Below are 121,896 nucleotides of genomic sequence, written 5' to 3'. Positions count from 1 at the left end.
TGAAACACCATGCTTCAAGTCTCATGGAAGACAAGCATCGAGACTATTCTCTGTCCTGGCTCTCAGATGGTGAGACAAACTTCCGCGGGTTGTCCAGACAGCAGAGTCTCTTGCAGTCTTCAAACGCAGGCTGGAGACCCATCTATTTGTATAATATTTAACTTATTGTAGGGTATTGTTTATTGCACTTATTGTTGTCTGTTATGGAGCTTATGGGTTTTGCACTTCTAGGTATCAGCATTGCTTCCTGTATTTCAACAGCATTCTAGTTCAGTGGTATCTTGAACTCGAAGCTTCTCTACTGGCTAGGATATATTCTACGAGTAAATGACAAAGCACTTTTGTAAGTTGCTCTGGATAAGCGTGTCTGCCAAATGCTGTAAATGTAAATGTAAATGATAACATTCATAAAAACTATGTGTGGTAGATAGGATAAAATAAATATATTAACCAATAACACAACCCAGCCTTGATCTGTTTCAGAGCTTTAATTGGTAACATTTACGCCAGTGTTACAGGAAAGACACCAACAGGCTGAAGGTAGTAAATACCAAATACAAGTTTCCCACTACGCAACTACTTCATAGAGCAGAATAAATTATACCATGAGAATGTACACATACATGCTGAACAAAAATGGAAGAAAACACAAGGAGAAAGAGTGAGCAGTTGAAGAGTTTAGGGGCTCACAATAGGGGCAGGGACATTGAGGGGACATAATACACTTTAGAATAGCCAAAAGATTATTAGTGTTTGTGTTAGCCAAGGTCTGCTCTACACTAGAAGCACTTTAGTTGGTTTACTCACTCATTTCTTCATTTTTCCATGTATACAAGTGGGAGCAAATTGATCATCCTTAGGTCAGTGCAGTTCTTGTAAGACATTTTCTTGATAAGTTAAGCCCAGAGGAGAAATTCTTCGAGTGTGGTTACCCTGGAAGCATGAAGGATAGCTGTGCTCCCCTCCAAACGTATTGGTTCAGCAGAATCTTGGTCCAGATCTGTCTTTCTGATGAGTCATCACTCATTTAGCGTGAAAAGACCCATCACTCATTTAGTATGAAAAGTCTCATCTCATCAAATTCTATTCACATATTTGTTTCAACAAGAATAATCTGAGCATTTTTCAACAAGGAGTCCATACTTCGTGGTTAAGAAATGTCAAAAAATATGTTTTGCAATTTTTGTGAATGAAATTCTGTATTGTTTCATAAAGACCTTAACAGGAACCAAAGATAATACACTCCTTCTAGTTGTAAATAATACATATCAATTAAAATCAAAGAAAGAGAAGCAGGTAACACACAAAAAATATACATTATAAGACAGATCCTTTGTTTCATCTACCACTGAACATCATCTTTGTTTTAGTATAAAACATACTCTTTATAAACAAACAATAAACAATCTGCTTGGTCTACTGTACAATTCCATTTATAAGCAACTAAATTGACTGTGTTGCAGTGTGAACTAATAGGGCTACACAAAGATTGAAAATTCACTATTTTTTAAAGAATTTTGTACATGTGGATGAATGCATGGGCTCTTAAATTGAAGGATAGCACGAATGTGATAAATGAAAAAAGTCAGAGAATCAAAAAGAAAAGGCATAGTACAACAGTACCATGGGAGACAGAAAGAAAGAAAGAATGAAAGAAAATAGAATTATATTGACCTGGCTGGTTCAATATTACACATACAAAACGGTTTGTGAGAGATGCTTAAGGTCTACCTTTTATTTGACTTTTTTTCACACTAAACTGAGATTTAACTTAGTGGTTTAAGGCAGAATTGAGGGGGTTGGGGACTTTGGTCTTCCTTCATAACTAATTAAATAAAATGCAGAATTTTCTCCTGTCCTCTTGCCTTTTCCCTGCAGGACGATAGCTAAGAACAGATTGGGCTGTGGGTGGTGGTGGTTTTGGGGTGCTGGTTGCAGTAAAAAGAGAGGCATGTGTCTACTAGATGAGGAAACTAATTCCCAGAGGAATGGCCCTGGCCAAGTTGGTATAGAATGTCAAGTGAAATATGAAAGCACAGGAGGTCAAATCATTCAGGAACACAGTAGCCTAGGGATCCAGGAAAGTGGAAAGAACATTGGCCACATACTTGCAACACACACACACACACACACACACACACACACACACACACACACACACACACACACACACACACACTGCTAGCAAGCACTTCACATTAAGACTTCACATTCAAAGTGAGAGAGCAAGGAAATAATTCTACAGATGTATTTAGAGAGCAAAGAAATACAATAATCATACAACAACTATGGAAAAGATAACAATATCAATAGAAAAAAAACATTAGCAATTTTATCTCATTGGAATTCATAGACAACTATATACAACAAGGTGGGAATACAGTTGGAAGTGGCTCTCAAGAGCTCGGAATTCTTGCTGATCACAGCAGTCATCTAAGTGCCTGTGGCTGTTTTCTCTGTGCTCTCCATGAAGTGGGCAGAGGAGGAGAAGGAACAGCCTGCCAGTAGTGTGTCATGTGGCAATAACATCTCAGATGTGGACTTGCTCAAAAAGCAGGGACTGAGAGACTGAAGCACTGCCTCACACACACATGCACACACACATACACACGTGATGGAGGATTCGGACTGGTGCTGGATATAGCTGTGCATGGGGGAGTGTGTGTGTGACTCCAGAATCATGGTAGTGGTCAGTAAGCCTGTCCTGTCTCCACTTGCAGCAGCCCCAACACTGCGGAGTGATCGGCCAGCTTCATCCGCCTCTGAGTGGACAGACTCACATTCTTAGCCAGGTAGTCCACTGCACCTGCATATTGTAAACACACACACACACACACACACACACACACATTCACACAACAGTGTTGAGTAGGGAGTAGTGTCTCTGTTCTCAGTGTGCATGGAACAATTGTATAAAATACTACTAAATTTACTCTATGCACTGCTTTCATCAGTTTAACCATTTGTAGTGTGTTGCATTACATGAACAATTAAATATAAATCAATAAAACTGTGCATGTAGTTTTGTTCAGAGCTTGTTGCAAGGATGATCCTAGTGCAGAACAGAAAAGCAGGGTGTCATGAAATGTGTCTTTGTGTGTGTGTGTGTGTGTGTGTGTGTGTGTGTGTGTGTGTGTGTGTGTGTGCCACTCTTTATTACTCTTGGCATCTCAGATTTCATGCCTCACACACTCCTTACCCCCACCCCTCATTTTCCTCATCAAGCTCCTCTCATTCATCCTGCAGTCATTAAGCAGCCTGCGTCGCTCAATCTCTCTGATTATTAACCTGACACCCACACATGAGCTCAGCCACGTCAGGCCCTGCACCTTCATATTGATCCAACATTAACTCCTACACACACACACACACACATACACTGTTGTACACATAACTGAGGTAATGGATAAAAGTGCTGCAGTTTGCCCCATGACAACATCAGCCACTGATTATGCTAATTCAATCAATCAGTCCTTTCCTGCCCTGCAGTACACAGACCTGTGTGTGTGTGTGTGTGTGTGTGTGTGTGTGTGTGTCTTTGTGCTTTGTGTATGAGAGAGACAGACAGAGAGAGAGAGAGAGAGAGAGAGAGAGAGAAAGTGAGAAAGGTGGTTAAGAGGACAAGGGCACCCTTGGGGTGTGAGGGCTGGCTTTGAAGTGGCCCGGTGCCCATTTACCCAGTTCGGCATTGCTGGGTGTGACTAACCAGGAGGCCCTGGGCCATGGGCGAGCTCTTTATCATGAGCATGTGTCTACTTTGCAGGCCACAGGGGTCATGTCAGGAGGGGGGTCTTACACACAGCCACCGGTCACCCTAAACTCGTCACCTTTACTGTTGCTAAAGGAGGTGACTAGATCTGATGTTGGCCTAAACCTGCTATGGGCTTCACCAGGTGAAAGGGCACCAAATTAAAACCCTTTGCTGACTGATTCACCCAAAAAGAATAACCACATATGGAAGGAGATGCATCTGACAGGTAACCACAGAAATGTCCTCTGTCCGCTACCTTTAGAGTGTAATAAGAACTCATGATTTAGGAAATGGCTAATATCTATATTATTTGAGAATGTCTAAGTGTTTACTGCAAAGGTTACTAAGGCCACTTGTCAGAGTATAGGCTGCTTAAAAAAGATCTATCTACAAGCTAGATCTTTTGGCATCCAAGTCAGGTTACACTTCTAATCTCTATTTTGCCATCAAACCTGCGTTAATGGATTTCCCTTTAAATTAAAAAAAAGTACAAAGAGGAGCATGGCTAGAGCTAGACCTACTCTGGCCATACTGGCTGTACTGGTAACCAGCAGCAACAGGGTCCACGCTATAGCTGGTGGCGCTGTAGGTAGGGGGGCAGTAGGACTGGGATGAGGCCAGGCTATCAGCACTCTTGATGGGGTCAGATCGCTGGCTGCAGCTGGCCGAGATGGGGTTGGAGGTGTCGAGGCCGCCATGAAGTGGCGAGATGGAGAAGTCGTGCTGAGGCTGGGAGGGCACAGCGCTTGGGTTACTCAGTATGCTCATCACCTGCAGATGGGTGGAGAAAGAGAGAGGAGTAGGAGAGAGAGAAAGAGAGGAGGGGGAAGAGTGTGAGAGAGGCATAGAGAAATCGGAGGGATGAGAGAGAGGCAGAGAGAGGAGGATAAGGGAAGCAGGAGGGAGAATGAGGCATAGAGGGAGAGCGAGAAAAAGTGAGAGAAAGATAGTGAGAAAAAGAGTGAGAGCCACATGGAAAGAGAAAGTGAAACAGATAGAAGGGGAAGGAGAAAGAGAAAGAGCAAGAAAGAGATGGTTAGGGCATAACTCTCTATTGATTTGAGTGACCTGATCATATGGCATGTGCCAGAAATATACTGGACCTAACAACCGGGATTATTCTTCCTTTGTTTTCAGTGTCCTGTCGGTGTTCAGTGAGAGAGAGAGCCAAGTGAGAGGGAAAGAGAGAGAGTCCCAGGCAGAGAGCATGACTAGAGCAGTGTGGACCTCTGGACTGACTAAGAGGGCCTGAGGGAGGAGAGAAGGAGAGCAAATGAGAGAAAAAAAGAAGGTGTAGGCCAGGCCCCTCACACCCCATCAGTGGTTGTCAGATGGCCCCCTGTCCCAAGGGCTCCAGTAGAACACGCACTGAGGGAGACCCTAATCCCGCCTGTCAGGCCTCCCACAAGCCCTGCACTCATGAATAATAATCAGGCAGGAGTGCAAGCACAGGCCCAGACGTGTGTAACTGGTACATGCCTCTCCAGTCCCAACCTAGGCCAAAGCACTTTACATATCCCATCCCAATGCAAAACCTCCTCAGCTCAATTTCCCGTTTATCCTGGTTTGTTAGACGAATAATTTGAATGTGATGGGGACATGGATGTTTTGGATTATCTCCCTGAACTTCATTGACTTTACACAATCATTTATTTAAATATTTTTATCTAAGGAGCATGTCATACATCACTAATGGTGAAAGTGTATAAAAGAGGTTCCAATGCTAAAACTCTGAGGTTGTATGATGGAGGTGAGTACTAAGGTTGAATAATGCCAGATGAGAGGAAGTGCTGAAATGTGGGGAAAGTGTTTAGTGAGGCTGATAACACTGGAACTGTTCTATAAAAGACAATAAATCTTTAACCTGCATTAAACATCTGAGCATATTTCAATGTTTTACAGGACTGGCCTTTACAGCATCCTGGGACATGAGGTATAGTGAGGGTGAGAGAGAGATCAGTAAGGAAGGAAGAGGCCCAGGATGCAGAGACGCATCTCACATGATCCCCCCACCCGCGTTCTCTCTCCACATCAGGTTTACATCAGGTCTCTCGCTATGCTATGCTGACCTCACTGGCTGCTAAACTAGTTACTCCATCATGCTGCTGGTTAAACATACCCTCACAAAGACCCAACTCACTCCCCTCACTCAGCCGGTCCAAGTGAATTTAAGCACAAATCAGCACACTGACTATGCCATGCAAAATTGCCTGGAGGCATGAAGAAATACTACTAAATATACTCTATGCACTGCTTTCATCAGTTTATCCATTTGTAGTGTATTGCATTACATGAACAATTAAATATAAATCAATAAACTTGTGCGTGTACATGTTTGTTCAGAGCTTGTTTCAAGGATGATCCTAGTGCAGAACAGAAAAGAGAAGCTGCTCAAACTGCATTTGTGGTGGTGTATGCAGGCCACCATGAGAAACAGCAGGACTGCACCAGAGGAGCAGAATGAATCACATTAATATTTGACAAATGCTTCTCCCAGGAAATATGAAGCATCAGAGCTGGTTAGCCATTTCCTCATGTTAATTCTATCAGTATCGAGGCCCCCTCAGCTCCCTACTCACTCAGACACAGACACACACACACACACACACACAGACACACACACACACACATACACACACACACAAACAAACCCACACACATATAAGTTGGAGTTTCATAGCTCTCGTTTCAGTCAAACCACACATGATGTGCCCATATGGAAGAGAGATTCATACATTTCCTGTTTAAAGTCGTGGGGTGGAGGAGATAGTGAGGTTGGAGGAGGTGGCGAGGGAGGGGGAGGTGATGGGTTGGAGGAGATGATGAGGGTGGAGGAGGTGGTGAGGTTGGAGAGGTGGTGGGGGTGATTTTGGTGGCTTGTCGTAGGGCCAGGGGACAGCAGCTGGAGGGATGCGACAGATTTAGTCATCAGTTAATTGAAGCTTGATTACACTGCCTCCTTTTTTCATATGCACATGAAATTAAAAAGTGGCAGACAATCAGGAGCCCATGCCTCTATCAGCACTTCTAATTATAAAGCAAAGATTTGTCTCAGAGTTCCTCAACAGGAGGGAGAAAGAAATTGAGATCCTTTTGCAGCTTTGCTCAACCGGCTTTTGGTACACAGGTAGACAGAGCGTAACGTCATAATTTACATTTTGAAACCCCTTAGCAAGTCATCATTAATGATTTCTTATTCCAAATTATGTCGTTCTCATATAGCACGTAATAAATTACTTAAAGAATTTTAGCTTCTCAGTGAAAAGAAAGACAGAGAAAGCAACAACTCAAGTTCATTCTATGCCCAGAAAGTCAATACTTCTAATTCTTCAGTCCTTGAGACCTGAGTCCTTGAGGCAATGTGCACTTCAGATTTGGTGGTGAGGGTTTCAGCATTTAGGAGAGGAGGGGAGTTGGCTTAACCTTGGCATACCTTTGTCAAAAACACATAACGGCTGAACTCTTGCTGCAGGCAGGAGATTAGACCCTTAAACTGAGCCGAGATCCTATTACAAATCTGCCCACCTAACGGTACGCTAGTGTGGCTAAATGAACAAAAATCAATAGCGTTCCCACTCTTAATCTGATACGAGTGTTGAGCATAATCTGAGATATCTCCCAGCTGGAGTGGGAAAGCAAGTACCTCGGCCTGCCGGCAGCTACCACTACCCTGACACTGATAAAAGCTCGGCAGAGATGACAGATGAGCCCCACTCTGTGAGATAGTTCTCAGCAGGGCTGTACTGCTCCTGCCCATGTCAGAGCCCCCTCTGCGCTCCTCTCTCTCTTCTCGCTACCTCTCTTTATCCAGCTCCATCATCTTAAGAGTTCCTCATTTTGCTGCCTGACTCTGCATGGGCCGTGTGCAGCAGAGATAACCAGTGCCAGGACTCCAGTGTTGAAAGGACAGCACCTCAGGGCATTCCCTGCCTCTCGCCTGTCTCGCTCCCAATAGACTGCTCAATAAATAGTAATAATAATAATAAGAAAAAACCTAATTAATTCTCCCAACTTCTGAGACCGCCCAGCCTGCGGCTCCTCAAATGCAGAGCTGCAAATTGATACAATGTGCATCCTTTCAGATAAACAAACAGTTCATTCGTAGTGCGCAAAAAGGATTTCTTTCATACCCTCCTAATTTGCCTAACAGTCAAGTTGTATATGTTTTTGTGTGCTTCGATGTTTGACGAGGGGCTCAGGACCAGAAAACACCCTGATGGCTAACAGGCTAAAAAGGAATCTGTATAACATGGATGAGAAGGTTTCAAAAGGCAATTTTACCACAAGGCAAATGCTAAGCCTTTGTTACAAGTAGCTGCTAGGATACATTTTCTCAACTGAAGGTGAAGGAACATTGTTGGGTTGTGAAAATTATATGTACACTTAAGAACATATACTTTAAACCTCACAAAGTTTATAGTAAAACATTGTGAACATGCCAGAATTTGAAAAGAGCTATTAGTCACAATGCCTCAAATGTAACCATAAAGTGTATATAACCCCTAAACAATAGTGACAGAGATGAAAATTGGAACTCATATAACACATAAACACATAACATATGAAAAGGCTTTGTGAAATGTAAAATAAACAAGTGCAATATAATGTAACAAAAAATGTTAAGAGATGTGAAGTAGGGGGAGGGGAGGCAAGAGGAAGAGATGCAGTGAGTGGAGGCAATGTGCAGCTAGAGGGGGTACTGGCGTGGGTGGAGAGTACAAAGGCTTCTGCAGGACTGAGTTAGCCTAAGGGCCTGCCTGCCTGCAGAGAAGATAGCAGAGACCTTAGTTCCCAATACCAGCCTGTGTGCCAAAACAGACACACACACACACACACACACACACACACACACACACACACACACACACACACACCCTTCTAATCTGGCCCACAGTGGATTATGGAGACCTTGTCACTGCTAGCTCCCCCATCTCACAGTGCCCTCCGGTGATACCTTCAAGTTTAGCGTTGGTCAGGGAGGCAAATGGCAGAGAATGTGCCCTCCAAGTGTATGTGAGCTGGAGAAGGTGTTTGTGTGTGTGAATGTGTGCATTTGTGTGTGAATTATTGAAGATGAGCAAAATAGCATCTCACACCCTCACTGATCTGCCAGACTGATTACCATCTTAGCTGGAAATTGCAAAAGAATGTTTTTCATAGTTGCTATCTCAGGCTATAGCGGGTTGATGTTAGAAAGTCCTGAGGGGCTGATTACAGCCAGGTGGGTGGGGGTTATTATGCTAATTTAATTCCATTAATTTACAAACCTGGATAACCAAAGCTCATCCTTCAGAGTTTAGCTTTTTGTTTAAACAATATTTGTTTCAGAACATATGACATATTTATATATACTTTGTAATTAACAACTAGATTTACAACATAATGGGATTGTAATAATAAGCCTGTCTGTTAAATATCACAAATATATCACAACATTCATACCACAATGACCTGGCACTGCCCTGACATTGTCCTTTTATCAACTGGTGATCAGGCATTTTGTAAGAAATCTGCCATGCAGAAGTCTCAACTCCCCCTCCACCCCCACGTGGGCTGGCTTTCCTAGCTCAGCCCCCCCATCTGAGGAGACAAAATGACTATTTAAAAATAACAGTAGTCGCATAAATTCAATTAGGGGGCTTTTGGTCACGGTGGAAGGCAAGTGCAGGGCAATTAGCCAGGCCGGGAGCACTGAGCCAAGCCGGCTGGTGGCAGGGAGCAGATGACGGGGGCCACGTCGGGTGTCACCATCTTAATTGGCCGCAGCACATTAATCAAAAGTGAAAAGAAGCTTCCGTCTAGGGAAGACAAATGGAAAGAGGTAGGATAGGTGGATAAAGGAATAGAGGTATGAGGGGAGGGAAGAAAGGGAGAGATGGAGAGGGAGAGAAGGGCAGGAAGATGAGCCAATAGTAGAGAGAGGGGATAGAAAGAACATGAAATAGAGAGAGCATGAGGGGGAGAGAGGTATGGAGAAATGAGGTAATGAAATAGAGACTGATCTGGAAGGTGCTGAAGGGATGAAGGGAAGGTGTGATAATTGTGTTCAATTAGGACTCTGATTGGCACTGACAGAATCTGGGCACTGACAAGTCCTGCACAGATGAGAACGATTATCAGGCACTGGAACAAGCTGTCACTCCTCACAGCCAGGTAACTGCATGAATCAGAGCACATATGGCTCCCCCTGAGCAGGGCTGTCTCTCTTTCTAGCCCTCTCTACCTTGCTCCCCCTACCACCCTCCCCTCGGCTCAATCAAACCAATCTCCTACACTAACAAAAGCTGAGAAACACAGGTAACCCAATCCCCATCATGCTGTCACCCTCAGTCATTTGTCTCCACATCATTTTGCTCCTAAATCTTTTAACTGTTGCCTACAGTAACATACAAGGTCAAAGGCTGTGTCCTGGAACTGACAAAGCCCTTGCTGGTTTGATCAAAGTGCACAAGTTCCTGTTTTCTTTTTTGGGGTCTTTGGGAATGCAGTGAACTGCACTAGCTGTGAACAGTAGCTGAGCTGCAGGAGTGCAAGAGATTAATGTGTCTGATATTGCAGTACCACCACAGAACGTGTGTGGGACAGAGTCCACTATTCTCTGCTAGGGATATGCTTGAATGACGAAGGGAAGGATTCAGCCACTAGAAAGAAGAGAAGCCTCTTGCCTCAAAGAAGCACACACACAGGCACACACACTCACACGTACAAGTGTGCATGCACGCACATGCGCATTTACACACACATATATCCACACAACCTTTACTTTGCACCAGTGCCTCAGCCAAATTAAATGGCACGTTTTATTATTTCAGAAGAGTGTGTAAGCAAGCAGGGGAGAGAGAGAGAATAGGGGTGAGATATATAAAGAGTGGGATATATCAAGAGAGCTGGGGTTGAGCTGGAGTCAGGGTTTTGTTTGCTAAAAACAGCAGGGGAGCATCTCAGTGAAAAATGTCAGGTCAAATTGTTCTTGACAGTGCTAATATCTGCACCTCATAGCAATAATTACATGTAAATAAATAGTGAAATAGCTCTCAGCTGGGGGGCGGAAAGCAGAGGGCTACTTCCAGGAACCAACCAGCTGGGTAACTAACAAACGCACACACACAGACACAGACACACACACACACACACACACATGCATACATACATTTTTTTATATATAGAAGAGAAAGGAAGAGCAAGAGCAAACAAGGGAAAGTGGAAGAGAGAAGAGAACATAATATTGAGATTTGAACATTGAGATTTGATGATAAAATATGCAAGTTAAATAATCAAACGCAACTGGATAATCGTTATCTTGCACTTGGCCACTTATAATAGAAGTAGGTCTAATATTAATATCAGCCATTTATAAAATGGCCTGGTATCCTAATGTACCCTGCTAAATTTGTAAAGAGCATCTTTAGAGAGAGCTATTTACCAGAGTACATATTAAATATCACATAATGCTAGAATTTAAGATGTTGGTATATTGCTCAAATTGCGAATTCATCTCACTGCAGCAAAAGGGTGTAGGCCCTGTAGACTTCTAACAATAAGGCATCACTGTGTGTGTGTGTGTGTGTGTGTGTGTGTGTGTGTGTGTGTGTGTGTGTGTGTGTGTGTGTGTGTGCGTGTGAGAGAGAGAGAGAAGACAGAGAGAGAGCGAGAGAGAGAGAACTCATTGCAATATTAATCATGTCCATGCACCTGTCAGAGTGGCATGTGGAACTAACAGGAAGCACATTGAAGAGGGACGCTGTCCAAGCGGCTGAAGCTACCGGGGCAGGTTCATTCACGGGTGCTCCAACCCACGGCGACCCTGCGACCCGATGACCCTCTGAACCCACGACTCTGAGGGCAAGGCCGGACCTTCCGACCTTCACCTGCCGGAACTTCACCGGAACATTAGAGTTCCACCACAGGCAAATTATGTACAAACCCATATGATTATACCATTGAGTGGTAATGCTAATTCATGCTCCGATAGGCTAAATATGTCCGCTGAAGCTACAATCGCGAACAATACTGCAATTGTAAATGAATCGGCCTTCCCTGAAGAAATCATCACGTCATATTTGGTCCAAACTGAGACTCAGACCTGTAAATCTCACCAACATAACTTCTGCTGTATGTCACATAGCATTCATGATACGATCTACACTTTCCTGCAATTCTCTAGGCATTTCCAGTTGCGCAGGACACACACTGTATGAATTGGTCTCAATCGTTTCCTACTATAAATCCCCGTCTTCTAGGATTTGCTGAAATTTATATTGGCTGCTTCTGCAAGATAAATGTAAATCGCATTCCCTTATATTTGCTATTTATCAGAATGCAGCAGCTGACTTTCGGCGAGGGAAAATATCTCTCACCCGCATACAAACAGCCCTGCATTTAAATAGCATTTTTATTGTCCGCCATATCCTTTCATCCGAGCGGCGGGAAAAGCGCTTCCTCCTCTCCAGAGAGAGAGAGAGAGAGAGAGAGAGAGAGAGAGAGAGAGAGAGAGAGAGAGAGAGAGAGAGAGAACACCGAAAAAGCACACCAAAAATGGCAAAAAACTTTGGACTGAAAGGTAACTGCACTTGCCTGTAACTGTAGCCGCTTGGATCGGAAAGACTACGTTGCTCAACAAATAATGCGCTGGCATTTATAATACACACTGGTGGTTTAGTATTGTCCGGCGTGGCGCAGCTTGTGGCCTTCATATCAGTCAAAACATTTAGAGCTTTAGATTTTTTTATTGAGCTCTTAAACTACTAAAATCTTTGAATAATACTAGGTGAAACAGAAGAAATAGAACTTTCACCCTGTTTACACATTTATACTTACCAGGACCACAAAGAGAAATCAAGACTACAAATAGAAAAACCTAATGTCAAACATGCAGTATGTCTCGCTCATGGGTACGATTTTGGCTAACCAAATTTCGTGCCAACTATGCCCCACCTCTCCGCCAAAAGCCTCTTACGCCTCTTTTTTCTATTATAGCCAAATATAAACAATATCAGCTTTAATGTGCCTTCTAATTATTAAGTATCTATTCCCCCTCTCGCTTTGAAAGTGTACAGGGGGTTATAGATATGTACTGCGCGCTCATCCGCTTTGATTCGTTGTCAGTAGAGCTTGCCAGCTGACACCGTGCCCAGTCTACAGCTTAATGCACAAGTTTGTAATAATGCGGGGGACTACACGCGTCTCCCACACTCATTGATATTCACAAGAATAATGTCTCGTCAGAACTCAGTGAGGAAGACGGGAAAAAGCTAGTGCTCAAAATTGTTTGTTAGGTTCCCCTCCATTTTATGGCAACACCAGCACTGACTTCTTAAACGTAATTTATCCTGTTTTTTTAAAGAAGGGGTTGCTCGGCTAAAGGGAGTGGGGAGAACGGTTGGAGTCTCTACTCCCTTATCTCTGTCAGACAGTTGCGAAGAGTGGCTGGCAAGGGTTGGTGTTAGCGCGTAGCGCCACGCAGCGCGGCGCAGGAAGGCAGGCCCGGGGACAGGGATCAAAGAGAAGCACGGGGGAGCACCGCTTCTTCCTCTGATCCCCCCGGTGTCGGCCCAACCTCGCTCACGCAGCCCCACGCGCCCATCCAACCATCCCTTCATCCCTTACAGCGGTCCTTATTCCCCTGCACGCACGCAGGCACACGCGCACACTTTAACCAAATAGTTATGTTACTGCATTATACATATCACTGCCATGCTATTTTTTTCACGAAGAACTTCAATTTTTATTATTATTTATTTATTTATTTATTTTTTACATTTCTGAGTATTTAAAAAAAATGTAAACCCTTTCAGGAAATGGGTAATATTTCATATTCATATTTGAAGTTAAAAATGTGGGAATTGTCATGTCTGCTTTCATCCGGCCAATGATCTTTGCTTTGAGTGATCAAATACCAGCTAACGATAAAAACAGTAATTAAACTGCTTTCTTTACAAGAGTATACACACACACGAACGCGCGCGCGCACACACACACACACACACACACACACACACACACACACACACACACACACACACTACATTGCCGCTTGTACACATTTGAATGAGAGCGCCATGAAGAGCGACGCTAAGCTGTTGTTTTTTCACTCTCCCCCAGAAGGTGTCCCCGTCATACAGTACAGAGGAATTCGCAGCAACTGCTTTGCCAAGCAACACAGCTCCCGTGAGTAGAGTTTTAAAATCCCATTTAAAGGGACTTAATGGTGAGCGAGGGTGCCCTATTACTTAACTCCTGTGCTGCGAAGCAAAGGAGGAGGGAAGTTTCCAGCATGGTTTTAGCACCATGGCTTTACTATGTTCTTAGCTGCTGGAACCCCACCTGTGCATATCTTCAGCTTCAATTACCGATTTTCTGCTTATACAGGATTTTGAACTATATTACGTCCATTGCAATGGATATCTGAAAGGTCTTGTATAGGAAAGGAACACTGTTGGATATCTTGCTCATAGAACTTTTATCCCCCAAGGAAAAATGCCAGCTACTACAAGGAAGGAACAAGAGAAAATAATGTTTTCCTTGTTATTTTTTCTGAAACATGCTTTCACTTTTGAGCACTAGCCCTACCTCCCATTCTCCCATCTAACACCTGCTGTGCTACAAAATGAAAAGGGGCTAAAAAAAGAGAGATAGAAAGAAATAGGGCCATACCTCTGACCCAGCCAAGCATGCCCTAATGGATGGCATTCTGACATCGCACCTCCTAGTCTGCCCCAAACACGCAACAACAACAACTGCCGGGCGTCAGACGTGGATGACTTTTCCACCAGAGTGTAATGAGAAAATGCGCAGTGTCTGGATGGGTTAGGGAAGGGGACAGCAAGAACCATCCTGGGATCAGCAGGGATCCATTACCACCAGCCACTGGGCCACCACAGCCCATTTGCTGGGAATCGTTGCATTTTGGTCAATCTTTACCGGCAACCACTAGCCCATCAAAAGCAGACACAAGCAGAAATGGCTCGTTTGCTTGCCTATCACCACTGAACAGATGTTGTCTGAAGAGGCTCAGTATAACAAGGATGATTTTTTTTTTTATCATGAAGAGTAGAGATGCACAACTTCTTTTTGAATTGGATTCTTTAGCTCAGGTTATAGGCTAGTGGAAGGGAGGGAGAGAGAGAAAGGGAGAGAGAGGCCAAGACCCACATCTGAAGACATCTCATATAGGCCAAAGCTTTTACTGAGTCACAGGGCAAATGCATGGGACTTTCTCTTGGAGCAAACTACCTTAATTGGCGAACAGGAATGCCAGGCATCTCTTAAGTTATTGTGCAGGCCAGGCATTGCAGTTCTTCACAGGTTGAGACCTCAGCATCAGTAGAAAGGAAGGATGCAAAGTTCAGTGGTAAGTGACTGCAGCAGATGCTCCTTTGCCCTGCGTGTGTGGTAGGGCACTGCGAAGCGAGCCCTGAGCCACACGTTTCATGTGAGTGCACTAGTAGGGAGTGGGACAGTCTGAGCTGGGACTGAACTATGGCTCTGCTGTCAGGAAGGACATATATCTCCAGCCCAATGCGAGTCTGATGGCTCCTCCACATGTCCAAGAGAGAGACAGGGGGAAGAAAGAGAGAGAGAAAATGGGAGAAAGGGAGAGAGAGAGAGAAGGAGAGAGAGGAAAACAGATTAACCCCTTACCCTCATCACCATTTCCCAGCATTCTTAATCTGAGATGTAAGAATGCGCACAAGGCTGAAAACCCATCCTCCATACCAAAGAGTACATTAGTATTTAATTTGGTTATAGCATTAGCCTTTAAAAATATTGATGTAATAAAACAAACAACACTGTTCCAATGTTATTAACCAATTTACTCCACAGTGATCTAAGATTCTCTGATTTTTTGACTTGATAGAATTTTTCTCTTTGATGTGAACCCCAAAGCCACAAAACCACAGTGTTAAAATCAGAAAAAAATAGGTGCTGTTGTTTTAAATATTACATACATGTTCCCAAAATTATTAACCAAAAAGTCTCGTCATAAGAATTACCATCACAATGAATATGAGAAATTAATTTCCACTTTCTTCTCTATCCTAAAGGCTGATGTCTTTATCCTGTGTTTTTTAGATGTATTTTAAAATGGCAGTGAAAAACTTGTGCTTGTAGAGCTGGTATTAAAGAGGCACATTACCAGGGAAAAAAGCTCTTGGTGTTCCATGGCATTTACACAGGTTGAGCAGGAGAGCATTAGTGCTTAAAACCTCCGTGCCATGATTAACAATCACGCACACATGCACGCACACATACACGCACACACACACGCACACACACACACACACACACACACACACACACACACACACACACACACACACACACACACAATGCAAGGAGCCCATGTTATCCTTCTCACGCTGGAGCAATGAGAGGAAAAGCTCTTTTTGTTATCAAATCCTTAATTCTTTCTTCTCTGAGAAAAAAGAGGGGTAATACCAAGAATGTTTCCCAATCTGCTTTGAGAAACGGGAGAAAAGGAAAGAGAAAAAGAGAGATAGAGAGAAAAAGTCCCAATAAAACACATGTGAACGAGGGGGTAATTGTGGACAAATGCAGCATTGAAATTCATTTTCAACTCTTTACACACCATTTCAATCTTATTTTCTGCTTGTTAGCCACATCTTGTTGGTGAGGGTGGGCAAGACTGCCCAGTATAGATGGACAATTGTGTATAATTCACTCTTCACATGCGATTTGCATCAATATGCATCATTTTTCAAGACCCAGCATTTTAGAGAGAACCCACAGAGAGCCTCCATAAACCTTTAATAAGGCAGCCAAAGAAGATAAGATGGGAGAATTCACATCCAATCCAAAAGTGCCTCTTTTAGCAACACACATTATCCACGTGCAAACAGAAAAACAGATGACAAAGACAAACACACACAACAACCAAACAATCCACTTTTATACTGAATACATAAACACACACACACACACACACACACACACACACACACAAATGCACAGTAAAAGGCTAATCTAATGTTGTCTATTGACTCAGACAGCAATTAGGACACTGAAGCACCAAATCACTTTCAGTAATTCGCTGCTGTGGTAAGTCCATTCATAGAGAAGGGTAGGTGATGACAAAGAAATGTAAAATAAAAGTACTGTACTTTCACACCCACAATTACCATCTTCAACACCGACGTATGCGATTTACCAAAATTAAAAGATATCTAAAAGATATCTTTCATTTCAGCAGTGTCAGTACTGGCTCTAGAATAAGATGCTCATCCTATCGGCTTTGTACAATATAAGACAACTATGCTGTGGTAGTCTGAAATGGGACATTTGTAGACTAACCACTAGTTAGACTTGTTTTATTTTTAACTGTTACAATAAATATCGTGAACAAGCTCAGAATTGTCATGGTTAATGAAGCATTGTGTACTGTGAATTAGAAATGAATTCAGATTCTTATACTGGTCCCACATTCAGACAGAAGGAAAAACCCTCACACTGGTACTATGGCAGTAGTACTAACCTGGGGGGAAAGGCCATTGCTGACTGCGTTCATGTGGTTGCTTGAAGCCGATGGGCTCATGAAAGTGTCTGAGTAGCTGGAGAAAGTGTGGCGATTGGATGAGAGGCCATAGGCGGAGCTACTGTCAGCTGAGAGTCCGCCCTGGTGCATTGAGGAGGGCGGGAGGGGCTGGGGCCGATGCAATGTGCTACTGCCATCTAAAACACAAGTGTTTATTATGTTAGAAGGACCCTAACTCTAACCCTACATGAGTAAAACCCATTTGAAAATGCAATCATAGAGACACTGTAGGTGATTGCCTCTCACCCTGAGAGAGGGAGGTGCCAGGGTAGGTGGTCTCTGGAAGTTGATAGGTTGGTAGAGTTGGCATTCCAGTGGGAGGAAAGCCTCCAGGTAACAAGTGGTTGAATGCTGCCAGTTGATTGGCTCCTGCCTGCTTGCGCCATCGGGCTCTTCGATTGCTAAACCACACCTAGGAGCAAAAAATAAATAAAGAACTGACACTGACAAACACTCAGAGAAAAAAAAGAATGGCTGGTTGAAGCAAAGAATAGGCAATACAAAAGGATTGCCCTCTTTGCCATTAACAATTCTGTTAAATAAACTAAAAAAACCAAAGAAATAGTCCACAATAACATTAGTGCCTGTAACAAATTGTTTGATATATAGCATTTCTAAAATCAATATAACAATGACATTTTTCCAGTGACTTTGATGTATACACAGTGTTTGCATGAGTGTGGGACTGAGGTGTGTCCCTGAGGGACAACAGTGTTTATGTGCACAGCCAGTACCCTGATGTCCTTGCTAAGTGGCTGAAGTTGACATCTGTATAAAAAAGCCGCCCCATGAGGTTGAGGTAGGCCGCATCTTTGCCCAGGACACGTCACTGCTGTTTATTAGTCTACCAGACAATCTCGACAGATAGAAGCAATATTCTTACACATGCACACACTTTTGCTCTCTCTCTCTCTCTCTCTCTCGCTCTCTCACACACACACACACACACACACACACACACACACACACACACTAAATTCAGGCTTTTTAAAAATTATTTTTGGGTTGTACACTCCTATGAACATGAGTTCATAGTAAAAAAATACTGAATTAATTTTTGTGTTCCTAATTGATCAGTCATCACCAGCCAAATCCTCTTTCCTTCATCTTATTGTCGTCAAACTACAAAATAAGCTCCCACAGAAGCCCAGGTGACTCTAGATGCTCTTTTTCAGCTGGGCATAATTTACACATAGTAAAAAAAGCTTCTGTTTCTTCAAAACATGAATATAATTAGAGGTTATGAAAAGGCTTGGCTGGCTCAGACGGCAGCCTGCTCTGTTTCCCCAGGACACGGCCGGGGCCCTGTGTGCGCCAAAGGTTGTGCCACACTGATCTACGCCATGCACAGCCAATTCAGCCGCGCTTAATGCACTGTCAGCGCAGTTCATCTACTGTTGTGTTTCAAACGGGCCGGTCCATTGTGAGGCCAGATGAAAGGGGGGTGGGTGGAGTGGGGGCTGGGGGGCGGGACAAAGGCCTCTCAATACGGCAGACCGAACACTGGCCACAAAGAGTGGGTGTCCCTTTTTAAACAGGCCTTTAAGCGTTCCACTTTCATGGTATGAACACAAGGACGCGCTCTATTTGGAGGCAACGACACTGCAGACACACTCGACAAAACACACATGCACACAGATACTCACACACACACACCCTTGGCAAGCCCCCCCTTCACAAAGCGGTATTTATATTGTCTGTGTGCAAAACTGTCAGGCTGCTAGCAGCTAGCATCTCATTCAGAACAGCTTCAATGGATCTTTAACATTTGATGCGACTAAAGATGACTCTTACCCATCTGTCAAGTGTTGGGTTCAAACCCCTTTTTTCTTTACTTTCAGAAAGCAACAACCCCACCCCCACTCCCCCAATTTCAGTGCTTTTCCTAAAGCTTCTGAGGGGGGCTCATTCCCCCGAACCTGTTTCAAGCCTTAATCCAAGTGACTCTGGTGGGGAAAGGGGAGCAAAAGATTGTTTCACATCTCTGGGTGGCTCCATAAGGGCTCGTTGGAGCGGGTGGCTAAGCTTGAGTTGCCCTCCTGCTGGGGATGGACAAACAGTTTGCCCGGCCCCAAGGCTGGGAGGCCAGGATGCGCCACTTCCTTCCCCCATCGGCAGCCAACGTGGCTGTGCCACCTGATCTTTGACCCTAGAACCTTACTCTTGACCCTGCCAGCCTTTGATCTCCACAGCAATTGTCTTCCTCCTTCTACATCTGAGAAGGAGAGTCATCATGCTTCTGAACTGGCAGGCTCACATAAACCTTAATGCACCCTATAAAAGGTTTTGCTTTTCACTTTTTTCCCCTCTTCCTGCTATTTCTTCACTCTTTAGGCATTCTCAGTCTTTCTCACAAGTACTTACACTTCCTGCTTCTTGCAGATGTACACCCACACACAGGCAAAAACAACCCAGAGTAAGACCACACAATCTGTAACAGGCACAAGACACAGCAACCGTCGTCCATAATTCTATAAAGAGATTTGAAATCCTCTTCTCTCGCTCTCAGACGGGACACGTTATCCTTGCAGGCTGCGGGCTGAGACGACGTCTCTGGATCTTGTGCCCCGGCCATGAGCATAGCGTGGACAGCCCTCTCCCATAATCATAAGAGGAGCCTGGGAAGCCAATCCGTCTAAGTGAATTTGTTGTGAGCCCTTTGAATTGCAAGTGGTGTCACTGAGGTGCACAAGTTAGCCTGATCGCCAGCCACCCACCACTCTATCGAGTTAATGCTGCCAAACATTGATGCCTATGTACCCATATAAAAACCTCTCTGTTTATTGTGGATGGTGGGCGGGTGGTAAGCAAGGGGTGCATCACCAAATTCCTCTGTGTATGTATATGTGAGGATGCTGGCTGGGTAAAGACCACTTCAGCTGTTGTCTCTGAGCTGGATTTGGGGCTCTGCGTTGGATCCTGATCCCAATGTCACCTTGGATGGGCCCAGACTCCCCCGTCCCCCATTGCACACACTCTGCAATCCGGCCTAATTCTGCCACAGAGGCACATCTCATCCCTGCCCCCACAGAGGCTGTATGTGGAAGGGCTTCAGTGTTGCCACCTAGCCTCCCTCAGCACTCCCTGTCTACTGAGACTAGTGCACTGCCTCCATAGGAGGATACAAGCTTTGGTGAGAACCACACTGTCACAGGGATGTTACACTACTGTAGAGGCATCATGTACCAGCACCACCAATAATAGCTAATGGAAATGACTGCACTGTTACAACAGCTGAATCTCCACAGTAGAACAGACAATGAATTGGTGTTGATGATTCTTGTGCAGAGACTACACTAATCCTTGCTGTAATTTGACCAAAGAAGACAGATATGTCTTAGTTGCCCTTCAGGAGGAGCTAGCTTTGTGAGTAAAAGTAATTTTGCATGAATGTCTGTGTCTTTGTATGTGTATATTTGCATGTGAAAATCTGTGTGTGTGTGTGTGTGTGTGTGTGTGTGTGTGTACACATCACTACCTGGAGGAACCTGAACCTGTCCACCTCTGTCCGCTGAAGGCGTCTTTATGGAAATTTGTGTTTGCAGCATGCCTGAGTGACAGATAAATTGGATAATATTGCACCCACACACAACGCTTTTTCTATTCCATCTTTGATGTGCTGTTTACAGTAGTCTTGTATGTGGGAGGAGTGGTAGTTTGGTCCAGCAACTCTGCACATACATACACAGCTCAGTCTTTTCAGCAAACCTGGTTTCACTGTAAACAGGTCCCATGAAATTCAGAAGGGTTTTGAATCCCATTTTGTTTACTCAGATCCTGAGGCAGTGTGTTTACATTATAAATGAAGCAGGTTTCCTTTAACCAAAAGACATCAATTGTATTGTTTTTAAATGTAGAATTTAGCCATCAATCTAACTTGCAGTGTGCAAGGAGACTAAATCAAACAAACATTAATAATAATTCCTTCTCTATGTGTTCCTTCTCTCTCTCTCTCTCTCTCTCTCTCTCTCTCTCTCTCTCTCTTCCTGTGAGCCTGGCACTATGCTAATTAATGTAGCTGGGAGTGCAAATTGAAGAGAGGAGAGTAGGATTAGCTAGATAAGTATCAAAGAATACAGAGCGACTGAAAGAAAGTCATTTATATTCTAATAAAAAGAAACTGTTCGTACATTCAAACTGATGCATTGCAACAATTTTGCTCTCCTTCAATCTACATAAATCCTGATTATCCTTTTATAGTGCATAAGCCCAGACTCCCAGGAATGGTGCTTGCCTGTTGGGCTGGGTGGAATTCCTGTCATGATGCCTCCCTGCTCAAAGTTCAAGCAATCACAATACAATTCAGCATGTTTTTCATTAATCTGAACATTATTGAAACACTGCTTCTTAAGTGCTTTACTGGAAATAAACTTACCACTGGTGCTAGTACAAATTTTAAATAATTAGATCAAAAATCTCTTGAAGGAACATCAATATATTTCAATATGGTAGATCAATAATTTTTATCAATCTATTACTTAAATATAGCACAACAAGTTAATACATGCTGTCATGCAAAATTTGTTTTACAATGTTAATGATATAACTAAATACAGTGCATCCAGAAAGTATTCACAGCGCTTCACTTTTTCCACATTTTATGTTACAGCCTTATTCCAAAATGGAATAAATTCTTTTTTTCCCCCTCAAAATTCTACACACAATGCCCCATAATGACAAAGTGAATAAAGTTTGTTTGGAATTTTTGTTAATTTATTAAAAATAAAAAAAATAAAAAAAAATCACATGTACATAAGAATTCACAGCCTTTGCTCAATACTTTGTTGAAGTACCTTTGGAAGCAATTACAGCCTCAAGTCTTTTTGAGTATGATGCTACAAGCTTGGCACACCTATTTTTGGGCAGTTTCTCCCATTCTTCTTTGCAGAACCTCTCAAGCTCCATCAGGTTGGATGGGGAGCGTCGGGGCACAGCCATTTTCAGATCTGTCCAGAGATGTTCAATCTGGTTCAAGCCAGCTCTAGGAAGTGTCCTGGTGGTTCCAAACTTCTTCCATTTATGGATGATGGAGGCCACTGTGCTCATTGGGACCTTCAATGCTGCAGAAATGTTTCCGTACCCCGATACAATCCTGTCTCGGAGGACTACAAACAATTTCTTGGACTTCATGGCTTGGTTGTGCTCTGACATGTACTGTCAACTATGGGACCTTATACAGACAGGTCTGTGCCTTTCCAAATTATGTCTAATCAACTGGATTTAGCACAGGTGGACTCCAATCAAGTTGTCGAAACAACTGAAGGATGATCAGTGGAAACAAGACGCTCAATTTTGAGTGTCATGGCAAAGGCTGTGAATACTTATGTATTTGATTTTTTGGGTTTTTTAGTTTTAATAAATTTGCAAAAATTCCAAATAAACTTTTTTCACTTTGTCATTATGGAGTATTGTGTGCAGAATTTTGAGGGACAAAACTAATTTAATCAATTTTGGAATAAGGCTGTAACATAAAATGTGGAAAAAGTGAAGCCCTGTGAATACTTTCTGGATCCACTGTATATGGGATGACAACAAGTGAACAAAGATAAGGTCCTCTCAACTCCTGTCTACTGCTAGCATAAAGATGCTAGCACAACTCCCAGATAAAGGAAGGCTACCTTTTGCCAATTCAATTTTTACGGTTCATAAAAGGTCATGTTTATAACTTAATGAGTTTCCTCTGTCTATAGGAGCTTAATTAAAATGTTCAGTGTACTGAATGGGGATCTATGTGGCAGATGCAGAGAACAAACTGGTTCAATGCCTCTCTGAGTGCTAACTCTGAGTGCTCACTCTGAAGTGGTTTGCCCAGTCTCCTAAATACTTCAGTCTAAATAAGTCTTATCAGTGTAATTCACTTTAAGTAGGTAAGGGACTAATTTACAGCAGTCACAAGTCTCCCCCTCTCCTTCAAAACACCTCACATTTTTTATGTTTAGCAGGCTAAGGTTTCAAAGAAAAGGCAACTTGCCTATGCCTTTTCTCTCCTATTTCTATTTCTCTCTCTCTCTCTCTCTCTCTCTCTCTCTCTTTTACTCATTCAGGGCACTTTCTTGGCTGTTGTAGCTTTGGTTCAGCTTGACTGTAGGAAGAATAGGCAAGGCCAGGCCGACATCTCTGACACCGTACTAGCGTTTCAGTCTCCCAGCTCCCCAGCACACAAGCCTAGAAATGACATGAATCTGATCTAGCAAATCACCAGCAGAGGCAATAAAGCTGCAGGTGCTCACAGGGAGGAGTTCTGGGGTCATGGTGGGGTCTTGATTAAGACAGATTGGAAGAGGACCAGAACCGACACTGAAGACAATGCTCCATAGTGAGCAAGGGCCTATAGAGTTATCAGAACAGTCATCTATGATTGCAGAGTGTCTCTATGGATATGGAGTACAGATATGGAGCTACATACCAATCTGGGGAATACACTAATCTTATATGTTGAGCTGAGATACAGTTACACACTGACCTTTGTTTAACATATAATTGATCCTTGATGTGTAATAAACTAATATGTTAAGAAAGCTGTGTATCTAAGTAGGAATCCCTACAGAAGTCTAAAAAAAATCTTAGTTTGGAACATGTACAAACTAACTTTATTACTCTACAGACCACCAAACACCATGAATGTCTGGAAAACAAAGCTACAAGCATGTTTTTGGAATGAGATTATGCCACAGTTGCCCACCCATGTGGCTGAGGATTCCCAATCTAATGCTGAGGGGGTACTGCAGGAGCCTTGCCCTGATATGCTCCGAGCCTGGAGCAAATGAACCAGGGGTAGAGAGGCCCCTCTCTTGACCTCTCCCTCACCCTGCTGCCTTCTCCTCCAGTCCCACAAAACTGACATCTGCAGGACAGGTCTGCACAGCTGTGGAGGAGCAGCTCTGCAGCCTGGCCAAGGTCTGTCCAAAAAGCCCGGCTGGGGAGAGCCGAATACGTAAGAAATACATAAGAAACACTCAAGCTTTGTGTTTTGAGCCAGATCAGCAAGATCCAGAAATCCTGCACTGCCTCTTGCTGTGCAAAGGCATGTATGAGAATATTCTCCTAACGGTTGAAGGACTTGTTATTTGGCTTGTGCAAGCCTTAGGAGACGTCTGTAATTCTTACAGCAATAATAAGCTACCCTTTTGAATTTAGCCCCAGGAAGCAATAAGACACTTAACCCAATACGGCGTGCAACAGCTTGAATGAAGTTAATGTGTCTCTCTGGTGATTCCTTCAGATGCTCAGATTCACAGAGGGAGTGAAACAAACCCAGTGAAGAAAAAGCGCTGATGACACGAGCAAGGAGTAAAAGGAGGGGACCTCCATAAAAGACTTCATGTTCCCTAGCCAGGCACTTTCACAATCCTCAGACCACTAATTCAGCAGTACTGCAAACTTATGGCCATTATTTATTTTAGCTAATTTTTAGAATGATGTTTTAGGAAAAACATCATTTTTTCAAAGTTTTTTCAAATTAAGAAATTTTCAAATTGTCCCTGAATTAGATTATGAGGAAATCTGCATTAACAAATTAGATCCATGAAAAGAATGCTTCAGTTTTTCACATGACATCTTTTAGCTTTTATCTTGTTATCCATAAGGAAAGGGAGGGGAAAGAACCTTGTCCTTTCAGCCCCTTGCCTTGTCCAGTCATTGCTTCATGTCCTGTCTTCTCTCATTTGTATCATTGGCCATAAACACACATACACAACCAACCCACATTCTTTTCATGCGGCACCTGAAATGCTTATCTGACCTACAAATTGCATATTTCTTATCAAACAAGTAGGAACAGAAGAGCAGCATGGCTTTCCACTAACCACTTGCCAGATCAGTAACAGTGTGTTTGATGGAACAAAAAAGCAAACCTGTACATGACAGTGTTAATAATGACATATGCTAAAGGATTTAGATTTATGCAGGATAGGGGAATGGCAGTCCTGGTGACAAGTCACACATAAACATTAAAATACTGTCTACATTTTCTCCCATAATTCAAAATCATGGTGGTAATTTAGTCCCCTTGAGCTTTTTTTCACATGCAGTGTTGCGCCCTGTCTACAACATACTGGTGACCATTTCTTGTAACAGATGCAGCAGATTAATTCAGGGCCAATGCACCCCTCATCCCTGTGTTCACATTTGTCTAGGAGGACATCCTAAAGTATAGAGTATTGTGAAAAATAAACAAAGGATAAATCTCTTTTCATCCTTCCATGACTGGGGGAATACAACTATTTAGACACATATGTCTTCTTTGCTGACTACTGGGAGACAAAGAGAGACATATGTGGAATCTGTTAGCCTGCCTGTGTGTCTATTTTGATGGGAACTGTGAGTACATGGAACAGGGTCTGCTCAGGGATGAGAGGAAGCGAGAGAGCAAGTGAGAGAGAGGGTGAGAGAATGAGAGTGAGCGAGAGAGAGAGTGAAAGACTACTTGGAGCGTACAGAGAACAGCACCCCTGACTACCCTTGTTATTTATTTATTTACTAATTTTTACAAACAATTGATTGAATAATGTTATTGTGGGGGTCTACCGTGAGCAAGAGAAATTGCTTTTACAAGCAGCAGATGGCTTTTAAGAACTAGAAAGAGATTCTGGCCAAATGGAGAAATGAGAAACCCATCAGGAATGCATTTTGTTTCTCTTTCTATTTACCTCTGTCCGTTTGCTCCCCTCACACCCCAACAGCCAACCCTCTCACAGAGAATAGCTGCTGCTATAACTCTACTGTATATGCCTCTCTCTGTCCCGTGGAATTAGAAAAGCTGTCAATAAACATTTCAGATGCTCAGGGTGTGAAAACGTTGGGCAAAACTTGCTCCCAGAGCAATATATGTGTTACAGAGGGCAATGTTTTCCTGTAGGTAACAGAACAGTCAAAACAACCAGTCTCATGCAGATCAACATGTAACATACACACACATAAGTGTGCAGTGTGATGAGAAAAATCAGAAAGCATGTCAAAAAGAAGGTATGAAAGTCAAATGTGTCTGTATAGACACATCTAAATGTTTGTACCCATTAATGCAAATACACTTGGGATATGGTAAGAACAACCTGACTGTTTCAGTTCAAGGAAAATAAGCAAGTAAAAACATTATACACCACTGAAGGCAGACTGAGCTACATAAAGTACAGATGAAGAAGGTTCAAGTCTATTTTTTAATTTGCTTCCTAATTATTAGACATTATTAGTGCAAATCTACTTAAAACTTTGCTATCATGGCAAAGTGGAAATGAAACCACACCATAAACTGCATTATGTTACAATAGTACAGAGTTTGATAAAGGCACCTTCACTTCTGATAATCAGGAAAAAAAGCACTGTATTGATAATGCTGAGTCAACATTGATAATGCTGAGTCAACAAAAACCCCCACATGGAATGAAAAATTTAATTTACTGGGAGTGTTTTCAGAGTGTTCAGTCTTTGTGTGACTGATGTACATATATTTGCTTCTAAACACCCACATGACAAAGAGCATTAACTTAATAAGGCAGTGAATTTTAATTCTACTGCTAGTTGGTTAAAGTGCACCTATGGATCTAACAGGCTTAAAAGCTTGTAATATAGATTTGCAGACTTGTGAGCCTCACTCTTGCAGTCTACTTGGTCTTTTAGAAAGAGGAAGAGTAGAAGTGTGAATAATTACCAGCTCAACAGCTGCACAAACCTGGGGACCTTTCCTAGGGGCCTTTCAGTTAAACACTAACTTGCTCTACACAGGCGCTGTTTGTGTTGTATGGAATACAACAGTGTGTATGGAACATCATTGTGGGTTTTGAAGCATGTCCAAATGGGCGCAGATAATTGTGTGTGTGTGTGTGTGTGTGTGTGTGTGTGTTTATAACTAACCTGCACACGGGCCTCAGTGAGCTTGGTCCTCTGGGCAAGTTCTTCTCTGGTGTAGATGTCTGGGTAGTGTGTCCTCTCGAAGGCTTTCTCCAGCTCCTCGAGCTGCTCGGCAGTGAACGTTGTTCGGCTACGTCGCTGTTTTCTCTTCAATGGCAGGTCCGGCTCTGACTCCACATCCGAGCCTTCGTCTGTACGGTGACCTGTCGTTTGGACAGAAACATCAGCAAAAACTACATGGCAATGTAAATGTTAAACACACATAAACACATATACTTGACATGGCACAGAATTTATACAAAAAAGCAAAAAATATAAACATTTTTAGTAAATAGCACATGAAAGTTATCTGATCACCAAAGTCAATCAACAATCAACACTGAGACACAAAGATTTTAGAAGGAAAATCAGGGACTGCTATCACAGCAGTATTAATACTCTGTTATCTTCAAATAGAGCCCAGGACTTGGTTTGTATGGTTCTTATTCACATGTGTGGGGCCTTCATGAGTCTAATCCCTCCACTGAGCTCTCGAAGCCTGGGGAAGTCACTGGGGGGTTAGGGTAATCTACACAGGACACCTTACCATTCTGCATCCCCACAATTCTCCCCACACTGGCCTGAGGCTAGCAGCTAAGAGGCACCCACTTGAAATAAGTAAGTATGATACTATATTACTCCTGGGCCATTGAATTCCCCACTCTTTGTGTTTGTAGCTATGGTTCAATACATATTACAACAAATTGTACATTGGGTCCCCCTTCCCCACTCCTCAAGGCACCCCCCCCTCCCAAACACTCTGTCAAACATGAGTGCAGACTGCAGTTGGCGGTTTGCATGTTAGCCTAGGATGTATTTGACTGTGCAAAGCCAGGCTCCATTACAGTTCAGGCCAAGAGGAGCATTTGTGAGCAGAGATACGACATGTGCTTGGTTATACTACTGCAACATATTACCATGATAATTGAGTCTAAAATTGCATCATGCGGTACTTGGGAGCCATGTCTGTATACCTATTCATGGAGGCAACAAGGCTTTTTGAAAGGTCCTGTCATAAAAAATAACATAAAAATTGCACTTGCACATTTGCCTGCTGTAAACAGCGAAGTGTTGACAAGCAGCAGAACATTGAAGCATTGCTCCGAGCCCTGCAGTCTTGCATCATCCACAAGGAGTGAGAGAAAGGCAGAACGAAGAAAGAGAAGAGAGGAGAGAAAGTGAAAGAGAGAGGTAGAGAGAGGGAGAGAGAGAGATGGAGGGGCTCAGCGCATCTTTGCACCTTCCCCCGCAATGCCATAGCTGCCACGAAGATAGGAAATCTTCTTTGAGCTGGCGTGTGTACTCCCTACCCATTACTGTATGGCAGCTTCAAGCCTGGACCATGTCACAGCAATGTTTCAGTTTACCCAGTGCCCTCCAGCCAGAGCATGGAGCAGAACAGCTCACTGCCCCCCATACTCCCAGGCTACCAAGACCTCCAGGAGTACTGAAACAGCCACAGTCACAAATAAGACAAAGAAGGCCTATGTGTGTGCGTGTGTGTGTGTGTGTGTGTGTGTGTGTGTGTGTGTGTGTGTGTGTGTGTGTGTGTGGGTGTGGGTGTGTTTGTGTGTGTCAATCTGTCCATTAGTCTGTGCAAGCATGTTTTGAACATGTCCCAAAAATCACAGTAGGAAACCAAAGGAAAAAAAAACTAAACAAATGTTAATAAAAAGAACAACTGAACTGGCTTGGTCTCAATGCTGGCTCTGGAGTTTAATTAAACAAGGAATTAGGGGATTATATGGAGACTATCATTACAGGCCACTCGAGGAGTCTTCACAGACCGTCTTTTTTGTCTCCCTGAGCTCAGGCTCAATGATTCTCAACGGATTACATGCAGCCGCAGGACATGAGTCCGCATTCATTAAATCATTTCCTTCGTCTTCCGATCTTTTAATAAAGATTGATTTTTTTTCACCAGCAGCTCTTCAGCAAAAATATACCCTTGAACATACAAACTTGAATATGTACATATCTGGGAATATCCTTTTGTTGTTTTTCATGAGGATGCGGCACAGCAATTTGCCACTAACATGCCATGACCACACTTGAGACCAGTGCAGTGGTCTATACAGACCACTTTCCAAAGTCACCTCGGCCTCCTGAGGAGGAAGGGAACAGCAACCTCCCCTCCGCCCCACACTGCCCCAAGACACCAAACCCTGTTCTGTGTGACGCTAGATTCTGTTAGCTCAAGTGGTTAGCACATCAGTTTGTTTTCAGTCTTTTTCAGAAGCGTGTAAACTCATCTGGACCTTGTTTGTGTTAAACAATGAAGGTAACTACATCAAGTCCCACATTCCACTTTTTTTGCCTTCTACCTCCAGACCTATGGCAACATATTCATGTTCATCTATGGTTGAAAACTACACCAGATATATGGTGTGAGTTATGCTTATGGTGTTGCTCAGAAATTTGGACAATATGCCCAGGATGGAAGGTCAACATTCCCTGTCCTGCCCCAGCCATGACATTGACCAAAGGATTATGGTAATGAAACAGATGCTGGCAGTGTCAGAACAGAAGGAATAGAGTGATACAAGCCTCATCTCTGTCTCAACCAGATCCTATGATTGGGGTGCTGGGCTTTTATTCTGGTTATAGGAGTTCATGATAGTCTAGATTGGATTATGACACATGGGTAATATGGCTGAAGCCTTAGATCTAGCTAACATGTGAGTAGGACATTGGTCTGTATAGCTGCCCACTTTGTGAATAAATAACTAAAGATTTAACCTGGATTTGTATTAAGACTATTCATAATATTATAAGGTCGGCTTCTAGATCTGTTCGTGGGAACAGCAGGACAAGTACACCCACTGATGCAAATAGCTATCTAGGAATCTGCAGATCCTGATCCACTTCTTTGAAATCTAAAGTTTCTAAATAAACTGTATAAAACATGCTATTTTGGGGCAAATTGTTTGTGATTTATGTCTCCCCTGTATGATGACAGACATATCCCAATAAGACAAAATAGTGAATAATTATTACCTTCAGTGAAGCCAAATCCCTGTGGAAGCTGAGGTCAATTTGCAAACAGTTTGGCCTGTTTTTAAAACAATAAGGTACATCCTGATTAATCCTCCACATAATGACTGTGCTGTAATTCCATTTAAAGGTTCTGGGAATATTGATAAAGACCTCAAGCTGATGCCTGCTCACTTATCAGGCAATTAAAGCCTAATTATGTTCCTTTCAGTCTGTGGTATAGTCAGAATATGTTTTCCTTCAGGGTCCAAGTGTAATCTTTAACTAAATATTGACATTGGGCAAAATTTAATTGGGGATAAATCAGGTGCAAAGCAGATGTTCTGTCGAGATCACGCCTCATTGGAAACAAACCCTTATGGACCAATAAGAGGTGGTGATAGATAAACTTGTGCCAAAAACAAAGAACTGTTCTATTGAATTGGATCATTTCATTAATTAACAGCAGGCCATTGGCTCCCCTGTGGGAATGTTTAGGCTGCTAACGATGCATGAATCATGTAAAATGAATCCGTTTCAATTAGAGCAAAACTATGAGAAAATACTGCTGACAAAAAGAAAGAAATAATCATGTGCCCTTTTAAAGGGAACAGTCTTTTAAAAGGAAATCTAATAAATGTCTAAGATTTGTCCTTCTGTGTATACCTATTTTAATTCTAGATAGAATCCTTTCACACAATTTCTGATGGGAAGTCACCAAGGATTCCTTCACCTTGTTAGTAGGTTCCACTAAATCATAACAACTGTGTCAGAACTTATATAATTGTACATTAAAACTATAATATAACAGAATGTTATGAATTTCAGAAACTTGTGAGTCTCTGATGTATAAGTTTTTTTAACATAAAAGACAAAACTCATGAAAATTATGCAGGACTATCAAATTAGCACACTGAACATGTTTTATTCATTTATTACCAGGATTGTAGCAGTCATCTAAGAGCATACACTATTTATAGTTGTATTTATGGATATCTAGCTCCAAGAGTTCAGAAGCAATATGAACCTCACCATCATTGCTTTGTGTCCATTATTGAGGATCCTTTGCTCAGAAATGACAGTCAGAGATCTTGGCAACTGAAAGCATCTCCTTAGCTAAAGAAAAAACAACATTCAGTCCTATTTAAGTCTGTTAAATTAGTCTAATAACTTGGTTAGCCAATGGTACTCATGTGCATATGTTCTGCACTGACATCAGACAGATGGGATATCCATCACACCTTGAGCACTGCTCCTCTCTCTGGTCCACCCCTCCCCATTGTCTTTTTGTGCTCCTTCTCTCACTCCTTCGCTCCCATCCTGTGTCTCTGGGGGCTTTTCAACAGAGGCCCTGAGCAAAGCATGAAGCAATATGGCCTTGACTGACTCCACCTTGCAGCCGGGCAGTTCATAAAAAGACCTGCCAGCAGTGTAGTTTGCCTCCATGGATGTTTTTATGTACTTTGGCTATCTTGCAAAGAGCAAGCGCTGGTGCTTCGGTCATCATGAGCCTAGTGCACATTATCAGTACAGAAGATAATGCTGTGGTTGCTGAGGTTACTTACACATAAAAAAAGGAAGCAGAGGCGAAAACTCTTGTAAAACAAAGATCAACCTCATCTGCAGAGGTCTAATTCACATAGCTTCTTGGAGAATGGGATTAATATAAAATTGTAGCCACCACATACCAAAAAAGGGGCGTTAATGATCTATCTCTAAAGAGAGACAATTGAATAGAACATGGGAACTGGAACTAAAAGTGAGATATTTTGACATCACCCAGAATCCTCTATATTACTCAGGGATAAAGGATGACAAAAAGCTTCCATGGCATGGTGAGAGGGAAGTAAGAGCGGTCTGAACCTTGTCAGCTACGACTGCCTTTGAATCAGCATTAGCTCAAAATTACGGTAAGATTCCATGGAGCCTTTTTTAATACCGTGACCAATGGTCTCGATATCAGCTGTACCTTGCAAACTACCCAAGACAGAGGGACAAAAACAGTCGGGGCTTTCGCACTGCAGCATTAGCTCATAATGGCTCATTTTGAAAAGCATATTAGTTCCAGCATAATTACAATCAGGCCCTCACGCTCGCTATTTTACAACCATTCAAAAGGACCAGTCTTGGAGGAGCAAATGACACCAGTTGAGCATTAATGGCAAAAGCCCCCACCCCCCAGCCCCCACATCTTATATACTTATATAAGACAAAAATAACAGCACATCTCTTCCCATCTTTATTTTTATTCACGTTTACTTTATGTGTGCCTTTTGTCTGAGTTGCTATAATTACTTATTTTGTCAGTCAGAGTGGAACAAGGGGTGGGGGTGGGTATAGGCCATCATTATACAAACAGTCCCCAAACCAAGGTGCAGTCTTGCCAAACGATCTAAATGATAGCGCTGAGGATATCACTGACATCAATCTGCCTCTCGCAGCAATCTCCCTCGCTCGCGGCCTGAATACAAAAACCTATTGCTCTTTCGATCTCTGCAGGTTTGTTTGGGGGATTGAATCTCGGATACTGGTGTTCCTACGGAGGAAGAGGAAGGAGGAGGAAGGTCTGGGGGGATACTGCAGTGAGATCAACTAACTGAGAGGGAAAGAATTTGCACTTTTTGTTAGATTGCTCTCAAATCCAGTACCTAAAGTGTTTGTGCTAAAACTCATGAGATACTGTCTCTTAAAGTCTTCTGCAAAAAATGTCTATATAGTTTACAAAGAAGAAATTTACATCCTATAAGCCAAAATCATGCTTTGGCAATGTAATTTTCTTTCAAAAGAAAGAAAGAACGCTAACCTCCTTATTACAGAAGACTTCTACAGTATGGAAGAGGACAGTTCAAATGCATCCAGGTGCTGGCACTTTCCATGGTTACATACTTGATACCCCAACACAACCCTTTTCAACCCCATGCTTATTCATCCATTCAACAGCTTTACTGCCGTTCAGTTGACCAGATGCTCACACACTCAACGGCTCAATGGACAAATCCTATGTTCTTCTTTGAATGCTAGCACTTCGTATTGATTCAGTAGTAGTTTAGGGAGTACTGCCTTCAAACAAGTGCTTTGGAGAAGACATGCTTTGGAGCAGGTACTAAAGTAAACAGGTTATTTGGAAAACTGAAAATGGTTATTTGGAAATGGTTATTTGGAAAACTAATGTTTATTGCAATTAAACTATTCCATAAAAGGTTTCTGCTGGCCACAAACAAAATAAGTGTACCTCTGCCCTCCTCAGGACAGCTGCCTCAAACTCTTCCTATGAGTGGCATTGTCAAAATCACTCCAACCCTCATCTGCCTCCATTCCTGAAGGAAATTCCTACACTTTTTTCTGCACTATTGATCCTTATTTTGAACCTTATTACAAGTGAGATCAGAGAGTCCTGAGGAAAAATAAACAGAAAAAAAGAGCAAAAGAGGAGAAAAAGGGCAAAAAGATGGGAGGGTCTATAACGTTTGGCTCCCACAACAAACAATTAGACCTTTTTTTTCAGTGAAGAAAAAATGGTTTCTAAGGGGGGAGAAAGAGAAACAGAGAGGGAGAGAGAGGGTGAGAGGAAGAGAGGGAGATTGAACAGTGGAGGCGATAGCCTTTCATGGCTCCTGTCATGTGCATGGGGGCACGGCGTCACTGTGGGAGCACACGCCTCGCCTTCAACAGTGGAGCGGGGCCCAGGGCCTCCCAGCTCCCTGAGCCCCTCATAGATGCTGCACCTCAGGGGGCCATTAGGACCTGAATGGGGCTGTGACAGGGCCGCGCAGCTCGGCGGGGTATCGATAAACTCTGACATATTGCCTCCCCATGCCCAAGCACCAGGGGGACAGGCATGTGTGAATATGACAGCGTGAAGGGCTCAGAGGGCAAGATTATCCTCTGTCTGCAGTCTCCAACAGTCCAACATCACGTTTCTGAAGGAGAAATTAAGGAGTTTTATTTGTTGTGAAAACTGGACTTTAAAGAGTGAAAATATCTATAATAACTAAAGCTTGAGTATTTTGGGCCATGTTAAGCTACGTTCCAGTCAGACAAAACAAGACTTCCATTCCAGTATAACGATACACCAGGCCTCCAACTTCGGTTAAAAATTTTTTTTTTGAAGGGTATGGGCCTATGCTAATTAAGGTCGTGGGTAAACCAACAAAGTGAAGTGGCCTGAAGAGAGAAGCAGCTCAGGAAATCAAACACCAACACCAAGGCTCTGACTCAGTGCCACAAGGTGGCCAGTTTATTTTTGCCTCAAGAATGCGCAGGACAGAGTTTACCAAGGAAGAGGAATGCACTGACAAAAGGCACCTGTATAAGTACCTGAAGAACATTTCTCCTTCTGCAGAGTGCAAGAAAGGAAGCATTATCATAATGAAACAGATGTATGGTGTCAATGAAATTATCCTAAATATGTAGAGGTGTAGAGGTGGATATGATCAATTTTAAAACCAAAAGTTGACGTTTTATAACATAAAGGCTTGTACTCCGTATAATAACACGTATATTCCTAATTTATTGTTAATGAAAAGAGTCTATTTTAATCAGAAAAAACATCTGCATCATTATGAATAAACGGTGTTACATTCTTTGTTGCTGCACAACAGTGGAATAAACTTTTTGGAGCGTCAGCTGAAATAAGTGTTCAAAGAAATTCGTAGCCGTAATTTCGTTGCGTCTTAATGGCAATTTGGTGCAAGCGGGCTACGTTTGGTAGCCTACTTGAACTTCTCCAGCCATTCCTCGTGACTCATGGAAAGCTCATTTAAATGTCTGGCTTTCAGGGTTACAGTAACCCGTCCTAGTGCTTGATATTAGTGTCAGAGATCAATGTTGTACATTGTAGCTTTAAAATGTAAGTGGAAAATGAAATGTATTTCAGAATAAGAGCGCGCATTCCCCGAGGAGAGAGCGACAGACGATGCATAAATAAGCCCATTAGTTAAATAAGGGAGGCGAGCACTTTTCCGTTTGAAGTTACAGGACTCGCGCTAGCTGCTTTGGCCTCTAACGCTCGCGGTCTCTAAGCACACTGCCCACCGCCTGTGCATTTTTTTTTTAACTTGGTGGAAAGGAAAAAAAAAACACATTTCTGATTAGTAACACTTTAGGAACATGTTTATTGTCTTGGGGGTCGCCCCCTAAAAATGGCCACTTGTTAAATGAAAATAATGAAGATTCCACTTGTGAAGGAGATCAAAAGCATAAAATGGGCGATGTTATGGCCCTAAGTAGCATGCGCTAATGGTGATTTTAAAGCAGCCGAGCATGGTGTGAATGACTCGCGCACGGCTCCAAACTTAATTAGTGTTGCACATTATGTGGGGCATTTTCTCCATTGTAATGAAATTAGGGAGAAATGCCTGTTGTCTTTTCCAGTGCGCCTTGGTGGTAACGAGCGGGGCGCAATAATCCGGTACAGTGTCGCCATCCGTGCCAGCTGTCAAAACGTTGACATCTTTGGCAGGCAGCGAAAATCGAAGGCGACAAAGTTTTAAATGATTTACAGGACTTTACAAGCACATTGCGAGCTATTACGAATGAGTACTTTGTTAAGACCGTTAATAAGAGAAATAACGCATGCATCAGAATTTACTGAAAGACACTGCAAAGCGAAGAAAAGAGCATAAAAGCTGATCTGTTAAATATTTTTTATCTCTACCACATACACAATTCGCATAATTGAAACTACGACTCTAAGACAACAGTGCCGTTTAAAACGGCATTTTCATTGTCTTCTGTATTTGATATGTCCATTTTATTCTTTATATTACTAACTTTATGATTTAAATTCCACAATCCATGCATATGAATTTGTGTATTGGGGAAGAAATATACAAAAATCTGGTCAGAAATATAGTCTACCCAGATATAAAGTAAAATAAATAAATCCCACAAAACAAGCAAAAATGTCTATTTTAAAACAGTTTTATTTTGATATTCTTTCGGATATAATTATCAAAATTATCGACAGCATGAGATAGCATTTCTGGCTAAAACTAGTTGTGTTTTTTTCTATTTTGGGGTATGTATCTATATGGAGAGTCTGCACGGAATAACAGAACAGGGAAAAAAAAAGTGTATTTATCAGTTTTGTGGGAAATGTATGCAGATGGATTCCTAACTGACAAACCCATCATGAGACTAGGCAGATTTGTGCTTATGAAATTAGAGACATGGGTATTATACATATTACCTTTAACTGCCGTAGTTTATATTTGTAATAAACGAAAAAGGGCAGGAAAGCAAAAAATCAAGAAATTACAACACAAATATTTCAGCTTCAGCAAATGTATTTCCATGTAGGAGCAAGCCCATGTAAAGGATAATTACTACAAACGTAAGCATCAACAAAAAAGCAGTTTTCTCAGATTTCTCTGTACTCTTTTCAGCACAGAAGAGGAATGGGGGGACACTTCATTAAGGGACACTTTTCCAAGCCTGGAAAAACAAGTGTCCCTTAAAGAAGGTGTATTGAAAATTGGGTTTTTGTCATAATTTCTTGAAAATCCACACAGTGAAATCACATGAGATCATTTCTTATATCATGACTATGGGTATTTGCAACAACAGACTAGTAAGTATAATCTATTTGAATGTAAAGCAAAAAAAGTATCAATATTTTTGATTTATGGTGGCAGTACTGACAAGCCTTTACCCTGAAAATGTAACAAACACATCTGTCATGAGCATGCAATACAATAAAAACACTCATTTTATGAGATGTGCTTCACACAAGAAAAGAGCCAAAGGGCCCTTTACTTTCTGTTTGTTTTCTAAGAGATATTTTGAGTGGGTGACAAGAAAGCAGCTCTAAAACATCCAATTAAATCAGAATTGCCTTCCACTCTAGCAACAAATACAGCTTGGAGTTAAAACCCCTTAGGGACCTAATCGGCATCATTGACAACCCTTGTCCTGTCCGAAAGCATGGTCCAGAATTATCAAGAGAGATGGCTAGACAGAGAAATGGCCTTTGGAGACATTGTTTTCTCTTGTCAGGACAAACACCTACTTGAAAATGACAAAAGCCAGCAACCCCAATGTCATTTCATCCCCTTCCTATCACCCCCCCCCCCCCCAAAACACACACACACACTCTTCAGTGAAAGATCTGTCTAATGAAAGCAAAGACCTGTAATCCCATGAACATATTGACCTAGCCCCTATCCAGCATTGCACTGTCCCCCGAGAGTTTGGTCCCATCACAAAGTTTTAAAAGCACAGATCTGAAGTCTTTAGTCGACAAGTCCCATAATCTGTAGGCAGCTTGTTGAGCTGACCTTATTGTACACAAATCATCAGCCGAATATCGGACCATGCCTGCAATGACTCCAGCATAAATTGGATCACCAATACCAACAAGACCAGAAGAAACACCTCACAATATTAAAGAAGAAAACAACAATAAATAAGAAAAATACAGCTCAGAAGGCCACAGCCATCAGAGCTCTGTTTCATCAAGTAACACATTATTGATCTTTTCATCATCTTGTCTTTTTTTATTCTATTTGTTTGTGTAGAAGAGCCTCATCCCTGCTAATCGGGTGTATGCCACCCGAGTCTACACCCCCCCCCCCACACACCTTTTTTTCACTACACCACAGTTGAAGTTAATCAAGGCGCTAATGCTAAGACTCTAGGAGCCAATTGTGTTGCTAATGTTGACACCTGCCAGATTGAGGCAGGGGTTGTTCATGGCTCACCATGGCCAGCAACAGATCACCTCTCCACTGGGGTCCCTCTTTAGGGAGATTAAGAGTGGGTTAGCAGGGTCACAAATCAAATACCTCCCTCTGATGGTTAGAGGCAGAGAGCCAGACCGAGGAAGAAACAGAGAGGATATGGATGAGTGTAGCTTTTATATCCAAGAACACATTTTGCATTTAATGCTAAGGTGAAATTCCAGTTTGAGTGTTATGGTAGTGTTTATGTTATTAGGCTTAAATCTTGTCAGTAACCGGGTAAAATTCATCAACAGCAATTGTACTAATAATACATATCACCCTCATGAACAGAAAAAAAAATAGTAGAATCTAGAATTTTCTCTAATTTGCCAAAACAATAAATTCATTAATGCAGACAGACAGAAATATGCCAGTGGTTATTTCATACACCTTTTGGCTAAACCTTTTTACAGACTATACAGGTTTTTAAAGTCTATTACAACCAGTTCACAAAGGCAAGTGTTACGTTGCCATTGTCAAAATGCTATAATAGATATTCATGTACAAAGGATGTACAAAACAATATACATATATGCAAAAGGATATGCAAAACTCAGCCCAACCCCAACAGCAAGAATAAATGGCCATGATGACAAATACACTGTCTAAACCAGATTGGTTAGTTCTAACTGTGTAGATTTGACATGTTTGCATTGTTTCTTGTACTGAAGTAATGATGCTGAAAGTTTGGATTCACCACTGGTCTCTGGCCATGTACACTAAGGCAAATAACACTGACACACTCTGCACTCTCTCGCCTCTCTCTGCCTCTATTTTCAACTATCTCTCTCCTTTTAACATGTTGCTGTCCAGCCTGATCGTGTCAATTTGAAGCCCCCATTCACAAGTATTCATGCATCTGCCTCTGATGGACAATGGACGCTAGTTTATAAACTGTCTGCTCGCTAGCCCAGAGGCTTTAGTCCTCATTGTCTTCCTAGCCTTAATAAACTTTTTGAAGGAGTTCATCAACTCCCCTGAATAGCCTGTGCGCAGAATCTCAAGACACAAAATAACAGAGGGTCCTTTTTTCTCCCTCCTCTCTTCTTTCATTCTCTTTTCTCTTTTTTCAGAAGCAGTTTGTCTGACAATGGAGAGAGGAGCCTGTCAGACTTCAGAGGGGTCTTAGGACCAATACAAGAAAAAGAAGGCAGCATTCAATTAAAGAACAAAATGCTTTTCATAAAAAAGAAGACAATTGAATTTTCTCTCCATTCAAGCACTATGGAGGATGGTTCAAGCAGTCCCCGATATCTTATTCAAAGAGGCAAAAACACACATTTAGACCCACACAAAGTGCAAAAAAAGGAGAGTGCAAATAATGAAATACACACAATGTCCATCCAAAGCACAGTCTTCCTTAAATATTCACAACAGTGTATGCTGTTAAAAAAAGAACCTAGTGATTTGTTATAGGAGAGAATGATATAAAATTATTTATAGCAATGCACTATATAAAATCATGATGTATTTACTTTTTTATGTTTATTTTAAGATGCCTGCTAGAGAGGCAGTATTACAAATTTTAAGCATCAATGAATTTTAATATTGACTATAAGCCACTAATCTACCGTTAGACCTTTAAATGTGTGAAAAAAGCTGAGGTCTTAAAGGGACGCCTACCCTAATTAATTTCATACCCAATTAGAAGGGATCGACACATGATGGTTTCTGCTTTTTGCCCTATAACCGCCACCAATTTCTGAACAAACCTTCCCCAGTCATAAACTCAACACTGCAATTCTTTTTAAGTCCCTCAACACTACGACCGGGAGGATGCGGGGGGAAGACAAAATCGAACGCCTTGCCGTCGCTTTCCAACGCCTACTGTTTCTGAAGGGTGCATTTATGCGTTTAACCGCCCTAATTAGATCTGACAGGTTCAATGCGTTCGTTTCAGCAAAAAGAAGGCTGGTCAAGTTATGAATTCCGAGTCGCTGGATGAAACTCTCTGGATGGCGAATCCGTGTCACCTTCAAATTCTCCGCCTAATTGAGCGTTTAGTGAGCTACATGCCACAAAGACCGACTGATGAACTCAGATGAAAGCAGTCTGAATTACTCTTTTGAAAGTAATGCGCTTCGTTAATAACAAATATTCATATCAACAGCAAATTAGTTATCTTTTGCTGTTTAGTTAAGTGTGCTAAAGTGTCACAAATGTGTAATTAAATTTTTTTGGGCTCACTGTTAAATGTAGGCTAGGACCTGATTTTGTTATATGTTGTTATATATAGTTTGTTATATTTTCAAGGGTTAAGATTCTTACTAACTACTTTAGCTACTTGATGCTAAAATAACTTTTTCACCGAAGATATGAGCTTCTTAGGGGTTGGTGGAGCGAGATGATCTGTTCAAGTGAGAGTCATTTTGGACTTCTTTTGGCAATTCTGCCGCTACTCGGGATATACTATTGTTCTTTAATAGCCACTTGAACTAATCTTTCACTGGTGGCCAACGGGACTAAAATGATATCCACTCGCCTGAAGCAGGCCTATGGGAAATAATTCTGAAGAGAAAAATAATGATAATTGAAGGCGCGTGCGCGTTTTCTGTGCAAATAGCCGACATGATCGCGCAAAACAAATAAAAACGTTTCTACAAAGTATTGACTCAGTAGCGATGAATTTGTATGCTCATAGCTCAAATATGAATCTTCTAATACATAGAGAAAATACAGATAATATTTTAGGCTGCGATCAGACTGACAAGATAGGTTCATTCTGCATGTGTTAAATCTTCCAGTTCATCTTTAAACGCAGATGTTCTGAATTTTGTAAATATCATTTGTATACATTATACATATTAATTCAGACTGACTGCGTTTAATTAGTTTGATAAAGTATAACATACACGCTGGCTAATAAAGTTTATCTATCTATCTATCTATCTATCTATCTATCTATCTATCTATCTATCTATCTATCTATCTATCTATCTATCTATCTATCTATCTATCTATCTATCAGTGCTATCACTCACTGAATTCATATCAAAGTGCAGGCCTATTCAAATTGTGTTTTACTCCGGTCATACCAGCATGCACCCCCATCCCCACCCCCCACAACACACACACACACACACACACACACACACACACACACACACACACACACACACACACACACACACACACACACACACACACACACACACACACGCCGATTAACGAGGCCAGAGCCAACGGCGTCGCTGCTTTTCGGTGTCAAGTGTGACCCACCCTCATAAATCAAATAGATAGAAGAGGAGAGAGGCTAAAGCGGAAATCTATGCATGTCAAAATCAATTGTGTACACTGGCCTTCTGGAGCCATTAACAAAATATGAACGGGCTAAACATATTGGCAATACCCTACTTGTTCATAAAGGAATTACGTTATTTTACTCTAAAACATCTCAAGCAAAATGTATCACGATATGTGACATTTTAAAGGACGTTAAGTCTGATACATTATTAACATATATTTATACAATTTTCAGATAAACTGGAAATTAGAATACAATCCAAGAGAGGATTATCAACTCGCTTCTGTGCGTGAAAAATATTTCCAAATCAGTGAACAATTCCTATTAACGGGTGGAATTATTTATTTTCTAAAATAGAAATCATTGAACGATTCTCTTTAACATTTCTGCGCAGGTACAGGCTGTGTTTGTCTGTTACAGTAAGTCGCGATTAATTCATTGACAGCCTTGAAAATATTATTGTAATTCTGTAATACAAAGAACTTCCATCGTATTTTTGCCATTACAAATGGATCTGATAAGATCAAAGACTATGAGTGTCCCTATTTACTTTAACTGCCCTTACAACCTCACCTCCCCTGTATTTTACTGCTTATTCATTAAGTACTCTGAAACGACACAAAAATCATCGTCTTGTCAATTTAACCAGCCTTTATTCTCAAAGTATTCAATGGCAAAGACTTTGATTCGAAATTTAATTTCGATTTATGTTATTATGGCTATATAGACTACATGCAAGTGTAGTAATAATGTAAATGTTTTATATTTCAATATTTTATATTCACATTTCAATAACAAGACATAATTCGAAAGCTGGTTAGTACGTCACTTATTTTCTTTCAGATCCTAGACAAGTCATGTAAAAATGTAGTCAACTGACTGAAATCTTCAAATTCATGAGCTTTTCAAATATGTTTCTTATCAAAGAAAAAAAAATACGACAAAGATTTGCACAATTAGAATCTAGGCTGCAACCTACAGATGTGAAGCTTGTGCTTAAAGCTCTTATTTAAACATTTTATTATCTTAAACAATTGTTTTATACTACCCTTCCAGTTTGAAAAAAGCAATTGCTTAGTAAATTGATTTGTTTGATTGATACCTGGAATGACAACCATCTTTATACCGGCTAAAAATGGATACTTTTCCTATTTACCACAATTGATTCTAATGTAGTTTTACTGTGCTCGTATATCTGTCCGACTTATTCAAACCTCCTGTAAAAATCTTTAAGATAGTATTAAGTGGGCCTTGGCACCTTGTTCACGAGCATTTAGGTAGTTCAGACTTAACAACAACAACAACAACAACAACAACAACAACAACAATAACGCTTAAAATAACATAGTTTATAGGCTTATTTTGTATACGCTCGTAAATAAACACTGCGATATAAATTCCAGCGAAGAGTGGTGAGAGACGGTGATGGGAAAGGGGAGGTTAATCCGAGTTTAATGCAGTGATGCACAGTGCAGGGTCCAGGCTGTGATGGTTGTGTTATCTCTACCCAACATTTGGGTCTTCTTCAATTTCAACCCTGCCAAATAGCTGCGAGAAAGTGCAGATGAAGTGACTCTGTGCCTGGGGAAAATTATATTAATAGCTAAATAACTTCCTTATACTTTCACTAAATCTCTCTCTCTCGTTCGCACATACTATTTTAGATGGATTTGTTTGAAGTTTTCTGCCGCTTCACTCCCCTGTCCTTCTCTTTCGGAGAGGCTTTCGAAGTAGGATAACCATTTTATTTTAATATAAACGTGGACCAAGAAGGACGGTATACCTTAAGGTATTGGCGAAGATGGCTATTTTTTTACTTACAATCGCAATTTTGCATTTTTTAGAAAACAATGGCAAGCGTTTTTTGTTATGCTTAAAATATAACCGAGTGCCAAGGCAGTCTATCCTTGTTCTCCATGACAGTGATGTCTGATTATTCAAACAGTCTTTTGTCTCCTTTTTGTTCGAAATATCTTTAGGTTTCACCGCGACACCCTCTGTTTAATTGAATATGCACGTTGAAACCGAGCCTGAAGCGTCTGACTGCCTGACACCGCACCATCTCTCCCCTGGCCTTCTATTATTACCCACTCACAACACGACTAAATCCCGTCTGGCCGCTGTTTGATTAGATTGAGAACCTCAGGTAATCCTCCGATTTGCTGAAGTGTCCATCGCCTTTCTCCATGACACGTCCTCACATACACTGGTTTGCCTGTGTAGCCGGTGCAGATGGTTCCCGATAAACGGACGGACACATCGGATCCCCCCCACCACACACACACGCACGCACGCACGCACGCACAAAACGCCTCCTTCGATAGGTTCTCACAAACAAAAGGAGGACCAGGTGAGCTGTCAGACCGAGCTACCCGCCTCGGCATAACCTATTAGATACTAATTAGGCTTGACAGATTTTAGCAAACTCCCGACGCTCATAATTTGTGGGCTTCCGTAACGATGACATCAGGTGAAGCCCACCGGGTGACTGAATTGTAATGGCCCTGTGACCATAAAATGTAAATATTTACAAATTTCTTAATGTATAAATGAAGTGTACATTTTCAGAGACTGCATAAGATTATGCCCATATTTATAACCCTTGTTTTTCTTCAAATGTTAAATAGAAAATATAAGAGTTTGTGTAGAACGTAAATAAATAAATAAATAAATGCATACATACATACATACATACATACATACATACATGCATGCATAAAAATAAATAAATAAATAATATGTTCTATAAAATAAACTAACACCTCATGAATGTATGCCCCGGGCAAGCAACAGTACGTCGTTTAGAGATGAAAGTGAAAAGAAAAGGCTCAGTTTAATCGGGCTTAAAACCTTTCAACATTTTAGGTTTGTGCCCGAAACCCGATCGAGTCAGGCATGATTGAGGATAAATGCGTTTCCTACCGTACCCGCGAGCTATTACACCATTCTCAAACACAGCAGCCCATTCAACAGAAAGTGTTTTCGCCACCAACTCTAATAGGTCTTAACATTGTTAAGCGCTATCCGGATGGGAAACTTAAGCGGGGGAATATGAACCTTCTCGAGAATTTTACAGCACATTTAATGATGCGCTGTAGACACGATGCTATTAAGACGGTTATGAGGGAATCGTTAACACGTTTAACCTGCAATATTCGCCTCTGACGCCATAGCACAGAACACAATCGAACAGCCAAGTAGATGATACGTTGTCTATTTGCACGATGATATGATAACTTAAAATAATTTTCCCATAAAAACCTACCATAATTAATACACACCAACATCTCAATTATACCGCAGTTTATCCTTCATATTAACTGTATAATTGTATCTCAGTCTTAACACCAGCCAGAACAACTACGTTCTACTTTCATAGTCACAATAATCGGTTGAGTTGCCTTTTGATATATTATTTACTTGAAGTAAGTAGAATATGATAGTAATCAAATGTTTTAAAATATCCTTGCAGTTGCACATGATTTGCAATGTATTAGTTAGGAATACTTATGAATACAAAATACCATGCAATACAGGCTGAAGTACAAAAAAGCGATTGCCCACAAATGTCTTATTCATAACAGTACAGTTTTCAAGGGAAAAAAACGGTCATAAAATGATTTCCCCATATATTTTGTCTCGGTGTCCGAAGTACATTACCACAAACCATAAAAACACTGTACAGACCCAGTCACGTTTCACTGCCCTGCTTTCGAAGATTTTGCTATTGTATCTCGTTGTCCTGCAAAATCTTAAACGAAGATCGTGTTTTTATGCTGAAGTGCAGGAGACGGCGTAATGAAGTTTTGGGTGGACTGCTATTTCCACTTCACTTATTTCAGTTGTACGGGAAATACTACAAATGCTCTAACGGCCTCTCTGTTTAAGGACTAAATTAGATGATTAAATGATAAAGCTAGGCTACTATAGGCTACAACAATAATAATAATAACAACAGCAACAACAATAATAATATTGTCAACTAATTACAAACTGTCATTAGTATTAAACCCTTACTGTACAACACTCGTTAAATCAACAGAAAATTATACTAACTGATCTATATTATTATTATTATTATTATTATTATTATTATTATTATTATTATGTAGAAAATTGTTTAATTAATTTGCCTATATTCAATTACAAACTTTTCGTAAATTAAAGTGATAGCCTTGCTGGTATATTCTACAATACATCTGCTGGATGCTAGGACGAACTAGCATATGATAAATTTCAGGGGTTAAATGTTTTGCACATGCCCACGCCCATGATTTTAAATGTTAAAATGATAGGCTTGCTGATATAAATTATTTGTTAACTGACAGCTGTCGAGATTAGCTGTTAAATATACGATAAGGAATAATGTGCTACCAAATTAATTTACGGCGTCTAAACACCTTATGTCACATAAATAATTTAATAAGGACTGAATAGCTAAGAGCATGAATAATCAGTGCTATTTTCTTTAAAGTCATTATACTTTTACCGAGGGGGTACACGAATTCCCATGAAGAGAACTGTAACTTAGAAACTATATTATGCGAAATACAATTCACTTCTTTCAATAACCAGCGGAATAGTAAAAACAACAAAGACTCCAAGCCTGGTAGACAAGCAACCTGTTATTCTTTCGCGTTCGTCTTTTGTTAAAGCAAGCACTATGATAGATGCTGATTATTGTTTTAATTTCAGCACATTTCACCACATCAAATTTTCGGCGTATCGACTTACCTTTATCCCCAAGAATTCCGTCAATGCTGTGTTTCGTTTTCTTCTCCCCATCTTCATCTTTCTTGTCACATTCGTCATCGTCATCCTTCTTGCCAAAACGTGCTCTCAAAACCCGGCTAATGGAACTCACTGAGATATATATATATATATATATATATATATATATATATATATATATATATATATATATATATATATATATATATATATATATATATATATATATATATATATAAAATATTTATATATATATATAAGTTTTCAAACATATTTGCAAGTTTTCAACAGCTGTTAAATATCTTTCCCTATAATATCCACATATTTACTATGAACAAACGCAAAAGCAAAAGCAAAGCAAGATTTAAACTCGGAATCGGGTGAAGTTAAATTTGCTGCATTCTGCAGTGTGCAGTCTCAGTAGAAAGGAAAGGGTGCTTACCGGATGAGGCCTCACCTGAAGGAACCGTGCTTCTGTCGCACACTCCGTCCTTCAGCAGTTTGTCCCGAATCTCCCAACTGAACATTCCTGGATTCTCGCGTTTGTATTCCTCAATTCTCTTTTCAACGTCAGGCGTTGCTACCTGCTTTAGTTTTAAACCATTATTTTCAACGCCCCCCCCCCCCCCCCCCCCCCAAAAAAAAAAATGAAAACATGACAAAGAAGAGGAAAATACATTTTAATTTTAGTTCGACTTTTTTGTATATATATGTCAGCAATATAACTATGCTACAATGGTTCTGTTGTACGTTACACATATACGGCTACGTCGTATATGATAAGTGTCAGAGTTTAAAAGTTTGCACAGGCCCAAGTCTGTGTTTTAAGTGTTTCAAGATTATTCAACACTCACCCTGGGTTTACTTCCGCCTATCGCTCCAGGACGAATCGAACCCGTCTCCTGGTACCGACAAAGAATTTTAGACACGCAACCGTGGGAAACTCGCAGCTGTCGCGAGATTACGCAGGGTCGGATGCCGTGGTGTGCCATCTCGACTATCTTGTGTCGAATATGATTCGGAAGAGGCCTTCCATTGATGAACACTCCACCGAGCTGGTTGACTCGACCTTGGCCCAGGGGGGTTGATACTGTTCCATGACAAACATATTCAGGCCGATCCCAATTATAAAGTTGTAATTACATGAAACAAAAGTGGTCTGTACATTTGCGCTGGAATTGCCAAAAACATCTGCACCTTATTAACACAGATTTTGTCACAGAATAAGTTACTGTCAATTTGACTAGACCTATATATCACTTATCAAATATTTTTTATACCATACCCTACCATAATTAACGACAATAATAACATTTAATGCAATAGTCAGGATTTGGAACTGTACAAAGACAAATACTACCCTTTGACAAGAAGAGCATTTTCCCCAACTAGAGTCTTGTTAGACTCTCTCTATTTGTCCTGTAACGTGTACAACACTTCAGTGCTCTGTTTGTTATTCAAGAGCCTCTGAGGATGTTACATTGTACACCTCGATTATTCCTAGTCACGCAGGACAAATATTGGCGTGATCCGTTGAGCCATCTCTTAGCTGTGTGTTTTAGTTCCATTTGCTGCAGTAAGACACTTGAGTAAATCTCACATCTTGCGTATAGTTGAAAGATTCATGAGTTTGAACACTTTCGTCAACGGCCCTTAAGCACGAATCTTCTCGGTCTGGAAAGAGATCCCATTCTGTGTTCTAGCTGAGCAAACAAGTGTAAATGTATACTTTTGCGTGTGAATTTTTAAGAATTCTTTTGCATGTATTTGCAAAAGAAATAGCTCTCGAAAGGGATATTTTTACAAGTGATTTAAATGAATAACACTTTAATGTGATTAGGTTAAAATGTTATCTCGCACCAAAGTTTTTATACGCTAGTAAATGTTTGCACATTCAGTCGAAATCTATTTTTTTTGGTTAAAATGTGCATCTGTCATTGTACTAGTTAGTATCCAGTTTTATCCACTGACAATTTGAGGCTGTTACATTTTGGGTTATTTTCAGTTATTACATTTCATCCAGTGTCGGCGTCTTGTTATTTCAATATTTGCTACCATCTCCTACGCTTGGCATTTTATTTATTTTTAGTTTTTGTGGTCTTTAAAATAGTTGAATTAATTCAAAAGATTCCTGGAACTACAGACTGACGTAGAGGGGCTTCGTTTGGTAGGCTACATCCACCCCCCCCCCCCCAACCCTCAAAAAATGTCATGAAAATCTTTGCAAAAACAGTCATAAAAGTAGCATACCTTCCAAAGGAAATCCAGTGCGGGGATAGTTCTGGCCTGGTGCTGGCCGAACCATTCGAGGAACTGTTCCTGGTAAAGTAGCCATTCCAGCTACTCAAAATAATAATAATAATAATAATAATAATAATAATAATAATAATAATAATAATAATAATAATAAATAAATAAATAAAATAAACAGAACCTACTCAATCAAAGATACCAGTCACACAAATAGGTCCAGTCTTGCCTTCGCCGAGGAAACTACAACAGGTCCAGTGTTTTAACAAGCCATGCAGAATACGAGCAGAAAACGAAATTCCAACAATACACCAATGGATATTATGCCCATAAAACTGAAGAAATAGTCAGACAGCTATACGTTCAGTTGCCTAGTGCTTTGGGATTAAAAAGTCAAGAAAGCAGAATGCAAGTTCTTTAAAACGAAGTGTGCGAAATGAAAGGGATTGTAGCACTCATTAATCGAAGGTAAATTATGTTTGTTTGCTTTGAATCAGTCAGAGGTCTGCTAGTTTTGATAAAATCCTCTGCTGGAGACTGAGAGTAGTTTAAGTGGCCAACTTTGGCGCACGTTATGGGAGGGGGCAGGCGCGCGCAACGATAGGCTCTCCGGCCTTTCTTTTATTCCTGTTGGGAAGACGAGGTAAAGTCTAGGACCTGCCGACCAATAGGAGTGAACAGTGAAGACCGCAGACAGACATTTTGCTTTGAGCCTATATAACCGCTACCCTCCCTCCCTATTATAAGTCAAGACACAGGAAATGTTAAATGGAATTTTCATTCATCACTGATTTGAGATGTATGCTAAACGTTCGTTCTAATCAAGTGTTCTGTGAGCGCTCTCTCTGCTTTGCGCGCTCTCTCTCTCTCTCTCTCTCTCTCTCTCTCTCTCTCTCTCTCGGACACAGTGCAATAATTCATCATTTTTCTCTCCGTATTGATACCACGCTTCCTTTTTTTCTGTAGTTGTGAAATGTATATGGACGTCATGAACATGAACGTTGTTAGCGAATAGCATTTAATTAGGCGATGTAAAGATATGAAAGTTTTGTCCTACAGCTGCTTAGAAAAACTACTACTGCTTTAAAGATATTTAGCAATAATTGCTTGAATATGATCAAACGCCATATTGTCTATATTTTTTGTATTATTAGGATATCTAACTTGTTGGTTAAGCTGTCTCAGAAAACATTGGCACCAATGTCACGGTGCACTTTTGATCTATTTTTACCCACCGCACCAACACATATAAACCTAAACATCAGAACATGCATGTAAGTATAGAAATATCTGTAGTAATATATATATATATATATATATATATATATATATATATATATATATATATATATATATATATATATATATATATATATATATATATATATATATATATATATATATATATATGAGACACATTTGAGGACGCTCACGTCGTCCTGCAGCGGAATACTCTTACCCGGGAATCGTCGCGCATAAGCCCAGAAATCTATCACATGCTATGCACACGAATGACTGACTAGTCATGGAATTTCTAATTCATGTTATGAACGGACAGTACAAATGTTCCAACAATAAAGCATAACATTTAATGCGCAAGCTCTGATCCACAGTTAATTGAATAGGCCTGTTAAACTGATCCTGTCATTGGTGGTCCGGGACAAGCATTATTAATACAGCATATTTTAAAGAAACACCGTGTGGACAAGACGGTTATCAGCATTATTTTGCCCGAAATGTAAGATTTAGAATTTCAGTATATCAGTTTAGCACTTTTTCTATAGACGCCAAAGTCCAATAATACTCCCGTTTGGGAGGCTACTTGGAAGCATTGACTATATAAAAAATATTCAATGTTACAAGATACCTTTCATTTGTCGTTAATAACATATAATATCAAATAAAACGAAACCAAACAATATAAAATAAAATAAATCCTTGTTCTTGAAATTGGAAGGAGCAAATATGTTGAATGGCCTGGCCGCGTGTGTCAACTCTGTGGGACCGCCGTGCATAGAAAATTACGTGACAATTGCCGTGGAGAACACTCCTGGTGGAAAGCAATTTCACAAATAATTTTTACAACAATTAGGGAGTGTGCAAGGGTGAAATGGCGATTTCACATGCAGATGCGCCGGTGGGGAAGACCTGGTATCCAACCGCAAAGCTCTGACCCTCACTCTCCCGCTTTGGTTAGCTTCGCGTGGGTTAGAGAAACACAAAGAGGCAGCTTCACCCTCCTGGGAAGATTCGCCAAGCTATGGATTAAGTCAAGCATCAATCAAGTGAAACCCTACTAGAGTAGACTACTGCGGCTTTGATGGGAACCGTGCCTTTTTCTGCCGGTTTATGAAACTCTCCAAAGGAATCTCTCTCTCTCTCTCTCTCTCTCTCTCTCTCTCTCTCTCTCTCTCTCTCTCTCTCTCTCTAACCATTTTCGTTAAAAGATTCATGCGGGCAAATAACGTGTTGAATTAACGCTGGAAATCTCAAAAGCAGCCAGCTACGTATTTTGAAAAGCGCAGATCATAATTCAGACTATTGTTACTGCTAGCCCCTAACTTTCTCTTAGCAACAACAGAAACATTATTACATTATTATTATCAGCATTATTTGTATTATTATTATAATGGTCACAATTGTCATAACAAAACAAACAAACAAACAAACAACAACAATAATGTCTCTGCAATCAGTGAGCTGCGGTTGTTATTTAGCTAGAACTGTGGATGATAATGTTATTGGATTACAATATCGACACAAGAAACAAACTGTATAGTAACACAAAATGTTTCATTATTTTCAACTTATTAGAACCGGGGTACAATATCATCACGTACGTCCACGCTCTCGGCTTCATGTTCATGTTTTAAAAAGGAGAATATGTGTAGGCCTTCTATGACGACACGACAACTATTTTCTAAGGACGATGAAAAAGTGTATGTGGAAAGAATTCTGTCCCAGCGCATAGGCTATATTATTATGATGACCCATAGAGGGCGTTTGTGTAACTGTGTTGCTTTGTTTTTGTTTGTTAATATTGTCCTAGCCCACAAAGACACTTTTCTTAAATAAATTTGTGGTTTTTTTTATCGTTGAATAGAATAGAAAATCGAATTGCTGTATATTTCTTAGTGACACTTAGACAACAAGTTATCATAGCCACATTGCAGCGATCACTACATGCATAAAAGAAATGGGAAGTCCTGAGATCGCATAAACGTAAGATCACCTTCCCTAGAGTATAAAATCTAGTTATACTTATGAACTACAGTGTCGAGACATCTCTGCAGGAGCTCGGTAGGTCTGACTCGCAACATCACTGTGTCCTGAGACAAGAGGGCTCTTCATGGATTCTCAGTTGAACTGCTGGCAAGTCTCCACAGCTGAGTACAACCGTCATCGGCGTGAATCGCTATAGCGACCGCTGTTCCCGGTGGACTCTAGTTAGCTTGCGGAGGCACGCTTACATCTGCTGAGAATTATGTCGATGTGTTATTGCTTCCTCACTAGAATGATTTGATTCTGACGACCAGCGTGGGACTGTATATCATGTAGCCTATAACAGAACCTCGCTGCTTGTTAGGATTGGTGGTTTCATTAGTAGCAGAGAATGGGACAGCGCGAATTGGGCAACAATGACAATGTTATCAAAGTGAGGCTTGTCTTGGAATTGGCTATAAGTACGAAGAGCAGAGAGGTTATTCGGGAATAAAAGGACTAAACAGTGCATCGGGCAGTTCTGTGCAGTGAGAAAGTTAAGCTTTTAACCTAAACAGATTCCAACATGTGAAGTCACACTGCAAAAAATCTCTTGTTTTATGTTGTTGCAGTGATCTTGTAACTGCTACATGAGCAAATGTATGAAGGATTTTGATGGCGTGAACAAATCAAACAGAGTTTCAAACATTTATGGTCTATCTGGATGGGGTAGTTGGTCTTATGACAGCATAACTTCAAAAATGATTTGAGACCATCTCAATAATGGTGGTGGTTTTGATAGCCCACTTGTTTAATATAATTTAATATTATCTGACAGGTCATGGCAGAGGAACATAATGAATATCCTCAAAGTTGTAGTCCGAAGACCAAGAACTTTAATAATGTAAAGGCAATCCAAAACGTAGTCAGAAAACAGGCAGGGTAAATATCCAATGACAATCCAGTATGATTGCATAATTTTGCACATCATCTTTTTTTGTTTGTTTAAAACCTTCATGCCCTGTTTAATGAGGTCACTATGGATAAGGACAAGTCTCCAGTACAATATATATATATATATAAATATAAAGATTCTAGGTGAGTAACTGCAATATACTGTGGTAAGAGATGTATGATGGTAAGAGATATTGATATTGATAGAGACAGAGATATTGTAGATGTAGAGAAGCACTTTGCTCACACAGCTAATAAAGGACCTCTGTCCAAAACGTTGTTTCTCTGGAAACTGTGTACTTTACTACAATTTTGAATATATCTCTCTCAGAGCACTAGGGCTGTGACCCCCAAACTGGGAGATTGGCTTAAGCAGATCCCAGCTAAGATACTACACAGAATCCTCAAGCTCCTAGGCCTCTGGTAGACCTAGTCTTGAAGGAGAAAGGACCACCCAGAGGAAAATTGGGGAATTTTTAAAATATATTATATATTTGAGGTGTAAATATATGTGTAATATATGCATTCTTCAAAATGAAAATGTTAAGAATTCTGCTTTTCAATATTACATCTTTTTACTTATTTATGATATTGCATTATGATTGCTATTGTAAAGTGAAAAAACAAGATAATTAATATAATAAAAATGTATTACATATATATAGTTTATATACATAATATATAGTGTCCAAAAAACATCTAATATCTAATAAAATAACCAAAAATATAACAAACATACATACATGTCATGGTAAACAAAACCAATGTAAAATAGTTCCTCACTGAAATATGATGAAAATTCAAGCCAGATAAAACCCAAGCCTGCACTATGAAGCAGACAATTTCCCTGAAAATAAGTAATTTCTCTGACCAGTATTGCATGGAAATTAAACTAGTTTCAAGATCCATTGACCCGCATTAAAGCCCTGCTGGGTTCCTGATTACCCCTTTTGAAGTCCTTGCAGGGGGTTTAAATGGTCATTTTCACAGAAATGAACCAATTCTTCAAACTCCCCCAATCAGATAAGAACTGTTTTTCCTCACTAAATTATATCACACAATCTGAAAATGCTGATATTCCTTTATAATGGATATAAGGCCAGCCCATGGTTACCTCAATTACAGAGTCCTAAGCCATATGAATATACATTATAACACATCCTTCTGTCTTCTGTAGTTCTACCTATTGTTCTAATGGTCATGTGTCTTTAGAAGCAAATAATAGTAGCACTACTATGCACAGTCATTTCAACAAAAGGTGTTCTCTGGACAACCATCAAACACACTGCAGCCCCCTTCCCTGGTGTACATGCTGGTTGTGGGCCACTTGCCCTTTCCGCCTGATCTTCTGACCCCCTCCTCCATGCACAAGGCTCAGACACTGCTGGGCACAAGCAGGTCATGACCTGGTGAGAAGGTTACACTGAGTTAGGTGTCCACCTCACAAACAGGGGCTGAAGGCTCTTAACTCTAATTGAGTATGACTATCCTCTGCTGCTGATGTGTAGCCTGGGTGTCCTGGCAGCTCAAGGCATAGGTCTCAGAAGAAAGCATTTAGATCTCATCCAATCTGGCCAGTTCAAAAAGGCCTTTTATGTGCAGACGCTTTTTAAAGTGAACAAGGGTGATTTGTCCCATGCACCTCCGGGGCACGTCTACATACATAAGCCTTGGACTTGATCTGGGCTTCTTTGGGGCAAAAATGGCTCTGCTTTTTGATTGAGGCCAGGTGCATATGGAGTAAAGTGACAAGGTTATGGGGCATGTTAAACAATTTAGGACATGTTAAAGAACACAGGCTAGAAATTACTACATGTCTTGGACTTATGCACCGAGTGAATAACTGCATCTTAATCAATAGGGGTTAATAAAAGTATTCATCAAAATTTAAATCAGAATGGATCATTTTGTCCTGTCAGAGCTTGTTTGTAGTCATATTCTATGCAATTCAGTAGCAACATTTAAAAGAGAAAATTCTTGTTTTTCCATTATCTTCTATTAAAATGCAATGACATTTGCTTGCCTTTACCACCCAAGTTCCCTGTGTCACTCAGAAATATGTAATGTTATGGAAAGAAAAAGCATTATAATTTCTGTGGTAGAGGGGTAAGGCCCAGTTTCATCTGTGGGGCACAGAGGCAGTTCAGGTGAACCAGCGGGTAATTAAAATGGATTTATCCCTGTGTATAGTTAATAACAGTGCACTTATAATCCAATTTCTTATTCAGTAGGTTGTTGAAGACTGTACGAAAAAAGTTTGCCATGGAGCACAGAGCCCCTGAAGCAACACTGAAAAGCAAAAGTGTTTTTTTTCCTTTGTTTGATTAATTAAACAAAGCCCTGCATTCTAGCCCTGCTTTCCACATTCTGTTTCTGTGTCCACACCAGGAATATACCACAGTATCCTTTCACTGTCTTTAAAATTACCCTATGAAAACTGTAATAACCGAATCTGCTGTCGTAATATAAATGTTTATAATGGCATGCCAAAGACGTGCTAAGGCCGTAAACAGACCAATAACCTACAATGTGCACTTTGCCACATTTGAGTGGGTTTATTTTTTGATTAAAAAACAAACAAACAAAAAAAGTTTTAATACTGCACAGGAAGTCAAAGAATCAGATCGCTTGATTCTTGCCATGTGAGAGGTCTATGTATGAGAATAATTCCAGATATTCAAAATCTGGTTTTCTCCTGAGTTTAGATAAACCACATTTCCTGACTTAAAGCCTGCTTTGCCCAACTGGTTCAAATCTTCATGCAGATATTCAATAGATCCATGGGAAGTTTAGTCACCCTTCAAATGCTGCACCATTTTCCCACCCAAACAATGGACACCTGCTGGACCCCCTGTGGTTTTCCTACTGGGCAAACAGGACAGCACTACATCTTGCAACACTTTGATTGCCATATGCAAGCATCCTGTTTTTGTACTTCAGCTTGTTGTTCAACATCATCACTCCAGAAATTCTCTCCTCCAAACTGTCCCAGCCCACTGTGTCCCCTACCATCTTTCAGTGGATCATTAGCTTCCTGACAAGTAGGAAACAGCACGTAAGGCTGGGGGAAGTCACTTCTGGTAAACAGTATGCTTTTAAGTAAATATATTTGTTCAACACTGGCATTCCCTAGGGATGTATCCACTCCCTACTGCTCTTCTCCCTCTACACTAATGACTAAACCTCCAAGGAACCAGCTGTTAAACTCCTGAAGTTTGCAGACAATCATTAGAGTCATCCAAAATGGCAATGCAGGATTTTGAATAGCTGGTTCTCTGGTGCAGTCAGAACATACTGGAGCTGAACACACTCAAGACTGTGAAGATGACAGTGGGCTTTGGAAGACACTTCTCAGCACTGCTCCCCCTCACAATATCCACCTTCTCTGTGTCAACGACAGCGACCTTCAAGTTTCTGGGAAACCAACATCAATTCCATCCTCAAAAAAAAAGTAAAATACGTCTCTGCCAATAAACATGACGATAGATCGCTTCAGTAGAATTCAACAGTCTCATGTAGTTAGCGAACTAGCTACTTGGTCAGTTAACCTTCCGTAAAATAGCCGGACTGCATGAGCTTCTGATTCATGCACCAGCATCATGCTGTGCGAACCTCTTCTGTCTCTGCGGTTACAACACAAGCATGATGGCACAGACTGCTCGACGTCTGGCTTGGGCTGCTTTTAAGTAAACATATTTGTCTATAGTTTTCACGAGAACACACTCGACCTTACTGTTTTGAAGATACTGGATTCTGGGAGCTTATTGATAGCTTCTCCCTTGCTAGCTAAGTATTCAAGATAATACGTAAAAATACTTCAAAATGTTACTTTTGGTTTCTTCATATTATTTTCCCGCCCTTCTATGGTAGAAGTAATATTATATCAACTAGCTTTAACATTGTTGAGGTATGCTCCCATGTTTATTTTTAGCAGGCTTAGTATTTAGCTACTGAGCTGGTTTTGATGGATGTTATGTACATATTTCGAGCAAGGCAGGATGGGTCGTAGGAATACCGCTGATATAGTTACGTGGATTAAAGAAGCTTCGAAGCTTTCATGAGAGCGTCAGGCACAAGCGGAGTCAGTGGTAGAGTAAAAGTGGGCAATGGCTTTCAGTGGATCTTCCTCACGCAATTCATCATGATGCATTTGGTTTTCTAATTCTAATCATTCTTAGTGTACTGGAATTCTTAAGATAAAATAAAGAATTATATTTTAATATAAAGAAAGAAAGAAAGAAAGAAAGAAAGAAAGAAAGAAAGAAAGAAAGAAAGAAAGAAGTAAGCACAATTTAACTTTAGTGTAATAGTGGACCTTGAAAAGATAATGCACCATCTCCACCTAGTGGACAATGTTTAGAACTACAATCTAGCTGATGTTTCTAACTTGAATTTCCGGTCCAAAGAAAAATGGCTGCGCCCTTGTAAATGTCACATTGTTGATGTCTGTGGTATTTCTCTGATACCAGAGAAAATCCCTCACCTTTTATGATTTTTTTATTGCATGCAGTGTCCAGATTTCTGAGGTATGTTTATTGAGAGATTGAATTTAGTGAAAAATAGCTAGCTACTGCCAGTTCATATGAAGTGTGCAAGATTTGTCGATAGTAACGCTATGCTTATAGCTAATATCCTTTAGGATATTGTCTATATCTTACGTATAACATATTGTATACTTGTCACTCTCAAAAACTTTCTAAAATAATTTCTTTCTTCTTTTTTCCTCAGATAAAACAGACTATGGTGCATCTATGTGAGTAGCTATTTAGAGTTCGATTTCCTCGAGAGAAAGCATATTAGCTTGCTCGTTACTAGATATGTTTAGTAGCTTGTGACCTGTTCATAACTAAGTTACAGCCAACTCAGCTACGTGAGGGGAGGTAAAGTGGCTACGTTTGATAGCTAGGTAGCTCTTCCAACACTTTTTTTGTCCCTGGACCAGACAAACAGTCGTATTTCATTGTAGCTTTACTCGGTTTTAGTAATTTTATCTGACTTTATTTTTTAATATTGTAACACTGAAATTGTGTGTGCTTGTATATGTATGTGTACTCATGCATGCTTTTCTGAATCCAACAGCATCATTACTTAAGAAGTACCACGGAGGTCATGTTGTTATCCGTATGGCACTCGGTGGCGCCACTAACAGGCCATTTTACCGCATAGTGGCGGCTTACAATAAACGGTCACGGGATGGCAAATGCATTGAGCAGCTGGGATCGTATGACCCTCTCCCAAACATCTACAACGAGAAACTTGTCGGTTTCAACTACGACCGAATCAAGTACTGGATGGGTTGTGGGGCTCATCCAACAAAGCCTGTGGCCAAACTCTTAGGTCTTAAACTCTTAACTCTTAAAATACAAATGTATTTTCAAATAACTATTTGTTTTATAGGGTCTTGGTGAGCATTCATATGCATGAGTGTATGGTTTATCCATTTAAGATAGTTGCTGTATTTCTTTTCCAAGTGTGAATCAGGAGTATGTTTGTGTGTTTCTGAACATTATAAATTCCAGGCCTGGCTGGATTCTTCCCCCTGCATCCCATGACAGTAACGGAGGCAGAGCGCCGAAGAAAAGCAGCATTGACAGAATCAAAAGCAGAGAGTGAAGACCAAGAAGAACAAGGAGCAGAGTAGTAAACTATTAACTGGCACTGTCTGAGCACCATATTTTCTTTTGGTTGTCAGTTCAAACAAACTCCTTACACCAAATTCATGTAAGCTTATGATTTGCATTGTCTTTCTGAATTTCCATACATTTTCGGTTGTCCATGTGCTTTATTTAGTAGCGGTCAGAAGATCTATGCATTTCGTGCTGTTTTTTGTATAAGAGAATAAAATTGTCACCAGTAATCTTTAGCATTTCAGGTTATTTTTTAATCATTAAACAATACATAAACATAAAAAACCTCATTTTTTCAGGGCAAGTTTTATTTTTAGTCACATCAAGCAGCTAGCTGCATCCGTAGTTCCACTGGGCACATGTTTTATGTCACATGTGGTTTATAAATATATTGTACAAATACATGCAGAATTTGTGTTTGCTTTTGTTGTACCTGAAACAGTGTTGCATCCCCCCACTGTCTTTCACAACACAGTCACACTTCTCTCCATTCACACTGCCTGGCTCGCCTCATGCTACTGGTTGTTATATATTTAAAGCTGGGTTTCCTAGTGTCCTGGACTAAAAGTGCAAATGTTGAAATAGGAGGAGGAATGTGGTCATTGGGGATTTATTGTCAAAAAAATAAATGACTAATGTCTTCTGATACTGTTTTAGCAGTTATTCAGACATGAAAGCTTAAAGGTTTGGCTAGAGATGTGTGTGTTTTCTGTCTCAATATCCGGTCACATTCACTTGTGTTTAGATAAGACGTTTTTAAATTGTAAAATGTCACATTCCCATGGTAATGAAAGGTCATAAATCCAAATCATAATTTTTAAAATATATTTTTGTCATTCTCATTAAACTAAAACCTTCAACAAATGTATTAGTAATTTAAAGGAGTTTACTGCACCCTGGAAGTCTAGAGATCAGGATGAGGTTAAAGACTCATATCTGTCAATAGAGAGCCCTGACCTTTAGACATCAAAGGCTGATGTTTAAGAAATGTTGACATTTTATAATATGATAGGAAAGGAGTAGTAGTTTCACCCCAGTTGTTCCCATCCATTTCCTCACTTTCTACACACCTTGATGACATCTATCACTTTTCTTATGAGTAAAACAGTAAGATTTTATACTCTTGATAGTATTTTAAGGAAGCGTGTTTACTCATGCAGATTCTCTCTAAGGTAACTACAATACACTTGATATTTGTGGTGTCTTTTCACTGGTAGCATCTTGTGCCTGTAAAGTGCAACATTTTATTGTGAACTGCACTGCCTGGTCAAAAATGGTTTGATTCAGGAAAACACTTCTGTTGCATCTGTCTTTAAAATGTTTTTCTCCTCTCACATATATACATTTTTTAATATGATTTGGATTGTTAACAGAATATTTGAGTTGCCTCTCTTTGTAAATGGTATCTGTTTTCTTCCAGCAAAACTTTATATTCAGTGTCTTTTTAAAAAAAGGAATACAGTATTATTAAAGTTCAATTCAAGGAAACGGTGAGCTCAGTTTAGCAGAGAAAATTGCTATAATGTTCATCACTGTATTCATCACTGGACAAATTTCAAGTTTCAAGTTCAAGTTTGGTTTATTCGTCACATACATAGTCATACACAGTATAACTCGCAGTGAAATGGTGGAGAGTGCTCTGTCCAAACTGAGGAAAAGAAAACAGGGGTGCATAGAAATTTGCTTGAGACTTGCCTAAGTAAAAGTAAAAGAAGTCAAATTGAAAGTACAAATTATGAAGAAGGAATATATACTAGTTAAAAATGATCAGTAGAAGTGCTCTAGGCACAGCATTGTTGCTGGGCATTTTACAGTGTCACTGCTGGGTTGAGAGTGGACTGCCACCCAATAAATAAATGTACAAACAATTCAGCCAACAATGGTTTCTGTGGTCAGAAGCTGATCAATAGGCAGCAGGGGACTGCAGAATCTAACTACACAAGGTGCATTTACAAATTACTGGTTATGACAAAACAAGTGTACTCCCACTAGAGCTTGCATTGAACAGGACCCAAGGAAGATGTATCCCAGGGGGCTCCACCAGTGATGCATGACTTCTGAGCATGTCATGGTGTTGAGCATGGATGGTGATCTTTATCAAGTCCATGCCACTTTGATTTTCAAAGCATATTTCAGAAGCAAACCATTGTGTTTACATAATATATTGTTGGGCAAGCCTGCATCTTTTGGAATGACCAGAAACACTCCTTAAGGCCTATCTAATCAAGGGAGTAAAATATATAAATTGATCTCACAATCTGGCTAGTGTCTAGGCTTCAGTTTCATATAATTAAAATGAAGCAAACGGATCCAGAAGGGTCAAAGCAAGTCAGCCCAAAGGTGTCCTGCAGCTTTGAGTATTGATTCAGAAGAGCTGGCTGAATGAGATTTGTTAACCAAATGAAGAGCTATTATTAATGGTGACTATTTTTAGGAATCTGTGAACATGTGGACACTATTTCCTCGAGAAAAAGCATATTAGCTTGCTCGTTACTAGATATGTTTAGTAGCTTGTGACCTGTTCATAACTAAGTTACAGCCAACTCAGCTACGTGAGGGGAGGTAAAGTGGCTACGTTTGATAGCTAGGTAGCTCTTCCAACACTTTTTTTGTCCCTGGACCAGACAAACAGTCGTATTTCATTGTAGCTTTACTCGGTTTTAGTAATTTTATCTGACTTTATTTTTTAATATTGTAACACTGAAATTGTGTGTGCTTGTATATGTATGTGTACTCATGCATGCTTTTCTGAATCCAACAGCATCATTATTACTTAAGAAGTACCACGGAGGTCATGTTGTTATCCGTATGGCACTCGGTGGCGCCACTAACAGGCCATTTTACCGCATAGTGGCGGCTTACAATAAACGGTCACGGGATGGCAAATGCATTGAGCAGCTGGGATCGTATGACCCTCTCCCAAACATCTACAACGAGAAACTTGTCGGTTTCAACTACGACCGAATCAAGTACTGGATGGGTTGTGGGGCTCATCCAACAAAGCCTGTGGCCAAACTCTTAGGTCTTAAACTCTTAACTCTTAAAATACAAATGTATTTTCAAATAACTATTTGTTTTATAGGGTCTTGGTGAGCATTCATATGCATGAGTGTATGGTTTATCCATTTAAGATAGTTGCTGTATTTCTTTTCCAAGTGTGAATCAGGAGTATGTTTGTGTGTTTCTGAACATTATAAATTCCAGGCCTGGCTGGATTCTTCCCCCTGCATCCCATGACAGTAACGGAGGCAGAGCGCCGAAGAAAAGCAGCATTGACAGAATCAAAAGCAGAGAGTGAAGACCAAGAAGAACAAGGAGCAGAGTAGTAAACTATTAACTGGCACTGTCTGAGCACCATATTTTCTTTTGGTTGTCAGTTCAAACAAACTCCTTACACCAAATTCATGTAAGCTTATGATTTGCATTGTCTTTCTGAATTTCCATACATTTTCGGTTGTCCATGTGCTTTATTTAGTAGCGGTCAGAAGATCTATGCATTTCGTGCTGTTTTTTGTATAAGAGAATAAAATTGTCACCAGTAATCTTTAGCATTTCAGGTTATTTTTTAATCATTAAACAATACATAAACATAAAAAACCTCATTTTTTCAGGGCAAGTTTTATTTTTAGTCACATCAAGCAGCTAGCTGCATCCGTAGTTCCACTGGGCACATGTTTTATGTCACATGTGGTTTATAAATATATTGTACAAATACATGCAGAATTTGTGTTTGCTTTTGTTGTACCTGAAACAGTGTTGCATCCCCCCACTGTCTTTCACAACACAGTCACACTTCTCTCCATTCACACTGCCTGGCTCGCCTCATGCTACTGGTTGTTATATATTTAAAGCTGGGTTTCCTAGTGTCCTGGACTAAAAGTGCAAATGTTGAAATAGGAGGAGGAATGTGGTCATTGGGGATTTATTGTCAAAAAAATAAATGACTAATGTCTTCTGATACTGTTTTAGCAGTTATTCAGACATGAAAGCTTAAAGGTTTGGCTAGAGATGTGTGTGTTTTCTGTCTCAATATCCGGTCACATTCACTTGTGTTTAGATAAGACGTTTTTAAATTGTAAAATGTCACATTCCCATGGTAATGAAAGGTCATAAATCCAAATCATAATTTTTAAAATATATTTTTGTCATTCTCATTAAACTAAAACCTTCAACAAATGTATTAGTAATTTAAAGGAGTTTACTGCACCCTGGAAGTCTAGAGATCAGGATGAGGTTAAAGACTCATATCTGTCAATAGAGAGCCCTGACCTTTAGACATCAAAGGCTGATGTTTAAGAAATGTTGACATTTTATAATATGATAGGAAAGGAGTAGTAGTTTCACCCCAGTTGTTCCCATCCATTTCCTCACTTTCTACACACCTTGATGACATCTATCACTTTTCTTATGAGTAAAACAGTAAGATTTTATACTCTTGATAGTATTTTAAGGAAGCGTGTTTACTCATGCAGATTCTCTCTAAGGTAACTACAATACACTTGATATTTGTGGTGTCTTTTCACTGGTAGCATCTTGTGCCTGTAAAGTGCAACATTTTATTGTGAACTGCACTGCCTGGTCAAAAATGGTTTGATTCAGGAAAACACTTCTGTTGCATCTGTCTTTAAAATGTTTTTCTCCTCTCACATATATACATTTTTTAATATGATTTGGATTGTTAACAGAATATTTGAGTTGCCTCTCTTTGTAAATGGTATCTGTTTTCTTCCAGCAAAACTTTATATTCAGTGTCTTTTTAAAAAAAGGAATACAGTATTATTAAAGTTCAATTCAAGGAAACGGTGAGCTCAGTTTAGCAGAGAAAATTGCTATAATGTTCATCACTGTATTCATCACTGGACAAATTTCAAGTTTCAAGTTCAAGTTTGGTTTATTCGTCACATACATAGTCATACACAGTATAACTCGCAGTGAAATGGTGGAGAGTGCTCTGTCCAAACTGAGGAAAAGAAAACAGGGGTGCATAGAAATTTGCTTGAGACTTGCCTAAGTAAAAGTAAAAGAAGTCAAATTGAAAGTACAAATTATGAAGAAGGAATATATACTAGTTAAAAATGATCAGTAGAAGTGCTCTAGGCACAGCATTGTTGCTGGGCATTTTACAGTGTCACTGCTGGGTTGAGAGTGGACTGCCACCCAATAAATAAATGTACAAACAATTCAGCCAACAATGGTTTCTGTGGTCAGAAGCTGATCAATAGGCAGCAGGGGACTGCAGAATCTAACTACACAAGGTGCATTTACAAATTACTGGTTATGACAAAACAAGTGTACTCCCACTAGAGCTTGCATTGAACAGGACCCAAGGAAGATGTATCCCAGGGGGCTCCACCAGTGATGCATGACTTCTGAGCATGTCATGGTGTTGAGCATGGATGGTGATCTTTATCAAGTCCATGCCACTTTGATTTTCAAAGCATATTTCAGAAGCAAACCATTGTGTTTACATAATATATTGTTGGGCAAGCCTGCATCTTTTGGAATGACCAGAAACACTCCTTAAGGCCTATCTAATCAAGGGAGTAAAATATATAAATTGATCTCACAATCTGGCTAGTGTCTAGGCTTCAGTTTCATATAATTAAAATGAAGCAAACGGATCCAGAAGGGTCAAAGCAAGTCAGCCCAAAGGTGTCCTGCAGCTTTGAGTATTGATTCAGAAGAGCTGGCTGAATGAGATTTGTTAACCAAATGAAGAGCTATTATTAATGGTGACTATTTTTAGGAATCTGTGAACATGTGGACACTATTTCCTCGAGAGAAAGCATATTAGCTTGCTCGTTACTAGATATGTTTAGTAGCTTGTGACCTGTTCATAACTAAGTTACAGCCAACTCAGCTACGTGAGGGGAGGTAAAGTGGCTACGTTTGATAGCTAGGTAGCTCTTCCAACACTTTTTTTGTCCCTGGACCAGACAAACAGTCGTATTTCATTGTAGCTTTACTCGGTTTTAGTAATTTTATCTGACTTTATTTTTTAATATTGTAACACTGAAATTGTGTGTGCTTGTATATGTATGTGTACTCATGCATGCTTTTCTGAATCCAACAGCATCATTATTACTTAAGAAGTACCACGGAGGTCATGTTGTTATCCGTATGGCACTCGGTGGCGCCACTAACAGGCCATTTTACCGCATAGTGGCGGCTTACAATAAACGGTCACGGGATGGCAAATGCATTGAGCAGCTGGGATCGTATGACCCTCTCCCAAACATCTACAACGAGAAACTTGTCGGTTTCAACTACGACCGAATCAAGTACTGGATGGGTTGTGGGGCTCATCCAACAAAGCCTGTGGCCAAACTCTTAGGTCTTAAACTCTTAACTCTTAAAATACAAATGTATTTTCAAATAACTATTTGTTTTATAGGGTCTTGGTGAGCATTCATATGCATGAGTGTATGGTTTATCCATTTAAGATAGTTGCTGTATTTCTTTTCCAAGTGTGAATCAGGAGTATGTTTGTGTGTTTCTGAACATTATAAATTCCAGGCCTGGCTGGATTCTTCCCCCTGCATCCCATGACAGTAACGGAGGCAGAGCGCCGAAGAAAAGCAGCATTGACAGAATCAAAAGCAGAGAGTGAAGACCAAGAAGAACAAGGAGCAGAGTAGTAAACTATTAACTGGCACTGTCTGAGCACCATATTTTCTTTTGGTTGTCAGTTCAAACAAACTCCTTACACCAAATTCATGTAAGCTTATGATTTGCATTGTCTTTCTGAATTTCCATACATTTTCGGTTGTCCATGTGCTTTATTTAGTAGCGGTCAGAAGATCTATGCATTTCGTGCTGTTTTTTGTATAAGAGAATAAAATTGTCACCAGTAATCTTTAGCATTTCAGGTTATTTTTTAATCATTAAACAATACATAAACATAAAAAACCTCATTTTTTCAGGGCAAGTTTTATTTTTAGTCACATCAAGCAGCTAGCTGCATCCGTAGTTCCACTGGGCACATGTTTTATGTCACATGTGGTTTATAAATATATTGTACAAATACATGCAGAATTTGTGTTTGCTTTTGTTGTACCTGAAACAGTGTTGCATCCCCCCACTGTCTTTCACAACACAGTCACACTTCTCTCCATTCACACTGCCTGGCTCGCCTCATGCTACTGGTTGTTATATATTTAAAGCTGGGTTTCCTAGTATCCTGGACTAAAAGTGCAAATGTTGAAATAGGAGGAGGAATGTGGTCATTGGGGATTTATTGTCAAAAAAATAAATGACTAATGTCTTCTGATACTGTTTTAGCAGTTATTCAGACATGAAAGCTTAAAGGTTTGGCTAGAGATGTGAGAAAAATGGCTGCGCCCTTGTAAATGTCACATTGTTGATGTCTGGTATTTCTCTGATACCAGAGAAAATCCCTCACCTTTTATGATTTTTTTTATTGCATGCAGTGTCCAGATTTCTGAGGTATGTTTATTGAGAGATTGAATTTAGTGAAAAATAGCTAGCTACTGCCAGTTCATATGAAGTGTGCAAGATTTGTCGATAGTAACGCTATGCTTATAGCTAATATCCTTTAGGATATTGTCTATATCTTACGTATAACATATTGTATACTTGTCACTCTCAGAAACTTTCTAAAATAATTTCTTTCTTCTTTTTTTCCTCAGATAAAACAGACTATGGTGCATCTATGTGAGTAGCTATTTAGAGTTCGATTTCCTCGAGAGAAAGCATATTAGCTTGCTCGTTACTAGATATGTTTAGTAGCTTGTGACCTGTTCATAACTAAGTTACAGCCAACTCAGCTACGTGAGGGGAGGTAAAGTGGCTACGTTTGATAGCTAGGTAGCGCTTCCAACACTTTTTTTGTCCCTGGACCAGACAAACAGTCATATTTCATTGTAGCTTTACTCGGTTTTAGTAATTTTATCTGACTTTATTTTTTAATATTGTAACACTGAAATTGTGTGTGCTTGTATATGTATGTGTACTCATGCATGCTTTTCTGAATCCAACAGCATCATTATTACTTAAGAAGTACCACGGAGGTCATGTTGTTATCCGTATGGCACTCGGTGACTCGGTAATGGTGACTATTTTTAGGAATCTGTGAACATGTGGACACTATTTTAAATTCATTATTTTTGAAATTCAATTTTGCAGTATACAGCACTGTTTACTAAATATTTAAATGTTTTTAAATATTTAGGGGAACTTATATAATATGAAACACTGTCAGTTAAGGAAAGTATGGTTTTCTATGGCTGTATTCAGACTTTAACTGGTGCTGTGTGTTTTACTTGCCAGAGAATTCCAACATAGAATTTAATTTGATATTCAAAGTTCATTATAGCAATTTAAATGTAGATTGGATTTTTGAAACCCTTTTTGTTCATACCACTGCTGTGATAAAGTATACCAATGGAAAACTCATAAAGTATTGCTAAGTAAATTACCAGAGGAATTCCTGCATTATGGTTCATGACTCAAGCAATTAATTTGCTTAGTGTTTTTTAGTAGGCATGCAAGTTTTTACATGTTACAGTCAAGGATATGGTAGTTAATAAATCGATGATCTAACAAAGGCTTTGAGAGAGTCACGAAGAACGTCAACATTGCAAGTCAACAAGTTAGCAGCAAAAACAAAGCCCATCCTTCCTCATTGCATAAAAGTATGGCACTCAGATTACATGAGGCTTTTACCAGTCTATACAGAAAATATACTATTAATACAGTATATCACTGCCTTATGTATACAATATGAATTCAAACAATTTTAAACTGGGGGGAGGGGGGGGAGATCCAATTTAACTACTGATTCACTAAACTATTTCAGTAAAGTGTTACCTTTTTGCATTTTTGTTAATATTAAAATCATTCTGGCTTCAAGGTGCAATAAATTGAAATGTTGACTTAAGTATTGAAGAATATTTCAAGGCATGCTGCCATGAATTGTTCAACATACACAGATTTGTTTATTTAGATTTTTATTGAGAAGTACAAATGATAGTCAGTGTGGAATGTTTTCAGAAGCGGCTTTGTTTTTGTCACCTGGCAAATAGCCCAGATTTGTTTGTGATTGTGTGTGAGTGGGGTTCTTTTGTGGATTAATATCAGATGCAGCTGTGAGTCTGTGAGAACAGACAACGCCTTCAATAGTGACTGGAACTGAGATGACTGTGTGACTGTGAGAACATTGGTTTTGAGTTTTCGGTGAACTCTGTAGTTGGAAGAAGCTGTTTCCACGTTTGCCTGTGCTCTGATGATTCCATTTTGGGAATAGAAAATGCAAATTATTCCATACACCCCTGTTGCTTTCTCCTGCCTCAGAATAATGATATCATGTCAAATACTATGACAAGCATAACCAATCTCAGATGTAGACTTTAAACCAGAGTATCTGTTTTAGCAGGTTAGTGGGAACTGTAGGAATTGTGGTTCAGTCCTGATAACATATGTTGGTGTTCTATAGATATATGATAAGATTCCCATTTCATGTATACATATGTAATTTGTTCATGAAAAGATTCTTAATGACTCAAAAGACTTTGGGTATACTAAAGCTGTTTCAGATAACATAAAATATTTAAATGTTTTGTTTTTACCATGGTTCATGGGAGATGAGTCCTAATCAATGCCTATCATTCTTTTTCATATTTGTCACTGTTAAATATTTGGAAGATGTTTCTAACTTAGGAGGTCTGGATGCACCCACTTTGTGACCCTCAGGCACCTGGCGAGAAATTCTGAGCAACACAGAAGACACATAGTCAGTATGGGTCAGAAGTGCTCTTGTTTATTGTGAAGTAACATTTATAGACAGTGTATATGTGACAAAAGGGGGAAGTATAGAGGTGTCAAGAAGGGACAGAAACTGTGAAAGCAAAATATTATTGGAATCTAGTCAATATTTTCATATTCTCAGAAGCTACAGGAATGGCAGAAGGCAGATGTGAGTGCATCTGCATGCACAGTGAGGTGAAGGCATGGTGTCAAGAAGGGCAGCAAAGAAGCAATTTCTCTCCAAGAAAAACATCAAGGGCAGACTAACATTCTGACAAGTATAGGGATTGAACTAAAGAGGACTGGGTTAAAGTTATTTTCTCTGATGAAACCCCCTTTAGACTGTTTGGGACTTCTGGACAAATTATTGTGTGGAGCAGAAAAGTGCTGCCATCAGTCCAGTGTCATGCCAGCAGTGAGGTAGCCTGAGACCATTCATGTGTGGGGATGCTTCTCATCCAAGGGAGGGGGTTTGCTCAAAATTTTGCCTAAGAACACTGCCATAAATAATCAATGGTATCAAAACATCCTCCAAGAGCAACTTGTCCCAACAATCCAGGCTCAATTTGATGATGAACAATGCTTTTTTTCCAGCATGAGCACCATGTCACAAGGGAAAAGTGATAACTAAGTGGCTCAGTGAACAAAAGATGAAACTTTTGGGTCCATGGCCAGGAAATTCCCCAGATCTCAATCCCATTAAGAAAATGTGGTCAATCCTCAAAAAGAGGGTGGACAAACAAAAACACAGAAACAGTGATTAACTCCAAGCACTGATTAGGCAAGAATGGGTTGCCATTCAAGATTTTGTCAAGAAGCAGGGTAAGTTCAATACCATATTTTTAAATATCAGAAGATGAAGTTTGAGGATGGAGATATCAATATTAGATACTGTAATTTTTCCCTTTTATATGATTTATTGCATTCCATGTTCAGTTATAACACAAGGTATAGATATGGGGAAATGAATGGCCAAATGCAAATAGAATGGCATGCTAAATGCTGAAAGAAGGAACAATATAAGATGTATCCTCCTATATTAAATAAACATAGTTACTGCATTGTGTTGTAATGGAATAGTAGGTAATGGAGGTAGGCTACGCATTCTGAATACAAAAATGAAGTGGATTCCATGTTATTCCATGTAAGTGGATTCCATGTTAAAAAGGTTTTTCTTCAAATCAGGTAACTGTAAAATGACTATTTTAAACCAAAATACTGACAGCCATCTATCAGTCACACTAAATGATCACAAGATCATATTCAAGGCATACAATTGCTAACATTTGCATACAATCTTTAGCACACAATGGCTAACATTTTTAAAATCCCCAGAAAGTTTAATTAATATTCACTGATGTGAATAGAACTCAGGTTTCCTTTTGTCTGTGTAAAGGAGGAACAAGTCACCCACTCTAGTCTAGTCTAATGCAAGTGACAGTAAAAAAAAAAAATCAATCAGAAATAACATTACTGGTGACGTACTGGCAAATTATTAAGACTCCATTTGTTAACTTATTAACTAATTAACTAATTACTAATGGTGGTAAATAATTAAGTGGTAAATAATTAAGTCATAAGGAATAAGGAGACATTAACTATGGCAGTAAAAATCTTGACCACTTATATATAAAGTAAAAAAAATCCCTTCTCAACTTTCCATTGAGTGGTTATGCAAAATATGAAAGAGCCCTGTTAGTGGGAGTATAAGGGTGAGACTTCAGAGTGAGAAATTTCAAGTGAGACAAGTCACTAATCAGCAATATCTACTCACATAAAATAATCTACCCATGTTCCAAAGGGGAAATTCAGCAGGACAGCAGTAGAGACAACTGAATGTCTAGACCAAATTATTCTGATAATTTTACCACAAATTCAATTGAAACAAACCAATGAGTAGACATATGGTCATTGAACAAGAATGAAAGTAACATTATCATACTTCACAGCTCATATTTCCGTCAGGTCTCAGGTACTGTCAGCTGATTATCAATATTCCTGTCACCAGCACATAAAGTCAAGTCAGATTTATTTATAAAGTGCTTTTTACAATTCAAGTTGTCACAAAACAGATAGGGTCCAGATGCCTAACGAGCAAGCCAGGGGTGACACTGGCAAGGAACAACTAAATAAGTAAGTCTTCAGCCTAGATTTAAAAACTGTGAGTGTGTCTGAGTCTCAGATTGATGCTGGAAGGCTGTTCCATAACTGAGGTGCTTTATAGGAGAAGGCTCTAACCCTGGCTGTATTCTTACTAATTTTAGGAGAAACCCTGCATTTTGAAAGCACAGTAGGAAAGGTGGGTTACAGTATGCAATTATTTCACTACAATACTGTGCGGACAGACCATTTACTGCTTTATATGTCAACAGAAGAATTTTAAAATAAAAAATCTGAGCCAGTGCAGAGCTGAAAGAATTTTCTAGTCCATGTTAGGACTATGATTGCTGCATTCTGCATGAGCTTGGAATTTAATTAATACATTTTAAGAGCATTAAAATTAGAAGACCAATTAGAAGACCAAAACAGTAGTCCAATCTAAATGAGAAAAAAGTGTGGTCCAATTTCTCTGCATCTGATAAGGAAAGTAAATGTCTCAGTTTAACAATATTACATAAATGCAAAAAGGTAGTTTTAGTAACATTACATATGTGTCAAATGAAAGGTCAGAGTCCATAGAATTACTTAAGCTTTATACAACAGATTTGGGTGTTAATTTCATCATAACAGCAGTGAAAACCACAGCAACAAGGAAGCCAGGCCAAACGATTCTGACAATTTCAACAACAAAAGAGTCCACACTGACCACTCTGATCTCTTCAACAAAAGAAGGGTATTTGACATCAACCAACATGTCACCATCAACAAGCTTGACACATCCTGCATTTTTCATATTTCCTTCTTAACTGAACAGCGGCCTTCAACATCATCTTCAAACTTGGCATTTACTTCAGTAACACCTCAATCAATCTTCAATCAATACTGAATCTTTTTCTAGCAGCACATCAGAATTCACACCAACTGGCATGACTTCACAATCCTCAGAATTAACAGAATCTACACATCTGACTATATTAACAACAGATGAGTCCACACTGACCACTCTGCTCTCTTCAATCAAAGAAGGTCATTTGATATCAACCACCCTGTCACCATCAACAAGCTTGAGGCATCCTACATCATTTGGTCCTGAATCTCACATGCCTGGCTGTTTAGGCACAACAGAATAAATATCCACAGAAGTAAACAGGTAATCTCCTGAAACTTTACAACCATCAAGTGCAGCAACTCGTCAATCACCAATTTCACCTGCCACACATGAAATTACTTCATTGACCAAGACTGCAATTGCATCAACACCAGTGCTAACAAAGGATACGAGACAGACAACTGAAAGCAATCAAATCAACATTCTTTCAGAGGCATCTACTCTGACAAGTATTTTCTTCTCAACTGAACAGCGGCCTTCCATATCATCTTCAAACTTGGTATTTACTTCAGTAACACTTCTTAGTTCAATCAATACTGTATCTTATTTTTCTACCCAAAAGAATTCTGGCACATCAAAAAGCTTGACACATCTTATGTCCACACAGTCCACTATGCTCTCTTCAAGTCAATTTCCACCCAGTCATTATCTGAATTTACAGTCTTTTCCAATTAAGACAAATCACAAATAACCAGTTATGTACAGCACAGGTGAAATAGTTAGTACAACTAAATCACAATTTGCCTCATGCATCTACAACAATCTCTGTTTTACCTTAAACTAATGATAGAATTCCACCATTTTCACATATTTCAAGTGAGACCATGTCACCTTTTTCAACAGTTAATGACCAAAACGTCACAATAATAATGACAATGTTTACAGATTGTAAGTTAATAATTCAGTCACTTTAGGACCTTCACAAGCTATTTTTTCCTCTACCACCAAAGAGTTCCATTCAACCCATCCACTTCATACCACCATCTCACTTACCTTCCACTTCATCATTTTAATCTGTCATTGCCAATATTTAGCATCTTCTACAAAAGAAAATTTACCTTCAACATATTTTGCCTTCCAGACATCTACCATCAATATAATATCATTTTCAAGATCTACTGCTGCAATGCTGACATCTACTCAGAATACAAATACCAATACAACCTCTTCATTAACAAATCAGCCATCTTTTCAACTTACTAGTGAGACTTCAATATCTCCTACTTCTTTTACCACATTATATTTTTAGGGGTTGTGTGCTAGTCTTGTAGTACTCCATATGCAAATGGTGGAACTGAGCATGCATAAATCTTTTCAGTGGTTCTGGGAACTGCCTTAGTCACCAGGGATGGCAGTGTGGCTTTATGCTTATAAGCTTGGCTTAAAAGCAAGCTTGGAGGAGGGTGAGGCTGGGATGCTGGGATGCTTTTTGGAGGTGTTGTTGGCTTATCCAGAGCCCCCTGTGGCGTGCTAATGGATTATTTTAGGATATTTTTACATTTTATCCTGTGTATAAATACATATACAAATTAAACCTTGACTCGATAAACATTGTTTTCTTCTCAAGACGAAAGGTCCACAATATGCTTTTCTACTAATTCTCATACCTCTGTACCATCAACTGAACTTCCTCTATAAACAGATATCACTTCTGTCACAGTCCACAGTTGTATGGGTACTGAATGCCAATGCAATGGATCAAAATGTTTTTTTAAATGTAACTATGGTGTAAGTATATCAAAAATGTAACAGTTAACAGAAAATTGAGCATTAATATGCATTATACATAAATAAAATGCACCTAAACTTAAAAAAATGTACTATAGCTGAAGGCAGGCCCAATAGGAAGGCAAATATTTCTCTGAGAATCATGAAAGTTTATATTTCTGACTTTCAAAATGTAACTCTCAGGCATCCAACTACTTGATTGCCATCTTAACCCATAAGGTATGTAAGTTTGCTTCTATTCCATCTATAAATTTTTAAGCTTGTTAACTATTAACTGTTTTATAACCATCTTTATGTCTTGGTTATGCTTTTTGCAACTTTCATTAGTAAAGGAGCAGATCCACAACACTGACGAGATGTGAATATCATGAATTTAGTGTAAATTATGCTTTTTAAAATTAGTTATAATTGAACTTATACTGTAAGGATGTATGTTTACTACTTCATTAATATGATATTCTTCCCATAAATGGAACCATCATTGTCAAAAGCACTGCAAGATACACCTACCCAAACAATTAATCACAAATTGATTTTCTCAACAATGATTTGGAACCCTTATTAAAAACAATTTTTAATAATACTGATTTGCTTAAGAATCTCATTGAAGCACTTGAAATGTTTCCATTCAGGATATTGAAGTTATAATGCAAAAAACTGAAATAGTAAGTAAGTATTAGTTCACATGGTAAATTGCCAATTTTATAATATTTCCCCCGAAAAATTATAGTTATTCCACCATGGTCAACAATACATTTAACAGTGCGACTTTTAGAAATTCTTATAAGACTTGTATAGCTGTCACGGTACAGCCCCTCCTCCCAGACTCATGCGTCTTCATTTTTATGGCCACGCCCTCCCCATGCCTCACACCTGTTCCTAGTTTTCCGTCGTTAATGTGCATGTATTTAAGGTCTCGTCTAAGCGTTAGTGTTTGACTTTGTGTTAGACTGTGTGCCCCTGCCCGCCACGTTAGCGTTTGTTTTGTGTCAATAAATGTCACTTTGTCGTACAAGGCACGTTCCTGGGTCCTGCCTAGTCTCCAATATAGCTGTTTGAGAGCAGAACATTAATTAGGCCTCTTTTTTTTCTCCTCAAAATATGTTTCAGACTTAAAACCATTCTTAAACTGCAGTTTGGATTTTGCCAACTTTACACTGAAACTTGAAGATGCCTGGGTATGTGAAGGGCCATTTAAAAGTAATCTATTGCAATCTAAACACCACGGACTTCTCCAAGTCCCACTGGTCACGTGGTACGGCCCGCCGCGTGCAGTGAGGCTTCACTTCGTCTGATTTGTAACGAACCTCCCTTGTTTACACAAACTTGCACATGCTTTAATGTGATTGTATGAATTTAAACTGGTGTGTGCATCTTTGTCGGTCATTGCCTTTGTTCATGTCTTGTACCGTGTGTTTACATCGTTGATGTTAAACGTGTCAGTGCCCGCGTTTGTGTTTCTCGTTGACGTCAAGCTCCTTAAACTGTTACATTTAGTCGTTATATATTTGATCAATTAGGTATTACTAACTAAGCAATAAACATTTTTTTCTTGCGTGTACTTAATAAAAGGTCATTTTGGAACATATATTCAGCATCAACATTCATATGTGGCAAAGGAGGCATCTACTGACAATTTCAGACCATATTTCAAGACTCAATATTAAACGTGCGTAAACACCATAGATAAGTCACATCGGTCTCCTATCCACCTTTGACATATCCATTTGTGTTAAGAGATGACGGTGACATGCTCCATGTGGAAATAAAAAGATGAGCTCCAGCCTTCACTGGTGGTTTTATGCTAATAAAATAAGACTATTAAAAATAGTTACATTTGGTGTTTAAAAAGGCTAATTATTTTTAAAATTATTATATGAAAAGACTGCTATTCTACTTTCTTTTCTCAATTTTTTTTTGGTATAATTTTTTTTTTTTTTGGGGGGGGGTCTGTGAGCAGCACTGTATATCTATCACTTCCTCTCTGTTGAATACTGAAACCTATTTTTTTCCAGGTATAGTCATTCCGGAATCAGATTTGCACCTTCATGTGTGGTTGTTTCATATAATTTATTTTTGTTTTAATGTGTAAACAGTTGTGTAACTGTCTGTCATATGGAGCTGTCACTGATTTAGAGCTGTTGGTTATGTCAAGGCACAGCCACCTCCTCCTAGATGCCTGTGTGCGTGCGTGCGTGTTCATATGCATGGCCACATCCCTCCCGTGTATCACACCTGTTCCTTGTTTTATGTTGTTTCCATGTATATATAAAGTCCTGTTTAGTCATTGGTCTTTGTCAGTGTTTGACCCATGTATGATGTGACTCAGCTAACCATAGTCACTTGCTTTGTTTTTGTGGCTCAAGTTCAGTGTTTATCTTCCGTCTTGTGTGTTAATAAACGATTAGCATGTCCCGTCTCGTCTCGGTATCCTGCCTGCCCTGCCTTGTAGCACTGCTCCAAACCAACCTATAAAAGAAAAGTCTCCATACTGTTGGGCACACTCCCTGCCATCACATCAGGGGAGAGTGTCCCTGGAGGATTTGGAGGGGGGCATGGTGGTATTCTAGGGTCAGACTCTGCAGAGTCCTATCTACCGTCGCTGGGCTACTGGTCCCAGTACAGTCATGAATAGCAGTATCCAGGGTTGGACTCAGCAGGGTCCTACCTGCTGTCTTCAGCCTCAGGTTGGGCACAGAAGCCAACAGCTTTGGGGATCCACCACTGGAAATAGAGCAGCCCCTCCGAGAGGATCCTCCCTCGGGTTCAGAGACCGGGACAGCGGACTCAGAAAGTGACGAGCCTCCGGCGCCTAAAGCTCCGCCCAAGGCCTGCTATTCTAGAGCCAGCAAGCTGCCCCATGTTACCTTCATAGAGACTTCATCATCATTGGATGCTCCCTCACCTAAGGCACAGAGCCCTAAAGCCCATGTGCCTACACGTGTGTCTCGACAAGGCTAAAAGGAAGCATCACCAGTACCTACTACAGAGACAGGCAAATCATCTGGTGCTCTTCCTGGCTTATCCACCCAAGAAACGGAGGAGTTATCACCACCCAAGTTGGTGTAGGCTGCTCCCACCTGGACTCGTTGGATTTCTATTCAGTCGATGACAGGGGAACTCGCTGGGGCTCCTTTCAACCTCCCCAGACTCTTTCCCCCTCTAAATTGTGCTTTGTCTCATGTACTTGTGCCCGTCACTGTTCATGTTCCCATTACTGTTACCATGCCAGTCCCTTCCTCTCCCTTTATGTCTGTTTGCCTTCCTGTTAGTGTGTTTGTCCCTGTGTCTGTCATTGTCATGGTCCCTGTCTTCCTCCCCTTTGTCCTGCTTGCGCTGGCCTGTGTCTGTTCGCTCAGTCCTCCAGCCTCACCATTTGGTGTTGGTCTGGGGGCCGTAGCTTGCTAGGCTGGCGTGCCGGGAGTCATGCCATTGGGGTGGGGGGGTGGGATGTGCGACTCCTAGACACTTGCTCCTAGATGCCTCCTCTGTTATATAACTCAGTATTACATCTAACTTATTTCTTAGACAGCTTGTTTAGATACTAAATGCAGACTTTAAGATCATAATTAATTTGCAACACATCCAGATACTCAAAGAGTAGCTGACAAATGGCTACATGAGATTACAAATGTATTTGTTTGAATAACAGTCATCTTGTTAGTATTCTGTAAAATGGATTAGATTTACTGTAGTCAACACAACCCCTTCTTCGTGTATTTTTTTGTACCTGTTCCTACTGAAATTGGACTTTATAAACATTTTGAAGTAAGCGACATTGATACTCCTTTGTCACTAGAGGGCACTACAAGCGCATGGGTTTATTTTTAATATACCCACATAATGAAAAGTGTAACATTTTTGAAAATCAAATGCACGCATTAATAAGGCTTAACATTTTAATAACATTTACACTTATATTGATAATTTGCTGCTAGGTTTTATCTTATGTCTTCTCTGTGTTCATGGATTATGTAGACACCACTGCATGTGCTGGTCGTACATTACAAAATATCTCTATTAATTTTTGAAATAAACATCTTCTGTTAATTCGTGCATCATCAATTTTAATTCAGTATCACCGGGCCCTATGTATTTTTGTTTACTATCTAAGTCGGTCCTCCCTGAGATGCTCCTTTGCTTTCAAGTTTAACAGCAGAGATCAAGCATCAGAGTCCATTATTCAAGCAGTTTAAATGATGGTTATCAATGACGTTATACCCACCCAGGCAGCATTAATTAAATGGGCCTAAGGCAAGATGCAGTATGAATTAGTGTGACTGTGGCTGTCATTCACAGGGATTACTGAACTGCAGCAGTAGCAAAGCCCGGAAGCTGGGTGGGACTGATTTGTCACCTTGACAACCATACCACACACACCACATGGCAGAACTCCATACTAGATTTCATAACCTCAAACAAAATAGAAATGTAGAAGTGTACATCATGGTTTAAAGATTCATATTTGTGTGTTTAAGAATATAGTTGCCTGTGTATTTTTTAAAATGCATTTCATAGGGGAATTTTACTATACAACACTGCTTTCAATCATGTTGTGATTAAGATAGACATATATTTGTTAAGTACTGAATACATCACCAGTCAGTTTACGTATGAGATTAGTGCAACATTGACTGTCAGTGTCCAGGGAAATGCTTTGTACTGTGAATGAAGGAAGCAGTCATCATATGTGAAGTTCTCTGCGCATAATGCACTTTAGAATTTAAATTATTCAATCAAAATCAGCATTTACATAAATAAAGGGTGTCTCAAAAGTAAGGAAACACCCACATACTCTATGAAGATAGGGAATGTTGTTCATATTATAGACAGAATTGTTGGTTATGCTGGAGTTCAGCCAGATATTTTGGCTAAAGTTCATCAGGAATGGGAGAAAAGTATAGCCTTAACTATACTATGTTTATTTATGTCCAAGACACCCTGTCTATATACAGAGATATTAAAATATTTATAATTCCCCCACATGTCCTCGTCTCTTTTTCCTTTGAGCCCAGGTCTTTTACCAGAAGCCTTGGGAGCTTGAGGGTCCTATGTAGAATCTGTTTCCAGGACTGCAGTTTTATGGATGGAGATCTCAGATGTTGTTCCTGGGATCTATTTGAACCATTCTCTCTTTGGTGGTCACAAAACAAGTGTTCTGATTACTACTGGAAACAATGTTGTCTTCATCTTCCACATATTTTCCAGCTCTTCTTTCAACCCTTGGTATTTATCGAGATTTTTTTTGTGTTCTTTGTTTCTGATGTTATCGCTTCGGATGCTACATCTCTTCTGCTGTTTATTATTTATTGATTTAATTATGAGGGAAGGTTAACAGTAAGGATGTCCCAGGGTGGTAGGGGCATTTGAGTGGTTCTAACAGATCCCTAGAAAAACATCATCAGTCTCAGTCTAGAAGAGTGTAATCCTAGGAACAGCAAAAATACTGTGCCACACCCTCAAACCTCCAAGCCTGTTAGACACCATACACATTTTGGCCAATTCACATTTTGGGTAAGTGGAAACTAGGTAAGTTAGGTTTTTTGCTCAATCCTTTAACATCAGCTCTTTATCAGACAACAGGAAGAAGTGTTCACTCTGTAAGATATCAAACCCGATGAGATGCCAGGTAACTGATTGGAAATCAGAAGCAGCATAAACATATCAGTTTAAAATGCTTAAAGTTAGTACACTAATGAGAAACAAAGATGTCTGTACTAAACATTATTAGTATTATTGTTGTTGTTATTAATGTGTTTGCCATGGTAACAACCAGTGTTTCCATTCAAATAGATCATCTTTTGGAACCACAGGTCTGCTGCCATCGCCATCAATGAAAAACTCCAGAACAGAGAGTCTTTATACTCTAAAGGTTAATGACTATTAAATCACAAAACAATTAACAATTAAAATATCCTTGAGACTGCTAAAACTATGCACATTTTAAAAGGGGGCTTGCATGACCTGGGAAATATAGTTATACAGGTTGGTCTCACTGGCTTGAATAGTCCACACTAAGGTCATGCATAAAAAAATAAACACCCAAAGAAAACCAGATCAGACCAGATTGTCCCTTTCACCCGCCAGCTAATCAAGAGGGCAAAATGTCATAATGAAAAACAGGAAACAGAGGCGTTAATGTACCTGTCGAAGTGTGTGATTCATGCTTTTAGCATGGTTGCTCAGTAAAACTGATCCAAGTCTAACAACCCTATCTAAAAATCAAGCTCAAGCCATTATGTGAGAAACTAGAAAACTGACCTGAGATCAGAAGAAAAGCCACACCACAAAATCACCTTCCTCCTGTCTGGAGTGAGGCCAACAGAAATGAAGCAGAGCATGAGGGCGTGGGCGGGATAAAACAGGCAAAACAGCAATATCTTTGTGTTCCGGGGAGATAGGCCATTTTTTACACAATGAAATAGAACAGGACATCAGACTAAGACCAAACTCAATTCATAAATAAGTCTGTTTATTTCTTTCCTTTAAAGGCTATACTACACATTGCACTATTATGTGTAGTTAGGAGGACTATGTTAAATACTTTTACACATCACAATATACTGTTCTCTCAGTGCATTTAGCTTTTACTATACCACAGCAGAGAATGTCTTATTTCTTCTTGAACTTGCCTTCATTTTTTTTCAGATAATACACAGGAAACAGGTCAAAGATTAAATAATACAACGCACAATGTAAACATTTTCTGATAAATGAAGTTGTAAAAGGATAAAAGAACCATACAAAACAAAAACAAAGTGGCATCAGTGTTGTTTGTATCCCATTGCCCATGTGAACTCAAAAAACATAAACTCTCAAGTTTGACAACATATTGACCTTTGAGCTCAGCAAGTTCATTCATTTTTTTTTCTTTTTTATTATCAGGGTTACTTTGATGCACTTGCTACATTTACTGAGTAATCATAGTGTTGGAACAATCTATAACAATAAAACATCTCATTTACCCGCTGCCAGCAGCCAAAGTCTTCAGGGGCCCACACCCACAGCAATCACGTCTGACAGGTCTCCATGTACAGGAACAGGAAAGTCTGTTTGAGTTAGGTCAGCCAAATGTACTACACATGGACAAACTACATATTCATGTCTAAAACTTTAAGGGGGTTGGAAAACACATTCTTTGCTGGAGCAAAGGTTTATATCTAGCCAAGCAGAAAGAAAAACAATGTAATCAAAAATGGAGATTAGAGTTAATGGTTTTCTTGGTCTGAAGTACATTAGAGGGAAACTGGCATCAGACAGTAAATGCTTTGTCCGCTTAGTCCATACACAAATCATTATCTTTCTGGGATATTTGAAGAATTTTTCATTCCTGTCATGGGAGGTAGTTCTGGGGACAGTTCTTTTCACAACTTTGACTCACAGCTTGGTTATCAATATTCAAAGACAATGGCTAAAGAGCAAGACCAGCGCACTTTCACAGGTTTCAAACCAGTTGACTTTTGCGCAATAAACTCTATAGGTTACACTTTGGAAAGCAGCTAAAATTGGGGTACTCTTCATTTCCCTTTCAACATGGAAAATGAGAGTAAGAAAAATGCTGTTATGATGGCTGCAAGCTATGCTTTTGTACATGATCTTGTAGCATCTAGCAAACAGATTTTTGACTGTTACCATTAACTCTGATATTAACTTAAAATTCACTAACATTCCACTTTTGAAATCTCAAAAATCATGTTGGAGGTAGTCAAACAGTCTGACAGAGCACAAACAGGAACACAGTGTAGGAGTACCTGTTTATGCAAGCCAGGTTTGAGTACTATCACTGTATTTGTTATTATAATTCATCATTGTTTACAAATTTTATCAAGCTTTTAGCATCTTAGAAAACCTCTGCTTTAACAGAAGCTAAGTTTCATAAGTTTAGAATGTATCTGATTAGCAACTTCCAGCTTGTATTACACGGTTTCCTGACTAAATCTATTGTTGTACATTTCTCCACTTGTATCCTGTATGTAAAGCTTTGCAGCATCTCAAATATTATCCATGTATAACAATGAACATAAAAGCTACATTTAGATCATTCCTATGTAACAAGCACATTTTCATCAGAACTTCTGATTGCAGTTTTTCACAATCAAAATCACAAATATACAACACAGATGGGTCTCTCACACATGCACGCACACACACGTACACACAACACCTCTAGACAGCCACCAAGAGCATTAGTAATCCAGGAGGATAAACAGCATATATTTCCAACTTTGTGCCTATTTATTCACAATGGAATATTCAGATTTAGATCCTATCCTTCACTTGCAATATGGCCACAATGCAATTTGGCCTTTTCATACTTCATATTTAGTGTGCAACACAAACAGGTGCAGATACTGACTCACCGTCCCTCAGCTCACACACATAGCTCTGCAGCACTCGCTTAGCCACAGAAGCAGCAATCCTCAAAGCAATACAAAGCATGACTACTATAAGACAAAAAAAGAAAAAGGAACTGAACAATGGTGAGGTACCAGACCAGCTCATACCTAATAACTGCACCACAATGGTATCATTTAAAACACTTACATTTCACATAATGAGCAATGAGTTAACAAAGCATATAAAACATTATTCGGAGACAACATCCGTCGTTGTCCATAGTGCTTTTTAAGCAGCACTTTCAGGAGCTGTGTTTCCATTTTGAGAAAACAAAAATCTCAGTATCTGCTACTGGTTTGTAACTTACCCTACTTTTTCAAAAACTAGGATAAAACTAACAATAAAAACTGCTTGACAGCAGTACAAGAGTCCTCGAGATGCACAGACAGCAATTGCCAGGATAATGATTCTCTCGAAAAATGGAAGTGAAGCTCTGTCCATATCATACAAATGTAACCCTATACAAAGTCTGAGTGTATTTTCTTCTTGCTTTGGCCAGCCAAATCTAGGCCGGAGCTTGTGGCATCAGTGCTTCGAATTGTGTCGTCCAGAAAATACTTCTCGTGCTTGTCTAGGTATGCAGGTCGTTGTGGCAACAAGAAATAGTGTGTGGTGCTGGCCTTCCTGCCATTCTCCATGACAGGTAAAATGCATGGGGAGCCCTCACTGTTTTGCCGTTGTAGACCTCGGCTCACATATTTAGGGTCCGGGGCGAAGCTCTGTGTTGGTGGCATGATCCCGTTGAGGTAAATGGGGAGGCTCTTGGGGCTAGGTGTCCGGGGCACACTGCTGGACAAAGGTTCTCTCGGGGGTACTTTGGGGGGTCTGTCTTCATCACTGTAAGGCCCAGAAGACACCTCTGCTGACCAGCGACGGCAGTCTGGGGTCTTAGCTGGCCGCGGTGGAATAGGGATTCTGGGAGGGACTTCAGGTTTGTCTAGGCCATGGGTGTTCCGCTGCTGACAGCACAGGCGAAGGGCGGAGGGTTTATTAAAGGAGCCTGCAGGGCCGGAATGGGAGCGACGCAGCTTGCGCTGGGCACGATCCTGCTGCCGGAGGCATGCAACCTGCAGCATGTGCTGCTGTTCATGAAGCTCCTGTTCATGCTGCTGGGGAAAAATGCTTCCCTGGACCTCGTGATCCTGCTTTTTCTTGGACTGCTGCTGTTGCTTCTTTTGCTGGGATACCGGCCCCTCCAAATAGGCATAGTTGATCTGGCCACCATCCCTAAAACTCCTTCGACTGTGCATGCTATAGCGGAAGGGAGATGGTTTCGGACAAGGGTCAGGAACCAGACAGCGGCTGTCATCCCCAGTAAAGAATTCCACCTCGATGTCTGTTGCTTGGTCAGCTGATAGCTCTGCTGAGCCGGGGATTGGGGGAAGAGGCTTGGCTACACGACTAGGTGTCTGAGGTGGGGAGGCACGCTCAGAAACACATAGACGCTGGAATCCAGGGACCACCTGGTCGTCCTCAATGGGGCTAGGGTTAAAGGGATCAACCGTGGATGATAATGAAAGCTGTGTGGGTCGCGACTTTTTAGGAGGCAATGGCTGGGTCCCAGTACAGTTTTGGGAATGGGAATGGAATCTCTGTTCTGTGCAAAGGAGAAAGAAGAAAAAAATACACCTGAACCTTTCATTATTCTGCTAAACAAAATATAGCTGGCTAGGTCACCAAAAGCTTTTTCCTGGCAGCTACATCATGAAAAAATGAAAATAAATCATTAGAAAATTTCCCATCAAATGTACATAGGAAAGGAAAATGTTTTGGATCTCTTTATTGACAGTTATATGAATACTTCTGTTATGCAGTAGAAATAGAAATTTGACTTACTGACTTCAGCTAAGAATGATGGCTCATGCTTATGGGGTTGAAGGTTACAACTCACAGCTGGATCAATGCTTAGGTACAAGCTAAAGGAGAAAAAAAAAAAAAAGAAGAATCTCTCACTTTCATATGAGCTACAGCATCCAGAAACTGTTCATGAAGCATTTTGGACAAGCATACCCCTTGTTTTGTCAGAGGTCTTCAGAGAAGATTCACAGTCTCATAAAACTAATCCATCTTCACTGCTCACCTTACCATAACATGTCAACAGGTCATGGTATCAGTACTGAGGAACTCACTTCTCGCAATCATGGTTGTATTTCCAGGAAGGCTTGGTTCCATCCATGCTAGGGCAACAGCTGCCCCGCAGGAAGAGGCTTTGTGTGGGTAGACAAATCTCCTGGGCCGTCAAGCCTGCAGTGGACATGCTCCAGATGCAATCGTATCACATTCAAGCCAGAAAACAATCTGTTCCTGAACCTGTCAAATGCTGCGCTGTACCTGCAACACAGCCACAGGGGAAAGAACATGACTAATTTGCATTAAGAAAAATAAATTAAGTTTGAAGGTATCAGCAATGCATTGTATCCTTTTGCATGTTTTATTTTAATGGTTATAGTCCTTTTTACACTGCTCTGTGAGAGTCTTTCTGAATGCTACTGTGCCTGTAGTATAGCGCAATAGAGTGTTTTATACCATCTATGGCGAGAATTGCAGCATTCTCTCTGCAGGATTTAAGACTGATCAGTCTGGGGCCTTCAGCAAGGATGCCAGAGCTGCACCCCACAACCCCCCTTATACCCCATTCTTTTACTTTTTGCAATGCAGCCTGCATTCTCTGACACTAATGAGACACTATTATTGTCTTGTGTAGCAGACCCTTTTTGAGATCTTTTCAGAAGAGAACACTGTGCAACATTCTCCTCGACCACACCATCAGAGGTTTGACAAATGATAGGTTTGATGGGACTCTGAGACAACTACATCTCCATGAGCCCTGAGGACATGTAGCATCCAAACTAATTTGCTAACTGCTGTTAGACACACAATAGCATGTTTTAAACACTGAACAACCACCTGTTACTTTTACTGCATGTCAGCAAAGATTCATTATCAATGATGTTTGCACTGTAGTATCAGATGAGACATTTTCTGAATGATGCTTTTAATTTTTTCATTCTTTAATCCACTGCTGCATGCCTCCAGCATGATGGAATGAGGTTCTGAAGAAGTCTGATGGACTTCCCATAAGACCAAATACAATTTCCATTGAGCACAGCAGCTTACAGCTTTAGGAAATTTAATGAAAACCAGTTTTTCCACTAATTCGTCTGTGCATAGACCTACCTTTATGGATGACTACAAGAGAGATTATAGATCCTAAAACAACAGACATCTGATCGTACCCTGAACTCCATTCTACGGCAGCCATGGCCAAATTAAGATATGCCATTTCAATTTTAATTGCTTTCAAACAATGGGAAAAAATTTAAACCTAGGAAACCAAATTATTTAACACATGGGGTGTATTCCAGTCTATTTAAAACAACAACAAAAAAAAAGCACTGTCAAGCCTTCTAAAGTATTTCTTGAGACATTTATGCAAATAACTTGCATAAGCCTTTTCTGCCAAATGGACAGTGTTTTGCAGCACAGTTTGTTTTAAAAAAAGAATCAAGTACATGCTCCAAGGCAATCTATAGGGGAACCATAGCTAATACACCCTTCACGCTATGCCAGACAGGTTTTGAACTTGCAACACAATTAACTGGAAAACCTGAAATGCCTACATTATGTTTTTGCATGTGCTCTACAAAGACTATCATTAGAAGGGCACTGCAGACATGTCATATTCAAGAAGCATTTATGAAGCACAAAAACTGCATGCGACTCCGATGCTTTGGGACTGCCATTTTGAGATATAAGGGCTCAGGAAGGGCACTTCCGCTGAATACCCAGCTCTGGTGGTCCTATATTGCAGAATTATTACCAAAGCTTGCGTGAGTAGCACACTGCCCATTAAATGACACTGAATCTGAACTCCAGCTGAACTTGAAGTGCTGAGAGACAAGAGAGCCAACTACAAAGATAACAGAACATGTCAGCTGTTCTAAAATGACAGCACAGCATGCAAGTGGGCTGTCATTTTGATCTGGAAAAAAAGACATGGGGAAAGAAAAGAAAAACACAACCAGATCTCCCCTGCATCCTGCATGCTATGAGCTTCGGATAGAGTCACTCTGCACAGCGCAACCTGATCCATGATAATGAAGGCAAGCGCTTCCTCTCAGAACAGGTGCAAGGCATACAGTGCTAGCAGTGGTCAGTAAAGACATTTCTCTGCAGTATTTATGGTTGCCGGAAGCAAATGCTAACAGGTTCTACTGTTATGAGACAAAGAGGCTGTGGTCTGATAACGATTACATTGACAGAGGTTTGGAAAGCAGACAGCTACCCTAAAAGCTTAATGTGGCACCTAAACTCCAAATAATCAACTAGTTTAACTGGAATCTGATAACCATATTTTCAAACTATACTAAAATGTCAGGCTGTACTTCCTTGTAGGTATACGCTGCTAAACATAATAATCAGGGCTAATAATGCAGTAGTCTGAAGTGTTTCAAACACTTCAAAATAAGTAAGCTATCTCTCTACAGTGTTAAGTGTAGTAACATGAAAATGTAGAACTGTACCATGGAGATCTCCCAAATCATAGAGGGCTTTAGTTCATATATTACATTTGACTAATGAATATCGTATGGTATAGAGTACCTATAACATAAATTAAATTAGCAATTTCAATGACGAAATATCTGACAAACTTCTGTTCTGTTAAAGGAAAGACACCAGTTCACACCCCACTCTGTACACCTTTGCCGCGGTAACCGAGCAACCATACCCGCTCTGCTTGCGCGGCAAGGCAGCGATCTATGCGCACGCCCCCCTCGCCAGTCCGCCGGCTAGAACTCTTACGTGTGCGTAATGGCTTCCGCCAAACGTCCAGATGACTCATCTGAGGAGTGCATTCTTGTAATTTGACTGGATGTTGCCTGATGAAATAACGTTTCTTAAGCATGGATTGGCTGCTGTTTAAACAGTAGTATTACAACGAGATGTCAGATTGGCACCGGTCTGACATGCATTTCCAAAATTCGTTAGTCTGTCAAATACTAAATTCATTTATTCACCATTGTTAAATCACTTTTCTAACAGCAATAAAAATAATACAAAATTAAGCCAGGCTATCCTGTTGTCTTAGGTTACATAGAGTATTATTATATTTAGTCTGTCACCACGATAAACATTTTGCAATTGCTGTGATACGTGGGTAAAATCTGATTTTATAGTCCAGTCAATGCGTAGGACGCGAATTAAAGTCTAACTTAAATTTTGTTTAGTAACACGCTTGTTCTTTCCACATGTCTTGTCAAACAATCATTACATGCGTTTGTCATTAGCACACAAATATGCGCATCAAAAATAAGAGAGAAAAACATGTCAATGATGCATTTAAAACTCACCTTAACCTCCGATTAGTCTGTATCCGCACTCACTATTCCAAAATTACGTACAAACAGTTAAGTGCATATTGTCATAAAGATCCAGTTTTGTGAGTATGTAAACTTAAGTTAACTCGCTTACAATACTATAGATAAGTGTGTGCATTCGCTATTTTTGTTATAGCGCTTACAATGAATCCTTAACAACGATTCTTCTGTGTGCGATGTTCTTTTAAGCGTTATCAGTGCTAGGACATTCTGACTCCGCCTTAGCCAGTTCTTAAAGCCGCAGTACACAATTTACTGCACGCACATGCCCTGGTTAAGTTCATCAACAAGAGTGCGCATTACTCAGAGCTTCAGTTTTCAGAATGGGAAATCTATAGTTCTTCTAGAACTGAGTAGTGGAATTATTTGACCCAACCGCCTAGCAAAATATTAACCCTTTTTTTGAAAAAGATGAAAGGCTACTGTATAATTCTCTTTCTCTGTGCATTCTGCAAAAAGATGGCTTTAAAAAAATAATAAAATAATAAAATCCACAAAAATCTGCATCTACAGCATACTCCTCTGCATCTGGATGAAGTATGATTAAAACAAATACTTGGAGTTCCTTCTAATTAAATATTACCCTCCCTTCCATTAGATTGTCTTTAATAACCCTGTGTTCAGAGCAACATGTGGTGCCAGAGTGACTAACCACACCAAGCTTTGGTTAGAACAGGCATCCTGAACAGAGGAAAGGATCTGTCTGAACACCCTGTATAAAAACTCCTGTGCATGCAAAATGTTGGGAGGGGGATGACACAGACACAGAGAGAGAAGTTGTTTGAAGCTATAATGATGTTCCAGGGCTTTAGCTACATCTATACAAAAAGAGGACCTGTCTGAAGAGCCTGAGGAAAAGAGAATAGAGACTGGGAGTGGGAGGCAGACATGGAGATGGCTCCAGGACTGATAAGAGAATGTAAACATGCAGGGACACAGTATCATCAGTCTGTTGGCTGGAGCCCATATAAGATGGTAACTTCTTGTCAGATATACACAGGTGATGTAACTTAAGCAGTGTTTTTGTACATAAGGCATACTTTGAATGTAATGTGTAACATCTCTCTCAGGCCTGGGACTCAGATCTTTTTCAAGACATAATAATCAATTAGCATAGTGATAACAAGAAAATTCAAACAAGATAAATGTTCAAACAAGAGATAATTCTACCAGAGGATACATTAAGGTTCAATCCTCAACAAAATACTGTAAAAGGTCTGTCCTGTTTTGTTCACAAATTAAATTAAATAAAATTGCTTTTATTGTCACATCACTTTAAGACAGGTGTGAAGGTGAGAGAAAAGCTTGGGGGCGTAGTCCCTCGCCCCAGTGCGATGGCTGACAACTTACAGAGTCAAAACATTTTTAAAAAGCAGGTACATGAGGTGACTTCCAAACAAGGATACAGTCACAATGGCCCACATAAAAGCTATTAAGTGCTAAAGCAAACAGGGACCAAGAAAGCGAAAACAGGGATAACAAAATGTAGTTGGGTTGCAGTGTTGCAAATCCTTGCCTTGGCCCCTCAGACCTAACAGGCTTTATCATGAGATATTTGGATGCGGATGGGACAGGCCTCTTTCTAATCCCCTTTTATAATTTTCAGGCACATTTTTCACATTCCATCAGGCTAGTTGTGGTCAGCAGGAGAATAGAGTGCCTGTCATGGCGCTGGCTGTTGTGTTTGTGGAGCTGGGGAGGTTGAGGTGAACTCATACATATGTTTAAGAACTTTTTTTCAAGGGACTGTGCATATAAACAAGTGAGGTATGCAAGTATGTTCAGGGCATGTATGGTTGTGCATGTGCTTGTGTTTCCAAGCATGCATGAATCTGTTTTCATGTGAGCAGGCACTCATGCATGTATTTGTAGGTTTTATCTTGAGAATGTCTTTGCATGGAATCTTTTAACTATATTTTAAAAATACACTCCAATATCATTCCAAGACATCAATCAACTTTTGATAGTTTCCACATGTAGAATTCAAATTATCTTTATCTGCTTTTCTTATAAAAGTTAGCAAAGACGCCTTTAGTTTGCACCACTCTCAATACTCTAGAATCGGGTGTAGAAAAAAATATGAGTGCTGCTGCTACCACAGATTGCCTCTTGTTGATAGAAACCCGGTCACGAACTTTCCTCCCATGCTAGATCCCTCCCTCCCTGGCCTCCAGCCTCTCATACACACACACACACACACACACACACACACACACATACACACACACACACACACACACACACATACACACACACACACACACACACACACACACACACCTACACACCTACACCCCCACCGTGGGTGATGTGATGTCATTCCCTAAACACACAGGCACGCAGAAGGAAGTGCCTTATAAAGTCAAACAGGCTAAACAGAACACACATATGGTTGTGAGGAAGGCAGCAGGGCACACTGCTCCCAAAGCTGCCTGCCAGAATGGGGAGAGCCCCATACCCGCAGCAAAGCCTGCCTTTCCAATCATACCACAAAACTTTACAGTGCAACTAAAGCTTTTGGCATGAGCAGCAGAAATGCTGTCTTTTCTTTTTTCTTTCTTTTTTTTTTTTGGACCATATAAATCAGGCTGCTGCAGAGCTAACTGACTGTTCCCCATGACCCATTTCTTCTAGATAATTATTGTTCATTAATATTGGTGCTTAAATACAAATCTAAATACAAAATCTTTGTTATAAAACCTTGAGCTGGACTTAATTTTCCCCCCACATCTGTTTCACAGTCTTTCATAACAGAGGTACAGGGGGGAAAGAATCCAAATGTAATCTAGTTTCTGCTGATTTTCTCTCCTATTTGATCAACCCAGCCAAAGCAGAACCTGCCTAAGCATGCATATACTTGGGCTTCACCTTCCACTATACAAGAATTCACTACTGCTGATTTCTAGAACTCTGAACCCAAGGGAATTTCTCAACCCCAGGGGCACACTTCACAAAACGGCAAGACACATGTGTGACTCACTGGCACAAGGCGTCCAGATTCCAGGAGGACGGGCGTGCCCACAGTGACGAAACGGAGTGAATCACCAGTGGAGGTCAACAGGTCAGCAACCTCCACCTGCTGATGTAATCTGGCTGTAGCCGTTACTAAGGAAGCTCAAGGTTCCTGCCTTAAGATAACGCCAGCACGTATCAGAAGTGTTTCCTCATCCAAAGGATGAAAAAACACTGTCTAGCATCAAAGTGGAGGAAGACAAAGCTTCTGGTCAGACCTTTACAAAATAGACCATAATTTCCCTCGCTCACGTGTTCATTGATGAAACACTACAGGACAATCTCTGGAACAGGCATCTACTTACAAAAAAACAACAACAACAGCCTGATCACAGTTAGGGCACACATTTGGGATGCGGAATGTATAAAGCATCCTGTATAAAACTTGCATTGCATAAACTTAGCCAATATGTTTACATTTGCCTCTATATTTATTTAGTCTGGTGTACTAAATCTGTTCTTAATGCTATATGGCCAGAACTAACAGCTGTGGAAAGAATGATGACAAATCAGGTCAACAAGCCAAGCATGTTCATATTCCTGTGTTTAGTCAATACTGTGGGGGGACTGAGAATGTCTGAGAGCCAGCCATATGGTTTGAGGCAAAACACACACACACACACACACACACACACACACACACACACACACACACACTCTCTCTCTCTCTCTCTCTCTCTGCCTCTCTCTCTCTTTCTCAGCCAGAGACATGACTCAAATCCAAGAGCCACAGGCTGTCATTGCTCATGAAAATATAAATATTACCTTATTACAACATTTGGAATGATTACACAACCTTTACTCAGCCTCCTCTTTCATCCCCCTCTATTATTATTCATTTCCTCAGTTGCTATTATGATGGTTGATTTCCTGGAAATCACTGGAAATTAAATAGATACCTGAACCCTGAACCTTAGTTACTAATGACAGAGCATAAGAGATGAAGTGGCACAAGTGCCAGCCAATAAACCATGATAATGAGATCCTGATTAACAACATATTTGGTAAATTCAACACAGAACAAGGACTAGGACCTCTAGAGACCTACATTATATTTTTTTTTATGTCACCGTTATGTCTCCTAAATAGAGCTGTCACTCATGTAATTATAGAAATCTTGTTGCATTCTCCCTTTCTTTCTCACAGCCTCTCCAATCCTTCAGTTGTCTTGTAGGATTCATAATTTTATGTGCAAAGTACATAAAACAATATGCCAACCTAATCACGCAGCACGTTTAGAATCCTGGACAAAAGGAAAAATTGAGAAATAGGTAAAGGTGGTTGGATATCCTTCCAACTAGTTTTGCCCCAGAAGAGAAAAGTCACTGGAGGCAAACATATGCATGTGGCCAACCTACTCACTGAGAAACATCAAAAAAAAAAAAAAAAAAAAAAAGTACAGATCTGGCAGTTTTTCAATCCATCTTAATAACCTAAAATAAATGTGAACTCTTTTTTTTCTCAGCATGAGGTTGGTTTAGAAACAGTTAATGTCCGGCATTATGGCATGTCTGTGATGACTATTCCAGGTTTTTCTGCATTTTCATGTTTTCAAGGCAAGGTCAAGGATTTTTCTGTGTAGCAATCAATTTGTCTGACATGTCAGTTGATAGCTGAGGGACATGCTGCTTTCCTGGTTTCCTGCACCAGTGTTCCTTGGGGAATGACTACAGAAACACTCCCCATACCCACTGTTAAAGATTTCATCTGTGTTGTTGAGAGGATTTTGCTATATAGCAGTAGCCAGGAGTGGATATATAAAAACTGTTTATTGCTACCATTAACCAATTTCACTGTATCAAATATTGTCAGCAAGTTTAAAGTAAGGTTTAATTAAATCACATTTTAAGTTGCACTTGAATGTGGCATGATCATTGAAGTGTGATGTCATTCTGGGATGAATCTAGATCCCTGAGATGCTAAACCACTTCAACTTTAGGTATTCTAATATAATAGCAGTGTGTATGCACAATATATCCAGATCTCTGGCACTCCTAGGGTGTGTGAGTACATAAACTCATGCTTGTAACGTAAAGTCCATGTCCGATTCACTGGAGTGATAACTGCATACTTTATCAAAGGGTACCGTTTTCTTTTCTGGACTTCCAGTTAAAATGGCCATACATTAATCCACAGAGGTTACTGCCTCTATGTTTAAACCACAGCCAGACAATTACATTAATTCTAGACAACGCTTGCCGCATTGTAGGAACTTAATGCACCCTAGCAACTGGTATAAGACCATGCCAAACTCACTTTTTCCATCCTTTACAAGTGGACAACCCATGTAGATGCATTCATCTGAAGGTTAAATGATATGCTCAATAGTGTTTTATTGAAGTGTGTGTGAATGCACAGTCTTAAAGTGCCCCTTATCACAAGGACAGGCTGAACTGAAAACCAGGTCTGAATGCATTACTGAATAGGCTGCAGCTACAATGGTTCTTGTGTTTCGGCACATATTTCCATAGCATGTATGACCAAATCTGTGTTGGGGCACTCACAGCCACCACAGAACTATTCAATATTTTCACTGTTCCTAGGATTGTGTTCTTCTGGACTGAGAGCCATTCAATGTAATTTAAATGCTATATAATAACTGTGATTGGTTATGTTGACAGGCTGTGCAATGTTATTTTAAGTTTTTTTTTTTTTGAATGTGTATGTATGTAAATGTGTATGTGTATGTGCATGTGAATGTAAATAAATAAATATATATATATATATATATATATATATATATATATATATATATATATATGATTGAAATGTTTGTACACTCATATATTATCACTACTGTAGCTATGCTGGTTCCACACATATCACACACACACACAAACACACTTGTGCATTTTTACTACCTCAACAACTTATACTAAATTACACTGCAGTTACTGTCTGGAATCTTCTTACAAATTATATAATTTTATATACAGCTGTATTTTGGCTGTCTCTAGGATTGTGCTCTTCTGAAATAAAATTGATGTTGTCATTCCTGGGATCTGTTGGCATCCCTCCTCCATCTTAATGGTCACAGCTCCATTGCCCCTATCATCACTGGGATAATCTTGGTGTTAACTTTCCAAATTGTCATTCTCTTTCAGTCCCTGGTATTTTTCCAACTTTTCTTATTCCTGATGTTTCCATCACTTTTGACTGCTGCATCTATTAAAGCTGCAGTTGGTAAGATTCAGATGAGAATGGACCTGAAAAAATTACCAGGCCCCTCCCACTCCCCCTCCCCTGCCCTCCAGCCCCAGCTCCAAAGCCCCTCCCTGCAGCAAAGGCTGGTATGCATATTGTAAAATATCAACATTGCTGGCCAACAAACAAGCAGAATTAAGTCTTTTAGATATGAAAAGTAATCTACTGCAATATCTGTTCATGATGATATATATTGTTGTGAATAGTGCTAAATAAGCAGTACACCACATATAAGAACATTTAGCTGTGAGAGCACAAGCACACATAAATATCAGGAGGAACACCAAACTGATACAACGGACAATGCTATTTTCAGAGAGCTTTTCTCTCAATTTCAATGTCCTTTTCATTTACATCTAATTGTACACTGATTGAAACATGTAAATTACCATAATGTGAATTTAGCAGATGCTCTTATCTAGAGAAACTTACAAAAGTGTGTGTGTGCAATGGATACATTTCTGTTGACCTCTCTTTGTCATGTAACTTGTTGTTGGCAAAGGAGGGGCATACAGTTTTTCACTGATAGTTCCAAAACCACTGTTCTCGTGAAGTTCCTGAAGAAGCTCATTAATTGCGCTTGAATGAGTGAAAGTATGCATGTACACTAACAGTAACTGACACTCTATCAGATAGTCCTCTTGGCTCTGAATGGTTGTTCTTATTCATTCTGGACCATGGATCTTATTCTTTGTAGGATCCTACGCCCTCCTTCCGACTGGCATGATCTTGGTTGGAGTGCTCCATGCGTTGTGAAGTCTTTTCTGGTCTTGATGTTGGCAGGCTTCCAGTTCTTTTCTTAGTCAGTTTATTGTGTCTGCAGGGTATTTGATGACTTCCAGGGAATATGTATTTATGGCTTTGATGTTCAACTGGGTCTTGAGGACCTGCCTTAACCGTGATAATGCTTCTTGTTTCTTCCTTATGATTCTTGTTTGATTGGAGAATCCCCAGGTATTTGTAGCTGTCCTCCAGGTCTGTTATATAGCCTTATAAAAGTTATATTCCTTCTGCCCTGATCACTTTTCATCTTTTTACTATTCCTTACTTGACCACACTTCTCCAGCCTGAATGACATACAAGGTGTTTTCACACTTCTACCAAATACTAATGTTTGCACCCAGGACCGATTCTGGGCTGGTTTGATGAAAGGGCTCATTATCAATTGGTTAGCTTTCATATACGACAACTCTATCCAAACCATAGATCAATTGAACATTTCCATATGTCACTTTGCTCTATGTAGGATCACAAAACAGAAGGAAGAGTTTTCATCCATTTGCTGTTTTATTATTTTGCTTGTTTACAAATACTCAGGTGGCGAGGAACAGAACTTTTTGGATGCATGGAATTTCACCATTACAAAATTCACTACAAAATGAACCAATCACACAGCCCTACACATGGTGCTTGGAGCAGATAGCGTCCACACCTGCTGCGGCCCACTCCAGAATTTGCTTGGCGTGAACCCCAGACCACTGATTTCAGAAAGACCAGAGATTGGTAGTCTGGACAAGCCCTGAGTTCAAAAACAGCTTTCACACTTGACCATACGTACCAAACTTGCAGAGCAAGCAGACCCGGGCCCAGTAAAAAAAATCGGGTGTGAAAAACTCCATAAGAGCCTTCATCAAGTATTCAATGGGGTTGTGGAAGATAACCCTAGAGGCCAATTTCAGACCAATTGCATGAATCATCATCACCAACAAGAGTTACACTGACTTGGATGTCACCCGGGTCAAAAATGTCCCAATGCTGGGGGACCAGGGTAAACATGAATAGTGGGCTACTGGAACAAATACAAGATGCTCATGGGCAAATGTGGAGAATAGAGAATGGTTGCTACTACACAAGCAACCCCTGTGTGAGAGGGTATATGCAGAAGATATGGGAACTATGGATGCTTCGAAAACCAACAGCTAGTCTTGCACCTAAAGGACTAGTAGCTCAGCGTTCCAACATCTGCAAGCCGCAACTGCTATCACAATTCAAGATAGACCAGGTGAAACATGAATGCTATAGCAAGGGGGAGCCAGAACAACAGGTCATAAACCCCACACCATTCCCAACATTGTGATCCAAGACCCAATGGACCCATGGACTAAGCTCAACACCAGAGTTACTGACCTGAGATTGAAGATCATGGCTAAGATGAGTACCAGCTGTAGTAGACTACCATGAGCAAGTGAAGCACCTGAAGAAGTACTGGAAGATGTGAATGCAGCACTATGAACAATCAATACTGTGACCATCACTGAGACCAACCATGTGATATATGCCATAGCAACAGTGAAACTTGAGATGCATTGCTACAAGATGAACAGCATCAAGGAGCAGTATCCTCCATGGAGAATGAGGTTGGAAGCCAAGATAAGGGCAACACGAAGAGAAGTTAGCTAGCTATCAGAACTGCAGAAAGACATGATGAAAATGATGAATATACCTGAGAAGTACGACAAGCTGTCCATACCTGAGGCCTTGGAGACTGCCAAGCAAGAGCCTGAAGAGGTACACAAGAGAAGAAGCCAGGAGAATAAACAGGTTGCTCTCCCATGAGCCATCCAAAGTGTACTCTGCCACCGAGAGTGAATGAACCGGCTGCTAATCAATGGAACCCACCCTGAATGGTTAACTGAAGATCAAACAGTCCTGATCCTGAAGGACCCCTGAAAGGGCAGCTTCATTCAATTAGTGGCCGAAAACATGCCTCTGCACAACATGGAATGCTTTAGGCTGTATAACATCACCAAAACTCTTAATAGCCTTCATCAAGAGGTCAAGTGGGACTGTGGAAGATGACCCTAGAGGCTGACTTCATCAAGTGCAAGATTTACCACTGCTGTTCTGCATAGGCCTGAACCCTCTCAGTGAAATCATCTCCAAGAGTGGCTAGTTACCGGCTGCAAAATGGAGCAACCATCAGCCACCTCCTCTACATGGATGACATCAAGCTGTATGCCAGAAGTTAACAATACAATGACTCACTAATCCATCTCACCAGGATAGAGTGTTGCCTTAGAATTTCATTCGGACTGGAAAAATGTGGTCAGAGTTGAGGACACTGTACTACCTGAAGACAACATAGCAGATGTTGCACAGCTACAAGAACTTTGGAATCCTACAGGCAAATGGGAAGTCACAAGGAAGTCAGCCACAGCCAAATATCAACAAAGAGTAAGGCAAGGTCCTGAGGAGTCAGCTGAATGGGCACAAGAAGATCTGGGCTATCAACACCTATGCTCTACCAGTCATCAGATTGCATAATCTGGCATAATTAGATGGCAAAATGTGGAAATAGAAACCACTGACATCAAGACAAGGAAAAGCCTCAAAATGCATGGATGGTTTCCTTCTGAATCCAGCACTTTGAGACTACGTTCTAAGCAGAAGGAGGGGGGCGAGGATTAGGAAGCATCAATGCCACTATCCAGGATAAAACATCAAAGACCCAGGAGTATGTCAGGAAGATGGCCACAAGTGATGTGCTTAGTGAGTACCCCAGACAACTGAAACCTGAGGAGGATGGGAATGAGGAGAAGTGAGAATCATCATAGGAGGATAAACCCCTGCACCAGCAAAGAGTGGAAATGGCTGATATGGGGAAACCTTACCATTGGCTGGAAAAGCCTGGATTGAAAGACAGCACAGAGGCATTTACATTTCTAGCATTTAGCTGACACTTTTATCCAAAGCTTACAATTATGACTGAGTACAATTTGAGCAATTGAGGGTTAAGGGCCTTGCTCAGGGGCCCAACAGTGGCAACTTGGCAGTGGTGTGGCTTGCACTGGCAACCTTCCAATTACAAGTCAAGTACCTTAACCACTGAGCTATCACTGCCTCTAATCACTAATCATGGCAGCACAGGAACAAGTTCTGAATAAAACATGAATAGAGGCTGTAATCTAGCACACCAGGCAGGACCTCAGATGCAGGCTGTGCAAAGATGCCCCTGAGACAATCGAGCACATAACAGTAGGAAAGCAAGATGCTAACAGACAGAGCATACATGGAGTGTCACAATCAAGTGGCTGGCATAGTATACAGAAACATCTGTGCCGAGTACGTACTGGAAGTTCACACCCCCAAAAGTGGTGTAGAATAACCGAGCTAAGATCTTATGTGACTTCCAGATCCAGACTGACAAAATGGTAATGGCTAACCAACCGGACAGAGTAGTGATGGTCCAAGAGCAAAAGAGGGCTGTCATGATAGATGTAGCAATCCCAAGTGATTGTGACACCGGGACCAAGGAACATGAACAGCTCAAACAATTCCAAGGGAGATGAGCTGGAAAAGATGCGGAAAGTGAAGGCAACAGTGAATCCTGTGATAATCGGAGCACTAGTGATAAGTGCTAGGCCAAAGCACTCAAACTGAGAGAGTGGCTTCCGCAAATCCAAGGAACAAAATACGAGATCTCCATCCAGAACAGTCCAGGGAGCAGCTAAGATTTTAAACAGGACCCTCAGGTTCTCAGGTTCTCAGCAAAACAACTTCTATAGGCTACAATGGCAAGTATTTAGTATATCTTCACCTTACACTTGAGCAATAGCAGGAACCTGGCTCTCTTAAACCTGAACGGAACCTGAATGGACTTGTACCAGATGATTACTTAAAATTGAAAGAAGTCACATTACTGAGTCAAGAAGAAAAAAATATCTGCTAAAATATAGTTTCCTTCTGTTGCTGTGAGTCACCCGGAAAAGCATGAAATATTAATTAAGTCTGACCTGTCAAGTCAGATTTGGCAGGAGTTTTTTGGACCATGTCAGATGTCTTTAAGTATAAAGATCACCTACATACTTAGAAAACATTTCCATCACCAAGTTCAACTGATTGAGTTGTCTTTGAATATTCCTTCAATGCCAATGCAGTCATCACACAAATCTGCTCGCGGACATGGAATGCAGGTCAACCAATTTTACAAATGTTCTCCCACATATTTCAAGCAATTCCCTAAACTTATATAGTGCAGCTTTTCTCTGTAGTAAGGTTTAGTCTTGTTCTGTAGCTTTAAAAAACCCATGAAAATGTTTAAAAAATCACCTTATCACTATAGATGTTTCATCATAGGATTAGTGCTCATTCTAAAGTGTTACTTGTTCTCTCTGAATTCAAAACCAACACAGTCATTGCTTTACCAGCACCAAGATACTTAAACTGAAAGCTAAGATAACACTGGCTGCATATTCTGTGCTCTAGGTTAGGAGCGAAAACAGGGTGCAGTTACCCGCCACAGAGTGCTGGTATTATGTAACACCAGCTTCATTGCGAGCTGTTATAGAACCGGCCCTGCAACACAGCTAGGCACATTCAGACTTTCATGCATAGGAGTCCAAGCACAGACATCATAAATGCCTCAAGATGTGCAATGATTATTAAATGTATCTTGTCCTACCTATTAAAAATGAAGGTGAACATCTACATTAAAAATAAAAACCATGCAACAACTGTCCTAATAACCTATGTTAACTAAAAATCAGTGTACAGTTCAGCCTGGATTTTGTGAAACTATGACCTGGTTTTCTAAAAACAAATTATGTCATTGAATCTCATCTAATGCACAGAGACAACTTCAAAAGACATTTGTGTGTAGGTAGGTGTGAACTAGAGACATCTGGGCTTTTCTTTCAGTGAAGGTGGACATCTGCATTCTCAGTGGACAAGGAGCGAAAAATTGATGTGGGTTTAAGGGCCCATAAATTCCACCCAGGCTGAGTTTATTTAAGCTTGCTTTCCAGGCTCCTGCAAACCAGGGATGCATTAACCATACAACATGCCTAGCAGCGTGCAGCAGGATGTGTGGCTGGTGGGGGAGGGATGCACCCTGACTTGAGTCTTTACTGTAAATACAGGGTTGTCTGAAGGTGTGGGTATGGGGGAGGTTTTAAGTTCACAATGAATAGAGATCACCAACCCTTAGCTTAAAGCCAAATAGCAAACACAGACAAGGAAGAAAAAAAAATGTTAACAGACATGTCATGGTATAGCCACTAGCTTTGTTTTTTTTCCTTTTAAGTTACTGATATTTCTGTCCATTTTTATATGTCAGCGTTATTTAAACTCAAAGCTCATTTTCTGAAGTGTCACTGTCTTTATTTTGTACCACAAATGTGTGTAGAATTTAGGAATGCTCCAATAAAAGTTTAAATGTAGTACTGTTCTATTAGAATAATAAAAATGTCATCATGTAAGTCAAAATATTAACTGGCAAATAACCCTTGATGGGCCTCACAACCAGCAGGCCGAGGAAAAGCTCTTGGCTGTTCACAGGACAGAAACAGGAGGTGGTGAGGACTCCTGACCTCAAACTGTCTTTTTTTTTGGCTCATCAAATGTCAGCAACTGCAGTGGTGGTTGATGAGATAATTGCATTTACACATGACTCAATTCCTAAATTACCAACCCTTACACTCATCACTCACTCACACACACACACACACACACACACACACACACACACACACACACACACACACACACACACACACACACACACACACACACACACACACACACACACACACACACATACTGGGGTGCCTTAAAACTCACATAGGTAAAACTACTAAATCCACATATGAATACATGATGCATAATGACTTGTTCACCTGAGGCATATTTCAGTTTGGCTTCACAATTCTTTTTTAAAAACTCTTCTAGTTCTTCTAGAAAGTTTTAAAAATTTGCCTTTCTTCTGATGTTGCTTTTTTCTTTTTTTTATTTTAGCTATTTTTCTCTCTCAGGAGCTCAAACACACCAGACTTCAAGAAAAATTTATAAAGCGTACTTGTTTAAAATGCTCTTGTCCACAACAAACACTGCATACTAATTAACTCCCTTAACCTTATAATTAAACCCTAAGATCTGTTTTCACTATACTGCCACTACCTGATTCAGAACATAGATCTATCGTAGTATAGGTTTCAAACAGAGACACCTAATAATATGGATGTTTAACGCAGTCATGTTTTAGTGGTTGTGTATCACACCTATATGCATGTGTATTCAAGGGTATATTCAACAGTATAGGAGATGGAATGTGGGAGAATCTAAGTGCATTAATGTCTCCAACACACCAAATAAGTGACAAGCAGAGTGGAAGTTACTGGTGCAGAAGGAAGGTAATCCTGATAGGTCTAAAGGTCAAACACAAGTATTCACATGCCTGACACCTCAGCGGTTCGAATAACAGGGAAGGGAGTGAGCAGAGAGCAGCTTGGAGCAGCATGGGCCACTTCCTAGCTGGCTTTCCCAGTTAGCCTTCCTCAAAGGCCCATAGGCTTCACTCAGGTATGCACAAACTTCAAACATCTGCTTATCACCAAAAGGAGAGTCATTACGAGCTCAGAGATGGCTGTGCTTTACATTTGGAGTGGAGTTCCAGCAAAAGTGATGGAAAAAAAATTTGTTTGCTGCATTAAACACGCCAGGCCAGAAAGTTAAAATGTTTACAGAAAAAAAAAATTGTGCCTATGTTTGAGGGCAATTTTAGAGAAGCATCTTCACTTGAGTGAACCTTTGAAAACTGTACTTCCAATTATGTTCTTATATTCTTATATTTTAGAATCTCAACCTTTTAATCCATAATTATGCTCTTTCTAATGTTTTTATACTTGGTGTGAAAACCAAGCCATATCTAGCATAAAGACTTATGTGAGCACAAAACTTGCTGTAATGACTAAATAAGCATTTGCTGCTTCAGTTTTTGTAGTGCATTCCTACAGACCTCTGATGACATTATGCTTAAGCATTGCACAAACGTTGGGGCCAGCCTATTTGCCTATTACAGAAAATACCTCTGGAATCATCAGTACATAATACATTTGGAGATTACATTAATTAGCAACTGAAGGCCCCAAGCACTGTCAATGAACTGTTCCAAGAATGATTAAGATCTACATTGCTATTTGACTTGAAAGACATGCTGTACAAACTAAACCATGCTATTTTATGAGCATGTTTACTTCTACCATTTAGTACATATTTTCATACTTTAGATTAAATAATGAAAGGATAACTTTTATTTATGATTTTAATTATATGTTAAAGAGTATTTGTTGTATTTCCTAGGAATGACTTTGTAACAAACGTTACATAAAAAAACATGCACCTTGCCCTATGTATTAGTAACTTGTTACCTGATAGGGGAGAATTCAAATTTGTGCAAAATGTACTGCTGTCAGATCCTGCCCATCTCCACTTGTGTACCTGTAAATACACAAAAACTATCCTGTGGGGTGCTGTGAACACACAACATGTTTCTTTTGGAGCAACTGGGCAACAGATCATGATAAAACCATCTGTGTCATATCTCACTAAGCAAGGACAATTGCACTTATCAACCAGGCAGCAAGTCTGGACAGACAGAGGATGTGGTGAGTGTTTACATCTGCTCTGCTAGTGAGATAAAGTTCCAATTTCCCATGGGGAAGAAATACAGGAGGTTCTTCATGGCCTAATAGCTTGCTGCATAAGACAGCTCTTGAGTCATCAGGATGTGCCAGGATCATTTTAATTTACAGATACAGTGTAGAATTACCAACAGTATATTTTGCTGTCTTTTATATTTATTTAAATTAGAAAGCAGATTTATCCCATTTAATAACACCCTACAGCATACAAAGAGAAGTAGAAAACTACCTCATGCTATTTTATAACATATTATAGCTTGCCCAGACTGCACAGTATATCACTGAAAGAGGATTTGAAAGTGGCAGAAAGGGTCTTTCTCACTTTTTTTTTTCTATTTTTATCAGTGGTTAGTCTGAAGCAGACAAACCTGGCTAAGGACAATATGTGTGGGAAGACATTACACATTCATAAAAGAGTGGCTCATCCCAGTGACTTTGTCTAGACGTTATTAGGCTGCTGAATGAAGATCGTTCTAAAAGTAGAATCCAAAAAGAATAATTAAGCTGTCTAAAGTCCTACGCAGTCTTTCCCTCATACACTCTGTTCTTCTCATTCGCAAGTGTACAATTAAGAGTATATTCTTTATTTGGTTCTCCCTCTTTTGTTGAAACATGTTTAACATTTGAGGTGTCTTGGTTTTCACTGATTGTTTCATTCCAAATTTTATTTTACATGGTTTAACAAACTGTACAAAAAATAAATAAATTCCTGCTGCTTTGCTTAGGCTCATGACAAATAACCTTAATGAGTGACAAGAAGTGAACACAATGCCAATGCAATAAGACAGTATGCTGTTGGCATGTACCATTTTGCGTGCAGGGAAGGGCACACAGCTCTAATCCCATTTCACACTTTCTGCTGATGCCTGAGCAAACGCATACTAAACTCTGATCAGCTAAGATAGAGACCCAGGCACAGTGTGGAGCACTCCATGGAGGGCTATCTGCATCTGGTTGTATCAGCACAGGAAGCACCCAGACAGCATTGTAAAAAAGTGTCAATTCCCTTCCATCTGCTCCCTGAAGCCTGGATGGTCGTGACAGAAATCAGAAGAGCTTGCAGGTGCATCTACTTTGTGATTGGTCAATGTGTGTGTGAAGCAAGAAAATGGATGCCAGATTAATTAGTTGGGCAGTCCCAACAATATAACAAACCCAGTCTAGGATACCTGTTATTACCCTAAGTAATTGGACAATTTATTATTATTAATAATAATAATAATAATAATAATAATAATAATAATAATAATAATAGTGGTTGCTAATACAAAAAAATATGAACAACAAATGTCACCTTCTGTCTTCATTTTCAGGAAGTATTGTATCTAAGGGCATAATTTCCTATACAACAATGGTAAACAGTGTTATGTTGTTATTCTGCCCTTAAAATTTGCAGACAGATCAAATTAATGTTTACTTTGCCTATGTAGTGGCGCCTGCATCCACAGTGACTCACCGGGCAGCCTTGTGTGACCAGGCTTCAGGGTTTCTGTGGACATTGTGGGTGAAAAAGATTGCAATGCTTCTGATGAGTCACAGAACAAAAGCAATAAACAGGAAGATGATCCCACATACTGTCAAGGACTATTGTTGGTCAGGGTCAGTCAGCCTCTCTGAACAGAGGAAATTGCTAAATTGCACTGGCTAAAGAGAAGAAAAGCTGAATCATCAAATTTGGCCAATTTACAGTCGTTTTTGTCAATCGAATATACCACAGTAGTATCTGATGTACCCGATGTACCTACAGTCTTTTTGTATAAATGTTATTGTTTCTCTTGTCTTTTAAATATTTTTCTCTTGTCTCTTAAATCTGCTCATATTTTTGGATTACTCTTTTACCCTGCCTGTTTCTTGGACTAGGTTTTGGATTGCCCTTTATTATTAAATATCTCAGTATTCCTGCACTCAACTCTATGTTCTCCAAACATTACAATTCCATTTAATGTATTCATATATTAGTCATATTATTTCCAGTAAGTATATATAAAATTACTAAGTCCTCAAACTCACCTAAAAGGTTGACCTCCAATTTGTTCATTTCAGTTGTAGACTGATTCCAAAAGTCCCATTTGCAACTTGCAGTCAACAGTCTGAACCCCATCACGTCCATTACAACAGACAATATGTGCGTTTGCCATTCTAAGACCTATTTCAGCTTTCATAACATGTAAACTCAAGCACTTGTGTGGAAATATAATTACATTCACAGTTACTTTTTATAAACAGTAAATTATTAGAAATACCTTGTAGATGTGAAGTTATTTATTATAAATAATACCTTGTATATGTATAGCTCACAGAGCTTTAACTCTAGATTTTGAACCCAATTTTATAATTCATTTTATTTTAACTTCTTTGGTAGATAAATTGTAATATCTTGTAGTTTACTGAATAGTTAACGTTCATACAGTTTTTTATTTATAATTTAACACTGCCTGCTTTGTTGTCACATCTGACTCTCATCTTAAGGAATAGTGAAAAATGTACAATACCTGTAACTAGAGGGCTGGGATTTAAACACTCAGCACCATTTCTCTACTCATATAGAGTACTCCATATAGAGGCACAAAATTATAAACATGAAATATGTCAGCACGTGAGAGATGGAATTAACTACCATTGACTATGAAATTCAGGACCAAATTTTGGATTCAAGTTCCTGAGTTCAAGACCTCTGCTTTATCACCTCTGTTACCATGGACCATTTGACTTAATCACATCATGCTCCATCTCAAATCTTTTCATCAATATGAAGATTATGGCCACATGACCTTTACTGACAGGAAACTGTATACTGATATAATGTCTCAATCCAGCAGTAATGGGATGTGTCTAAAAAGTCCAGCAGCTCTGCTGAGCCTGTGAACACATAATACCCATTATCATGCTACCACCTTGTCAGTGTCCATCCACTACCATGCCACCACCATGTTAATGTCAATGCTGTGTTGAAATTGTTCTGTACTTATAAATAATATACTCAACAGTGGTTAGAAATTGACCTGTAATGAATACAGGGTGACTACTAATATAGAGGCAATATATAGGTTATAGTGAATAATTGTACACCTATAAAATGCACCTATTAGGTAGGAATCCCTAATAAAGTGGCTAGTGAATATAAATGCAAAGTACAGGTCTTTAATAGAGTGTTCGTGTATATGGAAATGCCAAGTTCCAAATGATTGTAAAGTAAGGAAAATAACTTGCATAGATAAATGGTAACAATTCTGATTACAGTTTCCAAGTGATGATCAGCAAATTATCACAATCACTTTGAAATTATTTTCCCAAACTGTGAGTGATTGTGTTTATTTTACATGGATCTTTCAGTCTCTATGTCTGCACCCAGCAGCCTTTTAGAGAGTTATTTGCTAAATTCTGGTGGTTTGACCAGAGTACTGTACTTACAGTTGAGCAGGACTGGGAAAATGTGAATATTATGGACAGAATGATGTTCTTGCTGTGTATTATGTCCTGAGTCCTGTTTTTGTGTGTATTATGTATGTATTATGACTGGAATGCTGTTCTTGTATCTATTATGGGTGTGTTATGACCAGAGTGCTGTTCTTGTGTGTATTATGTGTGTATCATTACCAGAGTACTGTTCTTGTGTGTATTATGTGTATATTGTGACCTGAATGCTGTTTGTGTGTGTATTACAACAGCAGCAACATGAGCACAGTGAACTTATTAGACTTAGGTCCTCCTGTGCCTTCAGGCACATGAGCCAGCAAGCCGATGCCATCTTTCCATATTGACTGCAACTCCTTCGGTGTCTTGGTGATGTTAATTTACTTCTGAGCATCACAGAACGTTCTGTGCCATATGAGCTTTGGCTTTCCTAGTTTCAGCGGGAACCATGTCTTCAAGTGACAATGTTCAGTGAGACATAGGATGTGGATAGTCAACCTGATATGCTGTTCCATAGCAATCTCAGACATTGGACATGTCTTTAGACCTCTTCTTCAGACCTCTTCCTTCGTAATGCCAGCTTATCTTCAAGGTCTGTCTCAGATATCTTTTGTAGAACACATTTAGCTTATTATCAGTTCTACCTGTTCTCTTACATGTTTTGCTGACATAGACATCTGTTGGTAAAACACTGCTGTTTTAGACCTGAAACTTCATGTCAGTGTTGATGGTGGTAGCAGATCAATTGGAGCTCATTCATTGAAAAACCATTGCTGCTTTGCTGCATCCGCTTCATTATGACCATCATTGCCAACTGTGCTGCCTATGTAAGTCAAATCAAATCAAATAAAATGTAATTATATAGCGCTTTTTACAACAGATGTTGTCACAAAGCAGCTTTAAGTCCAAGCCCTCAGTGAGCAAGCCAAGGGTGACAGTGGCAAGGAAAAACTCCCTAGAGCATGAGGAAGAAACCTTGAGAGGAATTAAGATTCAAAGGGAGGCCCATCCTCCTCTGGCAGACAGTGGTTATCACAATAATAACAATTTTAAGAGAAAAATAAATAAATAAACAATTAACGTCTAGTCCGGTTTTCTAGAAGTCCTAATCTGGTCCCAATGGTGTGCGCATGTCTGAAACCCATCCTGCACAAGAAAATCCATCAAGGGCAATGGAGAAGTAGTTGACTGAGGTGGAGGTGTTGTGGACTACAACAGAGACATCGGGGGGTGGTGGGAGTAGACATAGCAGCTGAGACCATTTGAGGCTCAGTAACATCATGACATTAGGGGTAGGTGTACCTCGGCAGAAAAAGAAAATAGATTATTAGCCGTGTCCACGTATAGGGCGTGTAAATTAGGGAACTATAATATGCAAAGATGGACTCCGACAGATCTAGCTATGGCAGCATAGCTAAAAGTATAGAGCCAGAAGGATCCACAGGTGTCACGTCCACAGACCTGCACGTTCCCCGTTGTCATGGCAACCGAGTCACTTCTGCGTTTTCATCCGTCTCCATGGTTCCCTGTCTCCTTCCCTTTCACGCCAGCTGATTATCATTTAGTCTAGATTAGTGTGTTCACTTAAACCCTGTCTCTTTTGCTTCTTGTTGGTCGGTCCTTTTTGGTCTCTCATTGTTTTTGGTTAGTTCTCGTTTGTCCTCACTCCTTGTGTTTCTGATGCATTCTTACTGCCCTCTCCGTCTCCTTTGCCATCCCAGTATATGTTCATCTAGCTTAGTCTGCTCTCCTGTACACTGTTTTCTCAGTGCATTAGTTTTAATTTGCTTTCATTTTCCTTTATCGCCAGTCTTCGTTTTAGTTTTATGCTTCATTACAAGACTGGGATCCATAATAACTTCCTAATAAGTTCCTCAACATCCAGTGTGTGATGTCCTTTATGCATTCGTTCAATAAAACTAAGCTGATATGTTCTCTGGTTTGGCTGAGACAAAGGATGGTTTGGCTGGTAGCAACCGACTTGGTAAGATTTAAGCCAGGAAAGGGCTATTTCCATAATCCAAACATCATTTTTCAGTCTATCTAGTAAAATGTTGTGATCTATGGTGTCAAATACTGAACTCACATCAAGCAATATAAAAAGACATAACCCTGGTCAGACACCAACAACCAGTCATCAGTGCTATCTCCGTACTATAATGAGGCCTAAACCCTCACTGAAAGACTTTATGTATCTGCTTCTGATTCAGGTATGAGCTGAGCTGAGCTGAGCTGAGCTACAGCTTTTTTTCTAGGATCTTGGAAATAAATGTAAGGTTTGAGATCAGCCTGTAGTTTGACAACTGACATGGGTTCAGGTTAGATTTTTTGATAAGTTGTCTGATTACTGCTAATTTGAATGAATGTAGCCAATGTTCAAAGATGAGTTTATTAAATTTAGTAAAGGCTTAATTACCTTTGGTAGGATTTCCTTAATAAAGTGTGTGGGCAGTAAATCTAGTGAGCAAGTAGAAGATTTTGAGTGGGATCAGAGATGTAAGTTCTGGCTCTTGGATAGGTGTAAAGGATTCTAGAGTCCTTTTGGGATTGGTTGATCTGATCTCTAAGTAGCTGCCCGATGTCACGTTAGTACTCTTAATGTTATAGCTAATGTACTTAATTATCTCACTGAAGAAATTTATGAACTCATTACTACTATGTGATGTAATTTGAGCATTGGTGTCAGTTTTATTCCTAATTAGATGTGCAATTGTACTAAATAAATATCTTGGATTATTTTTGTTATTTTCTATTAGTCGAGAGATACGCTATTTGAGCAGTAATAAGTGCCATTCTATACATGAGAAGGCTCTCCTTCCATGCAAGCTGGAAGGCTACATGTTTAGTGTGGCACCATTTCACATTTTATTTTTAGAGTGTTTTGTTATAAATCACGAATATGATCATTATATCAAGGAACTACTTTTGTCTCTAGATTTCTATCACTACCTTCATGAAATCCACTGGTCTTCCAGGTCATTTCCTGCTTCCTGTAATTGGTGGAAACTGTTAAACATAATTATCTAATACTGCTGTGTCATGACTGGGTCCTTCAATTTATCAGTTGCATAAGGTTTGATGAATTGCTGTTTAGTGAGCTTTTTTCCAATGCAGCTTCACTTTGGCTCATAAAAGAAGGTGGTCTGAGCCCACATTTACGCCTCTGCACACTCTGATATCAACTAGTGCTGATCTCCAATGCTGGTTAATGCAGATGTAGCAAATCTCAATGTGTGATCTCCAGGTCTTTTTTTGGATATCTTTGTGCCAGAAATAAGTGTTGCCAGTGACGGGCTGCATTTTATTAACATGTTAATGCGTTCTTCCTCCAGGCTAAGGACTGGCAGCGGAGTTAGTGCACTGTACTGCACTATTCATATTATATAATGCAGTCTGTTCCCTTCCTGCGGGAGCTACTCAAAAAGCGCGCGCGCGTGTGTGTGTGTGTGTTAGTTAGTTAGAGAGAGCTTTGTAGCAATCAAAACACTGACATGTGTTCTGATTACACTCTCACCTCCAGATGATTCCAATGCACATTAAATACAAGAATAAAATGAATGTTATGGGTCTGTTGGTATGCATGCATGCATGTGCACACACACAGGGTAAGCTGCTTGACTGAACTAACAGACAAATAACACAACATGAATAAGAACTGTTTGTTTTCAGTAATATATATAGATGGATTTTTTTTTTCCCCATATTTTGATATCTATTTAAATTAGGAGACAGTTTAAATCAGGCGCTGTTTAAATTAGGAGAGATGTTTTGGGTCAGACATGGTGGCTGATCTATACTGCAGTAAAATTATGGTTGGTGGCCCTCTAAGGAAACAAAACAACATTTTAATTAATTGTATATGTAGATGTAAAGTCATGAAAACTACTAATCATCAAAACTTAAAAAAAATAGAAACTGGAATATGTATTCAAAGTCTTTTTAAATTAATAGTTGAACATGCATATATACATACGAAAATTCAAATACAATATGTTTGTTTTTCACTTGCAGAGATCCAGACCTAAATTACAGGGAGCTAAACAATGAAAGCATGGCTCTATAGTCTTACAAATGTCCACTATCCGTCAGAGAAATGTTTGAATAATGTGGCAGCCTGGGCTCTATTTACAGAATGTAGCATTTGGTAAACAATAAAAAGCCTTTTGTGTGGAATCCAAACAGTCATTACCAAGCCATCATACCAATATGCTCATGAGAGATTAGTGGATTTGTTTTGGAGTGTGTTGACTATTCTTAAAAGAGCTACTATTCCAACAACTGAACAGTGTTTTGATTGATAAAGTGTTGTGGTTCTACTTTATCATTCGCCAAGCATCGCATTGTTTGTTTTAGTCGTTGCTAAGGTGAACATGTAGAAACGCTATGGTGAGCTATGTCAGAACATCATCACTATTAAAGGAGGAAAGACACACATGTGTGTGTGCCAGCAAAAGAAAATACCACTCAATGAAATAAAAACGTAATGAGATAAAAAATAAATAATAACTACCACCTCTTTAGAAAAATTAAGACTACATATTAATGTCCTGTTTATTTTACTCCCTTTATATACAATATGACCATTTTGGAGTCTGTGGGACATCCTGAAGGTCTCATGATTACCTTCACATTCAATCAGGTGTCAGATGAGAGCACCTTAGATTTTTTGGCAGAGAATGCACATGGTGTACTAGATCAAGACTGGTAGAGGTTCACTGAGGTAGAGTGTCGGAAGCTGAGTGTAATCACAGACTTGTCCTTGCTGACTTGCAGAACGAGCTCTGTGGGTTGTCAGTATCCTTTCTCCTGTAACTGTGGGTGAGGTCTGACTCAAGTCTTGACTATTGTTGCAAAAATGATTTATACTGTAGATACAGTAGGTGTTTATATCACCATGTGCAATACAATAGAAATAACATCCTTTATGAAAACAAAAGGCTCTCTTTGAAAATCTAGGTAAATTTGCAAGTATATTGGAAACAAACTTTGGTCAGTTATTTTGCATATACATAATCATTGCAACATTGAGGTAAATTAAACAAATACCTCAGATTTGATTCTAAGCTTTTATTAAACACTTTTACTGTGCTTAATCTTTTGCTGGACATTTATGTTTTACAACAAATGTTTCTGCGAGCACCTACTCCAGAGGTATGTAGCACCAAGCAGGCCAACTTATTGGGTAACATTGGCATTGTGCTAACCCATGTCTGTCTGAGTGCGTGTGGGATGGGGGCTGTGTGTGTGTGTGTGTGTAAGCACGTTTGTGTCTATCACATAAATAATGTATTCTATTTTCCACTACCACATGTGTATGTTTGGAAGGGCTTATACCCTCGTTCCCCAATTTTTGTACATGAGGTCATTCTTAAGCCTATGCATCTTCAATACACTACATGTGTTCATGTATTGAAAAAAAAAAAAAGAAAGAAACGAAAAAAGGTAAAACTGGAAAGTCAGGCTTTATGAAAACAGAAAGAATGCATTACTGCAAGGATCTGATGAGAGATGTTCAAGACATACCCTTCCTGTGCGCTGAGTAATTGGTATGATCATTTTACAATTTGTTATGCCGATCCTTTACTATTGGTAGAAATGTCTTTTTTTTTTTTTTCTGTTCGCATTAGTTTACTCTTTCACTATGTTAAATGCATAAAGACTTATATATCATACATCTGTCTCAGAAATAATTAATTGTGGTGAAAGAGATTCTAGTTTCAGTGAGTAAATGTAAGAAAACTCTGATTCCAGCAAGTAATTGGCAATGGGCTATTAAGTGAAGGTTTGTCAGTTGCATTAGCCATCATAGACACAATGCAAAACTACAAAACTGAAGTGAATATGTTGAAGCCCACAACACTTTGGGGAAATGGATACTCATGTGAATTATATGAATGTAGCAACAGCAGGCAGCAGCAGCAGTGCATGTGGAGCATTGTACCAGGGTGATTCATAGCTCTTACATTTGAGTTAAAAAGTACAACTTTTCAAGGTCAACTTTTATTCAAGAATATTCCTTTGTCTTATTCTTACTTTCCATCTCCTTTAAGCTTATGCAGGGCATGCCTGTGTTTTATCAGTCAGCCAGTGTCTGAGAGTCTTGGTTTTCAAACAGAGCCCGTCAGCTGGTTATGTGCACCAGGTCTGTTCCAGCCTCCTTCCTCTTCCTCCCACTCTGCATTCAGTGTTCATGCATCTAAGGTCAGGAGGTCACATTCCAGAAACCCCTCAGTTGTGCACCACAGGGTTTGCAAGTGAGTGTGTGTGTGTGTGTGTGTGTGTGTACGTCTGTGTGAAACTCTTTTTGCATCTGTGACAGTGCTTTTGTGCCTGTGTGTGTTTTGTTGCCTTTGTGTATGCGTGTGTGTGTGAGAGAGGTAGGTTCTGCGTAGGTGACAGTTTGTGTGTAAGAATGTCTGTCTGTTTTTGCATGTGTTGGTGAGCAAGTGCATTTATGCAGAATGCAGCTTTCCTCCACACATGCAGGACACTAACAAATTAAGGCAGCTGCATTGCCCCCCCACCCCTCCCGCTCATCCAAATAGGCAAGAGAGCAGCAGAACTGAGTGCACAGCCATAACTCATGCTTAATGAGCATGTCTCCTTATTTCATGGCTGTACTATAAGGGTTATATGCACACCTGTTGAACTATGTTGAACTGGGAGAGAGGTTAGTCATTTTAAAAACCTCAAAACAGTGTATAAAGCTGTCAGCGTTATCACAATTATTACATGTTAATAGTGTTAAAATTGAATTTGGATTAAGACGTGTGGGTAATTCTATTTGTATACTAAAAGCATAGTATAAATTCTACTCTAACTAAATTCCGTTAATATTACAACATACAAAGACATCATTTATCCTTTATCCATAAATTATGTATTTGACAGAGTTACAAATTCCCATACAACACCATCATTCTTTCCACCTGATATAGCGATCCATCAAATTGAAATGCCACATAGTCACACTAATTCATTGCTGAGGCTACCAGCATACTGATTCTGATGGGCAGTCCTGGGTTTCCCCAGGTGATGATGAGCAGATCCATTTCAAACCCAGTGCGAGATCATCCAAAGACGCAGGTACACAGGTCCCTCGTGTTATGGGGTTGGTTGTTGTGACAGCAGGCAGAGAAGCCAAAGGTAAGCCCAAGTAATATAGCCTCAGTAAACACGGCTGAACAAACAACATACACAGGACATGGGTGAGGTCTGATAAAGACACTGAGGCTCTCTGTCTCATTGTCTCACTCTCTCTGGCTGTCTTTGTCTCTCTTTCTCTCTCTCTCTTTCTCTCTCTCTCTTTCTTTCTCTGTACAAAAGCTATTGTTACACTGGTAATGTCAACCTTTAGGCCCAACAGAAGAACTAATGTAGTAACAAGAAATTAGATTTTTTTTTTAAATCAACAGAGGGAGGATAATGGTTAGTCTGAAAAAGACTATTGCACATGTGCTAGGTTGTATGCTGCCAGTGGGGTGAAAATCCAAGGGTTAATGTCCCCAAAACCAAGGCCAGTTCAAAAGAATTTAGAGAACCCCAGTTCCACGAATTCCAGAAACTTTACCGGAAATCCGACATGAGGCAACAGGCAACCCTCCAAAAGAAAGAGAGAGAGAGTGTGTGTGTGTGTGTGTGATTGAGTACTTGGAGTGAGCAAGGCCACCACACACACTGACAGACACATTGAGTCAGCAGCCACATTCCACTGGAGTCAAGCACTAGCTTTACACACATACGCACCCCCCCCCCCCCCTCCGCAACACACACACACATACACACAACAACCTAGATGCCTCTTATGTATGAGCACAGTTCATATATCATGAATGAATTCATTATCTGCGAGCACTGATTGAGCAATGGAGCAGGCCATTAATCCAGAATCTGCACTCATTTAGTTTTCTTGACTGACAACGTCATTAACCATTGCCACTCCACCTCCTGGTGGATCATTTTACAAATGTAAATGCTGACATTTGGCATGACTCACAAATCTGTTCTCCTAGACACAGAAAGATAGACACTAAGAAACCAGTCACAAATGGAATATATAAAGTTCCATTTCACTCTGTCTTGGACAATGTTTGCTTTTCATAGCAACAGACAAATGGAGAAAATTCCAGAATTTCTGTAGTCCCACACCTACATCAGTCCGTTTAATTTTAATAATCCCAGTGTCAACTGCCTAATCTGTTATATAATCTCATCTATGATATTGTAAGTGAGAAAAATGCCAATTACTCTTAGTGCTCAGAATAATTGCTGGGAAAGACCACATTTTGTAATCACAAATCACAATATTGTCTAATCAACAGTAAACTTGTCTTTTCGGGAACCAGTGGCTGGGCTTTAGGGTGTGAACCTTATGATTCACACCAGTGCATGCCAGTAGTAGAGCAAGTAGGAAATGACAGAGAAAACCACAGTTATACTAATGTATAAGGAGGGAGATGAGAGCAAATAGTGCCAGATATGACAAAGGGCTCCCTGCAAGTTTTTCCACACATCATAGATGGAAGGATACATGCCAAAGTGGCCCCCTCGCCAGGGTGGTAATATCAAACATATGCACTTGGAAAAACATCTTGGCCAGTCCCAAGTGTGTGTTTAGGTGTATGTGTTTGGATGTGTGTTTGTGTGTATGCTTGTCTTTTTGGGAACATGTGTGTATAAGCTTTTTTGCATTGGTCCTCATGTCTATATCTTTTTCTGTTTGTGTAAGGATGTATACGTGTGTATCTTTTTTTGTGTTTCTGTGTATATTTGTGTGTGTGTGTGTGTGTGTGTGTGTGTGTGTGTGTTTGCCTGCGATTCTCTGTGTTGCAGAGTGCAGTATATTTTTGTGCTCATACAACTATGAACAGCAAAGGCAGACTTCTGATGCAGGTATTTTGAAAATGGACGATGCACTTGAACCATATCCTCCTGCTTGTTTTAGCTGCATGGCTACAGCCAACCTGCCTCTTCACACACAATCCCACACGCTCCCCCAACTGCCAAACCTGATGTCTAGTGATGGTGAGAAATGGGCAAACCAGTCCAGAGGTAGCCATTTGGTCCCTTTAGGGTGCAAACAGTGGCCACATGCCACATAGGTCTTTTCAGCACTGATGTTACTGCCTCTCAGTGCCCTGCCACCTTGTTGTCATTACGGGAGATGCCATGCACAGCCCCTGCCATCCCAAGATGAGTCGTGCAATGTGGAATTTCCTGTCAGATGGCCACTGTGACGTAAAGAGCCTTAAGTGTCAAGAGGCTGCTTGAGTCATCTTTCAGTCAAAAGGAGGTGTATTGGAGCTAAAGACAGCTATTGTCCCAGAAGCATGCCCCACTGGTTTGTTCTGAAAGCTTATTAATATCACTTTCCCAGGGAATCACATTTATAATTTATGGGTATTTCAGATACCCATAACTGTCTATTAAAGCTTCTCTAATAAAGTTGTGGCCAGAATAAAAAATATATAAATCAAACAATCTTTATGTGGAATTCCCCAAAACATCTCCCATCTAAGCTCCACGCCACATTAAAATCTGTATACTATAAATCTCTCCTATGGCTCTCAAAGCTAATTCTCTACCTTTCAGAAAGGTAGATCTTGTGTCATCCATCTGCATCACTCTTCTCATTTCTCTTTCTTCCATTTCTTTTTCTCTGTTGCGTTCGTGTTTCTTTGTCCATTCTCTTTCATTTTCCGTACCCTCGCCCACGCACCTGCCCCTGGGCCAACTGCACTGCAAATAATAGAAAGAAGTGAAGTCTGCTGTTGTTTCATTAATGAACAGCTTGGTGCAGAATAGAGAAGGCTGAGTTCTTTAGGCAGGTGGGAAGACAGAGAGAATGTGCTTGAGAATATATCCTTTGGTCGCTGCTTGAGAGACAGCCATATACTATCAGACCATCAAGAGTGTATCTTAATTCATTTGAAAAGTGCAATCAAGATCATTGATATATGACTCCTAATTAGCCATGCCAACAAAGAAAAGAAGAGCTCTGATTCATTGGACGTGCCTAAATCACCCGCAGATATCGTAACAATTCCTGTATTGTCTGATAGGCAGTCGGTCCTGTGGAATCACGCCCACAGTAGTGGTACCACTTTTTTTTTTCCAGTCACATGAGGACAGCGCACTTCCATTCAGTGTCCACAGTGCATATTGCCGTCTGGACAGAAGACAGGCAGGTCTAGGTTCATCCACTTGGTTCATCTAGGTTTATCTGCTAATGTGTTTGGGTGCATTTTTCAACATTGTCTGATTTATGTTGAAAAGTGGTGAGATTTGCAAAATGTGATGAACATGCTTTACAACTGTAAAGAGTTTTACATTTGGTAGAAAAGCACATTTCATATACCAAACCTGAAGCTGAAGTGTATAAAGTGTATAATCCAAACTTGAAGCTGATATCTTTGGTGAAACAGGGTCAGGTCATGTGCCTGAAGGATGTGCATGTGCCAGTGACAAACTTCACACCTGGAAGTGTGACATCACTCCAAACTCATTATTCCTTGAGGGCAACTCAGGGGTTGGGAGATGCTTGCATCAGACTCCCCAGAGTGAATGGTGTGCGGTAGGATAACCTGAATCTGTCCTGCACCGGGCAGCCCGAGGCCAAGACCGTTCCAGCTTCAAAAAACAGACCCACACACACCTCTTATACTCCCCTACACACATGTGCGCACATGCAATCTCTGGATTCAGTGAAAGCTATTAAACAAGCCCTAGTTAAGTGAGTCAAAGAATGAAGTGGGGGAAAAAAAAAGAAGCTCTCCCTGGTGCTGCAACATCTGAGCTACTGAAAGGCTAGAGGTTTAAATTTTGTTTCACAGAATTTGCACAGTGAGGGATGGAGACAGTGCAGAAAGGGAAGAGAATGATTCTGCAAATAGCAGGGTAGGTGAGTATGGAGGGAGAAGCCAGGCAGACTGTCACAGGAAATCAAAAAGCAAACAAACAAATGAGAGTGACTGGCTGATAAAGAGCCAATGAAATGGGCATTGACAGTGGAAAGAGCATACTGGCCCTTCGATTTAAACCAGATGCTTCAGGCCTGGAGAGCTTTGACAATGTGAATCCAGCATGCAGGGCACAGAACGAGCTTGCATGCTTGCCCCAGCCCACTCATTCTCTCATGAAAGCCAGACCTGGTAAAATTCGACCACACACACACACACACACACACACACACACACACACACACACACACACACACACACACACACACACACACACTCCCTACATCCCCTGGCTTCACCCTGTGGCGACAACAATTTGGTACTGTTCACAAGCATACGCCCACTCTATGGATGTTTGTCCAGCTGCTCAACCATAGGCTACACCAGTATACATGAGCTCTAATAACAGGGGGTGGGTTAACTGTCTGTGTGTGTGTGTGTGTGTAGCCATGTGTGTTACAAGTTAAAGATGACCACCTGCTGAGGTTAATGACATAGCATAAACTGTTACCCCAAAAACAAGGAGGGTCACTCTCATTGTTCTTTCACCATTTTTTGGCTGCAGAGTTTGGGTTGGATTTGGAGGACACTCAAAACACTGCTTTGATGATAAATTTGATGAGTTTGCATCTCACAGCAATTCTCTGCAGATATTCTTTTATGATCCTTTTTATGAGGCAGAGGACAAGGTTTCAAGCATGTCTCTCAAAGAGACATAGGCTCACAGCATAGATTTAGGGTGATAAACACAAATAAGTCATATCAGACTGGAATGCTGAGTGAAAGCAGTGCCATTTGGGACCAAACAGTATAGCCAACTGGATTATACAATGTATGTGCTCCAATAAAGGCTATAAGTAATACATCCACTGATCAGTCAGTCAATAGAGACCAAGACTTATACTCTTCTTCTGAGTGTGCTGTGTGAATAATGCTGTGTAATTGCGTAATTACCATGTGTTGACGGGGCATGCAAGTACATGCATGCATTTGTTGGCAGAGCCTATTCTTGTTACACAGTAGGGCCCCTATCCTCTTTCTCAAATGGCCACATCTATATTTGTAGGTGACAACTGACTGGTCCGTCTTGGGCTCCCCTTGACCTGTGGATTATATCATTTGCATCCTTAAATCATCTCTCGTTTATCCTATATTTGCAAGGCATCTTACAAAAGCACCAGAAACACCTATAAAGGGTCAAAGCAGAATACTTCACATTGACTGAAAAGTCTGAAAAGGCCCGTTCATGATGAACTATCCCATACCATGTACACTGCAGGTAGCGGTATTGTTAAAGGACTGGGTGTTTTCCTAGTTTAAAAGTAGGATGCCAACTCTATAAAACTCAATTCTATGTGCAGCCATGCTCTTAAAAACCGTAATGCCAACTCTGAAGTTAAAGGGTACATACAGTCCAGCCTCTATTTCCAGAATGACTGAAATGGCCAGTATATCCGGTCCAGTTCTACTGCTCTGGCCTGTCTTTGACCTGAGGGTCACTCACTCTGTAGTTCAAATACAATTTGTTCCAGCTCACTGGCTTTTATTACACATACACATATGCTACAGGGTCAGTGGTTCTAGGTATTTGTTAATTTTTTATTCTGGGTGTTCTCATTCTCTCTCTCCCCTCCCAGTGCTTCTGGCTGTCTTCTGTCATTCTGTGTTACAGCACCAGGTAAATTACAGAGGTCATATTTTAGGAGTGGATGACAGCTCAGGTTGATGTCTGATTGAGAAAAAAGAGTAATCCTCAGCCAAGAACATTTCCTAGACTAACCTAGTGTGTGTGTGTGTGTGTGTGTGTGTGTGTGTGTGTGTGTGTGTGTGTGTGTGTGTAATTGTACAAGACACACGCAAACTGCATACACCCATGGTTACACACAGTCCTTGTCAAGCAGAAGAACAGGTTGGGCAGCTGGAGATAAAGGCGGTGAGCAGGAAGTGAGGATGTGTCGTGTGTTTAACCTTGTGAGGCATGGCTAAACCAATACACACAGCCATCAATAACACTCCCAACCCTTGCCTCATATGCACGCATGCACGCATGCACACGCGCACACACACACACACACACACACCATACACGTGAGTGTGTGCTTGCCAAACAACATTGTATACAACCCAGAGAAAAGCTTTGTCATGACATTACAGTTTAAAACTGCATTGTATAAGAGATACAGCAACAACACATTATATATGTCCAAAGTGATACATGCTGTGAATGCTGTGACTTGCACTATGACAGACTGTGGTCTTGCAGAACACCCACTTTCCCATATTTGGTCCACATCGCAGGGTTGTAAAGATGAAGAGATGGTGATATGTGACAAGAAAGATTTGGAAAGATTGAGAGAGAGAGAGAGAGAGAGAGAGAGAGAGAGAGAGAGAGAGAGAGAGAGCGAATAAGAGGGAGGGAGGCTGGTTAACCATTTTCAGTGCCTGTGGTTGATCTGGCCAGCATGCTGACAAGGGTCCCAGTGTTCATGAAGGCTGCTGATGGAGGTTACAGGAGGGCTGATCCAACCATTCTCAGGCCACAGCGAACAACATCGGGGTCTGGGAGGAGGGGCAAAAGGTTCAGGAACAGTGCAGAATAATATAAGACCTTCGCTAAAAAGCACCACAGTAAGAGAGACTGCTAGACTTCGTATGGTCTGCAAGGAAGCAAGCCACAGTAACACACTGGCAGGTTCAGAACCAACTTTCGATATGACAGACACACACACACACACACACACTGACATTTGCATTCTCCACTCTGAATTTAGAAGAAAATGTGACCGTGCGACTTGCACTCAATCTTGTATTGTGATACCACTGCTTAATAAGTAATGCAAAAGATGAACCCCTAAAACCTAAAACATTTTTTAAAAAATTACCCCAAATAAGCTTTGGACCTGCCCCATGGATGTAGTTTTAGAAGTCACCATCATACAAAGAGTAAGCCAAACACTGCTCATATTGACAGAGCACTTAGGCCTGTCTGCTTATGAAAAAAGCAGACACAGGATTGCTCCCTGAAATCAGGTATGTTAATCTGCTTTAAAATCTGTCCAAACATGCTCCAGCTACTGACAGCGAGGTCGCCAGTGGCCACCCACATGTGAGCCTTCTGTGGCCAAGCAGTTCTGGCTCTCGCTCTCTGCTGATAGTGTCATCATAGCTCACTCCCCGCAATACCACAGCCGTCTCTTGTAGCACCAGCCCGGCATCCACGTACACTTCTTCTCTTTTCCTTTTTTTTTTTTTTTAAAGAGGCTAAATCATTAAGCTGGAGGTAGAGGCTGTGGTTAGGCATTCCTTCTGTGAGCCAGGATAAAGAGCATGGGGCAAAGTGAGGCGCGTTCCGAGACAGATCCTTGCCCCAGCGTATGGGTGAGTATTTCTCAGAATAAACATCTGCCACCTAGTGGTCATATGCTGAGGATTGACTCAGGTGAAAATCCTTCAAATTAGCTGAACCAAGGCAACTGGTCATTAAAGTAGACTCAATAGACAGTTAGATTCCTCAGAAAAAAGTGGGGCTGTCCTACAATATGAAAACATTTTGAGTCCTCATGAGATCATTTCTATGTTCTCCGCCAGACAGAAAACACCTTATAGTTAAAGTAGACACATGCTGTAGGTGTAGAGAAATGTGAACGCACACTGTCTAGGAATTCCTCATGTAGTAGCTTATTTTATGGAAGCTTTCCACCAGGTAAGAGTTACTTAGCAAACTTTAATTTTGTAAATAAGGCAAAAAAGATCATAATTTGAAAAGTGTAGGTGTATGTTGCAATGTCATTTTCAGAGAAAATGCGAACTTGCGTTTGCTCTAGCCTATGCCCACCCACTCCTCCTACTCATGCTATGCTTGGAAGCACTGAGGAACGCATGCAAAAAACATGTATTTCATTGAATATAAACTGAGTAATATTAAAACCTACAGTGATACATCACACGCCTATGCCCACATCAGAACAGCAAGCCACAACACTGTATCAGCATATTCAACAAGACTAGGGGACGTTTGATGTTGCAGTGAAGGAGAAGCAGGAAATTGAGCAGAAAGAAATAGGAAACTTCAACACACCAAAACTTGTGGCAACACTAAATTCTAGATATGTTCCTGTTTGTGTGCACTGATGATTCAAGGTTTTCTTCTGTTAATTTGACCAGATAATCCCATGAAAGTTTTACATATTAAAAGAACTGTACACTTATAGTACATAGTGTTAAATAAAAACAGACAAATAAGTTTTGAAAATGTAGCCAACTTTGCAGCTGCAGCACACCATCATTTACCACTAGTATGATGGTCAACTTTTAACGAATATACAAATTAACTTCTAGAACCAGAAACTTCCAGAAATTAGTTCTACATTTTTCTCAGTTACCTTTTATTAAAATGGTAATGTTTTTAATATTTTTTGGAAAATGACTAGGGTGAAAGGGGATAAGGAAAGTGCTAATTTCATGCAAAAACTACATGAGAATGAAACATTGTTTTTAAGATCATCCAAAAACTCTACTTTCATATACCAGTAAAATTCAAGCATTGAAAGTTTCAGGTATTACAAACATGCCTCCAAAAAAAACTGGACTAACTTTTAATGACTGCCTGCTTTTTCTTATTACAATGTAGACTGAAAATAGTCTGTAATAATACATCCTTCAGGGTGCCCAAAATGACAATACGACATTAAAACCACACAATTTCAGTGATGCTTTAAGCATTTATAAAACATTTTTACTTCTTTGTGTCTGACAGCAAATCAATCAATAATGAGAGATGGAAAAGTAGGAATAATTGAGCAGAATTATTGTGTTGTGTGAAGCAAATAAAAAATGTCCTCTCCAGATCTGAGGAAAATAAGAAGCAGAGTGGGTCTCTACTTGCTTACACCAAAGATCCCTGTGGAGATTAGAAAGAATGAGAAGCTATGCTTTCTCCCCCTCTCTCTTGAACAGCACTGTTACGAATACACATGGTCAATGTGGTGGAAACCTCTGACCCAAAGAACATTTTTTATTGACTCCTTGTATTGTTTAAATAATGTTAACTAATTGTAATAATAGTAAGTATACAATTGTGGGGCTGCAACAAAGGCTCACAGAATTAGTACATAAATGATGAAAGGACCAGCCCAGATATTTTAACATTTGTATGCAGACAGTTTATAATTCATAGTAATTTTACAATCTCTATCAAGCTCCAGACACTGTTAGCTCTGCTTCAGTAAATCCACACAACATGTCTATCATGTACTCAAAGAAGAATTAAATAAAGAGCACTGTAAACATTTGTGAGTGAACAGCTTTCAGATTTCTGATACAATCAAATGGAATGTGCATTTTATGACATAGTTACATATTTTGTTCTAACACACAACAGTAGGAATGTGCAGAATGAGGCTTTTGAAGCAAGGCTTTTGAAGCAGTAACACCATATTTTGGTTTTCCAAAACAACATGGGGGCGGTGGGGAGTGACTAAGTAAATTTGCTTTCTTACAGGGTTAAGGTTAGGGTTAGAGTTAGAGTTTGCTTTCCTAATGATCAAACCATCACTATCTGCTCTGTGTTTGGGCATTTTAGGCCTTGTTAAGACACCATACAAACAAATCATGTAGAAGGCACACTTCATGCAACCTCTTAGGCCATACAACTTTGAAGCAGCAAAACACTGAGAAAGCAGTCTGACCAATGATTGTGTGCAGGGCGTGTACATGATCAACCAACTGTGGCGGGCAAGAAGTTGGGACCTATAGATTGGACAAAACAATGCAAAAACAGATGCACAGTGTATGACGGCTGCAGAAAAAAAAGCATTTGAAACCCAGCTCCACTTCGCCATCTGTTGTGCAAATAAAAATACTACACCATTATTGCTTGAGTCATTGCATCAGTGAAACCTCTCATATACATGTTAAGAGAATATCAAGATACAAATGTACTCTCACTTGTGATCTAGATTTTTCTTGTGTTTTCCATATTATCCAAACTCATATTACTAATCAAAGTACACTTATTAACACCTTATTTTCGAACCAAATATGCTGTGAATATATTTTATTACCTTCTTAAAAGAAAGTTAACCAAATACATACATATTTATTTATTTATATTATATTTAAGCAAACATGTTAAATTCTATATTCAACGCATTGGTCTACAGTAGGACAGGCTATTTGAAACCTGAGTGCTGTTTCTAAACATTGTGATAAACACAATACTGACTACAATACTGAAGGAAATGGTCAAAATAAAAGTCATAACATTTTTTGAAAGTACATTTTAAAACAGAAAACAGTTAAACAAAACAAACAACAAGAAGAAAAAACCTCAAACCTGTGGCTGGAAAATACAGTTTTGCACTGGCACATTATTGATACCATCATAGTCTGGACACACTTTAAGAAAGATGCCATTTTGAAGTAAAATATAGATCTTTGGAAAAACAACATGGAACAAATCTTGTACTTGTAAGTTAAAAACTGGATTTCTATCATTTGGGTGCACAGACTGTGGTCAAACTAGTGTGGCTATATATCCAACATACAAAGTATTCTGAGAATCTTGAAGAATAAATCATCAGGGAACAACCAAAACAAGTAGGAAACACTACTGACATGTTAAGCAGGAACAGGCTTAATTAAGTCTGTAATGGAGGGTTAGGGAGCATCATTGCAAAGCAATGGAGGTTGAAATAGGGCAAAAGAAACAAGGCACAGGTGAAGGGACTAACTAATAAAAGGGTGG

The 121,896-nt window shown here is 40.0% G+C and overlaps 5 protein-coding genes across 7 annotated transcripts; 3 read left to right on the top strand and 2 right to left on the bottom strand.

Annotated features, from left to right (window-relative positions):
- Positions 1-499: 499 nt before the first annotated feature.
- Positions 500-48,192, bottom strand: pax7a (paired box 7a). The gene is made up of 9 exons (XM_027002004.3): positions 48,108-48,192; positions 46,712-46,947; positions 46,300-46,444; positions 45,861-45,989; positions 27,153-27,352; positions 17,550-17,715; positions 17,244-17,440; positions 4,273-4,522; positions 500-2,806 (listed from the first exon to the last, which is right to left on the bottom strand). The coding sequence occupies exons 1-9, from the start codon at positions 48,190-48,192 to the stop codon at positions 2,691-2,693; spliced, it is 1,524 nt and encodes a 507-aa protein (XP_026857805.1). The 3' UTR covers positions 500-2,690.
- Positions 48,193-56,654: 8,462 nt separating this feature from the next.
- LOC113572408 (small ribosomal subunit protein bS16m) lies at positions 56,655-58,535 on the top strand. The gene is made up of 4 exons (XM_027001930.3): positions 56,655-56,788; positions 56,991-57,015; positions 57,342-57,599; positions 57,782-58,535. The coding sequence occupies exons 2-4, from the start codon at positions 57,003-57,005 to the stop codon at positions 57,901-57,903; spliced, it is 393 nt and encodes a 130-aa protein (XP_026857731.2). The 5' UTR covers positions 56,655-56,788; positions 56,991-57,002; the 3' UTR covers positions 57,904-58,535.
- A 2,162-nt stretch (positions 58,536-60,697) lies between these two features.
- Positions 60,698-61,215, top strand: LOC145653114 (small ribosomal subunit protein bS16m-like). The gene is made up of 2 exons (XM_081705788.1): positions 60,698-60,911; positions 61,094-61,215. Exons 1-2 carry the CDS (start codon positions 60,698-60,700, stop codon positions 61,213-61,215), a joined length of 336 nt encoding a protein of 111 aa, XP_081561914.1.
- A 2,794-nt stretch (positions 61,216-64,009) lies between these two features.
- On the top strand, positions 64,010-64,527 carry LOC118240366 (small ribosomal subunit protein bS16m-like). Its single transcript, XM_035520440.2, has 2 exons — positions 64,010-64,223; positions 64,406-64,527. Exons 1-2 carry the CDS (start codon positions 64,010-64,012, stop codon positions 64,525-64,527), a joined length of 336 nt encoding a protein of 111 aa, XP_035376333.2.
- A 13,998-nt stretch (positions 64,528-78,525) lies between these two features.
- errfi1a (ERBB receptor feedback inhibitor 1a) lies at positions 78,526-86,333 on the bottom strand. 3 transcript variants are annotated; one of them, XM_081705343.1, is made up of 5 exons: positions 86,120-86,333; positions 85,572-85,648; positions 82,898-83,099; positions 82,605-82,684; positions 78,823-82,365 (listed from the first exon to the last, which is right to left on the bottom strand). In XM_081705343.1, the coding sequence occupies exons 3-5, from the start codon at positions 83,023-83,025 to the stop codon at positions 81,227-81,229; spliced, it is 1,347 nt and encodes a 448-aa protein (XP_081561469.1). In that variant the 5' UTR covers positions 83,026-83,099; positions 85,572-85,648; positions 86,120-86,333; the 3' UTR covers positions 78,823-81,226. The 3 variants fall into 3 exon arrangements, 2 of the variants coding, with proteins under 2 accessions (XP_081561469.1, XP_026857728.2); XR_014119342.1 differs by lacking the exons at positions 85,572-85,648; positions 86,120-86,333 and adding an exon at positions 78,526-78,678 and having other exon boundaries at positions 79,337-82,365; positions 82,898-83,049; XM_027001927.3 differs by lacking the exon at positions 85,572-85,648 and having other exon boundaries at positions 86,120-86,332.
- Between the last annotated feature and the right edge of the window lie 35,563 nt (positions 86,334-121,896).

This window comes from Electrophorus electricus, chromosome 22 (genome assembly GCF_041902795.1).
Source record: "Electrophorus electricus isolate QZ-2024a chromosome 22, ASM4190279v1, whole genome shotgun sequence".
NCBI classification, from domain to species: Eukaryota; Metazoa; Chordata; class Actinopteri; order Gymnotiformes; family Gymnotidae; genus Electrophorus; species Electrophorus electricus.
The sequence above is the reverse complement of the archived record's forward strand: the minus strand, read 5'-3'. Positions and strand labels throughout refer to the sequence as shown.

Coding starts and splice junctions, on each gene's coding strand:
- errfi1a (XM_081705343.1), bottom strand. CDS start 83,025: ATGTCCACTGCAGGCTTGACGGCCCAGGAGATTTGTCTACCCACACAA. Junction 82,685..82,897: donor TACAACCATGATTGCGAGAA/GTGAGTTCCTCA, acceptor TTTCTCCTTTAG/CTTGTACCTAAGCATTGATC. Junction 82,366..82,604: donor ATCATTCTTAGCTGAAGTCA/GTAAGTCAAATT, acceptor TCCTTTGCACAG/AACAGAGATTCCATTCCCAT.
- pax7a (XM_027002004.3), bottom strand. CDS start 48,192: ATGGCTACTTTACCAGGAACAGTTCCTCGAATGGTTCGGCCAGCACCA. Junction 45,990..46,299: donor TTCAGGTGAGGCCTCATCCG/GTAAGCACCCTT, acceptor TATATATCTCAG/TGAGTTCCATTAGCCGGGTT. Junction 17,441..17,549: donor TGGCACCTCCCTCTCTCAGG/GTGAGAGGCAAT, acceptor CTTGTGTTTTAG/ATGGCAGTAGCACATTGCAT.
- LOC145653114 (XM_081705788.1), top strand. CDS start 60,698: ATGGCACTCGGTGGCGCCACTAACAGGCCATTTTACCGCATAGTGGCG. Junction 60,912..61,093: donor GCCTGTGGCCAAACTCTTAG/GTCTTAAACTCT, acceptor TATAAATTCCAG/GCCTGGCTGGATTCTTCCCC.
- LOC118240366 (XM_035520440.2), top strand. CDS start 64,010: ATGGCACTCGGTGGCGCCACTAACAGGCCATTTTACCGCATAGTGGCG. Junction 64,224..64,405: donor GCCTGTGGCCAAACTCTTAG/GTCTTAAACTCT, acceptor TATAAATTCCAG/GCCTGGCTGGATTCTTCCCC.
- LOC113572408 (XM_027001930.3), top strand. Junction 57,600..57,781: donor GCCTGTGGCCAAACTCTTAG/GTCTTAAACTCT, acceptor TATAAATTCCAG/GCCTGGCTGGATTCTTCCCC.